The sequence below is a fragment of the Salmo salar genome, chromosome 02 (assembly GCF_965601325.2).
Source record: "Salmo salar chromosome 02, fSalSal1, whole genome shotgun sequence".
NCBI classification, from domain to species: Eukaryota; Metazoa; Chordata; class Actinopteri; order Salmoniformes; family Salmonidae; genus Salmo; species Salmo salar.
This window is the reverse complement of record NC_138292.1, coordinates 89,203,298-89,342,125: the sequence shown is the minus strand read 5'-3', so window position 1 is coordinate 89,342,125 and position 138,828 is coordinate 89,203,298. Positions and strand designations below refer to the sequence as shown.

The following is a 138,828-nucleotide window of genomic DNA, read 5'->3' as shown; positions in this document are numbered from 1 at the left end:
TCAGCATGGACATTAAATTATGGGCGATATCAGGTCTGTCTGTTGTGGCCGCTATTTCGCCCTAAAATAGTCATCCCAAATTGGGCTGTGTATAACTATGTAAATGTCTCTCGGACAAGGTGACTTTCAACAAGGTTCCTGGAGTATCCTTTAGAGGTTCTTCAAATTGAAACTGTGGGGGAACCCCTAAAAGTTATTTGAAGAACATTTTGTGGGAACCCCATAAGGTATTTGAAGAACCCCTTATCATGGTTCCTCAAAGAACCTTTTGGGGTTCATTTTTTAACTCCCTGTCCACCCTCCATCCATTATAAAAACATATTTTAATAATAATAATATTGACAATATTGATATACAAAATTAATTGTTTATTTAGTGGAACCACAAATATGAATTAATATTTACAAAACAATTTACCAAATTGCAACATTTCTGCAAACGTCAGACCATAATAATTAACACATTTACTTTGTATAGTGCTTTTCATGACATTTAAAAAATAAATAATGATGTACAGTAAAAACATTAAAAATGAATCACAGGTAAACTAACAATATTGTAGACTTGATGCTAAATACAGATTTTTCAGCTTAAGTGTGTATATCGTATCCGCATAGTTATGTTAGGAAGTTTTACATCTTTATGACCAGCCCTGGTAACTTCACCCCAACTTCTCTTATCCCCAGAACACAGTAACTTAAGAACATAAGTGTTTTTCTGACATTTTGGGGAAATTTAAGGGAAAATAAAAATACAGCCGTAGCAGAGCTCCAAGTCCCATGGGGACATCCTCGAGGGTGTGGATGTTCTCCCCATCAAAGGCCAGCGGGATTTCACTCTCATGGTGAAATGGATTTCCACCGATGTGCAGTAAAGGAGTGAAGAGCGGTGAAATCTGTGTCAACAAAAGTAAGAAAAGATTAATACACATACAATTAACAAAGAACATAACAAATGTTCAGCTGTAGTTTTATATAAGCATGCGCACCTATGTTTATGAAGAAACAGATGGTTGGTGTATAGACATACCTTGTCACGGACATAAAGGCCACTCGGGTCCTCATTGAAGAGGTAGGGCAAGAGCAGAATCGCTGCTGTGGTCTCCAGTCCTAGTAAAGTAAATCAATGATCATACTACACTTGCTAATTTTATTACAAAATACATTAGAGAAATGGAAGGAATAAGAGCAAATCCCTCTTCTGTATTGTCCTTCAGGGACTGTCAAAATAGCAGGATGATGTCCTCGCCTCTCTGCCTCTGCTAGTCCTTGAAATATATTTTTGTCTGTATCCATTCCATGGACTTGATTCATTTCTGAGAAGATCTGAAAAGATCATTTGCACATGCTAATACATTTCAGTTTGTATTGACTGCTATGTAGGTTAAATGTACACTTCAAATGCAGCTGTCCTACAACATATCTGTACCTTCTTCTTGATCCCAATTGCATTGTGTCCATGTTCTGTCCTATGAGAATTTCAAAGGAAGATAAAATGTGTCAAAAAATAGTCTTACAAGCATTAAAATATATATATATATATACTGCTCAAAAAAATAAAGGGAACACTAAAATAACACATCCTAGATCTGAATGAATGAAATAATCTTATTAAATACTTTTTTCTTTACATAGTTGAATGTGCTGACAACAAAATCACACAAAAATAATGAATGGAAATCCAATTTATCAACCCATGGAGGTCTGGATTTGGAGTCACACTCAAAATTAAAGTGGAAAACCACACTACAGGCTGATCCAACTTTGATGTAATGTCCTTAAAACAAGTCAAAATGAGGCTCAGTAGTGTGTGTTGCCTCCACGTGCCTGTATGATCTCCCTACAACGCCTGGGCATGCTCCTGATGAGGTGGCGGATGGTCTCCTGAGGGATCTCCTCCCAGACCTGGACTAAAGCATCCGCCAACTCCTGGACAGTCTGTGGTGCAACGTGGCGTTGGTGGATGGAGCGAGACATGATGTCCCAGATGTGCTCAATTGGATTCAGGTCTGGGGAATGGGCGGGCCAGTCCATAGCATCAATGCCTTCCTCTTGCAGGAACTGCTGACACACTCCAGCCACATGAGGTCTAGCATTGTCTTGCATTAGGAGGAACCCAGGGCCAACCGCACCAGCATATGGTCTCACAAGGGGTCAGAGGATCTCATCTCGGTACCTAATGGCAGTCAGGCTACCTCTGGCGAGCACATGGAGGGCTGTGTGGCCCCCCAAAGAAATGCCACCCCACACCATGACTGACCCACCGCCAAACCGGTCATGCTAGAGGATGTTGCAGGCAGCAGAACGTTCTCCACGGCGTCTCCAGACTCTGTCACGTGCTCAGTGTGAACCTGCTTTCATCTGTGAAGAGCACAGGGCGCCAGTGGCGAATTTGCCAATCTTGGTGTTCTCTGGCAAATGCCAAAAGTCCTGCACGGTTTTGGGCTGTAAGCACAACCCCCACCTGTGGACGTCGGGCCCTCATACCACCCTCATGGAGTCTGTTTCTGACCGTTTGAGCAGACACATGCACATTTGTGGCCTGCTGGAGGTCATTTTGCAGGGCTCTGGCAGTGCTCCTCCTGCTCCTTCTTGCACAAAGGCGGAGGTAGCGGTCCTGCTGCTGGGTTGTTGCCCTCCTACGGCCTCCTCCACGTCTCCTGATGTACTGGCCTGTCTCCTGGTAGCGCCTCCATGCTCTGGACACTACGCTGACAGACACAGCAAACCTTCTTGCCACAGCTCTCATTGATGTGCCATCCTGGATGAGCTGCACTACCTGAGCCACTTGTGTGGGTTGTAGACTCCGTCTCATGCTACCACTAGAGTGAAAGCACCGCCAGCATTCAAAAGTGACCAAAACATCAGCCAGGAAGCATAGGAACTGAGAAGTGGTCTGTGGTCCCCACCTGCAGAACCACTCCTTTATTGGGGGTGTCTTGCTAATTGCCTATAATTTCCACCTGTTGTCTATTCCATTTGCACAACAGCATGTGAAATGTATTGTCAATCAGTGTTGCTTCCTAAGTGGACAGTTTGATTTCACAGAAGTGTGATTGACTTGGAGTTACATTGTGTTGTTTAAGTGTTCCCTTTATTTTTTTGAGCAGTATATATATATATATATATATATATATATATATATATATATATATATATATATATATATATATATATATAAAATAAATATTGAAATATAAATGGCATCGACATACAATTGAATGCAAAATAGAAGAACATATTGGAGAAAGCACTAGCCAATACAGTACTGCCATACAGTAACAGTACTGCCATACAGGCCTAATATGACGTTTCAAGATATCTTTGTAGACAAATTGTTCAATATTTTATCAGGCTGACATGAAAGATTATACGCAACGTTTTGCTGCGTGGCAATACTGTGTTTGGATTCTGAAGGGCATTTATACAAAAGAGGTAGTCTAGACACTGTATTAATACCATTATGCATTTGAATCCCATCTACAGCTACCATCTAAGATATTAATTTCCCTCCACAAGGGGGCGGACATGTAATGTTTCCAAAATGGGATAGTATTGTACATGTAACGTTTCCAAAATGGGATAGTATTGTACATGTAACGTTTCCAAAATGGGATAATATTGTACATGTAACGTTTCCAAAATGGGATAGTATTGTACATGTAACGTTATGCCCCCTTGTGAGTTAAAACCTCTTACATCTAGACGTTCCGCTAGCGGAACACCTGCTCCAATATCCAATGATAGGCGTGGCGCGAATTACAAATTCCTCAAAAATACAAAAACTTAAATTTTTCAAACATATGACTATTTCACAGCATTTTAAAGACAAGACTCTCCTTTATCTAACCACACTGTCCGATTTCAAAAAGGCTTTACAGCGAAAGCAAAACATTAGATTATGTCAGCAGAGTACCAAGCCAGAAATAATCAGACACCCATTTTTCAAGCTAGCATATAATGTCACAAAAACCCAGAAGACAGCTAAATGCAGCACTAACCTTTGATGATCTTCATCAGATGACACACCTAGGACATTATGTTATACAATACATGCATGTTTTGTTCAATCAAGTTCATATTTATATCAAAAAACAGCTTTTTACATTAGCATGTGACGTTCAGAACTAGCATACCCCCCGCAAACTTCCGGGGAATTTGCTAACAATTTACTAAATTACTCACGATAAACGTTCACAAAAAGCATAACAATTATTTTAAGAATTATAGATACAGAACTCCTCTATGCACTCGATATGTCCGATTTTAAAATAGCTTTTTGGTGAAAGCACATTTTGCAATATTCTAAGTACATAGCCCAGCTATCACGGGCAAGCTACTTAGACACCCGGCAAGTTTAGCACTCACCAATATCAGATATACTATTATAAAAGTTTGATTACCTTTTGTTGTCTTTGTCAGAATGCACTCCCAGGACTGCTACTTCAATAACAAATGTTGGTTTGGTCCAAAATAATCCATCGTTCTATCCGAATAGCGGCGTTTTGTTCGTGCGTCCCAGACACTATCCGAAATGGTAAATCAGGGTCGTGCGCATGGCGCAATTCGTGACAAAAAAAATCTAAATATTCCATTACCGTACTTCGAAGCATGTCAACCGCTGTTTAAAATCCATTTTTATGCCATTTTTCTCGTAAAAAAAGCGATAATATTCCGACCGGGAATGTCCATTTAGCTAAACAGAGGAAAGAAAACAAAGCTTTCGGTCGACGCGGGCACGAGCCTGAGTCTCATAGTACTGTAACCAGCCACTACCCAAACGCACTACTTTCTTTCAGCCAGAGCCTGCAAAGCCACGATTCAGCATTTTGCCGCCTTCTGAGAGCCTATGGCAGCCATAGGAAGTGTCACGGGACAGCTAAGATCCTCACTCTTCAATAAACAGAGACAAGAAGAACGACACCATGTCAGACAGGCCACTTCCTGCATGAAATCTTCTCAGGTTTTTGCCTGCCATATGAGTTCTGTTATACTCACAGACACCATTCAAACAGTTTTAGAAACTTTAGGGTGTTTTCTATCCAAAGCCAATAATTATATGCATATTGTAGTTACTGGGCAGGAGTAGTAACCAGATTAAATCGGGTACGTTTTTTATCCAGCCGTGAAAATACTGCCCCCTAGCCATAACAGGTTAATAGTATTGCATGCTGTAGCAGGCTATGTAAAGAGGAAGACCTCCATTGACGATTCAGTTCGTTGTAACATCTCGTCTGGACAGGTCACCGTCCTTAGTTAGTTAGTTAGTTAGTTAGTTAGTTAGTTAGTTAGTTAACGAAGCAAACGTTACCTAGTTCATTATCACAAAAGTGAGAACTGCTCTAGATTGGAAACTTACATTAATGAGAGTGTAAAGCCATGTTGGCTTTATGGAAACGATATACAATATATGGGAAAGAATATAGTTGAGGAAATAATCCAAACCTAGTTGTGCCTAGTTAGGACGTAACTTTAGCTAGCTAGCTAACGGTACTGTACTGTAGCTCATACAACGCCGACGGTCAAACCCGGCTTTCTAATATTTACGTTAATTAACTATAGTAACGTTCTGGAAGATATTCACAGAAAACCATCATTGTCTTCGTTATTCATCATTAGTATGTTATATTATTATATACATTATTTCGAGACATATTCAGAGCCAAACATCAACCCAACTTAACCTTTTTAACTGTTGTCGCATCCAAACTTGTCACCATCGTTTTCAGTTGTAATTGCGAAGTTCCCGGAAGAAGTCCAGCAACAACGGAGGTTCCTCGATGAACCCACCTTCTAACAAGTTCTTTGAAGAACCTTTTGGGGCTGTTTTTCATTGACCAAGAACCCTACGGTTCTTAGGGGATCTGAGAACAACTCCAGTTGAACCCTTCATTTTTAGAGTGTAGTCGGCTCTATTTACTCTCAGATTCAAACATGATGATTAGCATCAACGATCAAGTCAGCTGCTGCTGCTCCAATACAGTATGAGGTGAGACGGTGAACTGATGTTGAACCGGGCAGTCAGCTGCTGCTGCTCCAATACAGTATGAGGTGAGACGGTGAACTGATGTTGAACCGGGCAGTCAGCTGCTGCTGCCCCAATACAGTATGAGGTGAGACGGTGAACTGATGTTGAACCGGGCAGTCAGCTGCTGCTGCTCCAAAACAGTATGAGGTGAGACGGTGAACTGATGTTGAACCGGGCAGTCAGCTGCTGCTGCTCCAATACAGTATGAGGTGAGACGGTGAACTGATGTTGAACCGGACAGTCAGCTGCTGCTGCTCCAATACAGTATGAGGTGAGACGGTGAACTGTTGTTGAACCGGGCAGTCAGCTTCTGCTGCTCCAATACAGTATGAGGTGAGACGGTGAACTGATGTTGAACTGGGCAGTCAGCTGCTGCTGCTCCAATACAGTATGAGGTGAGACGGTGAACTGATATGAGTCTGGTCTGTCATTGTTACTGCACATTGTGGTGGAAATTCTAACCAATAAGGAGAGACTTTGTCATTTCTTCAAACAATCAACCTTTATTTGATAAGACTTGCAATAATGTAGCTGGTCAGCCCTACACACTGAGGTGGAAGGCCGAGAGCTCGATGACAAAGGAGTTCAGAAGCCTTATATAGTCAAACTATCTTGTTCATATAGAAAACACGTGATCTTGGTTTGTGTACGTGTGTGGAGAACGAGACACAGACTAACTGTGAATTGGTCGTCTTGTTCTGTAGCAACAGCTAGTTATTCTAGTTTTCCAGTGAGGTGTCAAAACAACAGGAAATCACTCTCGACACAGTTCCTGTGAAGTAGATCAATGATTCCCTGAATTGGGGCAAGCAAGCGCCTTTGACCTGTCTGCCCAGAGGGTGTGTGGTTGCACACCCACACATACATACACATAAACTTCTCAACCTTAAAGAGATCCTTCAACACATTAGAAGTCATATCAACTTAAAGAGGTTAACCTCTTATGGCTAGGGGGCAGTATTTTCACGGCTGGATAAAAAACGTACCCGATTTAATCTGGTTACTAATCCTACCCAGTAACTAGAATATGCATATACTTATTATATATGGATAGAAAACACCCTAAAGTTTCTAAAACTGTTTGAATGGTGTCTGTGAGTATAACAGAACTCAAATGGCAGGTCAAAACCTGAGAGATTCCTTTACAGGAAGTGGCCTGTCTGACCATTTCTGGAACTTCTTTGCCACCTCTATCTTTTACAAAGGATCTCTGCTCTAACGTGACACTTCCTACGTCGTCCATGGGCGCTCAGAGCCCGGGAAAAACCTGAATGTCGTCATCCCAGCCCCAGGCTGAAACACATTATCGCCTTTCTCAAGTGGCCAATCAAGGGACTGTGGGCTTAGGCGCGTGACCTGGCCGCCCCCGTCTTTGTGATTTTTTCCTCTGTTTGCCGAAAAGGAGATTCCCGGTTGGAATATTATCGCTTTTCTACGAGAAAAATTGCATAAAAATGGATTTTAAACAGCGGTTGACATGCTTCGAAGTACGGTAATGGAATATTTAGAATTTTTTTGTCACGAATTGCGCCATGCGCACGACCCTTATTTACCATTTCGGATAGTGTCTGGGACGCACGAACAAAACGCCGCTATTCGGATAGAACGATGGATTATTTTGGACCAAACCAACATTTGTTATTGAAGTGGCAGTCCTGGGAGTGCATTCTGACGAAGACAACAAAAGGTAATCAAACTTTTATAATAGTAAATCTGATATTGGTGAGTGCTAAACTTGCCGGGTGTCTAAAGAGCTTGCCCGTGATGCCTGGGCTATGTACTTAGAATATTGCAAAATGTGCTTTCACCAAAAAGCTATTTTAAAATCGGACATATCGAGTGCATAGAGGAGTTCTGTATCTATAATTCTTAAAAGAATTGTTATGCTTTTTGTGAACGTTTATCGTGAGTAATTTAGTAAATTATTAGCAAATTCCTCCGGAAGTTTGCGGGGGGTATGCTAGTTCTTAAGGTCACACGCTAATGTAAAAAGCTGTTTTTTTATATAAATATGAACTTGATTGAACAAAACATGCATGTATTGTATAACATAATGTCCTAGGTGTGTCATCTGATGAAGATCATCAAAGGTTAGTGCTGCATTTAGCTGTCTTCTGGGTTTTTGTGACATTATATGCTAGCTTGAAAAATGGGTGTCTGATTATTTCTGGCTTGGTACTCTGCTGACATAATCTAATGTTTTGCTTTCGCTGTAAAGCCTTTTTGAAATCGGACAGTGTGGTTAGATAAAGGAGAGTCTTGTCTTTAAAATGCTGTGAAATAGTCATATGTTCTAATGGAAGTTTTTGTATTTTTGAGGAATTTGTAATTCGCGCCACGCCTATCATTGGATATTGGAGCAGGTGTTCCGCTAGCAGAACGTCTAGATGTAAGAGGTTAACATAGATTTTTCCCTCACAAGAGATAAATCAGATCCAGACTGAACTGTGTGATGTAGTAGGGAGTTGTAGTTTCTCTAGAGATGAATCAGAGCCAGCCTGAACTGTGTGATGTAGTAGGGAGTTGTAGTTTCTCTAGAGATAAATCAGACCCAGACTGAACTGTGTGATGTAGTAGAGTTGTAGTTTCCAACAGGCCAATATTCTACATAGTTTAGCGCATAAAATGTAATTAACTACAATGTCCATAATCCATTGCATGCCTACTTGTCTTGTCTGTGTTTCTTTTACACCTGCTATGTAAAAGAGACAGAAGAATGCACAATGGTCAATGCTATCTGGGATCCTTGGGACATCTCTACCCTAAACCCTAACCGTAACCATTTTAAAATGTCAACTTCAACGTGCTAGGGACGTCCCAAGGATGTATCTCTACCTGAAAATATATGATCTAAGTGATTAATAGTTGGTATTCAGCAGTCATAAAGCCTTATTTACTTTAATGAACTACTAAAATAGTGATTTTGTCAGACAGCATAGACAGCAGCTCTACACTTTATTGACTGACTGATCCATTCATCCTTCCATCCCTCCTCAGCCTTCCTCTCCTCTGAAGACCCAGTGAGGGTGGAGCTCAGTCAGAGAGCTGTTGAGGGACTGGTTAGGAAGAACACTTCTACAGCTAGAGAGGTGAGAGGTCACACATGGTTTAGATGGTAAATATTTATGTCCCCTTAGCGGTTCATCACGTCAGCAAAAGGTGATATGTTCCATCATCTATGTTTATTTACATTAGTGCAAATTGTCCACTGATATTGGTGTAATTTCTCACCCCTTTTGGCTGTACGAAAGTTAATTTCCTCTCAGGCACACACATTTGTTCTTTGATAATATTAAGGTAATTTGTGTAAAATGTACTTTTCCCCACTCATTCACCCCATCTCTTTACATTGCTTATGGATATTCAGTGGCCTGACTGCATCCAGACTATGTCAAAGGTCCATCCTGGTAGATCTGAAGCTAATGCAGCTTGGAGTGATCGGATGACAGAAGTCAAATTTAGGTGCCAGGTGTAACTGAGGCCATAGATGCTCCATATCCATTACTTTGAGTGTTTTATATAATATGACTAAATGTGTTTCTGTGTTGCAGGGGCAGTCAAGAAATGGAACAGCAAGGCCACAGAACATGACATAATCAGAGCTGTGGGAGACCACCTCAAGCCACTCCACCACACCTTCAGCAGGCTGGAAAAGTGGGATTGATCTGTTTGATCCATTTGTTTGTTTCAGTTTTCAGTAGTTGAATCCTTTAACATATTGTTATTTTCAACAAATGGACTGGTTGGTTGAAAAGTGATACTCAATGTACATACCAGCACTATTTTGACATAGTGGAAGATACTGTTTTTCAAAGTAAGATGGACCAAGATCCATGTTGCTTTTGTTCATTGGTTTTGCAAGAGTCTGTTGATTGGTCAGTCATTGGGTTCATTTGTTTTACAATATGTTCAAATCAAATCAAGCTTTATTTATACAGCACATTTCAGACATGGATGCAACACAATGGCTTCACAGGAAAAAACAAATAAACAAATGTTTACTACACAAACAGAATAATAACAACTTAAAGACTAATGAGCATTCTGATGAAAAGCCATTGATTAAAATACTAAGAATTGGATGCAATATCTAACCCAAAATACAAGTTTGTTTTAATCCATTGTTTGTTGCTAAGTTCCCCAGCAAATATCACTAAAATAGAAGAGGGGAACAAACGAAGAGTCACTGACAACAACCACAACTAAACAGGTGGGGTTTAGGAGGGGTTCTGAAAGACACTATGGGGGTGTCCACTGAAAGTTGACTAGTAACAACAACTGGGACCTAAAAGACACCCACCATGAGACCCACTAAATCTGCCCAAGAAGAGGAAAACAAAAGAAAAACCCACACCAAACTTAAATACAGGAAGCAAACCAAAAAGGTAGAGCAACTAAAGGTGTTGACTCTCCACATGTATCAAGACAACTGGAGCACTGGGCCAGACACTCTTAAATAGAACCTGGACCAGCTCAGGTGAAACACCTTCCCACTAACGAGATGGACAAGCCAGCACAGGTGTAACACATACTGACTAACGAGGTGACACCAATCAGTGCGTCCTACGTGCTAACGAGCTAGACGTGCTAACGAGCTAGACGTGCTAACGAGCTAGACGTGCTAACGAGCTAGACGTGCTAAAGTCCAACCTCAAAACAATAATGGAAAAACCAAAGCCTGTAACACCTTCCCCCTTAAGACAACAAATATATCCTATATTTTTGTTGGACAAGTTTGCTCACCACCAACAGAAAACAACTTCCATTTCACATTATAATCAACTACAATGCTTCACCTTCTCCAAAATAAACATATGATTTTTTTTTTTACTAAAACTCACTAGCTTCTAGAACTCTTGTCCCCTTGGAACAAACAAACAAAACAAAACTCATCTCCAATACGGAAAAACATGCAGTCAAAATAAATGGCAACGGACTGGCTAAATGCAAAACACAAAACTTTTTAACTGCCCAGCCTTGAGACAATCAGCAACCAAGTTGTCCTTACCACAGACATGAATGATTTCAAGAGGAAACTCCTGCAATATCCGTAGTAACTTTCCACCTCACTGCGGAGCTTCTCTCTCTTTTCAAGGTTCACTAGATAGGCATGTTGTTGGATCGGGGCCCAGTCCCCAATGTCATGCTCTAGTACATTTGGGTTGGCACATCTGAGAATTAACCCTGATATTCTAAAAGCAGGGCAACAATGTCAATATAATTGTACCCAAAAATTGTCAGTTGGTTACATAAATAATTATCATTACTAAATGTTACATGAAATGTAAATATGAAATATTTGGTTGCATAGTCTTATTTTCAAAGTCTTTTCAATTAAATGTTGCTAGGTGGGATATCACCAATGTCAAAACACAGTTTTAACATGTCCAAATCAATAACCAATATGCAGAAACAGTTTGTGATAAATTGAAAACCTAAACATAACATGTGCTATATACACAAACATCTGCCACAATAATCATATTACTTGTATTTTTTAAAACAAGCTCCTTATAAACTGCACAAGCACCAAAAACGCTGTTGTTTTGACAAGTAGCAATAAATCACTGATATCGATTAGGGGGGAAATCAGGTTGTACGTGCTGTTGAAACTAACAACTAAACAAAAACACATGGAAATGGGAGATATATTTCACCTCACTGGTTAGAGGACAACCTGCAGAAGACAGTCAGCTACATTTTGGAGTGATGCATTTAAATGTAGGGGTCGCTAAACAAAGGAACACAACACTTATTCATGCTAAAATCATTTGTGTGACAGGAGGGAGATGAAGTTGCACGTCCTTTTAAAACTAACAGCTCAAAAACCACACGGAATCTGGGAATAATGTTTACATCCCTGGTTAGAGGACAATTTGTAAAAAACAGCTCGCTACATTTTGAAGTGTTGCATTTTGATTCAAGTGTGTCACCAACGTGGTAAGTGTAACACAGTCACTTTTTGTTAAATCACATAAATAGTACTCTTCCATTTCAGAGCCTGGATTTTCCCCCTGACGCTAATATCCATATCATGCTGAAATCAATAGAACAGGGGGCAAATGTTTATGGTTGTACATTGTGATATCATTAAAATACTCCTACTACAATGTTAAAACATTCTACATTGTGACATTATTTCATTGATATCATGAAACAACTCCTTCATGTATGTTTTTTCTGATGTTTAGTCAGAGTATCTCTTCCCACATTGATCACAGCAAGTGTGTGTTCTCTGGTGTATAGTTAGATAGCTAGATCTAGTAAAACTCTTCCCACATTGATGACAGCTATATGGTTTCTCTCCTGTATGAGTTCTCTGGTGTTTAGTGAGATTTCTAGATGTAGAAAAACTATTCCCACATTGGTTACAGCTATAAGGTTTCTCTCCTGTGTGTGTGTTCTCTGGTTTAATATCAGGCTATCTGGCCGAGTAAAACTCTTCCCACATTGATTACAGCTATAAAGTTTATCTCCTGTGTGTGTTTTCTGGTGCTTCTTCATATTCTGTGAAGTTGAGAATCTTTTTCCACAATCTGAACAGTGGAATGGTTTCTCTCCTGTGTGTACTCGCTGGTGTCTAGTCAGATGGCAAGATGAAATATAAGTCTTCCCACATTGATCACAGCTATAAGGTTTCTCTCCTGTGTGTGTTCTCTGGTGTACAGTCAGTTCACTAGATGTAATAAAACTTTTCACACATTGATTACAACTAAAAGATTTCTCTCCCGTGTGTGTCCTCTGGTGTGATAACAGGTTGCTTGACTGAGTAAAACTCTTCCCACATTGAGTACAGCTGTACGGTTTCTCTCCTGTATGTGTTCTCTGGTGTATAATCAGATAGCTAGATGTAGTAAAACTCTTCCCACATTGATCACAGCTGTAAGGTTTCTCTCCATTGTGAATTCTCAGGTGTACTTGTAGTGATTTTAATCTTAAGTAACTCTTCCCACAATCAAAACAGTGGTGTGATTTCTTCTGATGAAGATTTGCAACCTTTCCCACAGTCAGAGCAGCAGATAGATTTCTTCCCTGTGGGTCTCTGCTGGTGATAGGATCTGGACAGACTCCTCTCTGCCTCCTCAGCATCATGATGTTGAGGCTCCACAGAGGATCCACGATAGTCACGTCTCTCTCCTTTGTGAACAACAAGTCAGACAGATGGTGAAAGGCCCACAACAGCAAAAATCCACTGAAAAAGGTGATGCCAACAGCGTAGCCATGATACTGTACAACAATTGACGTCTGTAATGAATATTAAAATTACTTGACAATTGTCTTAAGACAGTCAAGTGAGCAACAATAGTCATATTTAGTCTTGTTTTCACATTAGTAGTAACTAGAAATAAATAAAAGCTGTTGAACTCCTAAGCAGTGTGCCAGGCGACTTTTGTTCTCAAATATAGGCACCTTTCTGTGTTTGCTAAAATTGCGACAAGGGCGATGCGCACACAATTTGATTGCAGAAACACCTCCCTGCTAATGCAGAAACCGCTAGTTATGGATGTAGTATATCTGCCTGGAGCAAAAATGGTGAGCAAGTGGCCTAAGCTGTGCCATTAGAGATTCTGGGTTCGAGTCCAAGCTCTGTTGCAGCCGGCCGCGACCGGGAGGCCCATGGGGAGGGTTTGGCCAGAAGTGATATCCTTGTCTCATCACGCACTAGCGACTCCTGTGGCGGGCCGGGCGCAGTGCACGCTGACCAGGTCGCCAGGTGTACGGTGTTTCCTCCGACACATTGGTGCTGCTGGCTTCCGGGTTGGATGGGCATTGTGTCAAGAAGCAGCGCGGCTAGGTTGGGTTGTGTTTCTGAGGACGCATGGCTCTCGACCTTCGCCTCTCCAGAGTCCGTATGGGAGTTGCAGCGATGAGACAAGACTGTAACTACCAATTGGGGAGAAAAAAGGGGTGAAAAAATATATATATTTAAAAAATGGTGAGCAAAGATTAGTTTTCACAATGTATTCTGAATATTACAGCACTAGATCAGGAGTGCTACTCAAGGAAACTCACATTAAGCTCTGTGCCTATTCACTAATTCACCACCGTGGGGGAAAACTCAGGGGAGTTCTCATAGGCTGACAGCAAAAATAGCCTCCATTTACCGGTTGATTATGATTATTATTATCATCATTTGACACTACTTTGGATTATAATTGTAAGGCTCGTTTGAATGTCCTGATTTAATATAATGTTTGTGTTATTGTCGAAAATGTACTACTTTATATTTAAAAACTACTTCAACCAGTAAAATGCTCATTGGCTAGTTTTCCATCAGCCTGACAATGAGGTTTTGTCCACTAAGTGTATGCCAAAATGGTCTATAATCTCACCTAACAATAACATAGACCTACTGTAGGAACCATAACTTCACCTAACAACAACATAGACCTAGGACTATAAATCATTTAATATTTCAGGTGAAACAAGGAGACTAAAATGTCTTTGTCATGACATTTCATAACCAGATAATTTTGTGAATAATCCCACTAGGCTACTCTGTAATGTGTTGTCTTTCTAAATGTCCTGAATAAAGGAAAATAGCTCTGTGTGTTGTACAATAGCCTATCCATCAAAGAACAGTTCTCTACACATTATGAGCTAAGTATCTCTGTGTCCAAACAGACTAACGAGACCCTACTGTAAATCAAGTAGACAATAACACATTATAAATATCGATTTGTTTGGGATGTTGGATCCAACGTGGAGCACGGCATAACTGTCTTTACCGGTGTAATGAATGAAGAAATACATTTGACTGGCATGCAGAAAATGATTTCCTGGATCAGCTGATGATAGTTGAACATGTGACTAACTAAACAGCTACAGTATTAAGAATTATGTGTAATTATTGAAGAACCGCATTAATGACAGTATCGATTTGGGAGTTGTCAATAAAGTTAAGCTGACTCTCGGTTAGAACCATTGGATTTAGTAAACTGAAATGATTTAGGATTTCTGTGCCCATAAAAACTGTTTTCCCAGCGTAACATAAGGAGACACTAAATGTTACGTAGTTAGAGTGCATTTCAGAGATCTGAATACAAAAAAAACTGTCCGACAGCAAGATCCAGTATTTAAGTTGAAGTTCATTATATGACAAGCTTAACGTTATTGTCATAACTACTGTTCCCTGAAGGAGGGAAACTAGGTACCACGTACTATTAAATCCACACGTTATGACTATAACAACTGTTCCCTGAAGGAGGGAAACTAGGTACAACATACTATTAAATCCACATGTTATGACTATAATTACTGTTCGCTGAAGGAGGTAAACTATTCAAACACCATTCAAACAGTTTTACAAACTTTAGGGTGTTTTCTATCCAAATCAAACAATTATATGCATATTCTAGTTACTGGGCAGGAGTAGTAACCAGATTAAATCGGGTACGTTTTTTATCCGGCCGTGCAAATACTGCCCCCTATCCCCAACAGGTTAACAAGTAGATACGACAGAAGTGTGTCTAAAACACAGTAGCTAATATAGACCAAAAGCGTATAAACAGCTTGAATCTTTGGGCTATGTTGGCTAGCAAGCTACCGAGGTGGTTGACGAGCTGTTTATGAAGAACCGTCCACTAGATTATACGTCACGCTGGCAGCATCGCCTGAAAGACGCGCATCGCCGTCTGCTGACTGGAGGGAAACGCAGTTGAGGATCGGATCAGGTTTTATTTTCAGACAAAGATTATTTTACATGGATTTAATTAAATAAAACCATTATATTGAGACATACAAAGACAGGAATGTGTTGATTGATTAGTGCGACTAAAAAATGTTTACTACAGCACATTTAAGACAGTTTCATTAAGTCAAACTAAATCTAAATAAGTAGCCAGCTACTGTAGGTCTATACTGCTCCTACATGGTGTAGCAATACATCATGTAGATGTATATAATGAACAGACTAGGTCTATACTGCTCCTACATGGTGTAACAATACATCATGTAGATGTATATAATGAACAGACTAGGTCTATACTGCTCCTACATGGTGTAACAATACATCATGTAGACATATACTACCGTTCAAAAGTTTGGGGTCACTTAGAAATGTCCTTGTTTTTTAAAGAAAGCACATTTTTCATCCATTAAAATAATATTAAAATTGATCAGAAATACAGTGTAGACATTGTTAATGTTGTAAAAAATATTACAAAAAAAATAAAACAAATTCACCTTTATTTAACCAGGTGGCCAGTTGAGAACAAGTTCTCATTTACAACTGCGACCTGGCCAAGATAAAGCAAAGCAGTGTGACACAAGTATAACCGATGTGAAATGGCTAGTTAGTTAGCGGTGGTGCGCGCTAATAGCATTTCAATCAGTGACGTCACTCGCTCTGAGACTTGAAGTAGGGTTTCCCCTTGCGTTGCCAGGGCCGCGGCTTTTGTGGCGCGATGGGTAACGATGCTTCGTGGGGTGTCAGTTGTTGATGTGTGCAAGGGTCCCTGGTTCGAGCCCGGGTTGGGGCGAAGAGAGGGACGGAACCTACACTGTTACACAAACAACAACTTGTTCTTTAACAAAGCTTTTGTAAACAGTGTTTTTGCATAACAATCAGGCAGTAGAACAACAATAATCATCACCCTCTTGACCAATCTTCCCTCCCCTTAACATTGGGTTGGATTCAGACCCTGTCAGTGTACCAGGGGGACATTGGGTTGATTCAGACCCTGCCAGTGTACCAGGTGGACATTGGGTTTGATTCAGACCCTGCCAGTGTGCCAGGTGGACATTGGCTTTGATTCAGACCCTGCCAGTGTGCCAGGTGGACATTGGCTTTGATTCAGACCCTGCCAGTGTGCCAGGTGGACATTGGCTTTGATTCAGACCCTGCCAGTGTGCCAGGGGGACATTGGGTTTGATTCAGACCCTGCCAGTGTGCCAGGTGGACATTGGGTTTGATTCAGACCCTGCCAGTGTGCCAGGTGGACATTGGGTTTGATTCAGACCCTGCCAGTGTGCCAGGTGGACATTGGCTTTGATTCAGACCCTGCCAGTGTGCCAGGTGGACATTGGGTTTGATTCAGACCCTGCCAGTGTGCCAGGTGGACATTGGGTTTGATTCAGACCCTGCCAGTGTGCCAGGTGGACATTGGGTTTGATTCAGACCCTGTCAGTGTGCCAGGTGGACATTGGGTTTGATTCAAACCCTGCCAGTGTGCCAGGTGGACATTGGGTTTGATTCAGACCCTGTCAGTGTACCAGGTGGACATTGGCTTTGATTCAGACCCTGCCAGGTGGACATTGGGTTTGATCCAGACCCTGTCAGTGTACCAGGTGGACATTGGGTGTGATTCAGACCCTGCCAGCATGGCCAGAATTGTGTTCCTAGGTCAGTAACTTAACCACAGAACCACCCCAGACCTTTCAATCATGCATGACTAAAAACACCTAAGTATTAGATTTACTGCCATGGTCTAGTTTGTCATCGCCTTAGACACCATTCACAATGCTGGCAAAGGTACGAGTAAAACATGACATATTTTTTCCTAACCATTCACAATGCTGGCAAATGTCCGAGTAAAACATGAAATATTATTTCCTAATTGTAAAAAATTCCCCACTCCTTTAAATAAAAATATTACAATTCATTTCAGACTCAAATATGTCATTTTAAATAGCTCAATTAAATCCAGCTGGGCCTTTTTAACACAGACAGTTGTTCCTGCTGTAGATGTTATGCCTTTGTACAGATCTAGGATCAGTTCTCCTCCACAATGCATATACAGTACAGGTCAATTGTTTGGACACACCTCCAAATTCAATGTTATTTATTTTGTAACCCTCTCACCAGGCTCGAATATGACTCTCACAATATTAACTTATGCAGAGTATCTCAGCAGCATGGGATGTTAGGTGAGAAGGACATCTCCAATAAGAATTCCTATTGTAAACTATCTAGGGTTATGACAATAGGGTATTAACTTCAGATTAAATGATTATAGGTTTCTGTTATTGAATCAGGATAGACCATCCCATGCATTAAATTAAATTGAAACAATCAATGACTCCACCAAGGCAATATACATAACGTTCCATTTGTGTATTAAAACATCAAACACATTTTCAGACACAACAAAATAAATAAAAAAATAATAAACCCCAATGAGTCCAAATTATTTCAAGTTTGCTTAAATAAACCGTTGGCGCGCGTTGGAGCTAAAAAAAATGACGACACCCAAAAATATCCTGAAGCACCTCACGTTGCGGTTACTCACTACTTGGTAGATATTCCCTCAGCGAAGTATGGCAGTTCCATGCAGGTTTCCTCACAAAGTCCAAGGCAAGCACAGCTACCCATGCAGACAGTACTCCTTAGCCGTAACCGATATCCCCATGGGAACACGAACTAGCTTCCCAAGCAATTATCTCCCGGTGTCACACGATGCTAGGCTAACCTCAATGCTGGCAAATACCTCCACGACGAGACGGTAGCTTCAGTCTTTACGAAGTTTTAACTAAATTATAACTCTTTTATAAAATATGTATTTCCCTTCATGTCTTAGTAGGTATGGGTTTTGTACTAGTTCTGTCGTCTTCTTTTATAATTTCTTTACCAACCGTCCTAGGGTAAAACGTCCATCCTTTCATCAACGTCTTTTTCCCTCTCTTTTTCCCAGGCCTCCCGTTAACCAGGTCAACTCCCATTGGCCACAACTTAACAAGCGACCTTATTGGTCAAAACTTAAAATTCAAAGTAAAACAAACTATTCACTTATACATTAAATAAATATTTCTTCAAAAGCATAATGCATTAACAACATTACAGTTTAGGAGCAATTCAATCATCTTTTAAATATATAACCAATTAATTATAACAAATAAACTCAATACCTGGTTCAAACAAGGGTATTACACTTTATTTTAACTATTATCTACATTGTAGAATAATAGTGAAGACATCAAAACTATGAAATAACTCACATGGAATCATGTAGTAACCCAAAAAAGTGTTAAACAAATCAAAATATATTCTATATTTTATATTCTCCAAGTTTATCATTTTAAAAGGCTAATTGATCATTAGAAAACCCTTTTGCAATTATGTTAGCACAGCTGAAAACTGTTGTTCTGATTAAAGAAGCAATAAAACTGTCCTTCTTTAAACTAGTTGAGTATCTGGAGCATCAGCATTTGTGGGTTCGATTACACGCTCAAAATGGCCAGAAACAAATAACTTTCTTTTGAAAAACGTTAGTCTATTCTTTTTCTGAGAAATGAAGGCTATTCCATGCGAGAAATTGGAAAGAAACTGAAGATCTCGTACAAAGCTATGTACTACTCCCTTCACAGAACAGCGCAAACTGGCTCTAACCAGAATAGAAGTAGGCCCCAGTGCACAACTGAGCAAGAGGACAAGTACGTTAGTGTCTAATTTGAGAAACAGACGCCTCACAAGTTTTCAACTGGAAGCTTTATCAAATAGTACCCGCAAAACATCAGTCTCAATGTCAACAGTGAAGAGGCGACTCCGGGATGTTGGCCTTCTAGGCAGAGTTGCAAAGAAAAATCCATATCTCAGACCGTTTAAAAAGAAAGAAAAGATTAAGATGGGCAAAATAACACAGACATTGGGCAGAGGAAGATTGGAAAAAAGTGTTATGGACAGACGAATCTAAGTTTGAGGTGTTCGGATCACAAACAAGAACATTTGTGAGATGCAGAAAAAATGAAAAGATACTGGAGGAGTGCTTGACGCCTTCTGTCATCATGGTGGAAGCAATGTGATGGTCTGGGGGTGCTTTGGTGGTGGTAAAGTGGGAGATTTGTACAGGGTAAAAGGGATCTTGAAGGAGGAAGGCTATCACTCCATTTTGCAACGCCATGCCATACCCTGTGGACTGTGCTTAATTGGAGCCAATTTCCTCCTACAACAGGACAATGACCCAAAGCACAGCTCCAAACTATGCAAGAACTATTTAGGGAAGAAGCAGTCAGCTGGTATTCTGTCTATAATGGAGTGGTCAGCACAGTCACTGGATCTCAACCCTATTGAGCTGTTGTGGGAGCAGCTTGAACGTATGATACGTAAGAAGTGCCCATCAATCCAATCCAATTTGTGGGAGTTGCTTCAGGAAGCATGGGGTGAAATCTCTTCAGATTACCTCAACAAATTGACAACTAGAATGCCAAAAGGTCTGCAAGGCTGTAATTGCTTTAAATGGAGGATTCTTTGACGAAAGCAAAGTCTGAAGGACACAATTATTATTCCAATTATAAATCATTATTTATAACCTTGTCAACATCTTGACTATATTTCCTATTCATTTTGCAACTAATTTCATGTATGTTTTCATGGAAAACAAGGACATTTCTAATTGAGCCCAAACTTTTGAACAGTAATGTAGGTTCAACAGGTTTGAGCAACATAGAATTTAGAACAGTCACATTATTATAGATGACATCCCACACCATAGCAGCATAGCCTTTATGTCATTATTATAGATGACATCCCACACCGTAGCAGCATAGCCTTTATGTCATTATTATAGATGACATCCCACACCGTAGCTGCATAGCCTTTATGTCATTATTATAGATGACATCCCACACCGTAGCAGCATAGCCTTTATGTCATTATTATAGATGACATCCCACACCGTAGCAGCATAGCCTTTATGTCATTATTATAGATGACATCCCACACCGTAGCAGCATAGCCTTTATGTCATTATTATAGATTACATCCCACACCGTAGCTGCATAGCCTTTATGTCATTATTATAGATGACATCCCACACCGTAGCAGCATAGCCTTTATGTCATTATTATAGATGACATCCCACACCGTAGCAGCATAGCCTTTATGTCATTATTATAGATGACATCCCACTCCGTAGCAGCATAGCCTTTATGTCATTATTATAGATGACGTCCCACACCGTAGCAGCATAGCCTTTATGTCATTATTATAGATGACATCCCACACCGTAGCAGCATAGCCTTTATGTCATCTACTAAACCACTGGTCGTGTTCGAGAGAATCAAATCCATGCTGCATTGTGGGTGACTGATGACTGATTTATGAATAATAATGAGTAGTTATTTATGATGTAAGGTGATTTGTAGATCAGTCAGTCTGCAGTCGCCTGCAGTGTTGAACAAGCCCAATACCAAACCAATCAGGTGGTTGTTTGATGAAATGAAGCTTCAGATGTCATTGATGCAGTGATACAGGCTTCGGTACACTGCTTTGAAGTTTACAGTTTAGCGATTTGGACGCAGGCCTCATTGCTCCGGTATCAAAAGTAACATCCCTACTGACAACAAGGCACCAGAGCCTACCGTGCTAATGCGTTCCCACTAGATAACACAACCACACAGTATATGAAAGCATGAGGTGTGGCTAACTTTTGCAAGCTTGAGCTAGATACCGAGCTAGCATACAAACTCGGTAGCACATAGTGAATTGTGTGTAGTGTCTTGTTTTGGATGCTTTGTACAAAATAATAAAATGCAGAACTACAGGATATTTCTTAACGTAGCTCTTTGTTAGCTAGCTACAAATGGCATGTTCACCTATCTCCAACCATGATCAACTGACCATGACCTAACCATCTGGGTGGTCTTAACCAATCATATCACAGTATGATACGGCGGTAAAATGCATCCAATTATAATTCAGTATGTTTACACATATGAATATTATACCCTCTTTCTCTGTCCAGCAGATCTCTTCTTTAGCAGGAGGAGAGTAGCTTAGTGACCTCATGGTCGGAGATGTTAGCTAGGCTAATGCTAACTTAACCAGCCCGCTAGCTGAATAATAACAACACCGTAAATATGAAATTAAATCGGATAACTAACTAGACGACAGAAGTGGGTTTAAAACACAGTGGCTAATAAACACGAAAGCGTCTAAAGAGCTTTGTTGGTTCGGCTATTTTGTCTAGTAAGCTACCGAGGTGGCTGACTAACTGTTGCTGCTGTTGAAAGAAGCGTTCCGTCCACTACATTATACGTCACACCAACAGCATTACCTTAAAGTCCCACATGATGTATTGTTACACCATGTAGGAGCAGTATAGACCTACAGTAGCTGGCTACTTATTTAGATGTTGTTTGACTGAATGAACCTGCCTTAAATGTGCTGTAGTAAACATTTTTTTAGTCGCACTAATCAATCAACACATTCAGGTCTTTGTATGTCTCAATATAATAGTATTATTTAATTAAATCCATGTAAAATAATCTTTGTCTGAAAATAAAATCTGATCCTCAACTGCGTCCAGTCAGCAGACGGCGATGTGCGTCTTTCAGGCGATGCTGCCAGCGTGACGTATAATCTAGTCGACGGTTCTTCATAAACAGCTCGTCAACCACCTCGGTAGCTTGCTAGCCAACATAGCCGAAAGATTCAAGCTATTTATACGCTTTCGGTCTATATTAGCTACTGTGTTTTAGACAAACTTCTGTCGTATCTACTTGTTAACCTATTTAATTTAATATTACGTTATTTTTTATTAGTCAGCTATAGTAGCTGGCTGGTTAAGTTAGCATTAGTGTAGTCGCTAATGATAGCTAGCTAGCTAACATCCCCGAACATGAGCTCCCTAAACTACTCCCCTCCTGTTAAAGACGAGGAGGTCTGCTGGACGGAGAAAGAAGCTCTGGGGCTGAACATTGTCGTGAAAGAGGAGAAGGAAGAGGAGGATGTTACAGTAAAACAAGAAGTAGAGGGTGAGGCTGTTACAGTGAAAGAAGAAGAGAAAGACGTTTCAGTGAAAGAAGAGGAAGACGCGTTCAGAGTGAAAGAGGAGGAGGATGTTACTGTAAAAGAAGAAGTAGAGGGTGAGGCTGTTACAGTGAAAGAAGAAGAGAAAGACGTTTCAGTTAAACAAGAGGAAGAAGAAGAGGATGGTGCTGTTTTTGGAGTGAAGAAGGAAGGGGAGATTACTGTCACATTGAAAGATGAAGAGGTGGAGATAGGAGATCTGATTAACACCAGTAAGTACCACCTTCAATTTGTTTTTAACTTTGGATATTCGGAGTTGGCTCGTCAATACCTCTTCAACGGAGGGCCCTGGGATGATAACTGATATGTCTAGAATCAGACGACGTAGAGAACAAGCTACCCCTTGTTTTCTCCGTTCCGTTTCCGAAAAGTGACTTAACATATATATTTGAGAAGGGTCTATCTGCTGACCGCAGACTGCGGGGCACGGCATGTAGTGATGAATATGCATAGCGATCTGGAGACAACTCCTATAGTGTTTTTATCAAAGTTGTCGGTATGTCACGTGTCCACATAACAATTTAAGAATTACGAAACTTCTGTTGGATCAAGTAAACCTCACGTAGCAAATAAGCCATTCATTTTGTTTTTGACCAAATTCAACACTTTCCACATTGGGTTGATAATTGTTTCCACTTGGATACAACCTACTGTAACCTACTGGCATGACCTAGAGAGTTACAACCTACTGTAACCTACTGGCATGTCCTACAGAGATACAACCTACTGTAGCCTACTGGCCTGACCTAGAGAGATACAACCTACTGTAACCTCCTGGCATGACCTAGAGAGTTACAACCTACTGTAACCTACTGGCATGACCTAGAGAGATACAACCTACTCTAACCTACTGGCATGACCTAGAGAGTTACAACCTACTCTAACCTACTGGCATGACCTAGAGAGTTACAACCTACTGTAGCCTACTGGCATGACCTAGAGAGATACAACCTACTGTAACCTACTGACATGACCTAGAGAGATACAACCTACTGTAACCTACTGGCATGACCTAGAGAGTTACAACCTACTGTAACCTACTGGCATGACCTAGAGAGTTACAACCTACTGTAACCTACTGGCATGACCTAGAGAGTTACAACCTACTTTAACCTACTGGCATGACCTAGAGAGTTACAACCTACTTTAACCTACTGGCATGACCTAGAGAGTTACAACCTACTTTAACCTACTGGCATGACCTAGAGGGATACAACCTACTGTAGCCTACTAGCATGACCTAGAGAGATACAACCTACTGTAACCTACTCGCATGACCTAGAGAGTTACAACCTACTTTAACCTACTGGCATGACCTAGAGGGATACAACCTACTTTAGCCTACTGGCATGACCTAGAGAGATACAACCTACTGTAGGCTACTGGCATGACCTAGAGAGATACAACCTACTGTAACCTACTGGCATGACCTAGAGAGATACAACCTACTGTAACCTACTGGCATGACCTAGAGAGATACAACCACTGGTAAACTTTTTTCACACTTTTATGGGGTATTGTGATGTCATTGTGAGGTATTGTCTGAAATGCATGTTGTTGTATGTTCTAGGGCTGTCCCAGATATTTAAAAAAATTGTATTTTCTTTCAACCAATTGATTGGTTGAAATGTTATGACGTGTATTTTTTCATAGACACACCCCATGTGTTTAATAAAATCAACTGTATGTGTGGAACTTGAACTGATGCTTCAAGCGTTTCATTAAATAATTAATACACACAGATGACTTGAGGAAGCCAGAGATCAATATAACCAGAAGAAAATAACCAATTCCCCACCTGCTGCTGGCCTTCGTTAATTCTGACGTTATGCTCCTGAAGTTTCCGGTAAAATAGGCAAACATTTTCCATTTCCGTTTGAAGTACCAATTTATCTGACCATTTCCACCGATCTGCGTGCCAGATATCCTCTCTAGGCTAGGCGGGACGAATTCGTCCCACCTACGTAACAGCCACTGCTATCCTGTGGCGCGATTTTCAAAACCTTAAAAATCGTATTACTTCAATTTCTCAAACATATGACTATTTTACAGCCATTTAAAGACAAGACTCTCGTTAATCTAACCACACTGTCCGATTTCAAAAAGGCTTTACAACGAAAGCAAAACATTAGATTATGTCAGCAGAGTACCAAGCCAGAAATAATCAGACACCCATTTTTCAAGCCAGCATATAATGTCACCAAAACCCAGAAGACAGCTAAATGCAGCACTCACCTTTGATGATCTTCATCAGATGACAACCCTAGGACATTATGTTATACAATACATGCATGTTTTGTTCAATCAAGTTCATATTTATATCAAAAACCAGCTTTTTACATTAGCATGTGACGTTCAGAACTAGCATACCCCCCGCAAACTTCCGGGGAATTCGCTAACATTTTACTAAATTACTCACGATAAACGTTCACAAAAAGCATAACAATTATTTTAAGAATTATAGATACAGACCTCCTCTATGCACTCGATATGTCCGATTTTAAAATAGCTTTTTGGTGAAAGCACATTTTGCAATATTCTAAGTACATCACGGGCTCGCTATTTAGACACCCGGCAAGTTTAGCACTCACCATAATCATATTTACTATTATAAAAGTTTGATTACCTTTTGTTGTCTTCGTCAGAATACACACCCAGGACTGCTACTTCAATAACAAATGTTGGTTTGGTCCAAAATAATCCATCGTTATATCCGAATAGCGGCGTTTTGTTCGTGCGTTCCAGACACTATCCGAAATAGTAAAGAAGTGTCGCGCGCATGGCGCAATTCGTGACAATAAAATTCTAAGTATTCCATTACCGTACTTCGAAGCATGTCAACCGCTGTTTAAAATCAATTTTTACGACATTTTTCTCGTAGAAAAGCGATAATATTCCGACAGGGAATCTCCTTTTCGGCAAACAGAGGAAAAAATCCCAAAGGCGGGGGCGGTCGGGGTCACGCGCATAAGCCAGTGTCCCTTGATCGGCCACTTGAGAAAGGCGATAATGTGTTTCAGCCTGGGGCTGGAATGACGACATTCTGTTTTTTCCCGGGCTCTGAGAGCCTATGGAAGACGTGGGAAGTGTCACGTTAGAGCAGAGATCCTTAGTAAATGATAGAGATGGAAAACAAGTTCAAGAAATGGTCAGACAGGCCACTTCCTGTAAAGGAATCTCTCAGGTTTTGACCTGCCATTTGAGTTCTGTTATACTCACAGACACCATTCAAACAGTTTTAGAAAATGTAGGGTGTTTTCTATCCATATGTAATAAGTATATGCATATTCTAGTTACTGGGTAGGAGTGGTAACCAGATTAAATCGGGTATGTTTTTTATCCAGCCGTGTCAATACTGCCCCCTAGCCCTAACAGGATATGAACGAGTTACAACACCTGTTTGGCCCCGCCACTTCCTGGGTCAGTGAAGTGAGGTGTTACATTTAAGGAATAAATCCAAGCCTCACGCTCATCACCTGTGGAACGCGGGGCTTCCAGCGAGGCGTGAATTTAATAGTATGTTGTACCTAGTTTCCCTCCTTCAGGGAACAGTAGTTATAGTCATAACGTTAAGCTTGTCATATGATAAACTTAACCTGTTGGGTCTAGGGGGCAGCATTTGCACGTCTGGATAAAAAAAATGTACCCGATTTAATCTGGTTACTAATCCTACCCAGTAACTAGAATATGCATATACTTATTATATATGGATAGAAAACACTCTAAAGTTTCCAAAACTGTTTGAATGGTGTCTGTGAGTATAACAGAACTCATTTGGCAGGCAAAACCCTGAGACATTTTCTGACAGGAAGTGGATACCTGATGTGTTGTATTGACTTTAAACCTATCCCATTGAAAAACACAGGGGTTTAGGAATATTTTGGCACTTCCTATTGCTTCCACTAGATGTCACCAGCCTTTACAAAGTGTTTTGAGTCTTCTGGAGGGAGATCTGACCGAACAAGAGCCATGGAACGGTGATGTCCCATTAGACACCTGGCGCGCTACTTCATGTTGGGTACCCTCGTTCCAATACGTTATAAAAGGCTATGCATTCGTCCACCTTGAATATTATTCATGTTCTGGTTAAAAAAGGCCCTAATGATTTATGCTATACAACGTTTGACATGTTTGAACGAACGGAAATATATTTTTTCCCCTCGTTCATGACGAGAAGTCCGGCTGGCTTACATCATGTGCTAACGAGACGGAGATTTTTGGACATAAATGATGAGCTTTTTTGAACAAAACTACATTCGTTATGGACCTGTGATACCTGGAAGTGACATCTGATGAAGAGAATCAAAGGTAATGGATTATTTACATAGTATTTTCGATTTTAGATCTCGCCAACATGACGTCTAGTCTGTATCGCAACGCGTACTTTTCTGGGCACAGTGCTCAGATTATTGCAAAGTGTGATTTCCCAGTAAGGTTATTTTTAAATCTGGCAAGTTGATTGCGTTCAAAAGATGTAAATCTATAATTCTTTAAATGACAATATAATATTTTACCAATGTTTTCTAATTTTAATTATTTAATTTGTGACGCTGACTTGACTGCCGGTTATTGGAGGGAAACGATTTCCTCAACATCAATGCCATAGTAAAACGCTGTTTTTGTATATAAATATGAACTTGATAGAACTAAAAATGCATGCATTGTCTAACATAATGTCCTAGGAGTGTCATCTGATGGAGATTGTAAAAGGTTAGTGTATCATTTTAGCTGGTTTTATGGTTTTGGTGACCCTGTCTTTGACTTGACAAAACATTACACACAACTCTTGTAAATGTACTGTCCTAACATACTCTAAATTTATGCTTTCGCCGTAAAACCTTTTTGAAATCGTAAAACGTGGTTAGATTAAGGAGATGTTTATCTTTCAAATGGTGTAACATAGTTGTATTTTTGAAAAATTTGAATTTTGACATTTATTTGGATTCAAATTTGCCGCTCTTGAAATGCACCTGCTGTTGATGGAGTGCACCACAGGTGGCACGCTAGCGTCCCACCTAGCCCCAAGAGGTTAAATACTGGATCTTGCTGTCGGACAGATTTTTGTATTCAGGTCTCTGAAATGCACTCTAACTACGTAACATTTAGTGTCTCCTTATATTACGCTGGGAAAACAGTTTTCATGGGCACAGAAATCCTAAATCATTTCAGAGTTTGCTTAATCCAATGGTTCTAACCAAGAGTCACCTTAACTTTATTGACAACACCCAAATGGATACTGTCATTAACGTGGTTCTTCAATAATTACACATAATACTGTAGCTGTTTAGTTAGTCACGTGTTCAACCTTCCCAAGTTCTCTCACGTCACCCCGCTCCTCCGCTCTCTCCACTGGCTTCCAGTTGAAGCTCGCATCCGCTACAAGACCATGGTGATTGCCTACGGAGCTGTGAAGGGAACGGCACCTCCATACCTTCAGGCTCTGATCAGGCCCTACACCCAAACAAGGGCACTGCGTTCATCCACCTCTGGCCTGCTGGCCCCCCTACCTCTGAGGAAGCACAGTTCCCGCTCAGCCCAGTCAAAACTGTTCGCTGCTCTGACACCCCAATGGCGGAACAAGCTCCCTCACGACGCCAGGACAGCGGAGTCAATCACCACCTTCCGGAGACACCTGAAACCCCACCTCTTTAAGGAATACCTAGGATAGGATAAAGTAATCCTTCTAACCCCCCCCCCCCCTTAAAAGATTTAGATGCACTATTGTAAAGTGGTTGTTCCACTGGATATCATAAGGTGAATGCACCAATTTGTAAGTCGCTCTGGATAAGAGCGTCTGCTAAACGACTTAAATGTAATGTAACTATCATCAGCTGATCCAGGAAATCATTTCCGCATGCCAGTCAAATGTGCTTCTTCATTCATTACACCGGTAAAGACAGTTATGCCGTGCTCCATGTTGGATCCAATATCTCAAACAAATTGATGTTTATAATGTGTTATTGTCTACTTGATTTACAGTAGGGTCTCATTAGTCTGTCTGGACACAGAGATACTTAGCTCATAATGTGTTGAGAACTGTTCCTTGATGGATAGTCTATTGCACAACACACAGAGATATTTTCTTTTATTCAGGACATTTAGAATGACAACACATTACAGAGTAGCCTAGTGGGATTATTCACAAAATGATCTGGTGATCAGGTTATGAAATGTCATGACAAAGACATTTTAGTTTCCATGTTTCACCTGAAATATTAAATGATTTATAGTCCTAGGTCTATGTTGTTGTTAGGTGAAGTTATGGGTCCTACAGTAGGTCTATGTTATTGTTAGGTGATGTTATGGGTCCTACAGTAGGTCTATGTTATTGTTAGGTGATGTTATGGGTCCTACAGTAGGTCTATGTTATTGTTAGGTGAAGTTATGGGCCAATTTCTTAAACAATTAGTGTTCAAACCCTCATTGTCAGGCTGATGGCAAAACTAACCAAAGCATTTTTCTAGTTGAAGTGTTTTTTTTAAGTATAAAGCATTTGATTTGGGACAATAACACAAACATATTAAGCAGGTGATTCAAGCGAGCCTTACAATTATAATCCAAAAGTAATGTGAAATGCACTCATAAGCAACCTGGAAATGGAGGCTATTTTTGCTGTCAGACTATGAGAACTCCCCTGAGTTTTCCCCCACGGTGGTGAATTAGTGAACAGACACAGCTTAATGTGAGTTTCCTTGAGTAGCACTCCTGATCTTTCGCTGTAATATTCAGAATACATTGTGAGAAACTAAAATCTTTGCTCATCATTTTTTGCTCCAGGCAGATATACTACATCCATATCTAGCGGTTTCCTCATTTGCAGGGAGGTGTTTCTGCAATCAAATTGTGTGTGCTTTGCCCTCGTGCTGCAATTTTAGCAAACACAGAAAGGAGCCTATATTGGAGACCAAAAGTCGTCTGGCACACTGCTTAGGATTTCAACAACTTTAATAACTTATTTCTAGTTACTACTAATGTGAAAACAAGACAAAATATGATTGTTGGTAAGTTGACTGTCTTAATGGTCAAATATTTTAACAGAAGTCAATCGTTGTACAAGTTCATGGGTATGATCTGGGCATCACCTTTTACCTCAAATAAACAATGGATTTCTGCTGTTGTGGGCCTTTAAATCGGGTACGTTTTTTATCCAGATGTGAAAATACTGCCCCCTACCCTAGAGAGGTTAATGAATTGTTATATATTTTGTCAACGTTTATGATGAGTATTTCTGTAAATTGATGTGCCCATTTTCTGAACGTCATGCACCAATGTAAAATGTTTTTTTTTTAATATAAATATGAACCTGATAGAACAACAAATGAATGTATTGTCTAACATAATGTCCTAGGAGTGTCATCTGATGAAGATCGTCAAAGGTTAGTGCATCATTTTAGCTGGTTTTCTGCTTTTGGACGGCTACCCTTGCTTGGAAAATGGCTGTGCTGTTGTTTATTTGCTGGGGTGGTAGCCTAACATAATCTAATGTTTTGCTTTCACCGTAAAGCCTTTTTGAAATCAGACAATGTGGTGTGATTAAGGAGAAGTGTGTGTATCTTTCAAATGGTGTAAAATAGTCGTATGTTTGAGAAATGTTAATTATAACATTTTTGATGTTTTGTATTTCGCGCCCTGCTATCCCATTGGCTGTTGGCTAGGGGTTCCGCCAGCGGAACGCCTAGAAGCAAGAGGTTAATCTGGTTATTACTACTGCCCAGAAACTAGAATATGCATATACTTGTTTGATTTGGATAGAAAACACCCTAAAGTTTCTAAAACTGTTTGAATGGTGTCTGTGAGTATAACAGAACTCATATGGCAGGCCAAAACCTGAGAAGATTCTGTACAGGAAGTGCCCTCTCTGACCATTTCTTGGCCTTCTATACCCTCTTTATCGAAAACAGAGGATCTCTGCTGTAACGTGACATTTTCTAAGGCTCCCATAGGCTCTCAGAAGGCGCCAGAATGTTGAATGATGCCTCTACAGTCCCTGGCTGAAAAACAGTAGCGCATTTGGATAGTGGTCGATCTGAGAACAATGAGACGAGCGTACGCGTGCACGTGAAGAGTCCATTTTACATTTTCAGTCTTTGAACGAAAAAGACGTCTCCCGGTCGGAATATTATCGCTATTTTCCGAGAAAAATCGCATAAAAATTGATTTTAAACAGCGTTTGACATGCTTCGAAGTACGGTAATGGAATATTTTGATTTTTTTTGTCACGACATGCGTTCGCGCGTCACCGTTCGGATAGTGTCTTAAACGCAAGAACAAAACAAAGGATATTTGAACATAACTATGGATTATTTTGAACCAAAACAACATTTGTGGATGAAGTAGAAGTCCTGGGAGTGCATTCTGATGAAGAACAGCAAAGGTAATCCAATTTTTCTTATAGTAATTCTGAGTTTAGTGAACGCCAAACTTGGTGGGTGTCAAATTAGCTAGCCCGTGATGCCGAGCTATCTACTCAGAATATTGCAAAATGTGCTTTTGTCGAAAAGCTATTTTAAAATTTGACACCGCGATTGCATAAAGGAGTTCTGTATCTATAATTCTTAAAATAATTGTTATGTTTTTTGTGATAGTTTATCGTGAGTAATTTAGTAAATTCACCAGAAGTTTTCGGTATGTTTGCTAGTTCTGAACGTCACATGCTAATGTAAAAAGCTGGTTTTTGATATAAATATGAACTTGATTGAACAAAACATGCATGTATTGTATAACATAATGTCCTAGGAGTGTGACATTATATGCTAGCTTGAAAAATGGGTGTCTGATTATTTCTGGCTGGGTACTCTCCTGACATAATCTAATATTTTGCTTTCGTTGTAAAGCCTTTTTGAAATCGGACAATGTGGTTAGATAAAGGAGCGTCTTGTCTTTAAAATGGTGTAAAATAGTCATATGTTTGAGAAATTGAAGTAATAGCATTTTTAAGGTATTTGAATATCGCGCCACTCGATTCCACTGGCTGTTGACTAGGTGGGACGATTTCGTCCCACATACCCTAGACAGGTTAAAGAATTATAGATAAACTACTCCTTTACGCAGCCGCTTTGTCAGATTTCAAAATAACTTTACGGAGAAAGCACATTGTTCAATATTCTGAGTACTGAGCCACGTCATCAATCCAAGCTATACAGTTAGCCGTCCAGCCACGGCATCCACAAAACTCTGAAATATGTTTAAAATATTTTCTTACCTTTGCTGATCTTCGGCTGAATGCACTCGGAAGGACTCCCACTTCCACAGAAATGTTAATTTGTTCGATAAAGTCCATCATTTATGTCTAAATAAATCTGTTTTGATGGCGCGTCCAGATCACCATTCCAAAATGCATGAAGTGCGTCTATCCACCGTCGACGAAAAGTTATAATGTTCCCTCAGCGTTTGTAGAAACATGTCAAACCATGTTCACAATCAATCTTTAGGGTGTTTTTAACGTAGAATTTCGATAATATTCCAGCCGGACAATAGCAGTTTCATTACAGAAGAAAAAGAAAAATGGCTAACCCTTTGTGAAAGCGCGCGAGGTAAGTCAGTGACCCCAGCGAGACCACTTACTGTTCCGGGTATTATTCAATCAAATTGCATTGTAGAAGCCTCAAACAAGGTTCTAATGACTGTTGACATCTAGTGGAAGCCTTAGGAAGTGCAAGTTGTAGTTTGGATAGAACATAATTTGAAATGACTACAACCCTGAGTGCCTACTTCCTGGCTGGATACCTCTCAGGTTTTTGCCTGCCATATGAGTTCTGTTATACTCACAGACATCATTCAAACAGTTTTAGAAACTTTAGAGTGTTTTCTATCCAAATCTACTAATAATATGTAAATATTTGACTCTGGACCCGAATAGTAGGCTGTTTAATTTGGGTACGTTTTTCATCCGGCCGTGAAAAGACTGCCCCCTATAGCGAACAGGTTAACCGTCTGTCTGACTTTGTCATTCACACAGGAGAGAGGCGGGACAGTCGTGGATCCTCTGGGGAGCCTCAACAACATCATGATGCTGACGAGGCAGAGAAGAGTCTCTCCAGATCAGAACTCCTCAAGAAACACCAGCAGAGACCCATAGGGAAGATATCTCACTGCTGCTCTGACTGTGGGAAGAGATTCACCTCATCAGGCATTAAAATTCATCAGAGAATCCACACAGGAGAGAAATCTTTTAGCTGTACTCAATGTGGGATGAGTTTTACTGACTCTAGCAGTCTGACTAAACACCAGAGAATACACACAGTAGATAAACCTTATAGCTGTAGTCAATGTGGGAAGAGTTTTGTAAAATCTAGAGATCTGACAGTGCACCAGAGAATACACACAGGAGAGAAACCTTATAGCTGTGGTCAATGTGAGAAAAGTTTTGGTCAATCTAGCCATCTGACAGTGCACCAGAGAAGACACACAGGAGAGAAACCTTATAGCTGTACTCAATGTGGGAAGAGTTTTGTTCAATCTAGCCAGCTCTCATTACACAAGAGAACACACACAGGAGAGAAACCTTATAGCTGTGATCAATGTGGGAAAAGCTTTACTAACTCTAGCAGTCTGACTCTACACCAGAGAATACACACAGGAGAAAAACCTTATAGCTGTGGTCAATGTGGGAAGAGTTTTGTTCAATTTGGCCAGCTGACTCGACACCAGAGAATACACACAGGAGAGAAATCGTATAGCTGTGATAAATGTGGGAAGAGTTTTACTAACTCTAGCAGTCTTACTAAACACCAGAGAATACACACAGGAGAAAAATCCTATAGCTGTGGTCAATGTGGGAAGAGTTTTGTTAAATCTACAGATCTGACAGTGCACCAGAGAATACACACAGGAGAGAAATCTTATAGCTGTGATCAATGTGGAAAGAGTTTTCCTGCATCTGGCAATCTGACTCGACACCAGAGAACACATACAGGAGAGAAAGCTTATAGCTGTGATCAATGTGGAAAGAGTTTTGCTGCGTCTGGCAATCTGACTAGACACCAGCGAGTACACACAGGAGAGAAACCATTCCACTGTTCAGATTGTGGAAAAAGATTCTCAACTTCACAGAATTTGAAGATGCACCAGAAAACACACACAGGAGATAAACCTTATAGCTGTGGTCAATGTGGGAAGAGCTTTATTACATCTAGCCATCTGACACGACACCAGAGAACACACACAGGAGATAAACCTTATAGCTGTGGTCAATGTGAAAAGAGTTTTACTGACTCTACCAGTCTGACTAAACACCAGAGAATACACACAGGAGATAAACCTTATAGCTGTGGTCAATGTGGGAAGAGTTATGTTTCATCTAGCGGTCTGACAGTACACCAGAGAACACACAGAGGAGAGAAATCTCTTAGCTGTGACCAGAGATAATCTGCTAAAAGATCTCTGATCAAATATCAGAAAATAGATGGAGTTGTTTCATGATATCAATGAATTAATGTCACAATGTAGAATGTTTTAACATTGTAGGAGTATTTTAATGATGTCACAATGTACAATAAACGTTTGTCCCCTGTTCTATTGATTTAAACATATGATATTGGCTTCAGGGGGAAAATCCAGGCTCTGAATATGAAGAGTTACTATTTATGTGATTTAACAAAAAGTGACTAACAAAAAAAGAGCTGTGTTACACTTACCACGTTGGTGACCCTCTTGAAGCAAAATGCAACACTTCAAAATGTAGCTAGCTGTTTTCTACAAATTGTCTTCTAACCAGGGATGTAAACATTATTCCCAGATTCCGTGTGGTTTGTGAGCTGTTAGTTTTATCAGGATGTTCAACCTCATCTCCCTCCTCTCGCACAAATGATTTTAGCATGATATTGATGAGTTATGACAAATAAGTGTTCCTTTGTTCAGCGACCCCCTACATTTAAATGCATCACTCCAAAATGTAGCTGACTGTCTTCTGCAGGTTGTCCTCTAACCAGTGAGGTAAAATATATCTCCCATTTCCATGTGTTTTGTTTAGTTGTGTTAGTTTCAACATCACCTACAACCTGATTTCCCCCCTAATCGATATCAGTGATTTATTGCTACTTGTCAAAACAACAGCGTTTTTGGTGCTAGTGCAGTTTATAAGGTGCTTGTTTAAATAAATACAAGTAATATGATTATTGTGGCAGATGTTTGTGTATATAGCACATTTTATGTTTCCGTTTTCAATTCATCCCAAACTGTTTCTGCATATTGGTTATTGATTTGGACACTTTAAAACTGTGTTTTGACACTGGGGCTATTTCATATTTACATTTCATGTAACATTTAGTAATGATAATTATTTATCCAACCAACTGACAATTTTTTGGTACAATTATATTGACATTGTTGCCCTGCTTTTAGAATATCAGGGTTTATTCTCAGATGTGCCAATCCAAATGTACTAGAGCATGACATTGGGGACTGGGCCTGATCCAACAACATGCCTATCTAGTGAACCCTGAAAAGATTTGTGTTTTGCGTTTAGCCAGTGCGTTGCCATGGATCACAATTTATTTTGACTGCACCTATTGGAGATGAGTTTTGTTTGTGCTCGTTCCAAGGGGATGAGAGTTCTAGAAGCTAGTGAGTTTTAGGATTCTATAGAAAGAAAAAGGAGGGAACGTTAGCACGTAGGACGCACTGATTGGTGTCAGCTCGTTAGTCAATATGTGTTACACCTGTGCTGGCTTGTCCATCTCGTTATGGTTGAATATTGCATCCAATTGTTAATATTTTAATCAATGGCATTTCCTTAGGGTGCTTATTAGTCTTTCAGTTGTTAGTCTTCTGTTTGTTGTGTACTAAATATTTCTGTTTATTTTGTTAATTTTCATTGTCTTTTATTTGTTTTTTCCTGTGAAGCATCCATGTCTATGTGCTGTGTAAATAAAGCTTGATTTAATTTGAACATATTGCAAAATAAATTAACCCAATGACTGACAATCAACAGACTTAATTTTTTATTTTATTTAACCTTTATTTAACTAGGCAAGTCAGTTAAGAACAATTCTTATTTACAATGATTTCCTACCAGGGAACAGTGGGTTAACTGCCTTGTTAAGGGGCAGGACAACATATTTTTACCTTGTCAGCTCTAACCACTAGGCTACCTGACGCCCTCTTGCATAACCAATGAACACGTATTTTAGTCCATCTTAGTATGAAAAACAGTATCAATTCAGTGTATCTTCCACTATGTCAAAACAGTATCACTTTTCAACCAACCCAGTGCATTTGTTGAAACTGAAAGGTTTTGAAATCAACAATACGTCAAAATCAGACATTTCATTCAGACCCTGCAGGGCTTAGATTAAGCCAGGACTTGATAAACTAGGACAATTAAATAGCTTTCCTGAACTTGGCTTAGTTAGTCAGAGACTAGAGTCCTGGAGTAAGGTAAGTAAGCCTAAATGAGAACACCTGGGTTAATCCTAATTAGGTGCAGTTTGAACACCTGGGTTAAGCCTGATTAGGTTCAGTATGAACACCTGGGTTAATCCTGATTAGGTTCAGTATGAACACCTGGGTTAAGCCTGATTTAGGTTCCGTATGAACACCTGGGTTAATCCTGATTAGGTTCCGTATGAACACCTGGGTTGAACCTGATTAGGTTCAGTATGAACACATGCTGTTGGTCTAGTGGTGCTCATTAAAACCCGGAATAGAAAACACCAATACTGGTGTGAATCTTGAGACGAAACAATGGCAGAGGCAAAAATAATTTGTTCCAAAAAACTTTTGTGTGCATGAAAAAACACTCCAAAACAAATGTTGTCAAACCATCCAGTTATTGAAGGGTAAAAACCACACTGCTGCTACTGAGCAGTAGAACAAGAGGGTTGGGCTGCAATTTGCACTGAATTCAATGGAAATGTAACCACATGAAGAGTACAACAACTAGAGATGAGATATCTGCATTATTATCAGGATTACAAGAAGAAACAACAACTTCAGGTGAGATATCTGCATTATTATCAGGATTACAACAAGAAACAACAACTAGAGGTGAGATATCTACATTATTATCAGGATTACAAGAAACAACAACTAGAGGTGAGATATCTGCATTATTATCAGGATTACAAGAAGAAACAACAACTAGAGGTGAGATATCTACATTATTATCAGGATTACAAGAAGAAACAACAACTAGAGGTGAGATATCTGCATTATTATCAGGATTACAAGAAGAAACAACAACTAGAGATGAGATATCTGCATTATTATCAGGATTACAAGAAGTAACAACAACTAGAGGTGAGATATCTGCATTATTATCAGGATTACAAGAAGAAACAACAACTAGAGGTGAGATATCTGCATTATTATCAGGATTACAAGAAGAAACAACAACTAGAGGTGAGATATCTGCATTATTATCAGGATTACAAGAAGAAACAACAACTAGAGATGAGATATCTGCATTATTATCAGGATTACAAGAAGAAACAACAACTAGAGGTGAGATATCTGCATTATTATCAGGATTACAACAAGAAACAACAACTAGAGGTGAGATATCTGCATTATTATCAGGATTACAAGAAGTAACAACAACTAGAGGTGAGATATCTGCATTATTATCAGGATTACAAGAAGAAACAACAGCTACATTTACATTTACGTCATTTAGCAGACGCTCTTATCCAGAGCGACTTACAAATTGGTGCATTCACCTTATGATATCCAGTGGAACAACCACTTTACAATAGTACATCTATATATATAATTTTTTTGGGGGGGGGGTTAGAAGGATTACTATATCCTATCCCAGGTATTCCTTAAAGAGGTGGGGTTTCAGGTGTCTACGGAAGGTGGTGATTGACTCCGCTGTCCTGGCGTCGTGAGGGAGCTTGTTCCACCATTGGGGTGCCAGGGCTAGAGGTGAGATATCTGCATTATTATCAGGATTACAAGAAGAAACAACAACTAGAGGTGAGATATCTGCATTATTATCAGGATTACAAGAAGAAACAACAACTAGAGGTGAGATATCTGCATTATTATCAGGATTACAAGAAGAAACAACAACTAGAGGTGAGATATCTGCATTATTATCAGGATTACAAGAAGAAACAACAACTAGAGGTGAGATATCTGCATTATTATCAGGATTACAAGAAGAAACAACAACTAGAGGTGAGATATCTGCATTATTATCAGGATTACAAGAAGAAACAACAACTAGAGGTGAGATATCTGCATTATTATCAGGATTACAAGAAGAAACAACTTCAGGGGAGATATTTGCATTATTATCAGGATTTCTCATATTCATATTTTTTTTACATCACTTTTATTATTAAAACCTGTTGGGGCTCGGGGGCAGTATTGAGACATTTTGAAAAAAATATGTGCCCATTTTTAACTGCCTCCTACACCAACTCAGAAGCTAGGATATGCATATTATTAACACATTCGGATAGAAAACACTCTGAATTTTCTAAAACAGTTTGAATGGTGTCTGTAAGTATAACAAAACTCATATTGCAGGCAAAAACCTGTGAAAAATAGATCCAAACAATGTTTGAATTTTGTGACTGTACTATTTAGTGTCATTGTTTTATAGATACCATAGTGAGAAAGGATTCATTTCGCAACACCTACGGCTTCCACTAGATGTCAACGATCTTTATAAAGTTGTTTGAAGCGTCTATGATAAACAGAGAGCAAATTAGAATCCAAGGAAGTTGACATGTCATCACTTCATTTTTTTGCGCCTGCGCATAAATCTGAGAAGCGTGAGTTTGTCATCATTGTTTATCTAGACATAGGATAGGTTGTGTGAAAATATTACTGATGTTTAACGTTAAAAATGGACCAAAAGATTAATGCTAAACAACATTTGACATGATTGAACGAACATAAATAGATTATTTACTAGGTTTTTTTTAGCTTTTCGGCGTGATTTTACACTCCCCCACCACGTTTGTGGGAGCATAAAGAACGCTAAGTACTTGGTGTTATTTGGACATAAATTATGAACTTTGTCAAAAGAAACCACATTTGTTCCGGACCTGGGATGCCTTCCGGACCTGGGATGCCTGCCTTCTGATGGAGATAATCAAAGGTAAAGGGATATTTACAATGTTATTATCGATTTTAGATTATGCTAACTGTATAGCATAGCATATTGTTCTTAGCATAACACCCCGTTTATTGCAAAATGTGATTTCCCAGTAAAGTTATTTTGAGATCTGGCCATTCGGTAGCAATTACGAGATGATAATATATTATTCTTTGAATGACAATATTATAATTTACCAATGTTTTCGAATAGTAATTTTGTTATGTTCACCGGAGGCATTTCAGAGAAGAAAAAAATCTGAATTTCACGCTACTGTAAAATGCTGTTTTTGGATATAAATATGAACTTGATGGAACAAAAAATGCATGTATTGTATAACATAATGTCCTAGGAGTGTCATCTGATGGAGATTGACAAAGGTTAGTACATAATTGTAGCTGGTTTCTGCTTTTGGTGACGCCTGACCTTGAATTGAAAATGGATGTTTGTACTTTTGTGGCTATGTACTGTCCTAACATAATCTAACTTTATGCTTTTGCCGTAAAGCCTCTTTGAAAATCGAACAATGTGGTTAGATTAAGGAGATGTTTATCTTTTAAGTCGTGTAAAATAGTTGATTGTTTGAGAAATTGAAATTATTAGATTTTTGATGTTTTGAATTTCCAGCCTTGTTAGCAATCCCGACTCGGGGTTCATTGCTAACCTGTAGCCCCAACAGGTTTTAAATGATATCTGCCTTTTACAGACTCTGTGGAAGAACCTTAAACTGGGTTTAAAAAGAGAGAAAGCAGAGATCAGAAGAGAGAGATTTACTACTGGTGATGGACCACCAAAACAACACAACACTGATGAATTGAGTGACTTCCTGTCTGGAATAATAGAGCAGTAGCAACCTCTGGATGGTATACCAGATGATGACCAACCTCTGGATGGTATACCAGATGATGACCAACCTCTGGATGGTATACCAGACGATGACCAACCTCTGGATGGTATACCAGACGATGACCAACCTCTGGATGGTATACCAGATGATGACCAACCTCTGGATGGTATACCAGATGATGACCTACCTCTGGACGGTATACCAGATGATGACCATCCTCTGGATGGTATACCAGATGATGACCAACCTCTGGATGGTATACCAGATGATGACCAACCTCTGGATAGTATACCAGATGATGACCAACCTCTGGATGGTATACCAGATGATGACCAACCTCTGGATGATATACCAGACGATGACCAACCTCTGGATGGTATACCAGATGATGACCAACCTCTGGATGATATACCAGATGATCACCAACAGGTTGGAAGAGCCAGTACACAGTGAGGGTGTGATGTGAACAGGTTGGAAGAGCACACAGTGAGGGTGTAATGTGAACAGGTTGGAAGAGCCAGTACACAGTGAGGGTGTAATGTGAACAGGTTGGAAGAGCCAGTACACAGTGAGGGTGGAATGTGAACAGGTTGGAAGAGCCAGTTCACAGTGAGGGTGGAATGTGAACAGGTTGGAAGAGCCAGTACACAGTGAGGGTGTAATGTGAACAGGTTGGAAGAGCCAGTACACAGTGAGGGTGTAATGTGAACAGGTTGGAAGAGCCAGTACACAGTGAGGGTGTAATGTGAACAGGTTGGAAGAGCCAGTACACAGTGAGTGTGAACCCTCGACATCTGCTATAACATCCCTGAGAGAAGATTCTGCCACCACCTTTCAGCAGAGAACAAAGAAGATGACCATGCATGAAACGTTAACCAGAGAATTTCATGAGCATAAAATGAAATATCTGAAGGAAGAACATGAGATGAGAATTGTCCAGGTTGAATTGGATATGAAGTTGGAAGAGAGAGGTATGATCCTAAAAAGAGACAGTAATGAGACAATAGTGATGACCAGTCATGGTGTAACGTGGGTCGTACAAAGGGGACCAAGGCGCAGCGTGTAGAGTGCTCATCTTCTTTTATTAAAATAACGTGAACACTTAAACAAAAATAACAAAACGACTCACGACAGTTCCGTAAGGCAAACACAGGCTATACAGGAAACAACCACCCACAAAACACAAGTGAAACAACATCAACTAAATATGGCCTCCAATTAGAGACAATGACAACCAGCTACCTCTAATTGGAGGTCATGCCAAAAAAACCATAGAAATAGAAAAACTAGATTAAACCATAGATATAGAAAACATAGATCCTAAACCAAAAACACCAAAAACACAAAACAAACACCCCCTGCCACGCCCTGACCATACTATAATGACAAATAACCCCTTTTACTGGTCAGGACGTGACACATTGTGAACAATATGATATGTAAAAAATATAAATGTTTTGTCATTTGGATATTAATGAGAGAGACTATTTTAATCACCACAAACTACATTTTAAACCAGCCTTTGTTTAGTCACTCATTTAATTTTGCTTCACACTATTTGAATTTTGTACAGAACAAACATTATGAAAGCAAAAATAAGCCATAATGAATACATTCCATATTTAAATGCATCTCATCTAGTTGAAGTGCTGCAATATGAAGCAACTCCGTTTGCAAGTCCTTGTTGGTCATTGACTGCCTCAGTCACGGACACATCTGCCTCAGTCACGGACACATCTGCCTCAGTCACGGATACATCTGCCTCAGTCACGGACACATCTACCTCAGTCACGGACACATTTGCCTCAGTCACGGACACATCTACCTCAGTCATGGACACATCTGCCTCAGTCATGGACACATCTGCCTCAGTCATGGACACATCTGCCTCAGTCACGGACACATCTGCCTCAGTCACGGACACATCTGCCTCAGTCACGGACACATCTGCCTCAGTCACGGACACATCTACCTCAGCCACGGACACATCTACCTCAGTCACGGACACATCTGCCTTAGTCATGGACACATCTGCCTCAGTCATGGACACATCTGCCTCAGTCATGGACACATCTGCCTCAGTCATGGACACATCTGTTTCAGTCATGGGTACATCTGCTTGATGCTGATCATGGGAGGATCAGGACAGCCATGGGTACATCTGCTTGATGCTGATCATGGGAGGATCAGGACAGTCATGGGTACATCTGCTTGATGCTGATCATGGGAGGATCAGGACAGCCATGGGTACATCTGCTTGACGCTGATCATGGGAGGATCAAGACAGACATGATGCTTCAGGTAGTTGTGCATCACAGCTGTAGTAATGATCACCTTGCAGCATCTTCTTGGCTTGAAACCAAGTGTATTGTGAAAACACTGGAATCTATTTTTCCATACTCCAAACACACGCTGGACCATCCCTCTCGTGTGGATATGAGCTCTGTTGTATCTTTGCTGCTCAGCTGTTGTGGGATTTATGTCTGGAGTGAATAAAAAGTTATCTGACCAGATTACTATGTAGTAACTATTAGTAGACCATATTACTATGTAGTAACAATTAGTAGACCATATTACTATGTAGTAACTATTAGTAGACCATGTTACTATGTAGTAACTATTAGTAGACATGTTACTATGTAGTAACTATTAGTAGACCATATTACTATGTAGTAACTATTAGTAGACCATATTACTATGTAGTAACTATTAGTAGACCATGTTACTATGTAGTAACTATTAGTAGACCATATTACTATGTAGTAACTATTAGTAGACCATGTTACTATGTAGTAACTATTAGTAGACCATGTTACTATGTAGTAACTATTAGTAGACCATATTACTATGTAGTAACTATTAGTAGACCATATTACTATGTAGTAACTATTAGTAGACCATGTTACTATGTAGTAACTATTAGTAGACCATATTACTATGTAGTAACTATTAGAGACCATATTACTATGTAGTAACTATTAGTAGACCATATTACTATGTAGTAACTATTAGTAGACCATATTACTATGTAGTAACTATTAGTAGACCATATTACTATGTAGTAACTATTAGTAGACCATATTACTATGTAGTAACTATTAGAGACCATATTACTATGTAGTAACTATTAGTAGACCATATTTCTATGTTGTAACCATTAGTAGACCATATAGACCATACATCCAATAAATTGGATGCAGTCTATCACAGTGCCATCCGTTTTGTCACCAAAGCCCCATATACTACCCACCACTGCGACCTGTACGCTCTTGTTGGGTGGCCCTCGCTTCATACTCGTCGTCAAACCCACTGGCTCCAGGTCATCTACAAGACCCTGCTAGGTAAAGTCTCTCCTTCCAGTTCTCTGCTGCCAATGACTGGAACGAACTACAAAAATCTCTAAAACTGGAAACACTTATCTCCCTCACTAGCTTTAAGCACCAGCTGTCAGAGCAGCTCACAGATTACTGCACATAGCCCATCTATAATTTAGCCCAAACAACTACCTCTTCCCCTACTGTATTTATTTATTTATTTTGCTCCTTTGCACCCCATTATTTCTATTTCTACTTTGCACTTTCTTCCACTGCAAATCTACCATTCGTGTTTTACTTGCTATATTGTATTTTCCTTTACCACCATGGACTTTTTTGCCTTTACCTCCCTTATCTCACCTCATTTGCTCACTTTGTATTTAGACTTATTTTTCTACTATATTATTGACTGTATGGTTGTTTTACTCCATGTGTAACTCTGAGTTTTTGTATGTGTCAAACTGCTTGCTTTATCTTGGCCAGGTCGCAATTGTAAATGAGAACTTGTTCTCAACTTGCCTACCTGGTTAAATAAAGGTGAAATAAAAAATAAATAAATACAAATATTACTATGTAGTAACTATTATTAGACCATGTTACTATGTAGTAACTATTAGTAGACCATATTACTATGTAGTAAGTATTAGTAGACCATATTACTATGTAGTAACTATTAGTAGACCATGTTTCTCACCCTAATATCCACTGTCACCAAGTAGTTGTCCACTATGTTGTCCTCTCTGAAACTGAGACCAATGAAGAGTTGAGGGAAATCCTTCCATCCTGAGTTGCACCTTTCCAACAGGCAACAATGTTTGAGAACTCTAAATGAGGAGTGCATCCACCCTGAACATTGATGGAAAACCAGTTGTTATTGTTACGGTACTCCTCAGCATCAGGAGTTGCTGGACACTTGATGGGAACATGACATCCATCTAACCAGCCAATCACTCCTGGGAACTGCCCACATTCAGAGAATTGCCCTTTATAGTTGGCTTTAGCCAGCAGCATCAGGAAACTAGATGTAAAGACTCCTCCTGCAGACTTTATAGTTGGCTTGGCCAGCAGCATCAGGAAACTTGATGTAAAGACTCCTCAGTTCACACATGGCCCTGGAGACTTTATAGTTGGCTTGGCCAGCAGCATCAGGAAACTAGATGTAAAGACTCCTCCTGCAGACTTTATAGTTGGCTTGGCCAGCAGCATCAGGAAACTAGATGTAAAGACTCCTCCTGCAGACTTTATAGTTGGCTTGGCCAGCAGCATCAGGAAACTAGATGTAAAGACTCCTCCTGCAGACTTTATAGTTGGCTTGACCAGCAGCATCAGGAAACTAGATGTAAAGACTCCTCCTGCAGACTTTATAGTTGGCTTGACCAGCAGCATCAGGAAACTAGATGTAAAGACTCCTCCTGCAGACTTTGTGAACTATTAAACACACAGTTGCTTCACTGGCACCGACACAAATCACCAGTTCCACAATGAAAGATTCCAGATGCCAAAAACCTCACAGTGATCAGAACTTGGAGAGAATTGGGTGAAGGCCTTCCTCTTTGAGACAGAGAGGAAAGTCTGGGCTCAAGCAGAGATATTATCTCCAATGCATTTTCTTTGTACATACGAAAGCAGTCTCAAAGTAATGTAATGGATTACTCCTATCCACAAGTAATGGTCTGGCTGGCCTCTGTAGTGCATGTTGGTCTTCATTTAGACATTCCACATAGTCCAGGCTCCCTCACAAACAGCACAAAGCAGAAGTTAAACCTGCCTCTTTGAAAGATTCATTTAAGCTTCAATTTAGTCCTGGAGTACCTCTAATCCTCCCTCTTGCAATCGGCTTTGATTAGTCCAGAACAGGCTAAATCTACAACTATTTTAAGAGAAGTCTGTGCAAGTCGCTTTGAGTTAAGACAGCTCAAACAAGCATTTTGGTCTGGGACTAAGCTTAAGCCTTTTATGTGAAATGATCCATTCATCCTTCCATCCCTCCTCAGCCTTCCTCTCCTCTGAAGACCCAGTGAGGGTGGAGCTCAGTCAGAGAGCTGTTGAGGGACTGGTTAGGAAGAACACTTCTACAGCCAGAGAGGTGAGAGGTCACACATGGTTTATATGGTAAATATTTATGTCCCCTTAGTGGTTCATCACATCAGCAAAAGGGAATATGTTCCATCATCCATGTTTATTTACATTAGTGCAAATTGTCCACTGATATTGGTGTAATTTCTCACCCCTTCTGGCTGTATGAAAGTTAATTTCCCCTCAGACACACATTCCATCCTTTCCTCTGTTCTTTGATATTATGAAGGTAATTTGAGTAGAATGTATTTTTCCACACTTATTCACCCCACCTCTTTACATTGCTTATGCATATTCAGTGGCCTGACTGCATCCAGACTATGTCAAAGGCCCATCCTGGTAGATCTGAACCTAATGCAGTTTGGAGTGATCGGATGACAGAAGTCACATTTAGGTACCAGGTGTAACTGAGGCCATAATGCTCCATATCCATTACTTTGAGAGTTTTATATAATATGACCAAATGTGTTTCTTTCTGTGTTGCAGGGGCAGTCAAGAAATGGAACTGCAAGGCCACAGAACATGACATAATCAGAGCTGTGGGAGACCACCTCAAGCCCCTGGTAGAGCCGGGGGTGGTGTTTACCACTCCACCACGCCTTCAGCAGGCTGGAAAAGTGGGATTGATCTGGTTTATCCATTTGTTTGTTTCAGTAGTTGAATCCATTGACATTGTTCTATTTCAACAAATGCACTGGATTGGTTGAAAAGTGATACTAAACTTACATACCATGCACTATTTGACATAGTGGGAGATATACTGAATTTACACTAAGACCAAGAGTCTTGATTGGTCGGTCATGTTCAAATCAAGCTTTATTTATACAGCACATTTCTGACATGGATGCAACACAATGGCTTCACAGGAAAAAACACATAAAAATGAAAATTAACAAATATTTACTACACAACAAACATAAGAGGATAAAAACAGTAGAATAACAACTGAGTCATGAACATTCTAAGGAAATGCCATTGATTAAAATATTAACATTTGGATGCAACAACCAACCCAAAATATCAGCTTGTTTTACTCCATTGTTTGTTGTTACGTTCCCCAGCAAGAAAACCAAATGTCACTTAAATAGAAGAGGAACTAACAAAGAGTCACTGACAACAACCACAACTAAACAGGTGGGATTTTAGGAGGGGTTCTGAAAGACACTATGGGAGTGTCCACTGAAAGTTGACCAGTAACAACAACTGGGACCTAAAAGACACCCACCATGAGACCCACTAAATCTGCCCAAGAAGAGGAAAACAAAAGAAAAATCCACACCAAACTTAAATACAGGAAGCAAACCAAAAAGGTGGAGCAACTAAAGGTGTTGACTCTCCACATGTATCAAGACAACTGGAGCACTGGGCCAGACACTCTTAAATAGAACCTGGACCAGCTCAGGTGAAACACCTTCCCACTAACGAGATGGACAAGCCAGCACAGGTGTAACACATACTGACTAACGAGGTGACACCAATCAGTGCGCCCAAGACACGTTTCAGTTGAATGCATTCAGTTGAACAAGTCAATCAATCAATCAATCAAATGTATTTATAAAGCCCTTCTTACATCAGCTGATGTCACAAAGTGCTGTACAGAAACCCAGCCTAAAACCCCAAACAGCAAGCAATGCAGGTGTAGAAGCACGGCGGCTAGGAAAAACTCCCTAGAAAGACCAGAACCTAGGAAGAAACCTAGAGAGGAACCAGGCTCTGAGGGGTGGCCAGTCCTCTTCTGGCTGTGCTGGGTGGAGATTATAACAGAACATGGCCAAGATGTTCATAGATGACCAGCAGGGTCAAATAATAATAATCACAGTGGTTGTAGAGGGTGCAACAGGTCAGCACCTCAGGAGTAAATGTCAGTTGGCTTTTCATAGCCAATCATTCAGAGTATCTCTACAACTTCCATTTCACATAATCATCTACAATGCTTCACCTTCACCAATATAAACATTACATTTACATTTTTTACATTTTAGTCATTTAGCAGACGCTCTTATCCAGAGCGACTTACAGTAGTGAATGCATACATTTCATACAATTTCATACATTTTTTTTTTTTCCTGTGTCTACTGGCTGTCAACAATTAAAAACAAGAAAAAAACACGTATTTCTAAATAATAATATACAATCAACAAATAAAAACAAGAAAACCAAATAATAATTATTTATTTTACATATAATTATTTTATCCTTTTTCTTTCTATAGAATCCTAAAATTAAAGCTTCTAGAACTCTCGTCCACTTGGAACGAACCCAAACAAAACTCATCTCCAATAAAAGAAAAAGGTGCAGTCAAAATAAATTGGGATCCATGGCAATGTAATTGCTAAACGCAAAACATTTTTGACTGCCCAACCTTGAGACAATCAGCAACCAAGTTGTCCTTAAAACGGACATGTCTGATTTCAAGAGGAAACTCTGGCAATATCCGTAGTAACTTTCCACCTCAGCTTCTCTCTCTTCTCAGGGTTCACTAGATAGGCATGTTGTTGGATCGGGGCCCAGTCCCCAATGTCATGCTCTAGTACATTTGGGTTGGCACATCTGAGAATGATCCCTGATATTATAAAAGGGCAACAACGTCAATATAATTGTACCCAAACATTGTCAGTTGGTTGCATAAATCATTGATTACTAAATGTTACATTAATTGTAAATATGAAATATCAAAACCAAATGTAAACCCAAATTATAGACTGATCATATCTTTGTCAGTGGCAAACGATCAAAATCAGCAGATAATCGAACACTTTTTTCCCCCGCTGTATATAGAATCTAATAGTGTTCCATTCCATCCTTTCCTCTATATAGAATCTAATAGTGTTCCATTCCATCCTTTCCTCTATATAGAATCTAATAGTGTTCCATTCCATCCTTTCCTCTATATAGAATCTAATAGTGTTCCATTCCATCCTTTCCTCTATTTAGAATCTAATAGTGTTCCATTCCGTCCTTTCCTCTATATAGAATCTAATAGTGTTCCATTCCGTCCTTTCCTCTATATAGAATCTAATAGTGTTCCATTCCATCCTTTCGTCTATTTAGAATCTAATAGTGTTCCATTCCATCCTTTCCTCTATTTAGAATCTAATAGTGTTCCATTCCATCCTTTCCTCTATTTAGAATCTAATAGTGTTCCATTCCATCCTTTCCTCTATTTAGAATCTAATAGTGTTCCATTCCATCCTTTCCTCTATATAGAATCTAATAGTGTTCCATTCCATCCTTTCCTCTATATAGAATCTAATAGTGTTCCATTCCATCCTTTCCTCTATTTAGAACCTAATAGTGTTCCATTCCATCCTTTCCTCTATTTAGAATCTAATAGTGTTCCATTCCATCCTTTCCTCTATTTAGAATCTAATAGTTCCATTCCATCCTTTCCTTTATTTAGAATCTAATAGTGTTCCATTCCATCCTTTCCTCTATATAGAATCTAATAGTGTTCCATTCCATCCTTTCCTCTATATAGAGTCTAATAGTGTTCCATTCCATCCTTTCCTCTATTTAGAATCTAATAGTGTTCCATTCCATCCTTTCCTCTATTTAGAATCTAATAGTGTTCCATTCCATCCTTTCCTCTATATAGAATCTAATAGTGTTCCATTCCATCCTTTCCTCTATTTAGAATCTAATAGTGTTCCATTCCATCCTTTCCTCTATATAGAATCTAATAGTGTTCCATTCCACCCTTTCCTCTATATAGAATCTAATAGTGTTCCATTCCATCCTTTCCTCTATATAGAATCTAATAGTGTTCCATTCCATCCTTTCCTCTATATAGAATCGAATAGTGTTCCATTCCATCCTTTCCTCTATATAGAATCTAATAGTGTTCCATTCCATTCCTTCATTTAAGCCACTGTAACAGTTGTGTTTAAACATGTTGACTGACAAAAGAGACGTTACAGCATGCCTGCCAACTGGCTATATGGCAAAATGTTGATATGTCGAATGTGACCAGGTTTGTGCAGATTGCTTTCAGAGGTAGGCTGTACCCAGAGTAATAGATGACGCTATATGTTTTGTTTTTATCGATAATCAAGGAGCAAGTGGGGATTTTAACGTTTAGTCCGGTTTTATTGTACCATGTTTTCCCTAAAAGTAAATTGAATATTTTCCTTATTTCATCAAAAGTAGATCCATAAAATCAACACACTTCCAGCACTTTGCATGTTTTTTTTGGTAAAGTAGTTTTTTACCAGGAGACTGTAGTGCCACTTTCTCACAATGAGCATGAAATTGCTGTAGGAGGAAGGGTCTGTGTTTTATCAGGAGACTGGAATGTATGCTTTGCCTACACACTCATTTCATGCTCTGCATACCTACCTTGGGCACTCTGAATACATTTCATTAAACGGCTGAAAACCCTCACACTTGTTGGCCAACATATTTTCTAATGGAGTTTTAATTTCAATAGGGTTTTCAGTACATTCCATCTTAAGCCATCCCTTTAAATACAGTGTACCTTTTTAATTAGAATGTTGTGCCTTTTACTGAGGAGTGGCTTCCATTTGGCCACTGGACCATCAAGGCCTGATTGGTGGAGTGCTGCAGAGATGGTGTCCTTCTGGAAGGCTCTCCCATCTCCACAGAGGAACTCTGGAGTGCTTTCATAGTGACCATCGACCATCTCGGGTGGTTGTTGTCCTTGATGATCTTTATGGCCTTCCTGTGAAATCGGGTGCTGTAGATGTCCTGGAGAGCAGGTAGTTTGCCCACAGTGATGCGTTGGGCAGACCGCATCACCGGGGGGGTGCAGTTGCAGGCATTATCAGTTGCCGTACCAGGCGGTGATACAGCCTGACAGGATGCTCTCAATTGTGCATCTGTAAAGGTTTGTGAGGGTTTTAGGTGCCAAGCCAAATTTCTTCAGCCTCCTGAGGTTGAAAAGTCACTGTTGCGCCTTCTTCACCACATTTCTGTGTGGGTGAACCATTTCAGTTTGTCAGTGATGTGTACAACGATGAACTTTAATCTTTCCACCTTCTCCACTGCGTCCCATCGATGTGGATAGGGGGGTGCTCCCTCTGCTTTTACCTGAAGTCCACGATCATCTCCTTTGTTTTGTTGACGTTGGGCGATTTTCCAGGGCCCTCACTTCCTCCCTGTAGGCTCTCATTATTGCTGGTAATCAGGCCTACTACTGTTGTGTCGTCTGCAAACTTGATGATTGAGGCGTGCGTGGCCACGCAGTCATGGTGAACAGGAAGTACAGGAGGGGCAGAATACCCTTCCTTGTGGGTATCAGTGAAGTGGAGGTGTTTTCTCCTACCTTCACCACCTGGGGGAGGCTCGTCAGGAAGTCCAGGACCCTGTTACACATGGCAGGGTTCAGACCCAGGGTCTCAAGCTTAATGAAGAGCTTGGAGGCTTACTATGGTATTGAATGCTGAGCTATAGTCAATGAACAGCATTCTTACATAGGTATTCTTCTTGTCCAGATGGGATAGGGCAGTGTGCAGTGTGATTGCATCGTCTGTGGATCTATTGAGGCGGTAAGCAAATTGAAGTGGGTCTAGGGTATCAGGTAAGGTAGAGGTGATATGATCCTTGACTAGTCTCTCAAAGCACTTCATGATGACGGAAGTGAGTGCAACGGGGCGATAGTCATTTAGTTCAGTTACCTTTGCTTTCCGGGCTCCCGAGTGGTGGAATGGTTTAAGGCACTGCATCTCTGTGCAAGATTCATCACTGAATATGTCCGTAATATGTCTCATAGCAAAGGGTCTGAATACTTATGTAAATAAGGTATTTCTGTTTTTTATTTGTAATAAATTTCCGATAATTTCATAAAATCTGCTTTCGCTTTGTCATTATGGGGTATTGTGTGTAGATTGATGAGCAACATTTTCTATTTAATACATTTTAGAATAACGCTGTAACGTTACAAAATGTGGAAAAAGTCAAGGGGTCTGAATACTTTCCGAATGCGCTGTAAACTAAAGTAAAAAAAAGTTAATTAAATCCATGTAGAATAATCTTTGTCTGAAAATAAAATCTGATCCTCAACTGCGTTTCCCTCCAGTCAGCAGACGGCGATGTGCGTCTTTCAGGCGATGCTGCCAGCGTGACGTATAATCTAGTGGACGGTTCTTCATAAACAGCTCGCCAACCACCTCGGTAGCTTGCTAGCCAACATAGCCGAAAGATTCAAGCTATTTATACTCTTTTTGTGTATATTAGCTACTGTGTTTTAGACACACTTCTATCGTATCTACTTGTTAACTTATTTAATTTAATATTACATTATTGTTTATTAGTCAGCTATAGTAGCTGGCTGGTTAAGTTAGCACTAGCCTAGTCGCTAATGATAGCTAGCTAGCTAACATCCCCGAACATGAGCTCCCTAAACTACTCCCCTCCTGTTAAAGAAGAGGAAGTCTGCTGGACGGAGAAAGAAGCTCTGGGGCTGAACATTGTCGTGAAAGAGAAGGAAGAGGAGGATGTTACAGTAAAACAAGATGTAGAGGGTGAGGCTGTTACAGTGAAAGAAGAAGAGAAAGACGTCACAGTGAAAGAAGAGGAAGACGCGTTCAGAGTGAAAGAGGAGGAGGCAGTGTTTGGAGTGAAGAAGGAAGGAGAGATTACTGTCACATTGAAAGAGGAGGAGATAGGAGATCTGATTAAAACCAGTAAGTACCGCCTTCAATTTGTTTTTAACTTTGGATTTTCGGAGTTGGATCGTCAATACCTCTTCAACGGAGGGCCCTGGGATGATGACTGATATGTCTAGAATCAGACGACGTAGAGAGCAAGCTACCCCTTGTTTTCTCCGTTCCGTTTCCAAAAAGTGACTTAACATAGACCCTTCTCAAATATATATCTGCTGACCGCAGACTGGGGGGCACGGCATGTAGTGATTTTAATGTAGTGATGTTTTACTACACACCGTGTCCTCCAATAGTGCCATGTGAGAGTTGGGTTGGCTACACCAAAGATTATGGATATACTGACAAGATGTCTCTCCGTCCTAACAAGGGGAGTCGTTGTCCACAAAGCGGCACTGTGGGTTGTCTAGCTCCCACCTATCCTGTCTTTGGATTGGTGGATTCATCTTATTATTGTAATCTATTGTTTATATTCTGAGGGTTGTTGACGTCAACCGCCTGTATTCAATGGAGAGAGATGCTAAGCTACTAGCATGAATATGCATAGCGATCTGGAGACAACTCCTATAGTGTTTTTATCAAAGTTGTCGGTATGTCACGTGTCCATATAACAACTTAATAGTATGTTGTACTATTACCAACTGTAGCTCAGTTGGTAGAGCATGGTGTTTGCAACGCCAGGGTTGTGGGTTCGATTCTCTCGGGGGGCCAGCACAGAAAAAAATAATGTATGAAATGAAATGTATGCATTCACTACTGTAAGTCGCTCTGGATAAGAGCGTCTGCTAAATGACTAAAATGTATTTTTTTTTTTAAATATACCTAGTTTCCCTCCTTCAGGGAGCAATAGTTATAGTCATAACGTGTGGATTTAATAGTATATTGTACCTAGTTTCCCTCCTTCAGGGAACAGTAGTTATAGTCATAACATGTGGATTTAATAGTATGTTGTACCTAGTTTCCCTCCTTCAGGGAACAGTAGTTATAGTCATAACATGTGGATTTAATAGTATGTTGTACCTAGTTTCCCTCCTTTAGGGAACAGTATTTATAGTCATAACGTGTGGATTTAATAGTATGTTGTACCAAGTTTCCCTCCTTCAGGGAACAGGAGTTATAGTCATAACGTTAAGCTTGTCACATGATGAACTTAAACTTAACCTCTTACATCTAGACGTTCCGCTAGCGGAACACCTGCTCCAATATCCAATGATAGGCGTGGCGCGAATTACAAATTCCTCAAAAATACAAAAACGTCCATTTTTCAAACATATGACTATTTTTCTGCATTTTAAAGACAAGACTCTCCTTTATCTAACCACACTGTCCGATTTCAAAAAGGCTTTACAGCGAAAGCAAAACATTAGATTATGTCAGCAGAGTACCCAGCCAGAAATATTCAGACACCCATTTTTCAAGCTAGCATATAATGCCACAAAAAACAAAACCACAGCTAAATGCAGCACTAACCTTTGATGATCTTCATCAGATGACACGCCTAGGACATTATGTTATACAATACATGCATGTTTTGTTCAATCAAGTTCATATTTATATAAAAAACCAGCTTTTTACATTAGCATGTGATGTTCAGAACTAGCATTCCCACCGAACACTTCCGGTGAATTTACTAAATTACTCACGATAAACGTTCACAAAAACATAACAATTATTTTAAGAATTATAGATACAGAACTCCTTTGTGCAATCGAGGTGTCCGATTTTAAAATAGCTTTTCGCTGCTACTTCAATAACAAATGTTGGTTTGGTTCAAAATAATCCATAGTTATATCCAAATAACGGCGTTTTGTTCGTGCGTTCAAGACACTATCCGAAGTGTAAATAAGGGTGACGCGCACAACGCATTTCGTGACAAAAAAAATCTAAATATTCCATTACCGTACTTCGAAGCATGTCAACCGCTGTTTAAAATCAATTTTTATGCCATTTTTCTCGTAAAAAAGCGATAATATTCCGACCGGGAAAGCGTGTATACGTACAAAGAGAGATAAAATAAAAGCATGGGATCCCCTCGTGCACGAGCCTGAGTTTCATAGTACAGTGACTGGCCACTATCCAAACGCGCTAATGTTTTTCAGCCAGAGCCTGCAAAGCCACCATTCAGCTTTTTGCCGCCTTCTGAGAGCCCATGGGAGCCGTAGGAAGTGTCACGTAACAGCAGAGATCCCCTGTATTGGATAGAGATAATCAAGAAGGCCAAGAAATTGTCAGACAGGGCACTTCCTGTACAGAATCTTCTCAGGTTTTGGCCTGCCAAATGAGTTCTGTTATACTCACAGACACCATTCAAACAGTTTTAGAAACTTTAGGGTGTTTTCTATCCATATGTAATAAGTATATGCATATTCTAGTTACTGGGTAGGAGTGGTAACCAGATTAAATTGGGTACGTTTTTTATCCGGCCGTGAAAATACTGCCCCCTAGCCATAACAGGTTAAATACTGGGTCTTGCTGTGGGACAGTTTTCTTGTATTCAGATCTCTGAAATGCTCTCTAACTACGTAACATTTAGTGTCTCCTTATATTACGCTGGGAAAACAGTTTTCATGGGCACAGAAATCCTAAAGCATTTCAGAGTTTGCTAAATCCAATGGTTCAAACCGAGAGTCACCTTAACGTTATTGACAACACCCAAATGGATTGTGTCATTTATGCAGTTCTTAAAGAATTTGACATAATTCTTAATACTGTTGCAATTTAGTTACAGTCACATGTTCAACTATCATCAGCTGATCCAGGAAATCATTTTCTGAATGACAGTCACATGATAAACATCACGACATGCAACAACAACCAAAGTGCTTCTTCATTCATTACTCTGGTAAAGACAGTTATGTCGTGCTCCACGTTGGATCCAACATACCTAACAAATTGATGTTCATAGTGTTATTGTCTGCTTGATTTACTGTAGGGTCTCGTTAGTCTGTTTGGACACAGAGATACTTAGCTCATAATGTGTAGAGAACTGTTCCTTCATGGATAGGCTATTGTTCAACACACGGAGCTATTTTCCTTTATTCAGGAAATTTAGAATGACAACACATTACAGAGTAGCCTAGTGGGATTATTCACAAAATTATCTGGTTATGAAATTTCATGACAAAGACATTTTAGTTTCCATGTTTCACCTGAAATATGAAATGATTGATAGTCCTAGGACTATGTTATTTTTAGGTGAAGTTATGGGTCCTACAGTAGGTCTATGTTGTTGTTACGTGAAGTTATGGGTCCTACAGTAGGTCTATGTTCCAAACTTCCGGGTTTGGAGCGAGTAGTCGTGCTGCACTTTGCTCCGCAGGTAATATTACATTTCATTACATTACAACGGTTTGATTTGTTTGATCTGAGCAATTTCTAGCTAGCTAATAGCTGTCTTTGTATCAAAGATAATTGTGTAGTTTAGAGTAATTATCGAGGTTAGCTAGCCATCTATTTTCGTCCGCCGCGACGCCGTTCTCCAAACTTAGTCAGCACTGCTAGCTAGCCAACTTCTACCGACTAGCAGCACTGTAGAAACTAATACATTACAACGGAACGATTTGATTAGTGTAGTGTTAGCTAGCTACATAGTTGTCTTTGTCATAGTTTGATAATTGTGTAGTTTAGAGTAATTATCGAGGTTAGCTAGCCAGCTATTTTCGTCCCCCGCGACGCCATTTTCCAAACCTAGCCAACTTTTACCGACGAGCAGCATTGTAGAAAGTAAATAAATTACAAAGGAACGTCTTGATTAGTGTTATGTTAGCTAGCTACATAGTTGCCTTTGTATCATGATAAAGGTGTTGTACTGAACCTATCGAGGTTACCTAGCCAGCTACACTTTCAAACAAAGTCAACAACGCAGCCACTGCTAGCTAGCCTACTTCACCAGTCAGCAGTACCGTATCATTTTAGTCATTTTAGTCAATAAGATTTTTGCAACGTAAGCTTAACTTTCTGAACATTCGAGACGTGTAGTCCACTTGTCATTCCAATCTCCTTTGCATTAGCGTAGCCTCTTCTGTAGCCTGTCAACTATGTGTCTGTCTATCCCTGTTCTCTCCCCTCTGCACAGGCCATACAAACGCTTCACATCGCGTGGCCGCTGCCACTCTAACCTGGTGGTCCCAGCGCGCACGACCCACGTGGAGTTCCAGGTCTCCGGCAGCCTCTGGAACTGCCGGTCTGCGGCCAACAAGGCAGAGTTCATCTCAGCCTATGCTACCCTCCAGTCCCTCGACTTCTTGGCGCTGACGGAACCATGGATTACCACAGATAACACTGCTACTCCTACTGCTCTCTCCTCGTCTGCCCACGTGTTCTCGCATACCCCGAGAGCATCTGGCCAGCGGGGTGGTGACACTGGAATCCTCATCTCTCCCTAGTGGACATTCTCTCTTTCTCCCCTGACCCATCTGTCTATCTCCTCCTTTGAATTCCATGCTGTCACAATCACTAGCCCATTCAAGCTTAACATCCTTATAATTTATCGCGCTCCAGGTTCCCTTGGAGAGTTCATCAATGAGCTTGACGCCTTGATAAGTTCCTTTCCTGAGGATGGCTCACCTCTCACAGTTCTGGGTGACTTTAACCTCCCCACATCTACCTTTGACTCATTCCTCTCTGCCTCCTTCTTTCCACTCCTCTCCTCTTTTGACCTCACCCTCTCACCTTCCCCCCCTACTCACAAGGCAGGCAATACGCTTGACCTCATCTTTACTAGATGCTGTTCTTCCACTAATCTCATTGCAACTCCCCTCCAAGTCTCCGACCACTACCTTGTATCCTTTTCCCTCTTGCTCTCCTCCAACACATTTACATTTAAGTCATTTAGCAGACGCTCTTATCCAGAGCGACTGCCCCTACTCGGATGGTATTGCACCGTCGCAACCTTCGCTCTCTCTCTCCCGCTACTCTCTCCTCTTCCATCCTATCATCTCTTCCCTCTGCTCAAACCTTCTCCAACCTATCTCCTGATTCTGCCTCCTCAACCCTCCTCTCCTCCCTTTCTGCATCCTTTGACTCTCTATGTCCCCTATCCTCCAGGCCGGCTCGGTCCTCCCTTCCTGCTCTGTGGCTCGACGACTCATTGCGAGCTCACAGAACAAGGCTCCGGGCAGCCGAGCGGAAATGAAGGAAAACTCGCCTCCCTGCGGACCTGGCATCCTTTCACTCCCTCCTCTCTACATTTTCCTCTTCTGTTTCTGCTGCTAAAGCCACTTTCTACCACTCTAAATTCCAAGCATCTGCCTCTAACCCTAGTAAGCTCTTTTCCACCTTCTCCTCCCTCCTGAATCCTCCCCTCCCCTCCTCCCTCTCTGCGGATGACTTCGTCAACCATTTTGAAAAGACGGTTGACGACATCCGCTCCTCGTTTGTTAAGTCAAACGACACCGCTGGTCCACTTTCTACCACTGGTCCTGCTCACATTGCCCTACCCTATGCTTTGACCTCTTTCTCCCCTCTCTCTCCAGATGAAATCTTGCGACTTGTGACGGCCGGCCGCCCAACAACCTGCCCGCTTGACCCTATCCCCTCCTCTCTCCTCCAGACCATTTCCGGAGACCTTCTCCCTTATCTCACCTCGTTCATCAACTCATCCTTGACCACTGGATACGTCCCTTCCGTCCTCAAGAGAGCAAGAGTTGCACCCCTTCTCAAAAAACCTACATTCGATCCCTCCGATGTCAACAACTACAGACCAGTTTCCCTTCTTTCTTTTCTCTCCAAAACTCTTGAGCGTGCCGTCCTTGGCCAGCTCTCTTGCTATCTCTCTCAGAATGACCTTCTTGATCCAAATCAGTCAGGTTTCAAGACTGGTCATTCAACTGAGACTGCTCTTCTCTGTGTTACGGAGGCTCTCCGCACTGCTAAAGCTAACTGTCTCTCCTCTGCTCTCATCCTTCTAGACCTATCTGCTGCCTTTGATACTGTGAACCACCAGATCCTCCTCTCCACCCTCTCCGAGTTGGGCATCTCCGGCGCGGCCCACGCTTGGATTTTGTCCTACCTGACAGGTCGCTCCTACCAGGTGGCGTGGCGAGAATCTGTTTCCGCACCACGTGCTCTCACCACTGGTGGCCCCCAGGGCTCTGTTCTTGGCCCTCTCCTATTCTCGCTATACACCAAGTCACTTGGCTCTGTCATATCCTCACATGGTCTCTCCTATCATTGCTATGCAGATGACACAAAATTAATCATCTCCTTTCCCCCTTCTGATAACCAGGTGGCGAATCGCATCTCTGCATGTCTGGCAGACATATCAGTGTGGATGACGGATCACCACCTCAAGCTGAACCTCGGCAAGACGGAGCTGCTTTTCCTCCCGGGGAAGGACTGCCCGTTCCATGATCTCGCCATCACGGTTGACAACTCCATTGTGTCCTCCTCCCAGAGTGCTAAGAACCTTGGCGTGACCCTGGACAACACCCTGTCGTTCTCCACTAACATCAAGGCGGTGACCCGATCCTGTAGGTTCATGCTCTACAACATTCGTAGAGTACGACCCTGCCTCACACAGGAAGCGGCGCAGGTCCTAATCCAGGCACTTGTCATCTCCCGTCTGGATTACTGCAACTCGCTGTTGGCTGGGCTCCCTGCCTGTGCCATTAAACCCCTACAACTCATCCAGAACGCCGCAGTCCGTCTGTGTTCAACCTTCCCAAGTTCTCTCACGTCACCCCGCTCCTCCGCTCTCTCCACTGGCTTCCAGTTGAAGCTCGCATCCGCTACAAGACCATGGTGCTTGCCTACGGAGCCGTGAGGGGAACGGCACCTCCGTACCTTCAGGCTCTGATCAGTCCCTACACCCAAACGAGGGCACTGCGTTCATCCACCTCTGGCCTGCAGGCCCCCCTACCTCTGAGGAAGCACAGTTCCCGCTCAGCCCAGTCAAAACTGTTCGCTGCTCTGGCACCCCTATGGTGGAACAAGCTCCCTCACGACGCCAGGACAGCGGAGTCAATCCCCACCTTCCGGAGACACCTGAAACCCCACCTCTTTAAGGAATACCTGGGATAGGATAAAGTAATCCTTCTAACCCCCCCCCCCTAAAAGATTTAGATGCACTATTGTAAAGTGGTTGTTCCACTGGATATCATAAGGTGAATGCACCAATTTGTAAGTTGCTCTGGATAAGAGCGTTTGCTAAATGACTTAAATGTAAATGTAATGTAAATGTTGTTAGGTGAAGTTATGGGTCCTGCAGTAGGTCTATGTTGTTGTTAGGTGAAGTTATGGGTCTATGTTATTGTTAGGTGACGTTATGGGTCCTGCAGTAGGTCTATGTTGTTGTTAGGTGAAGTTATGGGTCCTACAGTAGGTCTGTTATTGTTAGGTGAAGTTATGGGCCAATTTGTTAAACACTTAGTGTACAAAGCCTTATTGTCAGGCTGATGGCAAAGCTAGCCAAAGAGCATTTTACTGGTTTAAGTATTTTTTAAGTATAAAGCAGTTGATTTGCGACTAGAGGTCGACCGATTATGATTTTTCAACGCCGATACCGATTATTGGCAGACCAAAAGAAGCCGATACCGATTAATCGTCCGACTTCTTTAAAAAAAAAAAAATCCCTTCTATTTTTTTATTTTTATTTGTAATAATGACAATTACAACAATACTGAATGAACACTTATTTTAACACATCAATAAAATCATTTTAGCCTCAAATAAACAAACATGTTCAATTTGGTTTAAATAATGCAAAAACAAAGTGTTGGAGAAGAAAGTAAAAGTGCAATATGTGCCATGTAAAAAAGCTAACATTTAAGTTCCTTGCTCAGAACATGAGAACATATGAAAGCTGGTTCCTTTTAACATGAGTCTTCAATATTCCCAGGTAAGAAGTTTTAGGTTGTAGTTATTATAGGAATTATAGGACTATTTCTCTCTGTACGATTTGTATTTCATATACCTTTGACTATTGGATGTTCTTATAGGCACTTTAGTATTGCCAGTGTAACTGTATAGCTTCCGTCCCTCTCCTCGCTCCTACCTGGGATCAAACCAGGAACACATCGACAACAGCCACCCTCAAAGCAGCATTACCCATGTAGAGGAAGGGAAAGAACTACTTCAAGTCTCAGAGCGAGTGACGTTTGAAACGCAATTAGCGCGCACCCGGCTAACTAGCTAGCCATTTCACATCGGTCACAGCAACCTAATCTTGGGAGTTGACAGGCTTGAAGTCATAAACAGCGCAATGCATTGCGAAGAGCTGCTGGCAACATGCAGTAAAGTGCTATTTTGAATGAATGCTTACGAGCCTGCTGGTGCCTACCATCGCTCAGTCAGACTGCTCTATCAAATCATAGACTTAATTATAACATAATAACTGTTACGAACCGGCTCAGAGTTTGCAACAAAAGGGAGACAACATGGAGACAAGGAGTATCAAAAATATATATTTATTAGATACCATAACTAGCACAACCAAAAACAACAAGGTGTCTGCATGGAGAGAGTCTCCCCAATGAATGTGGAAGAGGTGCCTTTATCCTGGGACACACCCGAGCCCAGGTGCTTCCCATGTAGCTGACGACCCTTCCAACGCCGCCCACCGGCATCCTAATAAGGAAACAAGAACAAAGAGAGAGAATACGGCAGACAGAGTGGGAGGGTCGTCACATAACACACAGAAATACGAGCCTTAGGTCATTAATATGGTCGAATCCAGAAACTATCATCTCGAAAACAACGTTTTTCCTGCCAGTGAAATACAGAACCGTTCCGTATTTTATCTTACGGGTGGCATCCCTAAGTCTAAACCTTCAATGTTATGTCATAATTACGTAAAATTCTGGCAAATTAGTTTGCAACGAGCCAGGCGGCCCAAACTGTTGCATATACCCTGACTGCGTGCAATGAACGCAAAATGACACAATTTCACCTGGTTAATATTGCCTGCTAACCTAGATTTCTTTTAGCTAAATATGCAGGTTTAAAATTATATACTTCTGTGTATTGATTTTAAGAAAGGCATTGATGTTTATGGTTAGGAACAGTCGTGCAACGATTGCTTTTTTCGCAAATGCGCTTTTGTTAACCTCTATGGGGCAGGCGGGACGAATTCGTCCCACCTACGTAACAGCAGTTGAATCCTGTGGCGCGATTTTGGAATACCTTAAAAATCCTATTACTTCAATTTCTCAAACATATGACTATTTTACAGCTATTTAAAGACAAGACTCTCGTTAATCTAACCACACTGTCCGATTTCAAAAAGGCTTTACAACGAAAGCAAAACATTAGATTATGTCAGCAGAGTACCAAGCCAGAAATAATCAGACACCCATTTTTCAAGCTAGCATATGGTGTCACAAAAACCCAGAAGACAGCTAAATGCAGCACTAACCTTTGATGATCTTCATCAGATGACACACCTAGGACATTATGTTATACAATACATGCATGTTTTGTTCAATCAAGTTCATATTTATATAAAAAAACAGCTTTTTACATTAGCATGTGACGTTCAGAACTAGCATACCCCCCGCAAACTTCCGGCGAATTTACTAACAATTTACTAAATTACTCACGATAAACGTTCACAAAAAGCATAACAATTATTTTAAGAATTATAGATACATTACTCCTCTATGCACTCGATATGTCCGATTTTAAAATAGCTTTTCGGTGAAAGCACATTTTGCAATATTCTAAGTACATAGCCCGGCATCACAGGGCTAGCTATTTAGACACCCAGCAAGTTTAGCACTCACCAATATCAGATTTACTATAAGAAAAATGGTCTTACCTTTCCTGTTCTTCGTCAGAATGCACTCCCAGGACTTCTACTTCAATAACAAATGTAGGTTTGGTCCAAAATAATCCATAGTTATGTTCCAACAGCGACGTTTTGTTCGTGCGTCCCAGACACTATCCCAATGGTAAATAACGGTCGTGCGCACGGCGCATTTCTTGACAAAAGATTTCTAAATATTTCATTACCGTACTTCGAAGCATGTCAACCGCTGTTTAAAATCAATTTTTATGCCATTTTTCTCGTAAAAAAGCGATAATATTCCGACCGGGAATCTGCAATTAGATAAACAGCCGAAGGAAAATATATCACTGGGTCGAATCGGGCACGCGCCTAATTCCATTGTCCTCTGATGGGCCACTTGGCAAAGGCGATTATGTGTTTCAGCCTGAGGCTGCCTCGTCATCGTTCAGGTTTTTCCCGGGCTCTGAGAGCCTATTGGAGCCGTGGGAAATGTCACGTTACAGCTAAGATCCTGACTCTTCAATAAACAGAAGCAAGAACAACAACACCTTGTCAGACAGGCCACTTCCTGCATGAAACCTTCTCAGGTTTTTGCCTGCCAAATGAGTTCTGTTATACTCACAGACACCATTCAAACAGTTTTAGAAACTTTAGGGTGTTTTCTATCCATATGTAATAAGTATATGCATATTCTAGTTACTGGGTAGGAGTGGTAACCAGATTAAATCGGGTACGTTTTTTATCCGGCGGTGTAAATACTGCCCCCTAGCCCTAACAGGTTAAATCATCCCCCGTTTGGCGAAGTCAGCTGTCTTTGTTAGGAAGAAATAGTCTTCACAGTTCGCAACGAGCCAGGCGGCCCAACTGTTGCATATACCCTGACTCTGTTTGCAAGAGAAGTGACACATTTTCCCTAGTTAAAAGAAATTCATGTTAGCGGGCAATATTAACTAAATATGCAGGTTTAAAAATATATACTTGTGTATTGATTTTAAGAAAGGCATTGATGTTAATGGTTGGAGCAACGTGTACCTAAGCGATTATATGCAACACAGGACAGGCTAGATAAACTAGTAATATCATCAACCATGTGTAGTTAACTAGTGATTATGATTGATTGTTTTTTATAAGATAAGTTTAATGCTAGCTAGCAACTTACCTTGGCTTCTTACTGCATTCGCGTAACAGGCAGGCTCCTCGTTGAGTGCAATGTAAAGCAGGTGGTTAGAGCTTTGGACTAGTTAACCGTAAGGTTGCAAGATTGAATCCCTGAGCTGACAAGGTAAAAATCTGTCGTTCTGCTCCTGAACAAGGCAGTTAACCCACCGTTCCTAGGCCGTCATTGAAAATAAGAATGTGTTCTTAACTGACTTGCCTCGTTAAATAAAGGTAAAAAAAAAAAGCTAAATCGGCGTCCAAAAATACCGATTTCCGAATGTTATATGAACTTGAAATTGGCCCTAATTAATCGGCCATTCCGATTAATCGGTCGACCTCAATTTACGACAATAACACAAACATATTAAGCAAGTGATTCAAGCGAGCCTTACAATTATAATCCAATAGTAATGTGAAATGCATTCATAAGCAACCTGGAAATGGAAGCTAATTTTGCTGTCAGCCTATGAGAACCCTGCATTTCCCCCCACGGTGGTGAATTAGTGAATAGACACAGAGCTTAATGTGAGTTTCCTTGAGTTGCACTCCTGATCTTGCGCTGTAATATTCAGAATACATTGTGAAAATCTCAAATCTTCGCTCACCATTTTTGCTCCAGGCAGATATACTACATCCATAACTAGTGGTTTCCTCATTAGCAGGGAGGAGTTTCTGCAACCAAATTGTGTGTGGTTTGCCCTCTTGCCGCAATTTTAGCAAACACAGAAAGGGGCCTATATTGGAGACCAAAAGTCATGCTTAGGATTTTAACAACAGGTATAACTTATTTCTAGCCTACAATCATCGATATTACTTCTAATGTGTGAACAAGACTAAATCTGACTCTTTGCTATACTCTTTGCTGTCTTAATTTTCAAATTTAACAGACGTCAATTGTTGTACAACTTCATGGGTATGCTCTGGGCATCACCCTTTACCTCAAATAAACAATGGATTTCCCCTGTTGTGGGCCTTTAACCATCTGTCTGACTTTGTCGTTCACACAGGAGAGAGACGTGACTATCGTGGATCCTCTGGGGAGCCTCAACAACATCATGATGCTGACGAGGAAGAGAAGAGTCTCTCCACATCAGAACTTCTCAAGAAACACCAGCAGAGACCCACAGGGAAGAAATCTCACTGCTGCTCTGACTGTGGGAAAAGATTCAACTCTTCATCAAACCTTAAAATACATCAAAGAATTCACACAGGAGAGAAATCTTATGGCTGTGATCAATGTGGGAAGAGTTTTACTACATCTAGCTGTCTTACTAAACACCAGAGAACACACACTGGAGAGAAACCTTTTGGCTGTGATCAATGTGGGAAGAGCTTTTCTCACCCAAGCAGTTTGCCCCCTGTTCTATTGATTTCAACATGATATGGATATTAGCCTCAGCGGAAAAATCCAGGCTCTGAATTGAAAGAGTACTATTTATGAGATTTAACAAAAAGTGACTAACAAAAATAGAGTTGTGTTACACTTATCACGTTGGTGACCCACTTGAATCAAAATGCAACACTCCAAAATGTTTAGGTTTTCAATATATCACAAACTGTTTCTGCATATTGGTTATTGATTTGGACACGTTAAAACTGTGTTTTGACATTGCACTATTCCCATTTAGCAAAATGTCATTGAAAAGTTGTTGAAAATAAGACTATGCCCAACATCCAATATATGTTCGGTTGAAAGTGAAAGTTCAAAAGATGTCTTTTCGGGTCGTTTTTTCAATGACTTGAAAACAACTTAATTTCAACATACTTGCAGCCTATACATAACGACGCAGTATAATAAATATAATCAATTGTATTAACAATCATACATCACTCCAGTATTTCCTGACAACATTCAAATGCTAATTGTCTTTATTCCACTACTGAAGAAGCATGACTCAAATCACCTCATATTTCAAACATCCAGCCTGACAAAAGATACATGTTTTATTATTCCATGCCTCACCATTAAGTGAATTATTGCCAATACATATTAACAAAGGGGTGTACATTTGCTTTTCATATTTCATATTTACAATTCATTTAACATTTAGAAATCATAATTATTTATGCAACCAACTGACAAATTTTGGGTACAATTATATTGAAATTGTTATCCTGCTTTTAGAATATCAGGGTTCATTCTCAGATGTGCCAACCCAAATGTACTAGAGCATGACATTGGGGACTGGGCCCCGATCCAACAACATGCCTATCGAGATATTGCAGGAGTTTGCTCTTGAAATCAGACATGACTAATACAATTTGATTAGAGTTTTGTTTGGGCTCGTTCCAAGGGGACGAGAGTTCTAGAAGCTAGTGAGTTTTAGGATTCTATTGAAAGAAAAAGGAGAAAAATCATATGATTGTATATTATTATTTAGAAATATGTTTTTCTTGTTTTTAATTGTTGACATCCAATAGACACCATGTTTATATTGTAGAAGGTGAAGCATTGTAGATGATTATAATGTGAAATGGAAGTTGTTTTCTGTTGGTGGTGAGCAAAGTTGTCCAACAAAAATATAGGATATATTTGTTGTCATAAGGGGGAAGGTGTTACAGGCTTTGGTTTTTCCATTTCTGTTTTGAGGTTAGACTTTAGCACGTCTAGCTCGTTAGCACGTCTAGCTCGTTAGCACGTCTAGCTCGTTAGCACGTCTAGCTCGTTAGCACGTCTAGCTCGTTAGCACGTCTAGCTCGTTAGCACGTCTAGCTCGTTAGCACGTCTAGCTCGTTAGCTAGACAGCACGTCTAGCTCGTTAGCACGTAGGACGCACTGATTGGTGTCACCTCGTTAGTCAGTATGTGTTACACCTGTGCTGGCTTGTCCATCTCGTTAGTGGGAAGGTGTTTCACCTGAGCTGGTCCAGGTTCTATTTAAGAGTGTCTGGCCCAGTGCTCCAGTTGTCTTGATACATGTGGAGAGTCAACACCTTTAGTTGCTCCACCTTTTTGGTTTGCTTCCTGTATTTAAGTTTGGTGTAGGTTTTTATTTTGTTTGCCTCTTCTTGGGCAGATTTAGAGGGTCTCATGGTGGGTGTCTTTTAGGTCCCAGTTGTTGTTGCTAGTCAACTTTCAGTGGACACCCCCATAGTGTCTTTCAGAACCCCTCCTAAAACCCCACCTGTTTAGTTGTGGTTGTTGTCAGTGACTCTTTGTTTGTTCCCCTCTTCTATTTTAGTGATATTTGCTGGGGAACTTGGCAACAAACAATGGATTAAAACAAGCTTATGTTTTGGGTTAGATATTGCATCCAATTCTTAGTATTTTAATCAATGGCATTTCATCAGAATCTCATTAGTCCTTCAGTTATTATTCTGTTTGTTTATTCCTGTGAAGCCATTGTGTTGCATCCATGTCTGAAATGTGCTGTATAAATGAAGCTTGATTTGATCATATTGTATAACAAATGATCCCAGTGACTGACCAATCAACAGACTCTTGCGAAACTAATTAGCAAATATGTGCAAAAGCAACGCGTATCTTGGTCCATCTTAGTATGAAAAACAGTATCTTCCACTGTCAAAATGTATGTACATTTAGTATAACTTTTTAAATCAACAATACAACTATTAAAAACAAAGAAAATTATCAAACAGCTCTGCTTATGTCATGTTCTGTGGCCTTGCTGTTCCATTTCTTGACTGCCCCTGCAACACAGAAAGAAACACATTTAGTCATATATACAACACTCAAAGTAATGGATATGGAGCATCTATGGCCTCAGTTACACCTGGCACCTAAATGTGACCTCTGTCATCCGATCACTCCAAGCTGCATTAGGTTCAGATCTACCAGGATGGGCCTTTGACATAGTCTGGATGCAGTCAGGCCACCGAATATCCATAAGCAATGTAAAGAGATGGGGTGAATGAGTGGGGAAAGTAAATTTGACACAAATTACCTTCATAATATCAAAGAACAAATGTGTGTGCCTGAGGGGAAATTAACTTTCATACAGCCAAAAGGGGTGAGAAATTACACAAGGGTGGGCAGTCAAAAAGATTTGTGTTTAGCCAGTGCGTTGCTATGGATCACAATTTATTTTAACTGCACGTTTTTTTCAAGGGGTCGAGAGTTCTAGAAGCTAGTGGGGAAAAGTATTTTTTTCTTTTTAATTGTTGACAGCCAGTAGACACCATGTTTATATTGGTGAAGGTGAAGCATTGTAGTTTATTATAATGTGAAATAGAAGTTGTTTTCTGTTGGTGGTAAGCATTCTATTAAGTTGTTACAGTCTTTCTCTTAAGGGGTGTTAGAGGTTCACCTAGGGGTCATGATAGAGGCAACACCAATTTTTTGATGTATTATAATAATTGATTATGTTAATGTTGTATTAATAAAAGGGGAGGGGTTGTAAGACCCCTCCCTTCTTACATTTATAGGGTCCTAGACTACAGATTAACAATATATATACATTATGACGTGCAAATCTTTTTGACTGCCCACCCTTGAGACAATCAGCAACCAAGTTGTCCTTATCATGGAAATGGCTGATTTCAAGAGGAAACTCCTGCAATATCCGTAGTAAATTTCCACCTCACTGCGGAGCTTCTCTCTCTTTTCAGGGTTCACTAGATAGGCATGTTGTTGGATCGGGGCCCAGTCCCCAATGTCATGCTCTAGTACATTTGGGTTGGCACATGTGAAAATGAACCCTGATATTCTAAAAGCAGGGCAACAATGTCAATATAATTGCACCCAAAAAATGGTCAGTTGGTGGCATAAATAATTATCACTACTAAATGTTACATGAAATGTAAACATGAAATATTTGATTGCATAGTCATATTTTCAACGTCTTTTCAATTACATTTTGCTAGGTGGGATAGCCCAATGTCAAAACACAGTTTTAACGTGTCTAAATATATAACCAATATGCAGGAACAGTTTGGGATAAATTGAAAACCTAAACATAAAATGTGCTATATACACAAACATCTGCCACAATAATCATATTACTTGTATTTTTTTTAAAACAAGCAGCTTATAAACTGCAAAAGCACAAAAAATGCTGTAGTTATGACTAGTAGCAATAAATCACTGATATCGATTAGGGGGGAAATCAGGTTGTACGTGCTGTTGAAACTAACACAACTAAAGAAACACATGGAAATGGGAGATATCTGTTACCTCACTGGTTAGAGGACAACCTGCAGAAGACAGTCAGCTACATTTTGGAGTGATACATTTAAATTTAGGGGTCGCTAAACAAAGGAACGCAACACTTATTTGTCATTACTCATCGATATCATGTGGAATTTCTTATTTTACCAGGTAAATTGACTGAGAACACATTCTCATTTACAGCAACGACCTGGGGAATAGTTACAGGGGAGAGGAGAGGGATGAATGAGCCAATTGTCAGCTGGGGATGATTAGGTGACCGTGATGGTATGAGGACCAGATTGGGAATTTAGCCAGGACACCGGGGTTAACACCCCTACTCTTACGAAGTGCAATGGGATCTTTAATGACCTCAGAGAGTCAGGACACCCGTTTAACGTCCCATCCGAAAGACGGCATCCTACACAGGACAGTGTCCCCAATCACTGCCCTGGGGCATTGGGATATTGTTTAGACCAGAGGAAAGAGTGCCACCTACTGGCCCTCCAACACCACTTCCAGCAGCATCAGGTTTCCCATCCAGGGACTGAGCAGGACCAACCCTGCTTAGCTTCAGAAGCAAGCAAGCAGTGGGATGCAGGGTCGTATGCTGCTGTCAATCAATTGTGCGAAAGGAGGAAGATGAGGTTACACGTCCTGTTGAAACGAACAGCTCCAAAACCACACGGAATCTGGGAACAATGTGTACATCACTGGTTAGAGGACAATTTGTAGAAAACAGCTAGCTACATTTTGAAGTGTTGCATTTTGATTCAAGTGGGTCACCAACGTGGTAAGTGTAACACAACTCTTTTCGTTAAATTACATAAATAGTACTCTTTCAATTCAGAGCCTGGATTTTCCCCGAGGCTAATATCCATATCATGTTGAAATCAATTGAATGGGGCAAACGTTTAGGCTTCTACATTGTGACATTAAAATACTCCTACAATGTTAAAAACATTCTACATTGTGAGATTTCATTTCATTGATATCATGAAACAATTCCTTCATGTATGTATTTTCTGATGTTTGATCAGAGATCTTTTACTAGAGTATCTCTTGTCACACTGATCACAGCTATAAGGTTTCTCTCCTGTGTGTGTTCTCTGGTGTAGTGTCAGATGTAGTAAAACTCTTGCCACATTGACCACAGCTATAAGATTTCTCTCCTGTGTGTATTCTCTGGTGTGATACCAGATGGCCAGATTGACCAAAACTCTTCCCACATTGATCACAGCTATAAGGTTTCTCTCCTGTGTGTATTCTCTGGTGTGATACCAGATGGCCAGATTTACCAAAACTCTTCCCACATGACCACCGCTATAAGGTTTCTCTCCTGTGTGTGTTCTCTGGTGTGATACCAGATGGCCAGATGTACCAAAACTCTTCCCACATTGACCACAGCTAAAATATTTCTCTCCTGTGTGTGTTCTCTGGTGTAGAGTCAGAGAGCCAGATTGACCAAAACTCTTACCACATTGATCACAGCTATAAGATTTCTCTCCTGTGTGTGTTCTCTGGTGCACTGTCAGCTCTCCAGATCCACCAAAACTCTTCCCACATTGATCACAGCTATAAGATTTCTCTCCTGTGTGTGTTCTCTTGTGTTGAGTCAGATGGCAAGATCGACCAAAGCTCTTCCCACATTGACCACAGCTATAAGATTTATCTCCTGTGTGTATTCTCTGGTGTAGAGTCAGATTGCCAGATGTAGTACATCTCTTCCCACATTGATCACAGCTATAAGATTTCTCTCCTGTGTGTGTTCTCTGATGAATTTTAATGCCTGATGAGGTGAATCTCTTTCCACAGTCAGAGGAGCAGTGAGTTCTCTTCCCTGTGGATCTCTGGAGGTGTTTCTTGAGGTGTTCTGATCTGGAGAGACTCTTCTCTGCCTGTTCAGCATCATGAGGTTGTTGAGGCTCCCTAGGGGATCCACGATAGTCACGTCTCTCTCCTGTGTGAACGACAAAGTCAGACAGATGATTAAAGGCCCACAACAGCGGTAATCCACTGTAAAAGGTGATGCCAACAGCGTAGCCATGATGTTGTACAACAATTGACGTCTGTAATGAATGTTAAAATTATTTGACATTTGCCTTAAAATGAGCAAGAATAGTCATATTTTGTCTTGTTTTCACATTAGTAGTGACATCGATGATTGTAGGCTACAAATAAGTTATTCATGTTGAAACTCTAAGCAGTGTGCCAGACGACTTTTGGTCTCCAATATAGGCCCCTTTCTGTGTTTGCTAAAATTGTGGCACGAGGGCAATTTGATTGCAGAAACTCCTCCCTGCTAATGAGGAAACCGATAGTTATGGATGTAGGATATCTGCTTGGAGCAAAAATGGTGAGCAAAGATTTTAGTTTTTCACAATGTATTCTGAATGTGAATGGGGGAAATTCAGGGGAGTAACCTCCATTTCCAGGTTGCTTATGAGTACATTTCACACTACCTTGGATTATAATTGTAAGGCTCGTTTGAATGTTCTGTTTAATATAATGTTTGCTACAGCATTAAGAATGATGTGTAATTATTGAAGAACCGCATTAATGACAGTATCCATTTGGGTGTTGTCAATAAAGTTAAGATTTTATTTATTTATTTAACCAGGTAGGCCAGTTGAGAACAAGTTCTCATTTACAACTGCGACCTGGCCAAGATAAAGCAAAGCAATGCGACAAAAACAACAGAGTTACACGTGTGATAAACAAACGTACAGTCAATAACACAATAGAAAAATCTATATAGTGTGTGCAAATGGAGTAAGGAGGTAAGGCAATAAATAGGCCATAGTAGCGAAGTAATTACAATTTAGCAAATTAACACTGGAGTGATAGATGTGCAGATGATGATCTGCAAGCAGAGATACTGGGGTGCAAAAGAGCATATAAAAACATGGGGGTGAGGTAGGCAGTTGGATGGGCTATTTACAGATGGGCTGTGTACAGCTGCAGCGATCGGTAAGCTGCTCAGATAGCTGATGCTTAAAGTTAGTGAGGGAGATATAAGTCTCCAAATTCAGCAATTTTTGCAATTCGTTCCAGTGATTGGCAGCAGAGAACTGGAAGGAAAGTCAGCCAAAGTAGGTGTTGGCTTTGGGGATGACCAGTGAGATATACCTCCTGGAGCGCGTGCTATGGATGGGTGTTGCTATGGTGACCAGTGAGCTGAGTTAAGGCGGCCTAGCAAAGACTTATAGATGACCTGGAGCCAGTGGGATTGGCGACAGATTTGTAGCGAGGGCCAGCCGATGAGAGCATACAGGTCGCAGTGGTGGGTGGTATATGGGGCTTTGGTGACAAAACGGATGGCACTGTGATAGACTGCATCCAGTTTGCTGAGTAGAGTGTTGGAGGATATTTTGAAAATGACATCGCCGAAGTCAAGGATCTATAAGATAGTCAGTTTTACGAGGGTATGTTTGGCAGCGTGAGTGAAGGAGGCTTTGTTTGCGAAATAGGAAGCCGATTCTAGATTTAATTTTGGATTGGAGATGCTTAATATGAGTCTGGAAGGAGAGTTTACCAGACACTTAGAATATGTGGACAACAACAAATACCTAAGTCAGAATCGTCCAGAGTAGTGATGCTAGTCAGGCGGCGGGTGCAGATTGGTTGAAGAGCATGCATTTAATTTTACTAGCGTTTAAGAGCAGTTGGTGGTCACAGAAGGAGTTTGGTATTGCATTGAATGGCATTGAAGCTCATTTGGAGGTTTGTTAACACAGTGTCCAAAGAAGGGCCAGATGTATACAGAATGGTGTCGTCTGAGTAGAGGTGGATCAAGGAATCACCCGCAGCAAGAGCAACATTGTTGGTATATACAGAGAAAAGAGTCGGTCCGAGAATTGAACCCTGTGGTACCCCCATAGAGACTGCCAGAGGTCCGGACAACAGGCCCTCCGATTTGACACACTGATCTCTATCTAAGAAGTAGTTGGTGAACCAGGCGAGTCAGGCATTTGAAAAACCAAGGCTGCTGAGTCTGCCGATAAGAATACAGTGATTGACAGAGTCGAAAGCCTTGGCGAAGTCGATGAAGACGGCTGCACAGTACTGTCTTTTATCGATGGCGGTTATGATATCGTTTAGTACCTTGAGTGTGGCTGAGGTGCACCTGTGTCCAGCTCGGAAACCGGATTGCACAGCGGAGAAGGTACGGTGAGATTCAAAATGGTCAGTGATCTGTTTGTTAACTTGGATGTTGAAGACTTTAGAAAGGCAGGGCATGATGGATATAGGTCTGTAAGAGTTTGGGTCTAGAGTATCACCCACTTTGAAGAGGGGGATGACCGCAGAAGTGTTCCAATCTTTAGGAATCTCGGACGATACGAAAGAGAGGTTGAACAGACTAGTAATAGGGGTTGCCACAATGGCGGAGGATAATTTTAGAAAGAGAGGGTCCAGATTGTCTAGAGCTGATTTGTAAAGGTCCAGGTTTTGCAGCTCTTTCAGAACATCAGCTATCTGGATTTGGGTGAAGGAGGAGCGGGAGAGGCTTGGACAAGTAGCTGCGGGGGGTGCGGAGCTGTTGGCCGGGGTTGGGGTAGCCAGGAGGAAAGCATGGCCAGCCGTAGAGAAATGCTTCTTGAAATTCTCAATTATCATGGATTTATCGGTGGTGACAGTGTTTCCTATCCTCAGTACAGTGGGCAGCTGGGATGAGTTGCTCTTATTCTCCATGGACTTTACAGTGTCCCAAAACTTTTTGGAGTTAGAGCTACAGGATGCAAATTTCTGTTTGGAAAAGCTAGTCTTTTCGTCCCTAACTGACTGTGTGTATTGGTTCCTGACTTCTCTGAAAAGTTGCATATCGCGGGGACTATTCGATGCTAGTGCAGTACGCAGGATGTTTTTGTGCTGGTCGAGGGCAGTCAGGTCTGGAGTGAACCAAGGGCTATATCTGTTCTTAGTTCTACATTCTTTAAAGGGGCATGCTTATATAAGATGGTGAGGAAATTACTTTTAAAGAACAACCAGGCATCCTCTACTGAGACCAAGCATCCTCCAGTCCCTCGACTTCTTGGCGCTGACGGAAACATGGATTATCACAGAAAACACTGCTACTCCTACTGCTCTCTCCTCGTCTGACCACGTGTTCTCGCACACCCCGAGAGCATCTGGTCAGCGGGGTGGTGGCACTGGAATCCTCATCTCTCCCAAGTGGACATTCTCTCTTTCTCCCCTGACCCATCTGTCTATCTCCTCCTTTGAATTCCATGCTGTCACAATCACTAGCCCATTGAAGCTTAACATCCTTACCATTTATCGCCCTCCAGGTTCCCTTGGAGAGTTCATCAATGAGCTTGACGCCTTGATAAGTTCCTTTCCTGAGGATGGCTCACCCCTCACAGTTCTGGGTGACTTTAACCTCCCTACGTCTACCTTTGACTCATTTCTCTCTGCCTCCTTCTTTCCACTTCTCTCCTCTTTTGACCTCACCCTCTCACCGTCCCCCCTACTCACAAGGCAGGCATTACGCTTGACCTCATCTTCACTAGATGCTGTTCTTCTACTAATCTCACTGAACTCCCCTCCAAGTCTCCGATCACTACCTTGTATCCTTTTCCCTCTTGCTCTCCTCCTACACTACTCACTCTGCCCCTACTCAGATGGTATTGCGCCATCGCAACCTTCGCTCTCTCTCTCCTGCTACTCTCTCCTCTTCCATCCTATCATCTCTTCCCTCTGCTCAATCCTTCTCCAACCAATCTCCTGATTCTGCCTCCTCAACCCTCCTCCCTTTCTGCATCCTTTGACTTTCTATGTCCCCTATCCTCCCGCCCGACTCGGTCCTCCCCTCCTGCTCCGTGGCTTGATGACTCATTGCGAGCTCACAGAACAGGGCTCCGGGCAGCCGAGCGGAAATGGAGGAAAACTAGCCTCCCTGCGGACCTGGCATCTTTTCACTCCCTCCTCTCTACATTTTCCTCCTCAGTTTCTGCTGCTAAAGCCACTTTCTACCACTAACTTCCAAGCATCTGCCTCTAACCCTAGGAAGCTCTTTGCCACCTTCTCCTCCCTCCTGAATCCTCCTCCCCCGCCCCCCCTCCTCCCTCTCTGTGGATGACTTCGTCAACCATTTTGAAAAGAAGGTCGACGACATCCGATCCTTGTTAAGTCAAACGACACCGCTGGTCTTGCTCACATTTCCCTACCCTATGCTTTGACCTCTTTCTCCCCTCTCTCTCCAGATGAAATCTTGCGTCTTGTGACGGCCGGCCGCCCAACAACCTGCTCGCTTGACCCTATCCCCTCCAGACCATTTCCGGAGACCTTCTCCCTTACCTCACCTCGCTCATCAACTCATCCTTGCTACGTCCCTTCCGTCTTCAAGAGAGCAAGAGTTGCACCCCTTCTCAAAAAACCTACACTCGATCCCTCCGATGTCAACAACTACAGACCAGTATCCCTTCTTTCTTTTCTCTCCAAAACTCTTGAACGTGCCGTCCTTGGCCAGCTCTCCTGCTATCTCTCCCGGAATGACCTTCTTGATCCAAATCAGTCAGGTTTCAAGGCTGGTCATTCAACTGAGACTGCTCTTCTCTGTGTCACGGAGGCTCTCCGCACTGCAAAAGTTAACTCTCTCTCCTCTGCTCTCATCCTTCTAGACCTATCTGCTGCCTTTGATACTGTGAACCATCAGATCCTCCTCTCCACCCTCTCCGAGGTGGGTATCTCCGGCGCGGCTCACTCTTGGATTGCGTCCTACCTGACAGGTCGCTCCTACCAGGTGGCGTGGCAAGAATCCGTCTCCGCACCACGTGCTCTCACCACTGGTGTCCCCCAGGGCTCAGTTCTAGGCCCTCTCCTATTCTCGCTATACACCAAGTCACTTGGCTCTGTCATATCCTCACATGGTCTCTCCTATCATTGCTACGCAGACGACACATAATTCATCTTCTCCTTTCCCCCTTCTGATAACCAGGTGGCAAATCGCATCTCTGCATGTCTGGCAGACATATCAGTGTGGATGACGGATCACCACCTCAAGCTGAACCTCGGCAAGACGGAGCTGCTCTTCCTCCCGGGGAAGGACTGCCCTTTCCATGTTCTCGCCATCACGGTGGACAACTCCATTGTGTCCTCCTCCCAGAGTGCTAAGAGCCTCGGCGTGACCCTGGACAACACCCTGTCGTTCTCCACTAACATCAAGGCGGTGACCCGATCCTGTAGGTTCATGCTATACAACATTCGCAGAGTACGACCCTGCCTTACACAGGAAGCGGCGCAGGTCCTAATCCAGGCACTTGTCATCTCCCATCTGGATTACTGCAACTCCCTGTTGGTCGGGCTCCCTGCCTGTGCCATTAAACCCCTACAACTCATCCAGAACGCCGCAGCCCATCTGGTGTTCAACCTTCCCAAGTTCTCTCACGTCACCCCGCTCCTCCGCACACTCCACTGGCTTCCAGTTGAAGCTCGCATCTGCTACAAGACCATGGTGCTTGCCTACGGAGCTGTGAGGGGAACGGCACCTCCGTACCTTCAGGCTCTGATCAGGCCCTACACCCAAACAAGGGCACTGCGTTCATCCACCTCTGGCCTGCTGGCCCCCCTACCTCTGCGGAAGCACAGTTCCCGCCCAGCCCAGTCAAAACTGTTCGCTGCTCTGGCACCCCAATGGTGGAACAAGCTCCCTCACGACGTCAGGACAGTGGAGTCAATCACCACCTTCCGTAGACACCTGAAACCCCACCTCTTTAAGGAATACCTGGGATAGGATAAAGTAATCCTTCTAACCCCCCAAAAAAGATATAGATCTACTATTGTAAAGTGGTTGTTCCACTGGATATCATAAGGTGAATGCACCAATTTGTAAGTCGCTCTGGATAAGAGCGTCTGCTAAATGACGTAAATGTAATGTAAATAACGGGATGAGGTCAAAATCCTTCCAGGATACCCGGGCCAGGTCGATATGAAAGGCCTGCTCACAGAAGTGTTTAACCTGTTATGGCTAGGGGGCAGTATTTTCACGGCCGGATAAAAAACGTACCCGATTTAATCTGATTATTACTCCTGCCCAGAAACTAGAATATGCATATAATTATTAGCTTTGGATAGAAAACACTCCAAAGTTTCTAAAACTGTTTGAATGGTGTCTGTGAGTATAACAGAACTCATTTGGCATGCCAAAACCTGAGAAGATTCCATGCAGGAAGTGCCCTGTCTGACAATTTCTTGCCCTTCTTGATTATCTCTATCCAATACAGGGGATCTCTGCTGTTACGTGACACTTCCTACGGCTCCCATGGGCTCTCAGAAGGCGGCAAAAAGCTGAATCGTGGCTTTGCAGGCTCTGGCTGAAAAGATGTAGCGCGTTTGGATAGTGGCTGCTCACAGTACTGTGAGACTCAGGCGCGTGCCCGAGTCGACCCCATGCTTTATTTTCTTTCGTCTTTTTACCTAAATGCAGATTCCCGGTCGGAATATTATCGCTTTTTTACGCGAAAAATGGCATAAAAATTGATTTTAAACAGCGGTTGACATGCTTCGAAGTACGGTAATGGAATATTTAGAAAATCTTTTGTCACGAAATGCGCCATGCTCGTGACCCTTATTTACACTTCGGATAGTGTCTTGAACGCACGAACAAAACGCCGCTATTTGGATATAACAATGGATTATTTTGAACCAAACCAACATTTGTTATTGAAGTAGCAGTCCTGGGAGTGCATTCTGACAAAGAACACCAAAGGTAATCAAACTTTTCTAATAGTAAATCGGAGTTTGGTCAGGGCTAAACTTGGTGGGTGTCTAAATAGCTAGCCGTGATGGCTGGGCTATCTACTCAGAATATTGCAAAATGTGCTTTCACCGAAAAGCTATTTTAAAATCGGACACCTCGATTGCACAAAGGAGTTCTGTATCTATAATTCTTAAAATAATTTATGTTTTTTGTGAACATTTATCGTGAGTAATTTAGTAAATTCACCGGAGATTTGCGGGGGGTATGCTAGTTCTGAACGTCACATGCTAATGTAAAAAGCTGGTTTTTGATATAAATATGAACTTGATTGAACAAAACATGCATGTATTGTATAACATAATGTCCTAGGTGTGTCATCTGATGAAGACCATCAAAGGTTAGTGCTGCATTTAGCTGTGGTTTTGTTTTTTGTGACATTATATGCTAGCTTGAAAAATGGGTGTCTGATTAATTCTGGCTGGGTACTCTGCTGACATAATCTAATGTTTTGCTTTCGCTATAAAGCCTTTTTGAAATCGGACAGTGTGGTTAGATAAAGGAGAGTCTTGTCTTTAAAATGGTGTAAAATAGTCATATGTTTGAAAAATGGAAGTTTTTGTATTTTTGAGGAATTTGTAATTCGCGCCACGCCTATCATTGGATATTGGAGCAGGTGCTCCGCTAGCGGAACGTCTAGATGTAAGAGGTTAAGGGAGCGTTTGACAGTGATGAGGGGTGGTCGTTTGATCGTGGACCCATAGCGGATGCAGGCAATGAGGCAGTGATCGTTGAGATCCTGATTGCAATATATACAAAAAAGACGAAGAAAACATAAATAACTAAATAGCTAGTAGCTAATTAGCTGGTTAGCTACTGATGGCTAGCTGCTGATGGAGGTTCTAGCTATAAGGTCTAAAAAATAGCAGATCTGTATTACATTGGGTGAGGCGGGTTGCCAGAAGGTATATTTAATTTAAAAATGGAAAAAGATTTAAATATATTGCAATATATATAAAAAAGACGAAAAAAACATAACAATGACTAAATAGCTAGTAGCTAATTAGCTGGTTAGCTCCTGATGGCTCGCTGCTGATGGAGATTCTAGCTATATATATAAAAAAGACGAAAAAAAACATAACATTTACAACAAACATGTCTTACTGCTACGCTATCTTGGATTACAAGATGACTCTCACTTAAAAACCATTGGATTTAGCAAACTCTGAAATCATTTAGTATTTCTGTGCCCACGAAAACTGTTTTTCCAGTGTAACATAAGGAGCCACTAAATGATACGTAGTTTGAGTGCATTTCAGAATACAAGAAAACTGTCCAACAGCAAGATCCCGTATTTAAGTTGAAGTTCATCATATGACAAGCGTAACGTTATGACTATAACTACTGATCCTTGAAGGAGGGAAACTAGGTTCAACATACCATTAAATCCACACGTTATGACTATAACTACTGTTCCCTGAAGGAGGAAAACTAGGTACAACATACTATTAAATCCACACCACGCTGGAAGCCCCGCCTTCCACAGGTGATGAGAGTGAGGCTCGGATTTATTCCTTAAATTTAATACCGCTCTTCACCGACCCAAGAAAGGGCAGGGACAAACAGGTGTTGTACCTCGTTTCCCTCCTTTAGGGAAGAGTAATTATAATCAAAGTTACACACCCTTTCAGTCGGTCAACTTCGGTACAACATACTATGGGGAAATACAATCATTTCCCATGCCGACCCAAACGGACACTAAATGAAACGGCCCCTGGCAGACCACCCAGACCTGACCCCGCAAGATGCGTCAGTTTTGTAAATGTATTCATTGTCATTTGTTTGAAACACTCCTGTCAATGTTCAGTAAGGACGCACACCTGATTACACATATAGAAGTAGGATTAATCTACCTGGCCTGCACACAAATGTAGGCCTATAAATGTGCCCATTTGGGGATGTCTGATAGTATTTCTAATTGTCTTAACGCACCACCACTAATGAGCTGTAGAGCTTCTCAAAGTAATTTTTTTCTTCACCTCAATCAGCAAGTAAACAAAGTCTAATCAAAATCAATTGCGAATGACAATAGTTCCTCAAAGTATTTTTGTAAAATATTGCCAGCTCTCGCCCTTTCGATAACCACTCGGCATAAAAGGGAAAAATGTAATGCTCTGATCCAGTGGAAATGTCATAAAATACCTGATTACTTTTTATCCTTTGTACAAATAGCCGACAGCTGTGTCTGTCCAGAACTCACTGGCCGGGAAACTCTGAGGGCCCAGAATATTTTATACAGTGTTGCAAGCTTGTTACCTCGAGTTTTGGGCCGACCCAGTTGATAGTTGATACAATGTTTCAAGTTCGTTGTAGACAGGCCCATGTGTAGCCAATGTGATTTGTAGGATATTTTCTACCTGCAGGCTGCAATGTTTTTATTTGTTGGCTTTATGTAGGCTATTTTTACATAGTTGGCAATGGCAATAAAAGTTACTTTTAGATTTGTATAATTTTCATTTAGATAGAATGTAGATGAATCACAGATAATGATCTTGAGATACTATTATACATTAAATGAAACTGTTCCACGAAAATGTGCATATGAAAATCATAACTGGCACCAGATCAGTAGAAATGGTAAGATACATTGCCACTCCAAATGGAAAAGGTTGCCGACCGCTGGTGTAGCCCATTACCGGAAACTTCAGGAGCATAACGGCAGAATGTTTCTCCTTCTGGTTAGGTTATCTTGATCTCTGGCTCCCTCGAGTCATTTGTGTGTCTTAATTATTTGATCAAACAGCATGCTTAAAGCATCAGACCAGTTCAGTACATATAGTTTAATTTATTAAACACAAGGGGTGTGTCTACAGTGGGGGGGAAAGTATTTGATCCTCTGCTGATTTTGTACATTTGCCCACTGACAAAGAAAGGATCAGTCTATAATTTTAATGGTAGGTTTATTTGAACAGTGAGAGACAGAATAACAACAAAAATATCCAGAAAAACCCATGTCAAAAATGTTATAAATTGATTTGCATTTTAATGAGGGAAATAAGTATTTGACCCCCTCTCAATCAGAAAGATTTCTGGCTCCCAGGTGTCTTTTATACAGGTAATGAGCTGAGGTTAGGAGCACACTCTTAAAGAGTGCTCCTAACCGCAGCTTGTTACCTGTAAAAAAGACACCTGTCCACAGAAGCAATCAATCAGATTCCCAACTCTCCACCATGGTCAAGACCAAAGAGCTCTCCAAGGATGTCAGGGACAAGATTGTAGACCTACACAAGGCTGGAATGGGCTACAAGACCATCGCCAAGCAGCTTGGTGAGAAGGTGACAACATTTGGTGCGATTATTCGCAAATGGAAGAAACACAAAAGAACTGTCACTCTCCCTCGGCCTGGGGCTCCATGCAAGATCTCACCTCGTGGAGTTGCAATGATCATGAGAACGGTGAGGAATCAGCCAAGAACTACACGGGAGGATCTTGTCAATGATCTCAAGGCAGCTGGGACCATAGTCACCAAGAAAACAATTGGTAACACACTACGCCGCGAAGGACTAAAATCCTGCAGCGCCCGCAAGGTCCCCCTGCTCAAGAATACATATACATGCCCGTCTGAAGTTTGCCAATGAACATCTGAATGACTCAGAGGAAAACTGGTAAAAGTGTAGTGGTCAGATGAGACCAAAATGGAGCTCTTTGACATCAACTCAACTCGCCGTGTTTGGAGGAGGAGGAATGCTGCCTATGACCCCAAGAACACCATCCCCACCGTCAAACATGGAGGTGGAAACATGCTTTGGGGGTGTTTTTCTGCTAAGGGGACAGGACAACTTCACCGCATCAAAGGGACGATAGACGGGGCCATGTACCGTCAAATCTTGGGTGAGAACCTCCTTCCCTCAGCCAGGGCATTGAAAATGGGTTGTGGATGGGTATTCCAGTATGACAATGACCCAAAACACACGGCCAAGGCAACAAAGGAGTGGCTCAAGAAGACGCACATTAAGGTCCTGGAGTGGCCTAGACAGTCTCCAGACCTTAATCCCATAGAAAATCTGTGGAGGGAGCTGAAGGTTCGAGTTGCCTAACATGCCTAACATGCCTCGAAACCTTAATGACTTGGAGAAGATCTGCAAAGAGGAGTGGGACAAAATCCCTCCTGAGATGTGTGCAAACCTGGTGGCCAACTACAAGAAACGTCTGACCTCTGATTGCCAACAAGGGTTTTGCCACCAAGTACTAAGTCATGTTTTGCAGAGGGGTCAAATACTTATTTCTCTCATTAAAATGCTAATCATTTTATAACATTTTTGACATGCGTTTTTCTGGATTTTTTTGTTGTTATTCTGTCTCTTACTGTTCAAATAAACCTACTATTAAAATTATAGACTGATCATTTCTTTGTCAGTGGGCAGACATACAAAATCAGCAGGGGATCAAATACTTTTTTCCCCCACTGTATATATGGAAAAATACTTATAACATTTCAACCAATCGATTGGTAGAAATAACAGATGACTCTAGTTGGGGACAGCACTAGAACATGATTTGGGGCTCCTGAGTGGCGCAGCGGTCTAAGACACCAAGTAGACTAAAATAAAAAGTAATAATAAAAAGTAACACAATGAGAATAAAAATAACGAGGCTATATACAGGGGGCACCGGTACCGAGTCAATGTGCAGGGGTACAGGCTAGTTGAGGTAATCTGTACATGAAGGTGGGGGCGTAGTGACTATGCATAGGTAACAAACAACCAGCGAGTAGCAGCAGTGCACAAAAGGGAGCGGGGTGGGGGGGTCAATGTAAATAGTCTGGTGGTGTTTTTATGAATTGTTCAGCAGTCGTATGGCTTGGGGGTAGAAGCTGTTGAGGAGGCTTTTGGTCCTAGACTTGGCGCTCCGGTACTGCTTGCCGTGCTGTAGCAGAGAAAACAGTCTATGACTTGGGTGACTGGAGTCTCTGACAATTTTGTGGGCTTTCCTCTGACTCTGCCTATTATAAAGGTCCTGGATGGCAGGAAGCTTGGCCACAGTGATGTACTGGGCCGTTCACACTACCCTCTGTAGCGCCTTACAGTCAGATGCCGAGCAGTTGCCATAACAGGCTGTATTACCTTTTGAGGATCTGGGGATCCATGCCAAATCTTTTCAGTCTCCTGAGGGGGAAAAGGTTTTGTTGTGCCCTCTTCATGACTGTCTTGGTATATACCCACGTGGGTGATTGAAAGATGAACTGAGGTCCACACCCCATTCCAGTTGATGGTGGTAATGCACCTTAAAGTTTGTTGCCAACCGCCATATAAAGTCCAAAGAATAAAAATAATCCTGAAGGAAGGAGAAATGACGAGAAACGAATTTGGTTACCGTTTGGGGCGTCGCGACTGGTTACCTATTTTGATGTGATATGAAAGTATTATGTGAAATTATTTTGATGTGATATGAAAGTACAGCAATTTATGTTTCCGGAAATGTATCGCAATTGAGAACCGATTCACATTCAGATGGAATATTTGACTATTTTAGCTGCCAGAGCCAGTCTACCTCGGAAAATAACATACAGTCCTTGAACCTTATAGTTTTAACCATGTTTTGAGGATATACAGTGTTTGTTTATATTTACTGACAAACATTGGAGTAAAACAAAAAGCTTATATTTTGGGTTCTGATGGGGTACGACAGTTTAACTAAGCTCATGAGGCATTTATAAGTGAATTCTTAAAATAACAATGGGTACATATCATTAATGTATAAGTCCCAAAATGGATGTAACAACTGCTGATTGCCCCTTTAAGAGAACATCTTGGGCTAATCTAATAGGAGATATTGAGGACTACAGTATTTGGGGCATTGTCATTGGATGCATTTGATCAATTGCTGATGTTTTGTTGATGGTCCACTCTTGATGTTCTACACGTTACACTGTAGCTTCAGCCATTCCTACAGAACATTAAAGTGTAGAACCCCTTTACTGCATATTGGTTCAACGACTGCAGAGACGGTACTTACTGGGGTTAAACAGATCTCTAATCTCCTCTTCTTCCTCCAATGTGACAGTCATCTCCCCCTCCCCCTCTTTCACACCAAAATCTGAATCCTCCTCTTCCTCTTCTTTTACTGTAACATCTTCCTCCTCTTTCACTCTGAACGCGTCTTCCTCTTCTTTCACTGAAACGTCTTTCTCTTCTTCTTTCACGGTAACAGCCTCACCCTCTACTTGTTCTTGTACTGTAACATCATTCCCTCCTCCTCTTTGACGATAGTTTCTTTCTCTGTCCAGCAGACCTCCTCTTCTTTAGCAGGAGGAGAGTAGCTTAGTGAACTCATGGTCGGGGATGTTAGCTAGCTAGCATTAGCGACTAGCCTAGTTCTAAGCTAACTTAGCAAACCAGCTAGCTGACAAACAACGTAAATATATAATTAAATGGGCCAACAAGTACATACGACAGAAGTGTGTTTAGTACACAGCGACTAATATACACCAAACCAGTGTAAAGAGCTTGAATGTTGTAGCTATGTTTGCTAGAAAGCTACCGAGGTGTCTGACTAGCTGTTGTTGTTGAAGGAGCGTCCCGTCCACTAGATTATACGTCACACTGGCAGCAAGGCCTGAAATTAAAACAAACTTTACACCCACAACATATTTGCATTGAACCATACTTCTGACATGGATCATTTTGACCCCAGAGGAATATCTTTTATCATGGCCAAAATGTGGTTTATTCAATTCTTCCAAATTTTCATGACTTTGTCAATCAACTTGTTCTTAATAAATCTAAATCATGGTTTAGTGTTTCTGTATCAAAATGGACTTTTAACTAATTAAAATCCTTTGGAGTCATTTCGACTCCAGCCAAAAGCACCTTTGATAAATAGGACGTTTATTTCAAATCAAAATCAAATTTTATTGGTCACATACACGTGTTTAGCAGATGTTATTGTGGGTGTATCGAAATGCTTGTGTTTCTAGCTCCGACAGTGCAGTAATATCTAACAATTAATATCTAACAATTTCACAACATATACCCAATACACACAGATCTAAGTATTTGAATCTAGGTTTCTCTGTAGACATGATCCATCCCACCAGAGAGTGGAGGGGCACCTGTATCAGCGGTTTTGATCAGATAGACACCTGCAGACACACAGTATAGTGCCTCCCATGTACTCTCCTAAGATTTGACTTTTCTATGCCATGTATCACATGACTGTGTTCCAGCCAAGGCAGCAGCTACTCTTCCTGGGGTTTATTATGGATCCCCATTAGTTCCTGCCAAGGAAGCAACTACTCTTCCTGGGGTTTATTAAGGATCCCCATTAGTTCCTGCCAAGGCAGCAGCTACTCTTCCTGGGGTTTATTATGGATCCCCATTAGTTCCTGCCAAGGCAGCAACTATTCTTCCTGGGGTTTATTAAGGATCCCCATTAGTTCCTGCCAAGGCAGCAGCTACTCTTCCTGGGGTTTATTATGGATCCCCATTAGGTCCTGCCATGCAGCAGCTACTCTTCCTGGGGTTTATTATGGATCCCCATTAGTTCCTGTCAAGGCAGCAGCTACTCTTCCTGAGGTTTATTATGGATCCCCATTAGTTCCTGCCAAGGCAGCAGCTACTCTTCCTGGGGTTTATTATGGATCCCCATTAGTTCCTGCCAAGGCAGCAGCTACTCTTCCTGGGGTTTATTATGGATCCCCATTAGTTCCTGCCAAGGCAGCAGCTACTCTTCCTTGGGTTTATTATGGATCCCCATTAGTTCCTGCCAAGGCAGCAGCTACTCTTCCTGGGGTTTATTATGGATCCCCATTAGTTCCTTTAATAACTGATTGACCCTCCTTTGGAAGCAATAACCTCAACCAAACGTTTTCTGTAGTTGTGGATCAGACCTGCACAACGGTCAGAAGGAATTTTGGACGATTCATCTTTACAAAACTGTTTCAGTTCAGCAATATTCTTGGGATGTCTGGTGTGAACTGCTCTCTTGAGGTCATGCCACAGCATCTCAATCGGGTTGAGGTCAGGACTCTGACTGGGCCACTCCAAACCATGATGCTCCCTTCACCATACTTTACAGTTGGGATGAGGTTTTGATGTTGGTGTGCTATGCCTTAGTTCATATCCCATCATTTATACCTGTTAATTCATAACCCATCATTTATACCTGTTAATTCATAACCCATCATTTATACCTGTTAGTTCATAACCCATTATTTATACCTGTTAGTTCATAACCCATTATTTATACCTGTTAGTTCATAACCCATCATTTATACCTGTTAATTCACAACCCATCATTTATACCTGTTAATTCACAACCCATCATTTATACCTATTAGTTCATAACCCATCATTTATATATTTTGCTCGAAAGGGGTGGTTCAGGCAGGCTGGCACGCTCCCTGACCTTACTTCTTACTAGGCAGGAACGAATGTGGATCCATAATAAACCCCAGGAAGAGTAGCTGCTGCCTTGGCACGAACTAATGGGGATCCATAATAAACCCCAGGAAGAGTAGTTGCTGCCTTGGCAGGAACACAGTCATGTGATACGTGGTATAGAAAAGTCCAATCTTAGGAGAGTACATGGGAGGAACTATACTGTTTATCTGCAGGTGTCCTTCTGGTCAAAACCCCTGATACAGGTGCCCCTCCACCCTCTGGTGGGATGGATCATGTCTACAGAGAAACCTAGATGCAAATACTTAGATGTGTGTGTATTGGGTATATGTTGTGAAATTGTTAGATATTACTTGTTAGATATTACTGCACTGTCGGATCTAGAAACACAAGCATTTCACTACACCCGCAATAACGTCTGCTAAACATGTGTATGTGACCAATAAAATGTGATTTTGATTTGAAATAAACATCCTATTTATCAAAGATGCTTTTTGCTGTGGTCAAAATTACTCCAAAGGACTTATATTTGTTAATAGTTCATTTTGATACAGAAACACTAAACCATGATTTAGATTTATTAAGAACAAGTTGATTGACAAAGTCATGAAAAATTGGAAGAATTGAATAAACCACATTTTGGCTATGATAAAAGATATGGCTCTGGGGTCAAAATGATCCATGTCAGAAGTATGGTTCAATGCAAATATGTAGTGGGTGTAAAGTTTGTTTTAATTTCTTACTCATTAAAAACGAAGCAATCAACACATGCTTCTCTTTGAAAGACTTAATATAATAGTAAACTTTTCTGAAATAAATGAAAAATAAACGTTTGGTTCCTCAACTGCGTTGCCCACTCCAGTCAGCAGATGGCGATGTGCGTCTTTTAGGTTCAGGCGATGCTGCCAGTGTGACGTATAATCTAGTGGACGGGACGCTCCTTCAACAACAACAGCTAGTCAGACACCTCGGTAGCTTTCTAGCAAACATAGCTACAACATTCACGCTCTTTACACTGTTTTGGTGTATATTAGTCGCTGTGTATAAACACACTTCTGTTGTATGTACTTGTTGGCCCATTTAATTATATATTTACGTTGTTTGTCAGCTAGCTGGTTTGCTAAGTTAGCGAGTTCACTCAGTTACTCTCCTCCTGATAAAGAAGCGGAGGTCTGCTGGACGGAGAAAGAAGCTCTCGTCAAAGAGGAGGAGGAAGAGAAAGATGTTTCGGTGATAGAAGAGGAAGATGCGTTCAGAGTGAAAGAGGAGGAGGATGTTACAGTAAAAGAAGAGGAGGAAGAGAAAGAGGTTGCAGTTTTTGGAGTGAAAGAGGAGGAGGGGGAGATGACTGTCACATTGGAGGAAGAAGAGGAGGTTGGAGATCTGTTTAACACCAGTAATTACCGTCTCTGCAGTCGTTGAACCAATATGCAGTAAAGGGGTTCTACACTTTAATGTTGTTCTGTAGGAATGGCTGAAGCTACACTGTAACGTGTAGAACATCAAGAGTGGACCATCAACAAAACGTTAACAATTGATCAAATGCATCCAATAACAATGCCTGAAATACTGTAGTCCTCAATATCTCCTATTAGATTAGCCCAATATGTTCTCTTAAAGGGGCAATCAGCAGTTGTTACATCCATTTAGGGACTTATACATTAATGATATGTACCCATTGTTTCTTGAAGAAATCACTTATAAATGCCTCATGAGCTTAGTTAAACTGTCATACCCCATCAGAACCCAAAATATAAGTTTTTTTTACTCCAATGTTTGTCAGTAAATATAAACAAACGCTGTATATCCTCAAAACATGGTTAAAACTATAATGTTGATATCATGGATGGTTACATTTCTCCAGCCCCATCCCTCAGTTTTTTACCGAAACGGGCAGGGAGTACGCTTTGTTATTGTTTCTACTGCTGATTGCTGCCCCCGTTACTCCTCAAGGTCCAAGGACTGTATGTTATTTTCAGAGGTAGACTGGCTCTGGCAGCTAAAATAGTCAAATATTCCATCCAAATATGAATAGATTCTCAATCTCGATACGTTTCTAGAAACATAAATTGCTGTACTTTCATATCACATCAAAATAATTTCACACAATATTTAAATATCACATCAAAATAATTTCACATAATACTTTCCGGACTGGTCTCCCAGTCCCTGCTGCTGAAAAACATCCCCACAGCATGATGCTGCCACCACCATGCTTCACCGTAGGAATGGTGCCAGGTTTCCTCTAGACATGACTCTTGGCATTCAGGCAAATGAGTTCAATCTTGGTTTCATCAAGCCAAAGAATCTTGTTTCTCATGGTCTTAGAGTCCTTAAGGTGCCTTTTGTCAAACTCCAAGTGGGCTGTCATGTGCCTTTTTCTGAGGAGTAGCTTCCGTCTGGCCTCTACCATAAAGGCCTGATTGGTGGAGTGCTGCAGAGATTGTTGTCCTTCTGGAAGGTTCTCCCATCTCCACAAAGGAACTTTGGAGCTCTGTCGGAGTGACCATCAGATTTTGGTCACCTCCCTGACCAAGGCCCTTCTCCCCCAATTGCTCAGTTTGGCCGTGTGACCAACTCTAGGAAGAGTCTTGCATTTAAGAATCATGGGGGCCGCTGTGTTCTTGGGGACCTTCAATGCTGCAGAATGTTTTTGGTACCCTTCCCCAGATCTGTGCCTCGACACAATCCTGTCTCAGAGCTCTACGGACAATTCCTTCGACCTCATGGCTTGGTTTTTCCTCTGACATGCACTTTCAACTGGAACTTATATACACAGGTGTGTGCCTTCCAAATCATATCCAATCAATTGAATTTACCACAGGTGGACTCCAAACAAGTTGTAGATACATCTCAAGGATGATTAATGGAAACAAGATGCACCTGAAAGCAATTTCGAGTTTCATAACAAATGGTCTGACTACTTAAGTAAATAAGGTATTTCCGTTTTTTTACCTGTTTTCACTTTGTCATTATGTGCTATTGATGACACCCCTCTGAAACAAGATAGCCTAACCATCAGAAAAAAACTCTTCCTTATAGCCTTCTCCTCCCGCTGCTGGCCTTCGTAAATTCTGATGTTATGCTTCTATAGTTTCTGGTAATAGGCTACACCAGCAGTCGTTATGTTCCTATAGTTTCTGGTAATAGACTACACCAGCAGTCGTTATGCTCCTATAGTTTCTGGTAATAGGCTACACCAGCAGTCGTTATGCTCCTATAGTTTCTGGTAATAGGCTACACCAGCAGTCGTTATGCTCCTATAGTTTCTGGTAATAGACTACACCAGCAGTCGTTATGCTCCTATAGTTTCTGGTAATAGGCTACACCAGCAGTCGTTATGCTTCTATAGTTTCTGGTAATAGGCTACACCAGCAGTCGTTATGCTCCTATAGTTTCTGGTAATAGGCTACACCAGCAGTCGTTATACTCCTATAGTTTCTGGTAATAGGCTACACCAGCAGTCGTTATGCTCCTATAGTTTCTGGTAATAGGCTACACCAGCAGTCGTTATGCTCCTATAGTTTCTGGTAATAGGCTACACCAGCAGTCGTTATGCTCCTATAGTTTCTGGTAATAGGCTACACCAGCAGTCGTTATGCTTCTATAGTTTCTGGTAATAGACGACACCAGCAGTCGTTATGCTCCTATAGTTTCTGGTAATAGGCTACACTAAATAAACATTTTTATTTCCATTGCTAGGTTTTTTAAAATAACCTACATAAAGCTAAAAACATTTAACATTGCAGCCTGCAGGTAGAAAATATCCTGATAAAAATAAATATCCTATAAATCACATTTGCTGCACATGGCCTGTCTACAACAAACTTGAAACATTGTATCAACTATCAACTGGGTCCTCTGAAACGTGTGATAGCAAGCTTGAAACATTGTATAAAATATTCTGGGCCCTCAGTTTCCCGCCAGTGAGCATTACATTTTTCCCTTTCATGCCGAGTGGTTATCGCTGGAAATATTTTACGAAAATACTTTGAGGAACTATTGTCATTCGCAATTGATTTTGATTAGACTTTGTTTACTTGCTGTTTGAGGTGAAGAAAAATTTGCTTTGAGAAGCTCCACAACTCATTAGTGGTGGTGCATTAAGACAATCAGAAATACTATCAGACATCCCCAAATGGGCACATTTATAAGCCTACATTTGCACACAGGACAGGTAGACTAGTCCTACTTCTATCAAATCAAAATGTATTTGTCACGTGCGCCAAATACAACAGGTGTTACATTGAAATGCTGACTTACAGGCTCTAACCAACAGTGCAATTTCTAAATAAAAAAAATGCACTCTAACTATGTAACATTTAGTGTCTCCTTATATTACGCTGGAAAACAGTTTTCATGGGCACAGAAATCCTGAATCATTTCAGAGTTTGCTAAATCCAATGGTTCTAACCGAGAGTCACCTTAACTTTATTGACAACACCCAAATGGATACTGTCATTAATGCGGTTCTTAAATAATTACACATAATACTTAATACTGTAGCTGTTTAGTTACAGTCACATGTTCAACTATCATCAGCTGATCCAGGAAATCATTTTCTGAATGACAGTCACATGATAAACATCACGACATGCAACAACAACCAAAGTGCTTCTTCATTCATTACTCTGGTAAAGACAGTTATGCCGTGCTCCACGTTGGATCCAACATCCCTAACAAATTGATGTTTATAATGTTATTGTCTGCTTGATTTACTGTAGGGTCTCGTTAGTCTGTTTGGACACAGAGATACTTAGCTCATAATGTGTTGAGAACTGTTCCTTGATGGATAGGCTATTGTACAACACACAGAGCTATTTTCCTATATTCAGGACATTTAGAATGACAGCACATTACAGAGTAGCCTAGTGGGATTATTCACAAAATTATCTGGTGATCAGGTTATGAAATGTCATGACAAAGACATTCTAGTTTCCATGTTTCACCTGAAATATTAAATGATTTCTAATCCTAGGTCTATGTTATTGTTAGGGGAAGTTATGGGTCCTACAGTAGGTCTATGTTGTTGTTAGGTGAAGTTATGGGTCTTACAGTAAGTCCGTTGTTGTTAGGTAAAGTTATGGGTCCTGCAGTAGGTCTATGTTGTTGTTAGGTGAAGTTATGGGTCCTACAGTAGGTCTATGTTGTTGTTAGGTGAAGTTATGGGTCCTACAGTAGGTCTATGTTATTGTTAGGTGAAGTTATGGGTCCTACAGTAGGTCTGTGTTATTATTAGGTGAAGTTATGGGTCCTACAGTAGGTCTATGTTATTGTTAGGTGAAGTTATGGGCCAATTTGTTTAACACTTAGTGGACAAACCCTCATTGTCAGGCTGATGGAAAACTAGCCAATGAGCATTTTACTGGTTGAAGTCGTTTTTAAATATAAAGTAGTACATTTTAGACAATAACACAAACCTATTAAGCAGGACATTCAAACGAGCCTTACAATTATAATCCAAAAGTAATGTCAAATGCACTCATATGCAACCTGTAAATGGAGGCAATATTTGCTGTCAGCCTATGAGAACTCCCCTGAGTTTTCCCCCACGGTGGTGAATTAGTGAATAGACACAGAGCTTAATGTGAGTTTCCTTGAGTAGCACTCCTGATCTTGTGCTGTAATATTCAGAATACATTGTGAAAAACTAAAATCTTCGCTCACCATTTTTGCTCCAGGCAGATATACTACATCCATAACTATCGGTTTCCTCATTACCAGATATACTACATCCATAACTAGTGGTTTCCTCATTACCAGATATACTACATCCATAACTAGCGGTTTCCTCATTACCAGATATACTACATCCATAACTAGTGGTTTCCTCATTACCAGATATACTACATCCATAACTAGTGGTTTCCTCATTACCAGATATACTACATCCATAACTAGTGGTTTCCTCATTAGCAGATATACTACATCCATAACTAGTGGTTTCCTCATGACCAGATAAACTACATCCATAACTAGTGGTTTCCTCATTACCAGATATACGACATCCATAACTAGTGGTTTCCTCATTACCAGATATACGACATCCATAACTAGTGGTTTCCTCATTACCAGATATACCACATCCATAACTAGCGGTTTCCTCATTACCAGATATACTACATCCATAACTAGTGGTTTCCTCATTACCAGATATACTACATCCATAACTAGTGGTTTCCTCATTACCAGATATACTACATCCATAACTAGTGGTTTCCTCATTACCAGATATACCAAATCCATAACTAGTGGTTTCCTCATTACCAGATATACTACATCCATAACTAGTGGTTTCCTCATTACCAGATATACCACATCCATAACTAGCGGTTTCCTAATTACCAGATATACTACATCCATAACTAGTGGTAACTAGTGGAGGAGTTTCTGCAACCAGATTGTGTGCACATTGCGCTCCTGCCGCAATTTTATTAAACACAGAAAGGTGCCTATATTGGAGACCTCAAGTCGTCTGGCACATTGCTTAGGATTTCAACAGCTTTTACTTATTTCTAGTTACTACTAATGTGAAAACAAGACTAAATATGACTATTGTTGCTCACTTGACTGTCTTAAGACAATTGTCAAGTAATTTTAATATTCATTACAGACGTCAATTGTTGTACAGTATCATGGCTACGCTGTTGGCATCACCTTTTTCAGTGGATTTCTACTGTTGTGGGCCTTTCACCATCTGTCTGACTTGTTGTTCACACAGGAGAGAGACGTGACTATCATGGATCCTCTGTGGAGCCTCAACATCATGATGCTGACGAGGCAGAGAGGAGTCTGTCCAGATCCTATCACCAGCAGAGACCCACAGGGAAGAAATCTATCTGCTGGTCTGACTGTGGGAAACGTTGCAAATCTTCATCAGAACTTAAAATACACCAGCTAACACACACAAGAGAGAAATCTCACCACTGTTTTGATTGTGGGAAGAGTTATTTAAGATTAAAATCACTAAAATTACACCTGAGAATTCACACTGGAGAGAAACCTTACAGCTGTGATCAATGTGGACAGAGTTTTACTATATCTACCTATCTGATTATACACCAGAGAACACATACAGGAGAGAAACCGTACAGCTGTACTCAATGTGGGAAGAGTTTTTCTCGGTCAAGCAACCTGTTATCACACCAGAGGACACACATAGGAGAGAACTTTTTAGTTGCAATCAATGTGTGAAAAGTTTTATTACATCTAGAGATCTGACTGTACACCAGAGAACACACACAGGAGAGAAACCTTATAGCTGTGATCAATGTAGTTAGAGTTTTACTACATCTAGCTATCTGACTATACACCAGCGGAGACACACAGGAGAGAAACCTTATAGTTGTGTTCAATGTGGGAAGAGATACTCTGATAAAAGATCTCTGATCAAACATCAGAAAATACATACATGACGGAATTGTTTCATGATATCAATGAAATAATGTCACAATGTAGAATGTTTAAACATTGTAGTAGGTGTATTTTAATGATGTTACAATGTAGAAGCCTAAATGTTTGCCCCGTTCAATTGATTTCAGCATGATTTGGATATTAGCCTCAGGGGAAAAATCCAAGCTCTGAATTGAAAGAGTTACTGTTTGAGATTTAACCAAAAATGACTAACAAAAAAAGAGCTGTGTTACACTTACCACATTGGCGATCCACTTGAATCAAAATGCAACACTTCAAAGTGTAGCTAGCTGTTTTCTACAAGTTGTCCTCTAACCAGTGATGTACACATTATTCCCAGATTCCGTGTGGTTTTTGAGCTGTTAGTTTAACAGGACGTGCAACCTCATCTCCCTCCTCTCGCACAATTGATTTCAACATGATATTAATGAGTGATGACAAATAAGTGTTGTGTTCCTTTGTTCAGCGACCCCCTACATTTAAATGTATCAGTCCAAAATGTAGCTGACTGTCTTCTGCAGGTTGTCCTCTAACCAGTGAGGTAAAATATATCTCCCTTTTCCATGTGTTTCTTTAGTTGTGTTAGTTTCAACAGCACATACAACCTCATTTCCCCCCTAATCGATATCAGTGATTTATTGCTACTTGTCAAAACAACAGTGTTTCTGGTGCTTGTGCAGTTTTTAAGGTGCTTGTTTAAAAAAAATACAAGTAATATGATTATTGTGGCAGATGTTTGTGTATATAGCACATTTTATGTTTAGGTTTTCAATTTATCCCAAACTGTTTCTGCATATTGGTTATTGATTTGGACATGTTAAAACTGTGTTTTGACGTTGGGGATATCCCACCTAGCAATATTTAATTGAAAAGACTTTGAAAATAAGGCATGCAATCAAATATTTAATATTTACATTTCATGTAACATTTAGTAATGAAAATTATTCATGCCACCAACTGACCATTTTTTGGTGCAATAATATTCACATTCTTGCCCTGCTTTTAGAATATCAGGGTTCATTCTCAGATGTGCCAACCCAAATGTACTAGAGCATGACATTGGGGACTGGGCCCCGATCCAACAACATGCCTATCTAGTGAACTCTGAAAAGAGAGAGAAGCTCCGCAGTGAGGTGGAAAGTTTCTACAGATATTGCAGGAGTTCCTCTTGAAATCAGACATGTCTGTGCTAAGAACAACTTGGTTTCTGATTGTCTCAAGGCTGGGCAGTTCAAAAGTTTTGTGTTTAGCCAGTGAGTTGCAATTTATTTTCACTGCACGTTTTTCAGTGTTGGAGATGAGTTTTGTTTTGGCTCGTTCCAAGGGGACCAGAGTTCTAGAAGCTAGTGAGTTTTTTTTAAATTAAGATTGTAGAAAAATGTATGTATTTAGAAATGTGTTTTTTCCTGTTTTTAATTGTTGACAGTCAGTAGACACCATGTTTATATTGGTGAAGGTGAAGCATTGTAATTGATTATAATGTGAAATGGAAGTTGTTTTCTGTTGATGGTGAGCAAACTTGTCCAACAAAAATATAGGATATTTTTATTTATGTTTTGAGGTTGGACTTTAGCACGTCTAGCTCGTTAGCACGTGTAGCTCGTTAGCACGTGTAGCTCGTTAGCACGTCTAGCTCGTTAGCACGTATAGCTCGTTAGCACGTAGGACGCACTGATTGGTGTCACCTCGTTAGTCAGTATGTGTTACACCTGTGCTGGCTTGTCCATCTCGTTAGTGGGAAGGTGTTTCACCTGAGCTGGTCCAGGTTCTATTTAAGAGTGTCTGGCCCAGTGCTCCAGTTGTCTTTATAGATGTGGAGAGTCAACACCTTTAGTTGCGCTACTGTTTTGGTTTGCTTCCTGTCTTTAAGTTTGGTGTGGGTTTTTCTTCTGTTTGCCTCTTCTTGGGCAGATTTAGTGGGTCTCATGGTGGGTGACTTATGTCCCAGTTGTTGTTACTAGTCAACTTTCAGTAGACACTGTGAGAGCAAAATTGCAATACTTTTATTGCATCAAATGGTTGTTTTATGCAACAGAATAGAGGGTTCTTATAACTATTGTGTCTGTGTGTTCTACTGAGGATGGGCCTCTGGGAGAAAACACTGACAGGAGATTTACAATGTCTTTTGGGTGATAAAACCTAAAGAGACCGCATTCCACAGCATGAGTTAATGTTTCTGTTCTATATGGTACCAGGGAGAGATGACCCCAGGGCCAGACCCTGGTCTCTACACAGAGTACTGTTTTTACAGCAGATACTGTCTGCTTAGAATTATAAGTATCTTTCATACAAATCTTAACCTTGTGACCCGTTCTATACATCTGTTGTTCGTCATGTAGGTTGAAAGGGGTGTATCTTGGCTGTAAAAGACCTTTGTACTTTTGTCTCGGGGCTCTCAATGAATCATCTCTCAACGATTCATCTGGGGGTGATTCGTCGACCAGCCATCATTATTGTAGAGCACTCAATCGATTCACTTTGTATGTGTGTTGTATTGACCTGCTCCCGTATAAGTGAATAAAGATTTAGTTTAAGAATAACTCTGACTTGTGTGATAAGTTTGTCTCTCCGCAATTGATATTAAAGAAATTAACCTCCACATTTGGCAATTGGGATGTGAATCTTCACTTGGTGACCGCTCCTGTCGACCTGGGTAAATGGTGCACGAGGGATCCCTCTAACTTGGGATCTCAGGGAGACCACACTTCGGGAACGGAGCAGATGGACCCACCTTTGATCTGAGAGGCAGCGAGCCGAGTGGATACATCTCCAACGTAATTTAAAAAAGAAAGAGGTGAGCGAAACACGCGAAGTGGAGTTTTTAGAAAAGCCTCCTAGGCTCTGAGTGTGTGTTCCTGTGTGAGGGGGGGCACCTTGGAGGTGTAAACAGGGCCGAGTCAGTGGAGGGTGATCTGAGAGTCAGTCGACTCCGACACCTATCATTGGTCGGTTGCGGGCGACCTAGAGCCATCCTGACACTGAATTGATCACAGTGGGGGTTGGTCTGTAGGGGTGAGGGGCCAGGGTGACTGTGGGTTCTGTGTGAAACACGGTACCTGGTGAAACTCTATTGGAAGAAGGACCTCATTCTGAAAAGTGTCTGTGTGACCCTCAGAAGTGGTGAATTCCAATGATTTTATATGTGCGGGCCAGGTATGCCCTGGCATTAAAGGTATGCCCTAGCGTTAAATATCTAGAATCTTTGTGAACTAGATGCCAACTAGAATCTCTGTGAACTAGTTTTGGCCATGTAACGTTAAACATCCGGAATCTGTGCAAACTGTGTTTACTAGTTATGACCATTTATGATATAGTATAAGCTAGTAAGGTGCACCTGTAATTGTTTTAAACCTGGACCCCATTTTAGAAGTATTGAAAGATGTAAATGTATGAGTTGCATTATCCTAGGAACTAACCATGAGATAGAAATTAGAAAATACTCATGCAGTTTAAAATATTGTTGAAAAACAACTGTTACGGATACAGGTATACTGTGCATGTATTTTCTTTCCTTCTGCCCTATTCACAGGTGCAACCAATCAGAAGACACCTGCTCCTTTTTTCTTACCCAATCACATCCCCTTTCCCTTGGTTTAAAAGTATCCCAATCAGTTCTCTCTTTTGTTTTTGCAACTACATGTCCCTTTGTCCGTTATCCTGTGAGTTTTGTTATGGTGTTTGACTGTTTGTTTGTTGGTGGGAAAAGGGGGTACCAAGACAAGTCGCCCATGGGCATACACTACCCTTGGGTAAATATTATACATACATACACTACCCCTGGGGTAAATACAGTCTAAGAACACTAGTTAGAACTGGGCGGACCACCCACTCACTGTATTTTATTGGTTAGTGAGCTAGCTGTTGTTGAAGCAGGTAGACTAGCTTAGGGGTGTTTTTGAATACTTATTTCTTTCCTTGGGTCCAGCTCAGCCCCTTTTCCCGCCCCCCTTTAAAAATAAACCTGATGTGTTTGACAGTAAATTTAAGTTGTCTGTGGTTTTTGTTCTCACTGTTCCTTTTCACTGTTATAATTTGCGTGAGATATGTTACGGGTCTCGTTTCCATCCCCCCTAGACTGCAGGGCAAAAAGGATTTGTAACAACAACTAATTAATTAGTTATGTTTGGGAATAGCATTGTATGACTGTGATATGAGAGTTGTGTGACTGCGATAGGGGAGTTGTGTCTTAATCTGAAGTTTGGATAGAAACATAGAGATTTGTAGTTCCTCTCAGAGATCTGGACTGTCAAAATAGCAGGATGATGTCCTCACCCCTGCCTCGCCTCTCTACCTCTGCTAGTCCTTGGATTATCTTGTCTATATCCATTCCATGGACTTGATTAATTTCTGACAAGATAATTTGCACACATTTGAATGCTAATAGATTTCAGTTTGTATTGACTGCTATGTAGGTTAAATGTACACTTCAAATGCAGCTGTCCTAAAACATATCTGTACCTTCTTCTTGATCCCAATTGCATTGTGTCCATGTTCTGTCCTATAAAAATTTAGCAAAGGAAGAGAGAATGTGTCAAAGAATAGTCTTACAAGCATTAATATATATAAAATAAATATTGAAAGATAAATGGCATCGACATACAATGTAAAATAGAAAAACATATTGGAGAAAGCGCTAGCCAATACAGTACTGCCATACAGTAACAGTACTGCCATACAGGCCTAATATCACATTTCAAGATATCTTTGTACACAAATTGTTCAATATTTTCTCAGGCTGACTTGAAAGATTATAAGCAACATTTTGCTCCGTGGCAAAACTGTGTTTGGATTCTGAAGGGCATTTATACAAAAGAGGTAGTCTAGACACTGTATTAATACCAAATCAAATCAAATGTATTTATATAGCCCTTCTTACATCAGCTGATATCTCAAAGTGCTGTACAGAAACCCAGCCTAAAACCCCAAACAGCAAGCAATGCAGGTGTAGAAGCACGGTGGCTAGGAAAAACTCCCTAGAAAGGCCAAAACCTAGGAAGAAACCTAGAGAGGAACCAGGCTATGAGGGGTGGCCAATCCTCTTCTAGCTGTGCCGGGTGGAGATTATAACAGCACATGGCCTAGATGTTCAAATGTTCATAAATGACCAGCATGGTCAAATAATAATAATCATAGTAGTTGTCGAGGGTGCAACAAGTCAGTAACACAAGAGTAAGTGTCAGTTGGCTTTTTCATAGCCGATCTTTGAGAGTATCTCTATCGCTCTTGCTGTCTCTAGAGAGTTGAAAACAGCAGGTCTGGGACAGGTAGCACGTCCGGTGAACAGGTCAGGGTTCCAGCAGGTCTGGGATAGCAGGTGTGGGACAGGTAGCATGTCCGGTGAACAGGTCAGGGTTCCATAGCCGCAGGCAGAACAGTTGAAACTGGAGCAGCAGCACGGCCAGGTGGACTGGGGACAGCAAGGAGTCATCATGCCAGGTAGTCCTGAGGCATGGTCCTAGGGCTCAGGTCCTCCGAGAGAGAGAAAGAAAGAGAGAATTAGACAGAGCATATTTAAATTCACACAGGACACCGGATAAGACAAGAGAAATACTCCAGATGAAACAGACTGACCCTAGCCCCCTGACACATAAACTACTGCAGCATAAATACTGGAGGCTGAGACAGGAGGGGTCAGGAGACACTGTGACCCCATCCGATGAAACCCCCAGACAGGGCCAAACAGGCAGGATATAACCCCACCCACTTTGCCAAAGCACAGCCCCCACACCACTGGAGGGATATCTCCAACCACCAACTTACCATCCTGAGACAAGGCCGAGTATAGCCCACAAAGATCTCCGCCACGGCACAACCAGAGGGGGGGGGGCCCAACCCAGACAGGAAGACCACATCAGTGACTCAACCCACTCAAGTGACGCACCCCTCCCAGGGACGGTATGGAAGAACACCAGTAAGCCAGTGACTCAGCCCCTGTAATAGGGTTAGAGGCATAATACCATTATGCATTTGAATCCCATCTACAGCTACCATCTAAGATATTAATTTCCCTCCACGTTTCCAAAATTGGATAGTATTGTCCATGTAACATTTCCAAAATGGGATAGTATTGTACATGTAACGTTTCCAAAATGGGATAGTATTGTACATGTAACGTTTCCAAAATGGGATAGAATTGTACATGTAACGTTTCCAAAATGGGATAATATTGTCCATGTAACATTTCCAAAATGGGATAGTATTGTACATGTAACGTTTCCAAAATGGGATAGTATTGTACATGTAACGTTTCCAAAATGGGATAGAATTGTACATGTAACGTTATGCCCCCTTGTGAGTTAATAGTATTGCATGCTGTAGCAGGCTATATAAAGAGGAAGACCTCCATTGACGATCACGTTCGTTGTAACATCTCGTCTGGACAGGTCACTGTCCTTAGTTAGTTAGTTAGTTAGTTAGTTAGTTAGTTAGTTAGTTAGTTAGTTAGTTAGTTAGTTAGTTAGTTAGTTAGTTAGTTAACGAAGCAAACGTTAGCTAGTTCATTATCACAAAAGTGAGAACTGCTCTAGATTGGAAATTTACATCAATCAGTGTAAAGCCATGTTGGCTTTATGGAAACGATATACAATATATGGGAAAGAATATAGTTGAGGAAATAATCCAAACCTAGTTGTGCCTAGTTAGGACATAACGTTAGCTAGCTAGCTAACGGTACTGTACTGTAGCTCATACAACGCCGACGGTCAAACCCGGCTTTCTAATATTTACGTTAATTAACTATAGTAACGTTATGGAAGATATTCACAGAAAAACAGAATTGTCTTCGTTATTCATTATAAGTATGTTATCTTATTATATAAATTATTTCGAGACATATTCAGAGCCAAACATCAACCCAACTTAACCTTTTTAACTGTTGTCGCATCCAAACTTGTCACCATCGTTTTGTTGTAATTGCGAAGTTCCCGGAAGAAGTCCAGCAACAACGGAGGTTCCTCGATGAACCCACCTTCTAACAAGTTCTTTGAAGAACCTTTTGGGCCTGTTGGGCCTGTTTTTCATTGACCAAGAACCCTACGGTTCTTAGGGGATCTGAGAACAACTCCAGTTGAACCCTTCATTTTTAGAGTGTAGTCGGCTCTATTTACTCTCAGATTCAAACATGATGATTAGCATCAACGATCAAGTCAGCTGCTGCTGCTCCAATACAGTAGGAGGTGAGACGGTGAACTGATGTTGTACTGGGCAGTCAGCTGCTGCTGCTCCAATACAGTATGAGGTGAGACGTGAACTGATGTTGAACTGGGCAGTCAGCTGCTGCTGCTCCAATACAGTATGAGGTGAGACGGTGAACTGATGTTGAACTGGGCAGTCAGCTGCTGCTGCTCCAATACAGTATGAGGTGAGACGATGAACTGATGTTGAACCGGGCAGTCAGTCATTCATTCTGTACTATGAGTCTATCAAATCAAATCAAATTTTACCTTACAGTGAAATGCTTAATTACAAGCCCCTAACCAACAATGCAGTTAAAAAAAAGTACAAATAAGAATACTAAATAAAAGGAACAAGAATGAAAGAGCAGAAGTTAAATATTAATAGCTAGACTACACACAAGGGGTACTTGTACAGAGTCAATGTGCGGGGGCACCGGTTAGTCGGGGTAATATGTACATGTAGGTAGAAGTATTAAAGTGACTATGCATAGATGATAACAGAGTGTGGGGCGGGGATTCCTCTGACACCGACTGGTATAGAGGTCCTGGATGGCAGGAAGCTTGGCCCCAGTGATGTACTGGGCTGTACGCACTACCCTCTGTAGTGCCTTGCGGTCGGAGGCAGAGCAGTTGCCATACCAGGCAGGGATGTAACCAGTCAGGATGCTCTCGATGGTGCAGCTGTAGAACCTAAAGAGGATCTGAGGACCCATGCTAAATCTTTTCAGTCTCCTGAGGGGGAATAGGTTTTGTCATGCCCTCTTCACGATTGTCTTGGTGTGCTTGGACCATGAAAGTTTGTTAGTGATGTGGACACCAGGGAACTTGAAGCTCTCAACCTGCTCCACTACAGCCCCGTCGATGAGAATGGGGGCGTGCTCGGTCTTCCTTTTCCTGTAGTCCACAATCATCTCCTGTGTCTTGATCACTTTGAGGGAGAGGTTGTTTTCCTGGCACCACATGGCCAGGTCTCTGACCTCCTCCCTATAGGCTGTCTCGTCATTGTTGGTGATCAGGCCTACCACTCTTGTGGCATCGGCAAACTTAATGATGCTTTTGGAGTTGTGCCTGGCTGTGCAGTCATGAGTGAACAGGGAGTACAGGAGGGGGCTGAGCACGCACCCCAGAGGGGCCCCTGTGTTGTGGATCAGCGTGGCAGATGTGTTGTTACCTACCCTTAAAAAACATGAACGGGCCACACCCAGAAAAATAGTTTGTGTGGAGGTGCTGACTAATGGCGAATAAACTATCAAAAATAAAGAAAGTCGCACATTCCATGTATAAACTCCCAGCAATTGAATGGGTATTTACCAACGTTTCGGCATCACTGTGCCTTCCTCAGGGTGATGTCATGAATACTTGAACCAGGTTATGTAGACAAACAGTGCAATTAGTGCAACCAATGACAATAGTGTCGTGTCTTTGGCTATGCCGGATAAAGTGATATGACATGCTAACCTATAAAATTCTTTCTCTGTAATTAATATCACCTGATTAAGCTAATCATGTAAATGTAATTAACTAGAAAGTCGGGGCACCACGGAAGAACGTTTATAGAGCCGTTATCTTCCGAATAAACTCTTAAAATACTTAGTAATATTTTACATCGATAGCAGTCAATATTAACCCTTATCTTATTTTCAGTCTCATAATGAATGTTGTAAATTCTTGGCTATCTTCACGAACCCTGGCTAACAAGTTGAATCAGCAATACAAAATTGGGTTTAATTATTTATTTACTAAATACCTAAACTAATCACACAGAATTACAAATACACAGAATACAAATGATGTCATACAGAAAACGTCCCGGTGGACGGAACCTGTATGATGGCTGGTTACACAAAGGAAAGGGAGTTGGGCTTCAATGAAAGAGCGTGAAGACTTAGGAACAAACAAACAGCAGCTTTGATATCGTAAATACATTATCTTATGCATTACTAAATTACCGCCCATTTGGAAAAGGAAAATGCAATAAATATTTACTCTGAGCTGCGCTTCGGTAGGTTGGTTGTAGATGCTGGCCGGGTTGGCCAACAGATCTTCCTGTCCTCGGAAGAATGTCTCTGGTGGTAAATTGAATACGTGGTGGTATCTTCGTCTGTTCGTTGTTAGACTGGATCCGTCGTCCGTCCTTTCCTAGCCCACGTCTACAGCGGCCGCTGCTAACTCAACGGCTAGGAAGTATCACTTCTGTAGTGAATAAGCTCAAAGTTCATACCATTCGCCACGAAAGCTCACGCTGAGGTTGGCTTAGTTCTGTACTTGACGTGTGTCCTTCTAACGTAGAGGCTGCAGACCTCACGTACTGGAACATGTGGTTATCTTTTCGTCAAAGGCTTATATAGTGGAGAGGGGGAAGGATGTGTTTCATCGTTTATAACCCCTGTCTCTTCACAGGGGTGGGCCACTGATCAAGAAGGGCACTTTCCTTATGAAAACCCAATTCTCTCATTTGGAAGCTAAAATTACATTTAATCTCCTAACAAACTATTTCAATATCAAATATTTCAATTGCATAACAATTCCATGTGACTCTGATAACTAGAGGGTGTATACTTTCCCAGGTACAGTTTATGTCGTCCTGTCATCAGTCATAATGTCTCAGATGACAACCGAACTGACATCCATACTCATTACGTTCCAAAGCATATTTCCAACTGGTTTTATTACCAAAATATGGTTCCTTTCCCCATTTGTTTGATGTTCCCAGACTCTCTATATTTAACAGGACAGCAGTCCTTCAGGACAGCAGTCCTTCAGTAGGGTCAGAAAGAAAGGGGAAGGGAGAAAGGTATTTATGGGGGGGTCATAAACCTTACCCACAGGCCAACGTCATAACAATAGTGAGGGGTGTGTCATAATGATTAAGTTAATTAAAATGAATTAGTGAAACTGTTAAAAAATAGTATATGGCATATTATATATATTACGCTATTGTTATCATATAGAAACATCATGGAATATTGTACATCATATTAAATATTTTACGCTATTGTTATCATATAGAAACATCATGGAATATTGTACATCATAGTAAATATATTACTCTATTGTTATCATATTAAATATATTACTCTATTGTTATCATATAGAAACATCATGGAATATTGTACATCATATTAAATATATTACTCTATTGTTATCATATAGAAACATCATGGAATATTGTACATCATATTAGCATCAACATACATTATTGTTTCATTCAATTTCACATAAGGATATTTCATATTTAAAAGTTCAGAAGTCAGAACCCATCACCTGCTATGTAAAAGAGACAGAAGAATGCACAATGGTCAATGCTATCTGGGATCCTTGGGACATCCCTACCCTAAACCCTAACCTTAACCCCTACCTTAACCATTTTAAATGTCAACTTCAATGGACTAGGGAAGTCCCAAGGATGTATCTCTACCTGAAAATACATGATCTAAGTGATTGATAGTTGGTATTCAGCAGTCATAAAGCCTTATTTACTTTAATGAACTACTAAAATAGTGATTTTGTCAGACAGCATAGACAGCAGCTCTACACTTTATTGACTGACTGATCCATTCATCCTTCCATCCCTCCTCAGCCTTCCTCTCCTCTGAAGACCCAGTGAGGGTGGAGCTCAGTCAGAGAGCTGTTGAGGGACTGGTTAGGAAGAACACTTCTACAGCCAGAGAGGTGAGAGGTCACACATGGTTTAGATGGTAAATATTTATGTCCCCTTAGTGGTTCATCACGTCAGCAAAAGGGAATATGTTCCATCATCTATGTTTATTTACATTAGTGCAAATTGTCCACTGATATTGGTGTAATTTCTCACCCCTTTTGGCTGTATGAAAGTTAATTCCCCCTCAGGCACACACATTTGTTCTTTGATATTATGAAGGTCATTTGTGTAGAAAGTACTTTTCCCCACTCATTCACCCCATCTCTTTACATTACTTATGCATATTAGGTGGCCTGACTGCGTCCAGACTGTCAAAGGCCCATCCTGGTAGATCTGAACCTAATGCAGCTTGGAGTGATCGGATGACAGAAGTCACATTTAGTTGCCAGGTGTAACTGAGGCCATTGATGCTCCATATCCATTACTTTGAGTGTTTTATATAATATGACTAAATGTGTTTCTTTCGGTGTTGCAGGGGCAGTCAATAAATGGAACAGCAAGGCCACAGAACATGACATAATCAGAGCTGTGGGAGACCACCTCAAGCCCCTGGTAGAGCCGGGGGTGGTGTTTACCACTCCACCACGCCTTCAAAAGGCTGGAAAAGTGGGATTGGTCCATTTGTTCGTTTCCATTTTCAGTAGCTGAATCCATTGACATTGAAATACACTGGATTGGTTGAAAAGTGATACTTAACTTACATACCATGCACTATTTGACATAGTATAAATTCAGTATATCTCCCACTAAGACCAAGAGTCTGTTGATTGGTCAGTCATGTTCAAATCAAATCAAGCTTTATTTATACAGCACATTTCAGACATGGATGCAAGACAATGGCTTCACAGGAAAAAACAAATGAAAATTAACAAGTATTGACTACACAACAAACATAAGATGATAAAAACAGAAGAATAACAACTGAAAGAGTCATGAGCATCCTAAGGAAATGCCATTGACTAAAATATTAACAATTCATTCATGCATATATGATGCAACATCCAACCCAAAATAAGCATGTTTTACTCCATTGTTTGTTGTTACGTTCCCCAGCAAGAAAACCAGAAATGTCCCTTAAATAGAAGAGGGACTAACAAAGAGTCACTGACAACAACCACAACTAAACAGGTGGGATTTTAGGAGGGGTTCTGAAAGACACTATGGGGGTGTCCACTGAAAGTTGACTAGTAACAACAACTGGGACCTAAAAGACACCCACCATGAGACCCACTAAATCTGCCCAAGAAGAGGCAAACAAAATAAAAACCCACACCAAACTTAAAGACAGGAAGCAAACCAAAAAGGTGGAGCAAATAAAGGTGTTGACTCTCCACATGTATCAAGACAACTGGAGCACTGGGCCAGACACTCTTAAATAGAACCTGGACCAGCTCAGGTGAAACACCTTCCCACTAACGAGATGGACAAGCCAGCACAGGTGTAACACATACTGACTAACGAGGTGACACCAATCAGTGCGTCCTACGTGCTAACGAGCTATACGGGCTAACGAGCTAGACGTAGCTAAAGTCCAACCTCAAAACATAAATGGAAAAACCAACGACTGTAACACCTTCCCCCTTAAGACAACAAATATATACTATATTTTTGTTGGACAATTTGCTTACCACGAACAGAAAACAACTTCCATTTCACATTATAATCAACAATACTTCACCTTCACTAATATAAACATGGTGTCTACTGGCTGTCAACAATTAAAAACGTGTATTTCTAAATAATAATATACAATCGTATTATTTTCTCTCCTTTTTCTTTCTATAGAATCCTAAAACTCACCAGCTTGTAGAACTCTCGTCCCCTTGGAACGAGCCCAAACAAAAAAATGAACCCTGATATTCTAAAAGCAGGGCAACAATGTCAATATAATTTTACAAAAAATGTGTCAGTTGGTTGCATAAATAATTATCATTACTAAATGTTACATGAACAGTAAAAATGAAATATTTGGTTGCATCGTCTTATTTTCAACAGCTTTTCAATGACATTTTGCTAGGTGGGATATCCCCAATGTCGAAACACAGTTTTATTGTGTCTAAATATGCAGAAACAGTTTGTGATATATTGAAAACCTAAACATAAAATGTGCTATGTACACAAACATCTGCCACAATAATCATATTACTTGTATTTATTTAAACAAGCAGCTTATAAACTGCACAAGCACCAAAAACTCTGTTGTTTTGACAAGTAGCAATAAATCACTGATATCGATTAGGGGGGAAATCAGGTTGTACGTGCTGTTGAAACTAACACAACTAAATAAAACACATGGAAATGGGAGATATCTGTTACCTCACTGGTTAGAGGACAACCTGCAGAAGACAGTCAGCTACATTTTGGAGTGATGCATTTAAATGTAGGGGTCGCTAAACAAAGGAACACTCATTTGTCATCACTCATCAATATCATGTTGAAATCAATTGTGCGAGAGGAGGGAGATGAGGTTGCTCGTCCTGTTAAAACTAACAGCTCAAAAACCACATGGAATCTGGGAATAATGTGAACATCCCTGGTTAGAGGAGAATTTGTAGAAAACAGCTAGCTACATTTTGAAGTGTTGCATTTTGATTCAAGTGGATCACCAACGTGGTAAGTGTAAAACAGCTCTTTTTTTGTTAGTCACTTTTTGTTAAATCACATAAATAGTAACTCTTCCATTTCAGAGCCTGGATTTTCCCCCTGAGGCTAATATCCATATCATGTTGAAATCAATAGAACAGGGGGCAAACGTTTAGGGTTCTACATTGTGACATCATTAAAATACTGCTACAACAATGTTAAAACATTCTACATTGTGACAATATTTCATTGATATCATGAAACAACTCCTTCATGTATTTTCTGATGTTTCATCAGAGATCTTTTATCAGAGTATCTCTTGTCACATTGATCACAGCTATGAGGTTTCTCCCCGGTGTGTGTTCTCCTGTGTGATATCAGGTTTGTTGATCGGGTAAAACTCATCCCACATTGGGTACAGCTAAAAGGTTTCTCTCCTGTGTGTGTTCTATAGTGTACCTTCAGCTGGCTAGATATATAAAAACTCTTTCCACATTGATTACAGCTAAAAGGTTTCTCTCCTGTGTGTGTTCTATGGTGTACCTTCAGCTGGCAAGATGAAATAAAACTCTTCCCACATTGATTACAGCTAAAAGGTTTCTCTCCTGTGTGTGTTCTATGGTGTACGTTCAGACTGCTAGAACGAACAAAACTCTTCCCACATTGAGTACAGCTATATGGTTTCTCTCGTTTCTCTCCTGTGTGTGTTCTCTGATGTGATATCAGGCTTCTTGACTGGGTAAAACTCTTTCCACATTGATGACAGCTATAAGGTTTCTCTCCTGTGTGTGTTTTCTGGTGTCTCTTCAGACAGCTTGAAAGAAAAAAACTCTTCCCACATTGAGTACAGCCAAAAGGTTTCTCTTCAGTGTGAATTCTTTGATGTACTTTAAGTTTTACTGAGGAGTTTAATCTTTTCCCACAGTCAGAGCAGCAGTGAGATTTCTTCCCTGTGGGTCTCGGCAGGTGTTTCTTGAGGAGTTCTGATCTGGAGAGACTCTTCTCTGCCTCGTCAGCATCATGATGTTGCTGAGGATCCCCAGAGGATCCACGATAGTCCCGTCTCTCTCCTGTGTGAACAACAAAGTCATACAGATGGTTAAATGCCCACAACAGCAGAAATCCACTGTTTATTTGAGGTAAAAAAGGGATGACCAGAGGGTACCCATGAAGTTGTACAACAATTGACATCTGTTAAATGATTTGACAAGACTATCTTAAGACAGTCAAGACCTAAACAGTGTGCCAGATGACTTTAGGCCTCCAATATAGGCCCCTTTCTGTGTTTGCTAAAATTGCAGCGATGCACACGCAATTTGGTTGTAGAAACTCCTCTATTCTAATGAGGAAACCGATAGTTATGGATGCAGTATATCTGGTAATGAGGAAACCAGTAGTTATGGATGTAGTATATCTGGTAATGAGGAAACCACTAGTTTTGGATGTAGTATATCTGCCTGGAGCAAAAATGGTGAGCAAAGATTTTAGTTTTTCACAATGTATTCTGAATATTACAGCGCAAGATCAGGAGTGCTTCTCATGGAAACTCACATTAAGCTGTGTCTATTCACTAATTCACCACCGTGGGGGAAAACTCAGGGGAGTTCTCATAGGCTGACAGCAAAAATAGCCTCCATTTCCAGGTTGCTTATGAGTGCATTTCACATTACTTTTGGATTATAATTGTAAGGCTCGCTTGAATCACCTGCTTAATATGTTTGTGTTATTGTCGCAAATCATCTGCTTTACACTTAAAAAACACTTTAACCAGTATAATGCTCTTTGGCTAGCTTTGCCATCAGCCTGACAATTAGATTGTATTTAGATATCACTTTTTACTTTGACATAAATCCTTCTAGTTTGCAGATCTAAAAAAAAAAACACTATTTTGCTCAAAACATTTATTTGTTTCCCTTTAGTGTGTTTATACTTTACTGTATTTATATATCCCTTTTCAACAGGAAAAGTTTAAAAATCCCTGGAGGACGTCATGAACAATTCACACAGTACAAAAACATATTCAAGTGTAGAATGCCCTTTTAAAAATCACACATTAGTTCAACAACTGCAGAGTTTGTGTCCCTGTTTTATTAGATAGTACTCACTGTATTTACTGGTGTTAATCAGATCAATGTCCCTGTTTTATAAGATAGTACTCACTATATTTACTGGTGTTAATCAGATCAATGCTCCTGTTTTATAAGATAGTACTCACTGTATTTACTGATGTTAATCAGATATCAGTATGTCCCAAGATGGTATAGCAGTCAGACATCCTTTGTCCTCTTCTTGTCGTGTCCCGTGTATATATATATATTTACATATTTTCTTCTTTTTTATATTCTTTACATATTCACATCCTACCATAACTTTGTCTATACATTATACCTTGAAGCTATTTTTGCGCCCCCAGAAACCTGCTCCTTTTACTCTCTATTCCGGACGTCACAGACGACCAATTCTCATAGCTTTAGCCGTACCCTTATCCTCCTCCTCCTCTGGTGATGTAGAGGTGAATCCAGGCCCTGCAGTGCCTGGCTCCACTCCTACTCCCCAGGCGCTCTCTTTTGATGACTTCTGTAACCGTAAAAGCCTTGGTTTCATGCATGTTAACATTAGAAGCCTCCTCCCTAAGTTTGTTTTATTCACTGCTTTAGCACACTCCGCCAACCCGGATGTCCTAGCCGTGTCTGAATCCTGGCTTAGGAAGTCCACCAAAAACTCTGAAATCTTCATTCCTAACTACAGCATTTTCAGACAAGATAGAACGGCCAAAGGGGGCGGTGTTGTAATCTCCTGCAGAGTTCTGTCCTAATATCCAGGTCTGCACCCAAACAATTTGAACTTCTACTTTTAAAAATCCATCTCTCTAAAAACAAGTCTCTCACCGTTGCCGCCTGCTATAGACCCCCCTCGGCCCCTAGCTGTGCTCATGACACCATATGTGAACTGATTGCCCCCCATCTATCTTCAGAGCTCGTGCTGTTAGGTGACCTAAACTGGGACATGCTTAACACCCCAGCCATCCTACAATCCAAGCTTGATGCCCTCAATCTCACACAAATTATTAATGAACCCACCAGGTATAACCCCAAAGCCGTAAACACTGGCACCCTCATAGATATCATCCTAACCAACGTGCCCTCTAAATACACCTCTGCTGTTTTCAACCAAGATCTCAGCGATCACTGCCTCATTGCCTGCATCCGTAATGAGTAAGCGGTCAAACGACCTCCACTCATCACTGTCAAACGCTCCCTAAAACACTTCTGCGAGCAAGCCTTTCTAATCGACCTGGCCCGGGTATCCTGGAAGGATATTGACCTCATCCCGTCAGTAGAGGATGCCTGGTTATTTTTTTTAAATGCCTTCCTCACCATCTTAAATAAGCATGCCCCATTCAAGAAATTTAGAACCAGGAACAGATATAGCCCTTGGTTCTCCCCAGCCCTGTCTGCCCTTGACCAGCACAAAAACATCCTGTGGCGTTCTGCATTAGCATCGAACAGCCCCCGTAATATGCAACCTTTCAGGGAGGTTAGAAACCACAGGCAGTTAGAAAAGCCAAGGCTAGCTTTTTCAAGCAGAAATTTGCTTCCTGCAACACAAACTCAAAAAAGTTCTGGGACACTGTAAAGTCCATGGAGAATAAGAACACCTCCTCCCAGCTGCCCACTGCACTGAGGATAGGAAACTCTGTCACCACCGATAAACCCACTATAATTGAGAATTTCAATAAGCCTTTTTCTACGGCTGGCCATGCTTTCCACCTGGCTACCCCTACTGCAGTCAACAGCACTGCACCCCCCACAGCTACTCGCCCAAGCCTCCCCCATTTCTCCTTCTCTCAAATCCATTCAGCTGATGTTCTGAAAGAGCTACAAAATCTGGACCCCCACAAATCAGCCGGGCTAGACAAAAAAGAGATCCAGGTCTCAGTCTGTTTTCCTTGTTGCAACCCCTATTACTAGCCTGTTCAACCTCTCTTTCGTGTCGTTTGAGATTCCCAAAGATTGGAAAGCAGCTGCTGTCATCCCCCTCTTCAAAGGAGGGGACACTCTTGACCCAAACTGCTACAGACCTATATCCATCCTACCCTGCCTTTCTAAGGTCTTCGAAAGCCAAGTCAACAAACAGATTACCGACCATTTCGAATCCCACCGCACCTTCTCCGCTATGCAATCTGGTTTCAGAGCTGGTCATGGGTGCACCACGCTCAAAGTCCTAAATGATATTGTAACCACCATCGATAAGAAACAATACTCTGCTGCCGAATTCATTGACCTGGCCAAAGCTTTCGACTCTGTCAATCACCACATCCTCATCAGCAGACTCAATAGCCTTGGTTTCTCAAATGATTGCCTCGCCTGGTTCACCAACTACTTCTCTGATGGAGTTCAGTGTGTCAAATCAGAGGGCCTGTTGTCCGGACCTCTGGCAGTCTCTATGGGGGTGCCACAGGGTTCAATTCTTGGGCCAACTCTTTTCTCCGTATACATCAATGATGTCGCTCTTGCTGCTGGTGAGCCTCTGATCCACCTCTACGCAGACGACACCATTCTCTATACTTCTGGCCCTTCTATGGACACTATGTTAACCTCTTGGGGCTAGGTGGGACGCTAGCGTGCCACCTGTGGTGCACTCCATCAACAGCAGGTGCATTTCAAGAGCGGCAAATTTGAATCCAAATAAATGTCAAAATTCAAATTTTTCAAAAATACAACTATGTTACACCATTTGAAAGATAAACATCTCCTTAATCTAACCACGTTTTACGATTTCAAAAAGGTTTTACGGCGAAAGCATAAATTTAGAGTATGTTAGGACAGTACATTTACAAGAGTTGTGTGTAATGTTTTGTCAAGTCAAAGACAGGGTCACCAAAACCATAAAACCAGCTAAAATGATACACTAACCTTTTACAATCTCCATCAGATGACACTCCTAGGACATTATGTTAGACAATGCATGCATTTTTAGTTCTATCAAGTTCATATTTATATACAAAAACAGCGTTTTACTATGGCATTGATGTTGAGGAAATCGTTTCCCTCCAATAACCGGCAGTCAAGTCAGCGTCAGAAATTAAATAATTAAAATTAGAAAACATTGGTAAAATATTATATTGTCATTTAAAGAATTATAGATTTACATCTTTTGAACGCAATCAACTTGCCAGATTTAAAAATAACCTTACTGGGAAATCACACTTTGCAATAATCTGAGCACTGTGCCCAGAAAAATACGCGTTGCGATACAGACTAGACGTCATGTTGGGGAGATCTAAAATCGAAAATACTATGTAAATAATCCATTACCTTTGATTCTCTTCATCAGATGTCACTTCCAGGTATCACAGGTCCATAACGAATGTAGTTTTGTTCAAAAAAGCTCATCATTTATGTCCAAAAATCTCCGTCTCGTTAGCACATGATGTAAGCCAGCCGGACTTCTCGTCATGAACGAGGGGAAAAAATATATTTCCGTTCGTTCAAACATGTCAAACGTTGTATAGCATAAATCATTAGGGCCTTTTTTAACCAGAACATGAATAATATTCAAGGTGGACGAATGCATAGCCTTTTATAACGTATTGGAACGAGGGTACCCAACATGAAGTAGCGCGCCAGGTGTCTAATGGGACATCACCGTTCCATGGCTCTTGTTCGGTCAGATCTCCCTCCAGAAGACTCAAAACACTTTGTAAAGGCTGGTGACATCTAGTGGAAGCAATAGGAAGTGCCAAAATATTCCTAAACCCCTGTGTTTTTCAATGGGAGAGGTTTAAAGTCAATACAACACATCAGGTATCCACTTCCTGTCAGAAAATGTCTCAGGGTTTTGCCTGCCAAATGAGTTCTGTTATACTCACAGACACCATTCAAACAGTTTTGGAAACTTTAGAGTGTTTTCTATCCATATATAATAAGTATATGCATATTCTAGTTACTGGGTAGGATTAGTAACCAGATTAAATCGGGTACATTTTTTTTATCCAGACGTGCAAATGCTGCCCCCTAGACCCAACAGGTTAACAACATTTACATTCACATTTTAGTCATTTAGCAGACACTCTTATGCAGAGCGACTTACAGTAGTGAATGCATACATTTTCATTTCATACATTTTCATTTCAAACATTTTCTTTTTCTCCCCCTGTACTGGCCCCCCGTGGGAATTGAACCCACAACCCTGGCGTTGCAAACACCATGCTCTACCATCAAACATCTCCAATCCAAAGTTAAATCTAGAATTGGCTTCCTATTTCGCAACAAAGCATCCTTCACTTATGCTGCCAAACATACCCTCGTAAAACTGACCATCCTACTGATCCTCGACTTCGGCGATGTCATTTACAAAATAGCATCCAATACCCTACTCAACAAACTGGATGCAGTCTATCACAGTGCCATCCGTTTTGTCACCAAAGCCCCATATACTACCCACCACTGCGACCTGTACGCTCTCGTTGGCTGGCCCTCGCTTCATACTCGTCGCCAAACCCACTGGTTCCAGGTCATCTACAAGACCCTGCTAGGTAAAGTCCCCCCTTATCTCTGCTCACTGGTCACCATAGCAGCACCCACCTGTAGCATGCGCTCCAGCAGGTATATCTCTCTGGTCACCCCCAAAGCCAATTTCTCCTTTGGCCGTCTCTCCTTCCAGTTCTCTGCTGCCAATGACTGGAACGAACTACAAAAATCTCTGAAACTGGAAACACTCATCTCCCTCACTAGCTTTAAGCACCAGCTGTCAGAGCAGCTCACAGATCACTTCACCTGTACATAGCCCAGCTATAATTTAGCCCAAACAACTACCTCTTCCCCTACTGTATTTATTTATTTTGCTCCTTTGCACCCCATTATTTCTATTTCTACTTTGCACTTTCTTCTACTTCAAATCTACCATTCCAGTGTTTTATATGCTATATTGTATTTACTTTGCAACCACAGCCTTTTTGCCTTTACCTCCCTTATCTCACCTCATCTGCTCCCATTGTATATAGACTTATTTTTCTACTGTATTATTGACTGTATGTTTGTTTTACTCCATGTGTAACTCTGTGTTGTTGTATGTTGTCGAACTGCTTTGCTTTATCTTGGCCAGGTCGCAATTGTAAATGAGAACTTGTTCTGAACTTGCCTACCTGGTTAAATAAAGGTGAAATAAAAAAATAAAATAAAAGATCAATGTCCCTGTTTTATTAGATAGTACTCACTGTATTTACTGGTGTTAAACAGATCAATGTCCCTGTTTTATTAGATAGTACTCACTGTATTTACTGGTGTTAAACAGATCAATGCCCCTGTTTTATTAGATAGTACTCACTGTACTTACTGGTGTTAATCAGATCAATGTCCCTGTTTTATTAGATAGTACTCACTGTATTTACTGGTGTTAATCAGTTCTCCAGTCTTCTCATCTTCGTCCTCCTCTAGTGTGACAGTAATCTCCCCCTCTTCATCCTTCATTCCAAAAACGTCTTCACCTTCTTTCACTTCATCCTCCACTCCAAAAACTGCATCCTCCTCTTTCTCTTCCTCCTCTTCTTTTACTGTAACATCCTCCTCCTCTTTCACTCTGAAGGCGTCTTCCTCTTCTTTCTCTGTAACGTCTTTCTCTTCATCTTTCACTGTAACAGCCTCACCCTCTACTTGTTTTTGTATTGTAACAGCCTCCTCTTCCTCCTCCTCTTTCACGAGAGCTTCTTTCTCCGACCAACAGACCTCCTCTTCTTTAACAGGAGGAGAGTAGATTAGTGAAGTCATGGTCGGGGATAATAGCTAGCTAGCATTAGCGACTAGACTAGTGCTAACTTAACCAGCCAGCTAGCTGACTTATAACGTAAATATTACATCAAATGGGGTAGCTAGTTGTATCCACATAAGTATGTTTAAATCACAGTGACAATTAAACCACGAAATTGTCTAAAGAACTTGAATGTTCCGACTTTGTCGGCTAGCGAGCTACCGAGGTGGCTGCAGTTGTTGAAGAAGCGTTCCGTCCACTAGATTATACGTCACACTAGAAACATCGCCTGGAAAGACACATATCGCCATCTGCTGTCTGGAGGGAAGAAACGCAGTTGAGGAGGGACAACTTTTGTTCTTCTTCATTGAATTATAATATTATAAAGCAGTTTAGGGAAACGTTTTTTCTCTCTCCATTAAATATGAATATTATGTCAACACGTACAAAGAGCAACAAGTGTTGTTTTATTAGTTCAGATTTTTTATGAGAATTTAAAACAAACTCCACATCTACTCCACATCTGTATTTCTGACTCAGTCAAATAACTAGATATCAAAATAAGCACCTAGTTATTGATACCCTTGATAAAGATTAGCAAAAATTACTGTATAAAATAAATAAACTACCCACTACCAGGATATTTTAGCCCAAAACCTGGTTACCTCTCTGCTAGGAGGCTGAAACTTGGCCATTAGGGGATTTTCCAGCAAGACACATCAACATCAACAAAGAAATGGTTAATTGGGCACAAAATCAACATTTTCAATGGCCATCTCAGTCTTCGGACTTGAACTCCATTGAAAACCTGTGGTTTGAATTGAACAGGGCAGTCCATAAAACAGACTAAATAAAACAAGGACATGGAGAGATTCTGTATGGAGGAATGGTCTAAGATCCCACCCAATGTGTTCTCTAATCCCATAAAACATTTCAGTGTCGTTATCCTCCCAAGGGGAGGGTGCTGGAGTATTGAAAACATGGGTGGCAATAATTCAGACCCCAACCTTTTGAGAATTACATGTTAAACTAAATCTCTTTCTCTGAGCAATTGTATTAGTATAAAATAATATAATTTCCCTTTATTTTCACATACAATATAGATCAGTATTTGAATTCTTTATTTTATTGAGTCGTTTTTGCTCATCTTTATCAAGGGTGTCAACAATTTTGTCCCCCACTGTACCTCCATACTGCTCCTACATGGTGTAACAATACATCATGTAGATTTATATAATGAACAGACTAGGTCTATACTGCTCCTACATGGTGTAACAATACATCATGTAGATGTATATAATGAACAGACTAGGTCTATACTGCTCCTACGTGGTGTAACTGTAACTGCCCTGGCCATAGAGAGGGGTTTTTGTTCTTTATTTTGGTTAGGCCAGGGTGTTACATTCATTTTTCTATGTTTTTGTATTTCTTTGTTTTGGGCCGTGTGTGGCTCCCAATCAGGCACAGCTGTAGTTCGTTGTTGCTGATTGGGAGTCACACATAAGTAGCCTGGTTTTCCTTTGGGGTTTTGTGGGTGATTGTATTTCTGTTTAGAGTGTTTCCTAACAGGACTTTTTTTGCTGTCATGTTTTGTTCATTTTTGTAGTGTTCTCTTTGTTCTAATGAAATTTCAAGATGAACACTAACTCCACTGCACCTTCGTCTACTCTCTCTTCCGACAGCCGTTACAGAATCCCCCACCAAAAACGGACCAAGCAGCGGAGGAAGGCGCAGCGCAAGGAGAAGAACTATCTGGAATTGTGGACGGTAAAGGACGATGGGCTCAAGGTGGGGATTATCGCCGCCCGCAGTGGGAGATCGAGGCGGCGAGAGCTGAGAGGCGCTGGTATGAGGAAAGGGAGCGCAGCAGACACGAGAGGCAGCCACACAAAATGTTTTTGGGGGGCACACGGGGAGATTGGCGGAGTCAGGCGGTAAACCTGAGCCAACTCCCCGTGCTTACTGGAGGCAGCGCAGTACTGGTCAGGCACCGTGTTATGCGGTTAAGCGCACGGTGTCTCCAGATCGCGTTCATAGCCTGGTGCGCTATAGGCCAGCCCCCCACAAGTGCCATGCGAGTGCAGGCATCGAGCCAGGACGGATGGTGCCAGCTCAGCGCGTCTGGTCTCCAGTGCGCCTTTTCGGTCTAGGTTATCCTGGACCAGCTCTGCGCGCTGTGTCTCCAGGGCACTGGGAGGGTCCAGTTCGCCCAATGCCTGCGCTCCGCCCATGCCGGGCCAAAGTGGGCATTCAGCCTGGAGTGTGGGTAAAGAGCCTACGTACCAGAACTCCAGTGCTCCCCCACAGCCCGGTTTATCCTGTGCCTCCTCCTCGGACCAGGCCTCCAGTGGGTCTCCCCATCCTGGTCAGTCCTGTGCCTCCTCCACGGACCAGGCCTCCAGTGGGTCCCCCATCCTGGTCAAGCCTGTGCCTCCTCCACGGACCAGGCCTCCAGTGGGTCTCCCCATCCTGGTCAGGCCTGTGCCTCCTCCACGGACCAGGCCTCCAGTGGGTCTCCCCAGCCTGGTGAGTCCAGTGCCTGCGCCCAGAGCCAGGCCTCCTTCATGTCTCCCCAGCCTGGTGAGTCCTGGGCCAGAGCCGCCAGAGCCACCCGCCTGTCCGGAGCCACCAGAGCCGCCCGCCTGTCCAGAGCCGCCCGCCTGTCCGGAGCCGCCAGAGCCGCCCGCCAGCCCGGTGAGTCCTGTGCCTGCGTCCAGGGCCAGGCCTCCTTCATGTCTCCCCAGCCTGGTGAATCCTGGGTCAGTGCCGCCGGAATCGCCTGCCAGGCGGGCACAGCCAGGGTCACCCGCCAACCGGGTGCAGCCAGGGTCGCCCACCAGTCCTCCGGCGCGGCCAGGGGCGCCACCTAAGTGGGCGATGCCGAGGGTGGAGCGGAGGCCACGTCCCGCACCTGAGCCTCCGCCATAAGAAGGCCCACCCGGACCCTGCCCTTCAGAGTCAGGTTTTGCGGCCGGAGTCCGCACCTTTGTGGGGGGGTACTGTAACGCCTTGGCCATAGAGAGGGGTTTTTGTTCTTTATTTTGGTTAGGCCAGGGTGTTACATTCATTTTTCTATGTTTTTGTATTTCTTTGTTTTGGGCCGTGTGTGGCTCCCAATCAGGCACAGCTGTAGTTCGTTGTTGCTGATTGGGAGTCACACATAAGTAGCCTGGTTTTCCTTTGGGGTTTTGTGGGTGATTGTATTTCTGTTTAGAGTGTTTCCTAAAAGGACTGTTTTGCTGTCATGTTTTGTTCATTTTTGTAGTGTTCTCTTTGTTCGAATTAAATTTCAAGATGAACACTAACGCTGCACCTTCGTCTACTCTCTCTTCCGACAGCCGTTACAGTAACAATGCATCATGTGGATGTATATAATGAACAGACTAGGTCTATACTGCTCCTACATGGTGTAACAATACATCAGGTAGAGATATATACTACCGTTCAAAAGTTTGGGGTCTCTTAGAAATGTCCTTGTTTTTTAAAGAAAGCACATTTTTCATCCATTAAAATAATAATAAAATTGATCAGAAATACAGTGTAGACATTGTTAATGTTGTAAAAAATATTTAAAAAATAAATAAAACAAATTCACCTTTATTTAACCAGGTGGCCAGTTGAGAACAAGTTCTCATTTCCAACTGCGACCTGGCCAAGATAAAGCAAAGCAGTGCGACACAACAACAACTTGTTCTTTAACAAAGCTTTTGTAAACAGTGTTGTATAACAATCAGGCAGTAGAACAACAATAATCATCACCCTCTTGACCACTCTTCCCCCCTCTTAACATTGGGTTGGATTCAGACCCTGTCAGTGTACCAGGGGGACATTGGGTTTGATTCAGACCCTGCCAGTGTACCAGGTGGACATTGGGTTTAATTCAGACCCTGTCAGTGTACCAGGTGGACATTGGGTTTAATTCAGACCCTGCCAGTGTACCAGGTGGACATTTGGTTGATTCAGACCCTGTCAGTGTACCAGGTGGACATTGGGTTTGATTCAGACCCTGCCAGTGTGCTAGGTGGACATTGGGTTTGATTCAGACCCTGCCAGTGTACCAGGTGGACATTGGGTTTGATCCAGACCCTGTCAGTGTACCAGGTGGACATTGGGTGTGATTCAGACCCTGCCAGCATGGCCAGAATTGTGTTCCTAGGTCAGTAACTTATAACCACAGAACCACCCCAGACCTTTCAATCATGCATGACTAAAAACACAAGTATTAGATTTACTGCCATGGTCTAGTTTGTCATCGCCTCAGACACCATTCACAATGCTGGCTGAGGTACGAGTAAAACATTACATATTTTTTCCTAACCATTCACAATGCTGGCAAAGGTACGAGTAAAACATTAAATATTATTTCCTAATTCAAAAAAATTCCCCACTCCTTTAAAAAAATATTACAAATCATTTCAGACTCAAATATCTCATTTTAAATAGCTCAATTCAATTCAGCTGGGCCTTTTTAACACAGTCAGTTGTTCCTGCTGTAGATGTTATGCCTTTGTACAGATCTAGGATCAGTTCTCCTCCACAATGCATATTCAGTACCGGTCAATTGTTTGGACACACCTCCAAATTCAATGTTATTTCTTTATTTTAACTATTATCTACATTGTACAATAATAGTGAAGACATCAAAACTATGAAATAACTCACATGGAATCATGTAGTAACCAAACATTTTTTTAAACAAATCAAAATATATTATATATTTTATATTCTCCAAGTTTATCATTTTAAAAGGCTAATTGATCATTAGAAAACACTTTTGCAATTATGTTACCACAGCTGAAAACTGTTGTTCTGATTAAAGAAGCAATAAAACTGTCCTTCTTTAAACTAGTTGAGTATCTGGAGCATCAGCATTTGTGGGTTTGTTAACAGGCTCAAAATGGCCAGAAACAAATAACTTCCTTTTGAAAAACGTTAGTCTATTCTTTTTCTGAGAAATGAAGGCTATTCCATGCGAGAAATTGCAAAGAAACTGAAGATCTCGTACAAAGCTATGTACTACTCCCTTCACAGAACAGCGCAAACTGGCTCTAACCAGAATAGAAGTAGGCCCCGGTGCACAACTGAGCAAGAGGACAAGTACGTTAGTGTCTAATTTGAGAAACAGACGCCTCACAAGTCTTCAACTGGAAGCTTTATCAAATAGTACCCGCAAAACATCAGTCTCAATGTCAACAGTGAAGAGGCGACTCCAGGATGTTGACCTTCTAGACAGAGTTGCAAAGAAAAATCCATATCTCAGACCGTTTAAAAAAAAAAAGATTAAGATGGGCAAAATAACACAGACATTGGGCAGAGGAAGATTGGAAAGAAGTGTTATGGACAGACAAATCTAAGTTTGAGGTGTTCGGATCACAAACAAGAACATTCCTGAGATGCAGAAAAAATGAAAAGATGCGGGAGAAGTGCTTGACGCCTTCTGTCATCATGGTGGAAGCAATGTGATGGTCTGGGGGTGCTTTGGTGGTGGTAAAGTGGGAGATTTATACAGGGTAAAAGGGATCTTGAAGAAGGACGGCTATCACTCCATTTTGCAATGCCATGCCATAACCTATGGAGAGTGCTTAATTGGAGCCAATTTCCTCCTACAACAGGACAATGACCCAAAGCACAGCTCCAAACTATGCAAGAACTATTTAGGGAAGAAACAGTCAGCTGGTATTCTGTCTATAATGGAGTGGTCAGCACAGTCACTGGATCTTAACCATATTGAGCTGTTGTGGTGAGCAGCTTGGTCATATGATACGTAAGAAGTGCCCATCAAGCCAATCCAACTTGAGGGAGGTGCTTCAAGAAGCATGGGGTGAAATCTCTTTAGATTACCTCAACAAACTGACAACTAGAATGCCAAAGGTCTGCAAGGCTGTAATTGCTGCAAATGGAGGATTCTTTGACGAAAGCAAAGTTTGAAGGACACAATTATTATTCCATTTATAAATCATTATTTATAACCTTGTCAACGTCTTGAATATATTTCCTATTCATTTTGCAACTAATTTCATGTATGTTTTCGTGGAAAACAAGGACATTTCTAATTGAGCCCAAACTTTTGAACGGTAATGTAGGTTCAACAGGTTTGAGCAACACAGAATTTAGAACAGTCACATTAGTATAGATGACGTCCCACACGCCCTAGAGCGTGCACAGCGTAGCAGCATAGCCTTTATGTCATCTACTAAACCACTGGCCGTGTTCGAGAGCATCAAATCCATGCTGCATTGTGGGTAAATGGTGACTGATTTATGAATAATAATGAGTAGTTATTTATGATGTATAGTGATTTGTTGATCAGTCAGTCGGCAGTCGCCTGCAGTGTCGAACAAGCCCAATACCAAACCAATCAGGTGGTTGTTCGGTGAAATGAAGCTTCAGATGTCATTGATGACGTGCTGCTGATAAAGCGATACAGGCATCGGTACACTGCTTTGAAGATTACTGCTAAGCGATTTGGACGCAGGCCTCGTAGCTCCGGTATCAAAAGTAACATCCCTACTGACAACAAGGCACCAGAGCCTACCGTGCTAATGCGTTCCCACTAGATATCACAACCACACAGTATATGAAAGCATGAGGTGTGGCTAACTTTTGTTAGCTGGAGCTAGCTACCGAGCTAGCATACAAACTCTGTAGCACAGAGTAGATCCTCCATATGACGTTGAGAAATAGTGCATTGTGGGTAGTTTAGAAGATATCCAGAAACGAGTTAAGAAATATGTAACAACGCAAAAACATAACTGTTTGTACTTATAGGTAACCAGATCGTGACTACAACTCAGTTACTAAGTCTTTAACCACATTGTGTTGTTACACTGGTGAGTAAAAACTCATGCTTCCTACCATTTAACTTTTTGTCTGAACATTATAATATACATTTTATTCAACTGCGTTACCCACCCCAGTCAGCAGACGGCGGTCTGGGAATTTAAGGCGATGCTGTTGTTGTGACGTATAATGTAGTGGACGGAACGCTTCTTTCAACAGCAGCAACAGTTAGTCAGCCACCTCGGTAGCTTGCTAGACAAAATAGCCGAACCAATAAAGCTCTTTAGACGCTTTAGTGTATATGTGTTTAAAACCCACTACTGTCGTCTAGTTAGTTATCCGATTTAGTTTAATATTTACGGTGTTGTTGTTATGAGTCAGCTAGCGGGCTGGTTAAGTTAGCATTAGCCTAGCTAGCTAACATCCCCGACCATAAGTTACTCTCAAGTAGAGGGTGAGGCTGTTACCGTGAAAGAAGAGAATGACGCGTTCAGAGTGAATGAGGAGGAGGATGTTACAGTAAAAGAAGAGGAGGAAGAGGAAGATGCGTTCAGAGTGAAAGAAGTAAGAAAAAAAGTTTTCCCTCCTCAACTGCGTTTCCTCCCTCCAGACAGCAGATGGCGATATGTGTCTTTCAGGCGATGTTTCTAGTGTGACGTATAATTTAGTGGACGGAACGATTCTTCAACAACTGCAGCCACCTCGGTAGCTCGCTAGCCAACAAAGTCGGAACATTCAACTTCTTTAGACAAACATACTTATGTGGAAACAACTAGCTACCCCATTTAATTGAATATTTACGTTGTAAGTCAACTAGCTGGCTGGTTAAGTTAGCATTAGCCTAGCTAGCTAACATCCCCGACCATGAGTTCACTAAGCTACTCTCCTCCTGCTAAAGAAGAGGTCTGCTGGACGGAGGAAGAAGCTCTCGTCAAAGAGGAGGAGGAAGAGGAGGCTGTTTCAATACAAAAAGAAGTAGAGGGTGAGGCTGTTACAGTGAAAGAAGAAAAGGAAGCCGTTTCAGTGAAAGAAGAGAAAGACGTTTCAGTGAAAGAAGAGGAAGACTCGTTCAGAGTGAAAGAGGAGGAGGATGTTACAGTAAAAGAAGAGGAGGAAGAGAAAGAGGAGGATGCAGTTTTTGGAGTGAAGGAGGAAGAGGGGGAGATGACTGTTACATCGAAGGAGGAGGAAGAAGAGGAGGAAACTGGATATCTAGGCCCGGTTTCCCAAACGCATCTTAAGGCGTCCAATGGTACTAACGATGAACTTAGCCATAAGATGGTTTTGAGAAACCGTTCCCTGATTAACACTAGTAAGTACTGTCTTAAATACAGAGGTACAAACTGCAGTTGTTGAACTGATGTTTGGTGTTAAAGCGGAAATCTGCTATTGCTACACCCATATTGTGACTTTTAAATTATTTATGTATAGCCATTGATTCTTGAAGGATATAACACATGCCTCATGAGCTTAGTTCAACTGTTGTACCCCATCAGAAGCCCAAATATTTTACTCCAATGTCTAGAAACAATGTAAATCAACACTCTATAGCCTCGACATGGTTAAAACTATAATGTTGTTATCATGGATGGTCAGTCCTTGCATCCATAGGTCTGTCTATGAATTTGAAAGTAGTTACATTTCTCCAACCCCATCATCTTACTACCAAAACAGTGGTGGAATGACAGATTTGTTATTGTTTGAACTGCAGATTGCTGGGTTGTGTGGGTTTTTTAAACAGTAACAAAATGGCTGCCCAGAGGCTTGGTTTGGTAAACAGCTGAGGGATGGGGGAAGGAGAAGTGTAACCACTCTCACATTCATAGAGAAAGCTATTGTATCAACCGTAACTCAACACCTAGCGACCTCTTCAAGAAGTTCAGACATCTTGGCGTAACAGTTATAAGGTGTTGGCTTGACAGTCAGTGGACCCAGGTTTGACTTCAGCTCAGGGCTACCCCCCTGAATTCACTACACTACGAATACAAAGACTGGCCATCCATGATGTCATAATGAGAGTTTAACCAGGTTTCTAGGATATATATAGTATATTCTAGAATTCATCCATGATGTCATAATGATAGTTTAACCAGGTTTCTAGGCTATATAGTATATTCTAGAATTCATCCATGAGGTCATAATGATAGTTTACCAGGTTTCTAGGATATATAGTATATTCTAGAATTGCCAGTGAAGATTTCATTTACATTACATTTACATTACATTTAAGTCATTTAGCAGACGCTCTTATCCAGAGCGACTTACAAATTGGTGCATTCACCTTATGATATCCAGTGGAACAACCACTTTACAATAGTGCATCTAAATCTTTTAAGGGGGGGGGGGGGGTTACTTTATCCTATCCTAGGTATTCCTTAAAGAGGTGGGGTTTCAGGTGTCTCCGGAAGGTGGTGATTGACTCCGCTGTCCTGGCGTCGTGAGGGAGCTTGTTCCACCATTGGGGTGCCTGAGCAGCGAACAGTTTTGACTGGGCTGAGCGGGAACTGTGCTTCCTCAGAGGTAGGGGGGCCAGCAGGCCAGAGGTGGATGAACGCAGTGCCCTTGTTTGGGTGTAGGGCCTGATCAGAGCCTGAAGGTATGGAGGTGCCGTTCCCTTCACAGCTCCGTAGGCAATCACCATGGTCTTGTAGCGGATGCCAGCTTCAACTGGAAGCCAGTGGAGAGAGCTGTTGCTGTATTTCCTGTTGGAGCAAATTATTAGAGCTGTTGATAAGTCATTGTATAATATTCAGCCAATTTTTTTTCTTCATGCCATTACATTAAAGGCAAGACATACCTAGATTCAATTACATTAATGAATTGGTTTGAAACCTTTGTTTTAAAACCTTCTCAAAATTGGTTCCTTGACAGATTTGTAAAAAACGGTTTGTCATGAAACACTATTTTTTAAATGTAACCTTTATTTAATTCATATTAAAATTATAATAATAATAATATATATAATATTCATATTTAACTAGGGAAGTCAGTTATGAACAAATTCTTATTTACAATGATTGCCTACCCTGGATGACGCTGGGCCAATTGTGCGCCGCCCTATGGGACTCCCAATCACGGCCGGTTGTGATACAGCCTGGATTTGAACCAGGGTGTCTGTAGTGACACCTCAAGCACTGAGATACAGACCGCTGCGCCACTCTGGAGCCCCAAAATCATGTTCTAGTGCTGTCCCCAACTAAAATACATCTTGGTCAACCAAGAGTCATCTGTTCTTTCTACCAATCGCCCCATGTGTTTTTATAAAATCTATATGTACTGAACTTGTCTGATGCTTTAAGCACGCTGTTTGATTAAATAGATAAGACACACAAATGACTGGAGGGAGCCAGTCATCAACATGACCTGACTAGAACAGTGGCTTAACTGCCTTGACAGAAGAACCCCCACCCCCACCCCCCCCCCCCCCCCCCCCCACTGCTGGACTTCGTAAATTCTGCCGTTCTGCTCCTGAAGTTTTCAGTAATAGACTACAGATAGCTTGACTAATAGACTTGTAATAGACTACAGCAGCAGTCGGCAACCTTTTCCAGTTGGAGGGCCAATTTATCTGACCATTTCTACCAATCTGTGTGCCAGTCATGATTTTCAGATGCACATTTTCGTGGAACAGTTTCATTTAATTTATAATAGTATCTCAAAATTGTCTGTGATTAATCTACATTCTATCTAAATCTAAATGAAAATTATACAAATATAAAAGTAACTTTTATTGCCATTGCCAACTATGTAAAAAATAGCCTACATAAAGCCAACAAATAAAAACATTGCATTCTGCAGGTAGAAAATGTCCTGATAAAAATAAGTATCCTAGAAATCACTTTGGCTGCACATGGCCTGTCTATAACAAACCTGAAACATTGTATCAACTATCAACTGGGTCAGGAAACTTTGTATAAAATATTCTGGGCCCTCAGTTTCCCGCCAGTGAGTTCGGGACAGACACAGCTGTTGGCTATTTGTACAAAGGATAAGAAGTAATCAGGTATTTTATGACATTTCCACTGGATCAGAGCATTGCAATTTACCCTTTCATGCTGAGTGGTTATCGAAAGGGTGAGAGCTGGAAATATTTTACGAAAATACTTTGAGGAACTATTGTCATTCGCAGTTGATTTTGATTAGACTTTGTTTACTTGCTGTTTGAGGTGAAGAAAAATTACTTTGAGAAGCTCCACAACTCATTAGTGGTGGTGCATTAACCTGTTGGGGCTAGGGGGCAGTATTTGCACGGCCGGATAAAAAACGTACCCGATTTAATCTGGTTACTACTCCTGCCCAGTAACTAGAATATGCATATAATTATTGGCTTTGGATAGAAAACACCCTAAAGTTTCTAAAACTATTTGAATGGTGTCTGTGAGTATAACAGAACTCATTTGGCAGGCCAAAACCTGAGAAGATTCCTTACAGGAAGTGGCCTGTCTGACCATTTCTTGCCCTCCTTGATCATCTCTAACAGGGGATCTCTGGCATGACGTGACACTTCCTACGGCTCCCATGGGCTCTCAGAAGGCGGGAAAAAGCTGAACGATGTAATTCCATCCCCAGGCTGAAACACACTAGCGCGTTTGGCAAGTGCTCTATCAGAGGGCCATTAGACTGAGGCTTGTACATGAGGGGATAGCATGCTTTTACTTTCACTCTCTTTGTAATAAAAAACGATTTCCCGGTCAGAATATTATCGCTTTTTTACGAATAAATGGCATAAAAATTGATTTTAAACAGCGGTTGACATGCTTCGAAGTACGGTAATGGAATATTTAGAATTTTATTGTCACGAATTGCGACATGCGCGCGACACTTCTTTACTATTTCGGATAGTGTCTGGAACGCACGAACAAAACGCCGCTATTCGGATATAACGATGGATTATTTTGGACCAAACCAACATTTGTTATTGAAGTAGCAGTCCTGGGTGTGCATTCTGACGAAGACAACAAAAGGTAATCAAACTTTTATAATAGTAAATATGATTATGGTGAGTGCTAAACTTGCCGGGTGTCTAAATAGCGAGCCCGTGATGCCTGGGCTATGTACTTAGAATATTGCAAAATGTGCTTTCACCAAAAAGCTATTTTAAAATCGGACATATCGAGTGCATAGAGGAGGTCTGTATCTATAATTCTTAAAATAATTGTTATGCTTTTTGTGAACGTTTATCGTGAGTAATTTAGTAAAATGTTAGCGAATTCCCCGGAATGCTAGTTCTGAACGTCACATGCTAATGTAAAAAGCTGGTTTTTGATATAAATATGAACTTGATTGAACAAAACATGCATGTATTGTATAACATAATGTCCTAGGGTTGTCATCTGATGAAGATCATCAAAGGTTAGTGCTGCATTTAGCTGTGGTTTGGGTTTATGTGACATTATATGCTAGCTTGAAAAATGGGTGTCTGATTATTTCTGGCTGGGTACTCTGCTGACATAATCTAATGTTTTGCTTTCGTTGTAAAGCCTTTTTTGAAATCGGACAGTGTGGTTAGATTAACGAGAGTCTTGTCTTTAAAATGGTGTAAAATAGTCATATGTTTGAAAAATTGAAGTTTTTGCATTTTTGAGGTTTTTGAATAACGCGCCACGGGATTACACTGGCTGTTACGTAGGGATTACACTGGCTGTTACGTAGGTGGGACGATTTGGTGCCACCTATCCTAGAGAGGTTAACAACACCCAAATGGATACTGTCATTAACGCGGTTCTTAATACTGTAGCAAACATTATACTAAGCAGGACATTCAAGCGAGCCTGACAATTATAATCCAAAGTAGTGTGAAATGCACTCATAATCTTCCCTGTGGCTCAGTTGGTAGAGCATGGTGTTTGCAACGCCAGCATGGTGTGTGCAACGCCAGGGTTGTGGGTTCAATTCCCACGGGGGGCCAGTACAAAAAAAATAAAAAATTTAATAAAAATGTTAAAAATGCATGAAATGAAATGTATACACTCACTACTGTAAGTCGCTCTGGATAAGAGCGTCTGCTAAATGTCTAAAATGTAATCTTCCTGGAAATGGAGGTTACTCCCCTGAGTTTTCCCCCATTCACATCAGAATACATTGTGAAAAACTAAAGTCTTTGCTCACCATTTTTGCTCAAATCAGATGTAGTACATCCATAACTATCGGTTTCCTCATTGCAGGGAGGAGTTTCTACAACCAAATTGAATGTGCATCGCCCTCGTGCCGCAATTTTAGGAAACACAGTAAGGGCCCTATATGTGAGACCAAAAGTCGTCTGGCACAGTGCTTAGAGTTTCAACAACATTCATAACTTATTTCTAGCCTACAATCATTGATGTTACTACTAAAATATGACTGTTCTTGCTCATTTTAAGACAATTGTCAACTAATTTTTACGTTCATGACAGACGTCAATTGTTGTACAACATCATGGCAACGCTGTTGGCATCACCTTTTACAGTGGATTTCCACTGTTCTGGGACTTTAACCATGTCTGACTTTGTTGTTCACACAGGAGAGAGACGGGACTATTGTGAATCCTCTGGGGAGCCTCAACAATGTCATGATTCTGACGAGGCAGAGAAGAGTCTCTCCAGATCAGAACACCTCAATAAACACCTGCAGAGATCCACAGGGAAGAGAACTCACTGCTGCTCTGACTGTGGGAAAAGATTCACCTCCTCAGCAGGCATTAAAATTCATCAGAGAATCCACACAGGAGAGAAATCTTGTAGCTGTGGTCAAAATGGGAAGAGTTTTGGTCAATTTGGCCATCTGACAGTGCACCAGAGAACACACACAGGAGAGAAACCTTATAGCTGTGATCAATGTGGGAAGAGTTTTACTACATCTGGCTATCTGACTTTACACCAGAGAACACATACAGGAGAGAAAGCTTTTAGCTGTGATCAATGTGGGAAGAGTTTTACTACATCTGGCTCTCTGACTATACACCAGAGAACACACACAGGAGAGAAACCTTATAGCTGTAATCAATGTGGGAAGAGTTTTGTTACATCTAGCAGTCTGACTATACACCAGAGAACACACACAGGAGATAAACCTTATAGCTGTGGTCAATGTGGGAAGACTTTTACTCAGTCAACCAACCTGATATCACACCAGAGAACACACACAGGAGATAAACCTTATAGCTGTGCTCAATGTGGGAAGAGTTTTACTACATCTGGCTCTCTGACTTTACACCAGAGAACACACACAGGAGAGAAACCTTTTAGCTGCGGTCAATGTGGGAAGAGTTTTGGTCATTCTGGGGATCTGACAGTGCACCAGAGAACACACACAGGAGAGAAATCATATAGCTGTGGTCAATGTGGGAAGAGTTTTGGTCAATCTGGCCATCTGACATTACACCAGAGAACACACACAGGAGAGAAACCTTATAGCTGTGGTCAATGTGGGAAGAGTTTTACTCAGTCAACCAACCTGATATCACACCAGAGAACACACACAGGAGATAAACCTTATAGCTGTAATCAATGTGTGAAGAGTTTTACTCATTCAAACAGCCTGGTACAACACCAGAGAACACACACAGGAGAGAAATCTCTTAGCTGTGACCAGAGATAATCTGATCAAATTTTAGAAAATACATGAAGGAGTTGTTTCATGAATCAATGAATTAATATCATAATGTAGAATGTTTTAACATTGTAGTAGGAGAATTTTAATGAATGTCAGAATGTAGAACCCTAAATGTTTGCCCCCTGTTCTATTGATTTCAACATATGGTTATTAGCCTCAGGGGGAAAATCCAGTCTCTGAAATGAAAGAGTACTGCTTATGTGATTTAACAAAAATGACTAACAAAAAAAGAATTGTGTTACACTTACCATGTTGGTGACCCACTTGAATCACAATGTAACACTTCAAAATGTAGCTAGCTGTTTTCTACAAATTGCCCTCTAACCAGGGATGTACACATTATTCTCAGATTCCGTGTGGTTTGTTAGCTGTTAGTTTTAACAGGATGTGCAACCTCATCTCTCTCCTCTCTCCCGCCTCTCGCACAAATGATTTTATCATGATATTGATGAGTTATGACAAATAAGTGTTCCTTTGTTCAGCAACCCCTTCATTTAAATGCATCACTCCAAAATGTAGCTGACTGTCTTCTGCAGGTTGTCCTCTAATCAGTGAGGTAAAATATATCTCCCATTTCCATGTGTTTTTTTTTAGTTATTAGTTTCAACAGCACGTACAACCTGATTTCCCCCCTAATCGATATCAGTGATTTATTGCTACTTGTCAAAACAACAGCGTTTCCGGTGCTTGTGCAGTTTATAAGCTGCTTGTTTAAAAAATACAAGTAATATGATTATTGTGGCAGATGTTTGTGTACATAGCACATTTTATGTTTAGGTTTTCAATTTATCCCAAACTGTTTCTGCATATTGGTTATTGATTTGGACACTTTAAAACTGTGTTTTGACATTGGGGCTATTTCATATGTACATTTCATGTAACATTTAGTAATGATATTTATTTATTCAACCAACTGACAATTTTTGGGTACAATTATATTGACATTGTTGCCCTGCTTTTAGAATATCAGGGTTCATTCTCAGATGTGCCAATCCAAATGTACTAGAGCATGACATTGGGGACTGGGCCCCGATCTAACAACATGCCTATCTAGTGAACCCTGAAAAGAGAGAGAAGCTCCACAGTGAGGTGGAAAGTTACTACGGATATTGCAGGAGTTTCCTCTTGAAATCCGACATGTCCGTGGTAAGGACAACTTGGTTGCTGATTGTCCCAAGGCTGGGCAGTCAAAAAGATTTGTGTTTTGCGTTTAGCCAGTGAGTTGCCATGGATCACAATTTATTTTGACTGCACCTTTTTCGTATTGGAGATTAGTTTTGTTTGGTCTCGTTCCAAGGGGACGAGAGTTCTAGAAGCTAGTGAGTTTTAGGAAGACGAGAGTTCTAGAAGCTATTGGGGGAGAAAAAAAAAATCTTGTTTTTAATTGTTGACAGCCAGTAGACACCATGTTTATATTAGTGAATGTGAAGCATTGTAGTTGATTATAATGTGAAATGGAAGTTGTTTTCTGATGATGGTGAGCAAACTTTTAAGGTGTTAGTCTTTGGTTTTCCCATTTTATGTTTTGAGGTTGGACTTCAGCACGTCTAGCTCGTTAGCACGTCTAGCTCGTTAGCACGTCTAGCTCGTTAGCACGTCTAGCTCGTTAGCACGTCTAGCTCGTTAGCACGTCTAGCTCGTTAGCACGTCTAGCTCGTTAGCACGTCTAGCTCGTTAGCACGTCTAGCTCGTTAGCACGTCTAGCTCGTTAGCACGTCTAGCTCGTTAGCACGTAGGACGCACTGATTGGTGTCACCTCGTTAGTCAGTTTGTGTTACACCTGTGCTGGCTTGTCCATCTCGTTAGTGGGAAGGTGTTTCACCTGAGCTGGTCCAGGTTCTATTTAAGAGTGTCTGGCCCAGTGCTCCAGTTGTCTTGATACACCTTTAGTTGCTCCACCTTTTTGGTTTGCTTCCTGTCTTTAAGTTTGGTGTGGGTTTTTCTTTATTTTTCCTCTTCTTGGGCAGATTTAGTGGGTCTCATGGTGGGTGTCTTTTAGGTCCCAGTTGTTGTTACTAGTCAACTTTCAGTGGACACCCCCATAGTGTCTTTCAGAACCCCTCCTAAACCCCACCTGTTTAGTTGTGGTTGTTGTCAGTGACTCATTGTTAGTTCCTCTTCTGTTTGAGCAACATTTTAGATTTTTCTTGCTGGGAAACGTAACAACAAACAATGTAGTAAAACAAGTTATATTTTGTGTAGTCTTTAAGTTGTTAATCTTGTTTTTTATCCTCTTATGTATGTTTGTGTACCAAATATTTCTGTTTATTTTCATTTTTTTTCTTCCTGTGAAACCATTGCGTTGCATCCATGTCTGAAATATGCTGTATAAATAAAGCTTGATTTCATTTTAACATATTGTTTAACAAATTAACTGATCAAAACTCTTGCCAAACCAATGAACAAATATGTGTAAAAGCAACACATTTCTTGGTCCATCTTAGTCTGAAAAACAGTATCACTTTTCCAGCCTGTTGAAGGTGTGGTGGAGTGGTAAACACCACCCCCGGCTCTACCAGGGTCTTGAGGTGGTCTCCCACAGCTCTGATTATGTCATGTTCTGTGGCCTTGCTGTTCCATTTCTTGACTGCCCCTGCAACACAGAAACACATTTAGTCATATTATATAAAACACTCAGGGCCGGTCTCACAGACAAGGCTTAAGCTTAGTCCCAGACTAAAATGCTTGTTTGAGCTGTCTTAACTCAAAGTGACTTGCACAGACTTATCTTAAAATAGTCTTGGATTTAGCCTGTTCTGGACTAATCAAAGCTGATTGCAGGAGGGCAGATTAGAGCTACTGTAAGACTAAATTGAAGCTTAAATGAATCTTTCAAAGAGGCAGGTTTAATTTCTGCTTAGTGCTGTTTGTGACGGAGCCTGGACTATGATGAATGTCTAAATGAAGACCAACATGCACTACAGAGGCCAGCCAGATCAGTACTTGTGGATAGGAGTAATCCATTACATTACTTTGAGACTGCTTTCGTATGTACAAAGAAAATGCATTGGAGATAATATCTCTCCTTGAGCCTAGACTTTCCTCTGTCTCAAAGAGGAAGGCCTTTACCCAATTCTCTCCAAGTTCTGATCACTGAGGGTTTTGGCATCTGGAATCTTTCATTGTGAAACTGGTGATTTGTGTCGGTGCCAGTGAAGCAACTGTGTGTTTAATAGTTCACAAAGTCTGCAGGAGGAGTCTTTACATCTAGTTTCCTGATGCTGCAGGCCAAGCCAACTATAAAGTCTGCAGGAGGAGTCTTTACATCTAGTTTCCTGATGCTGCTGGCCAAGCCAACTATAAAGTCTGCAGGAGGAGTCTTTACATCTAGTTTCCTGATGCTGCTGGTCAAGCCAACTATAAAGTCTGCAGGAGGAGTCTTTACATCTAGTTTCCTGATGCTGCTGGTCAAGCCAACTATAAAGTCTGCAGGGCCATTTGTGAACTGAGGAGTCTTTACATCTAGTTTCCTGATGCTGCTGGCCAAGCCAACTATAAAGGGCAATTCCCAGGAGTGATTGGCTGGTTAGATGGATGTCATGTTCCCATCAAGTGTCCATCAACTCCTGATGCTGAGGGGTACCGTAACCATAACAACTGGTTTACCATCAACTCCTGATGCTGAGGAGTACCGTAACCATAACAACTGGTTTTACATCAACTCCTGATGCTGAGGCGTACCGTAACCATAACAACTGGTTTTACATCAACTACTGATGCTGAGGAGTACCGTAACCATAACAACTGGTTTACCATCAACTCCTGATGCTGAGGAGTACCGTAACCATAACAACTGGTTTTCCATCAACTCCTGATGCTGTGGGGTACCGTAACCATAACAACTGGTTTACCATCAACTCCTGATGCTGAGGAGTACCGTAACCATAACAACTGGTTTTCCATCAACTCCTGATGCTGAGGGTACCGTAACCATAACAACTGGTTTACCATCAACTCCTGATGCTGAGGAGTACCGTAACCATAACAACTGGTTTACCATCAACTCCTGATGCTGAGGAGTACCGTAACCATAACAACTGGTTACCATCAACTCCTGATGCTGAGGGGTACCGTAACCATAACAACTGGTTTTCCATCAATGTTTAGGGTGGATGCACTCCTCATTTAGAGTTTTCAAACATTGTTGCCTGTTGAAAAGGTGCAACTCAGGATGGAAGGATTTCCCTCAACTCTTCATTGGTCTCAGTTTCAGAGAGGACAACATAGTGGACAACTACTTGGTGACAGTGGATATTAGGGTGAGAAACATGGTTTACTAATAGTTACTACATAGTAATATGGTCTACTAATAGTTACTACATAGTAACATGGTCTACTAATAGTTACTACATTGTAATATGGTCTACTAATAGTTACTACATTGTCACGGCTCCTCCTCTGCAGTGCAGGGGTGGTTCCCCCTGCAGGCAGAGGAGGGTCGTTAGTGATTGCAGCTGGTGTGATTGGAGCCACCTGGGCTCAGGGTATTTAACCAACTGCTCCACTAACCTCTCTCTGGGCTACTGGTCTGGCTGGTATGGCTCCTCGCTGAGCTTCTGGCTCGCTGGGCTTGCTCTCTTTCTCCCTGCTCCTCCAGGTATGATCCGGTTTTGTTTGTTCCTTTGTAGATGTATTTAGTTTCCACTCAGTCATGTTTACACATACATTTTCACGCATCCATGCACCTTACATACACCTTACATTATGACATTTCCACACCTCATTCCTTTTTCTTTGTTTATAGTTAATAGTTTTGTTTTATAATAAAGAACGTTTTGAATTGGCCTATACCAGTTGTCGATGTCCTCTCATTTTTGCCACAGGCTATGAGCTGGCCTGTGACAACATAGTAACATGGTCTACTAATAGTTACTACATAGTAATATTGTCTACTAATAGTTACTACATAGTAATATGGTCTACTAATAGTTACTACATAGTAACATGGTCTACTAATAGTTACTACATAGTAATCTGGTCAGAGTAACTTTTTATTCACTCCATACATAAATCCCACAACAGCTGAGCTGCAAAGATACAACAGAGCTCATATCCACACGAGAGTGATGGTCCAGCGTATGTTTGGAGTATGGAAAAATCGATTCCAGTGTTTACGCAATACACTTGGTTTCAAGCCAAGAAGATGCTGCAAGGTGATCATTGCTACAGCTGTGCTGCACAACTACCTGAAGCAGCATGACTGTCCTGATCCTCCCATGATCAGCATCAAGCAGATGTACCCATGGCTGTCCTGATCCTCCCATGATCAGCATCAAGCAGATGTACCCATGACTGTCCTGATCCTCCCATGATCAGCATCAAGCAGATGTACCCATGACTGTCCTGATCCTCCCACGATCAGCATCAAGCAGATGTACCCATGGCTGTCCTGATCCTCCCATGATCAGCATGAAGCAGATGTACCCATGATTGTCCTGATCCTCCCACGATCAGCATCAAGCAGATGTACCCATGGCTGTCCTGATCCTCCCATGATCAGCATCAAGCAGATGTGTCCATGACTGAGGTAGATGTGTCCGTGGCTGAGGCAGATGTGTCCATGACTGAGGCAGATGTGTCCATGACTGAGGTAGATGTGTCCGTCACTGAGGCAGATGTGTCCGTGACTGAGGCAGATGTGTCCGTGACTGAGGCAGTCAATGACCAACGAGGACTTGCAAACGGAGTTGCTTCACATTGCAGCACTTCAACTAGATGAGATGCATTTAAATATGGAATGTATTCATTATGGATTATTTTTGCTTTGATAATGTTTGTTCTGTACCAAATTCAAATAGTGTGAAGCAAAATTAAATGAGTGACTAAACAAAGGCTGGTTTAAAATGTAGGTTGTGGTGATTAAAATACTCTCTCATGAATATCCAAATGACAAAACATGTATTGTTTTACATAACATATTGTTCACCATGGCTGGTCATCACTATTGTCTCATTACTGTCTCTTTTTAGGATCATACCTCTCTCTTCCAACTTCATATCCAATTCAACCTGGACAATTCTCATCTCATGTTCTTCCTTCAGATATTTCATTTTATGCTCATGAAATTCTCTGGTTAACGTTTCATGCATGGTGATCTTCTTTGTTCTCTGCTGAAAGGTGGTGGCAGCATCTTCTCTCATGGATGTTATAGCAGATGTGGAGGGTTCACAATCACTGTGTACTGGCTCTTCCAACCTGTTCACATTACACCCTCACTGTGTACTGGCTCTTCCAACCTGTTCACATTACACCCTCACTGTGTACTGGCTCTTCCAACCTGTTCACATTCCACCCTCACTGTGTACTGGCTCTTCCAACCTGTTCACATTACACCCTCACTGTGCACTGGCTCTTCCAACCTGTTGGTCATCATCTGGTATACCATCTAAAGGTAAGTCATCATCTGGTATACCATCCAGAAGTTGGTCATCATATGGAATATCATCCAGACGTTGGTCATCATCTGGTATAGCATCCAGACGTTGGTCATCATCTGGTATACCATCCAGAGGTTGGTCATCGCCTGGTATACCATCCAGAGGTTGGTCATCATCTGGTATACCATCCAGAGGATGGTCATCATCCGGTATACCATCCAGAGGTTGGTCATCATCCGGTATACCATCCAGAGGTTGGTCATCATCTGGTATATCATCCAGAGGTTGGTCATCATCTGGTATAACATCCAGAGGTTGGTCATCATCTGGTATACCATCCAGAGGTTGGTCATCATCTGGTATACCATCCAGAGGTTGCTGCTGCTCTATTATTCCAGACAGGAAGTCACTCAATTCATCAGTGTTGTGTTGTTTTGGTGGTCCATCACCAGTAGTAAATCTCTCTCTTCTGATCTCTGCTTTCTCTCTTTTTAAAGCCAGTTTAAGGTTCTTCCACAGAGTCTGTAAAAGGCAGATATAATTTTATAATAGAAATCATGTCACAAAAATATGAATATGAGAAATGTGAAATACTGATTAATAATGCAGATATCTCACCTGAAGTTGTTTCTTCTTGTAATCCTGATAATAATGCAGATATCTCACCTGAAGTTGTTTCTTCTTGTAATCCTGATAATAATGCAGATATCTCACCTCTAGTTGTTGTTTCTTCTTGTAATCCTGATAATAATGCAGATATCTCACCTGAAGTTGTTGTTTCTTGTAATCCTGATAATAATGCAGATATCTCACCTGAAGTTGTTGTTTCTTCTTGTAATCCTGATAATAATGCAGATATCTCACCTCTAGTTGTTGTTTCTTCTTGTAATCCTGATAATAATGCAGATATCTCACCTCTAGTTGTTGTTTCTTCTTGTAATCCTGATAATAATGCAGATATCTCACCTGAAGTTGTTGTTTCTTCTTGTAATCCTGATAATAATGCAGATATCTCACCTCTAGTTGTTGTTTCTTCTTGTAATCCTGATAATAATGCAGATATCTCATCTCTAGTTGTTGTTTCTTCTTGTAATCCTGATAATAATGCAGATATCTCATCTCTAGTTGTTGTTTCTTCTTGTAATCCTGATAATAATGCAGATATCTCACCTCTAGTTGTTGTTTCTTCTTGTAATCCTGATAATAATGCAGATATCTCACCTCTAGTTGTTGTTTCTTCTTGTAATCCTGATAATAATGCAGATATCTCACCTCTAGTTGTTGTTTCTTGTAATCCTGATAATAATGCAGATATCTCACCTGAAGTTGTTGTTTCTTCTTGTAATCCTGATAATAATGCAGATATCTCACCTGAAGTTGTTGTTTCTTCTTGTAATCCTGATAATAATGCAGATATCTCACCTCTAGTTGTTGTTTCTTCTTGTAATCCTGATAATAATGCAGATATCTCACCTCTAGTTGTTGTTTCTTGTAATCCTGATAATAATGTAGATATCTCACCTCTAGTTGTTGTTTCTTCTTGTAATCCTGATAATAATGCAGATATCTCACCTCTAGTTGTTGTTTCTTGTTGTAATCCTGATAATAATGCAGATATCTCACCTGAAGTTGTTGTTTCTTCTTGTAATCCTGATAATAATGCAGATATCTCACCTCTAGTTGTTGTTTCTTCTTGTAATCCTGATAATAATGCAGATATCTCATCTCTAGTTGTTGTACTCTTCATGTGGTTACATTTCCATTGAATTCACTGCAAATTGCAGCCCAACCCTCTTGTTCTACTGCTCAGTAGCAGCAGTGTGGTTTTACCTTCAATAACTGGATGGTTTGACAACATTTGTTTTGGAGTGTTTTTTCATACACACTAAAGTTTTTTGGAACAAATTATTTTTGCATCTGCCATTGTTTCGTCTCCAGATTCACACCAGTATTGGTGTTTTCTATTCCAGGTTTTAATGAGCACCACTAGACCAACAGCATGTGTTCATACTGAACCTAATCAGGATTAACCCAGGTGTTCATACTGAACCTAATCAGGATCAACCCAGGTGTTCATACTGAACCTAATCAGGATTAACCCAGGTGTTCATACTGAACCTAATCAGGATTAACCCAGGTGTTCATACTGAACCTAATCAGGATTAACCCAGGTGTTCATACTGAACCTAATCAGGATTAACCCAGGTGTTCATACTGAACCTAATCAGGATCAACCCAGGTGTTCATACTGAACCTAATCAGGATTAACCCAGGTGTTCATACTGAACCTAATCCAGCTTAACCCAGGTGTTCAAGTTGAAAAGTTTTGACATAGTGGAAGATACACTGAATTGATACTGTTTTTCGTTCTAAGATGGACTAAAAAATGTGCTCATTGGTTATGCAAGAGGGCGGCAGGTAGCCTAGTGGTTAGAGCTGACAAGGTAAAAATATGTTGTCCTGCCCCTGAACAAGGCAGTTAACCCACTGTTCCCTGGTAGGCAATCATTGTAAATAAGAATCTGTTCTTAACTGACTTGCCTAGTTAAATAAATGTTAAATAAAATACAAATTAAAATTAAGTCTGTTGACTGTGAGTTAATTTGTTTTACAATATGTTCAAATCAAATCAAGCTTTATTTATACAGCACATTTCAGACATGGATGCAACACAATGCCTTCACAGGAAAAAAACGAATAAAAAACTATGAAAATAAACAGAAATATTTACTACAGAACAAACATAAGAGGATAAAAAACAGAAGATCAACAACAGAAAGACTAATGAGCATTGGAAAATCCATTGATTAAAATATTAACAATTGGATGAAATATTCAACCATAACGAGATGGACAAGCCAGCACAGGTGTAACACATACTGACTAACGAGGTGACACCAATCAGTGCGTCCTACGTGCTAACGAGCTAGACGTGCTAACGAGCTAGACGTGCTAACGAGCTAGACGTGCTAAAGTCCACCCTCAAAACATAAATGGAAAAACCGAATACGTGTATACGTATTTTTCCCCCACTAACTTCATGAACTCTCTCTTCCTAAAACTCACTAGCTTCTAGAACTCTCATCCCCTTGGAACGAGCCCAAACAAAACTAATCTCCAATACGGAAAAACATGCAGTTATAATAAATTGTGATCCACTGGCTAAACGCAAAACACAAACATTTTGACTGCCCACCCGTGAGACAATCAGCAAGTTGTAATTAAAACGAACATGTCTGATTTCAAGAGGAAACTCCTGCAATATCCGTAGTAACTTTCCACCTCACTGCAGAGCTTCTCTCTCTTCTCAGGGTTCACTAGATAGGCATGTTGTTGGATCGGGGCCCAGTCCCCAATGTCATGCTCTAGTACATTTGGGTTGACACATCTGAGAATGAACCCTGATATTCTAAAATCAGGGAAACAATGTCAATATAATTGTACCCAAAAATGGTCAGCTGGTTGCATAAATAATTATGATTACTAAATGTTACATTAATTGTAAATATCAAAAGCAAATGTACACCCCTTTGTTAATATGTATTGGCAATAATTCACTTAATGTTGAGGTATGGAATAATAACAAATGTGCTATATACACAAACATCTGCCACAATAATCATATTACTTGTATTTTTTTTAAACAAGCACCTTATAAACTGCACAAGCACCAAAAACGCTGTTGGTTTGACAAGTAGCAATAAATCACTGATATCGATTAGGGGGGAAATCAGGTTGTACGTGCTGTTGAAACTAACACTAAAAGGTCCTAATCCAGGCACTTGTCATCTCCCGTCTGGATTACTGCAACTCCCTGTTGGCGGGGCTCCCTGCCTGTGCTATTAAACCCCTGCAACTCATCCAGAACGCCGCAGCCCGTCCGGTGTTCAACCTTCCCAAGTTCTCTCACGTCACCCCGCTCCTCCGCACACTCCACTGGCTTCCAGTTGAAGCTTGCATCTGCTACAAGACCATGGTGCTTGCCTACGGAGCTGTGAGGGGAACGGCACCTCCGTACCTTCAGGCTCTGATCAGGACCTACACCCAAACAAGGGCACTGCGTTCATCCACCTCTGGCCTGCTGGCCCCCTACCTCTGCGGAAGCACAGTTCCCGCTCAGCCCAGTCAAAACTGTTCGCTGCTCTGGCACCCCAATGGTGGAACAAGCTCCCTCATGACGCAAGGACAGCGGAGTCAATCCCCACCTTCCGTAGACACCTGAAACCCCACCTCTTTATGGAATACCTGGGATAGGATAAATGAATCATTCTACCCCCCCCCCCCAAAAAAAAAGAGATATAGATGTACTATTGTAAAGTGGTTGTTCCACTGGATATCATAAGGTGAATGCACCAATTTGTAAGTCGCTCTGGATAAGAGCGTCTGCTAAATAATGTCAATGTAAATGTAAAAAAACACATGGAAATGGGAGATATATTTTACCTCACTGGTTAGAGGACAACCTGCAGAAGACAGTCAGCTACATTTAGGAGTGATGCATTTAAATGTAGGGGGTCGCTTAACAAAGGAACGCAACACTTATTTGTCATAACTCATTGATATCATGTTGAAATCAATTGTGCGAGAGGAGGGAGATGAGGTTGCACGTCCTGTTAAAACTAAAAGCTCAAAAACCACACGGAATCTGGGAATAATGTGTACATCACTAGTTAGAGGACAATTTGTAGAAAGCAGCTACAGTGCGGCAAAAAAGTATTTAGTCAGCCACCAATTGTGCAAGT

The 138,828-nt window shown here is 41.1% G+C and overlaps 3 protein-coding genes and 2 long non-coding RNA genes across 7 annotated transcripts; 4 read left to right on the top strand and 1 right to left on the bottom strand.

Annotated features, from left to right (window-relative positions):
- Positions 1-22,354: 22,354 nt before the first annotated feature.
- On the top strand, positions 22,355-35,663 carry LOC106595862 (uncharacterized). The gene is made up of 2 exons (XM_045713473.2): positions 22,355-22,986; positions 32,733-35,663. The coding sequence occupies exons 1-2, from the start codon at positions 22,584-22,586 to the stop codon at positions 34,139-34,141; spliced, it is 1,812 nt and encodes a 603-aa protein (XP_045569429.2). The 5' UTR covers positions 22,355-22,583; the 3' UTR covers positions 34,142-35,663.
- Positions 35,664-51,161: 15,498 nt separating this feature from the next.
- On the top strand, positions 51,162-66,156 carry LOC145864073 (uncharacterized). Its single transcript, XR_014382648.1, has 2 exons — positions 51,162-51,700; positions 63,566-66,156. It is a non-coding gene; the product is annotated as an uncharacterized LOC145864073 (long non-coding RNA).
- A 19,540-nt stretch (positions 66,157-85,696) lies between these two features.
- Positions 85,697-94,711, top strand: LOC145864066 (uncharacterized). Its single transcript, XR_014382641.1, has 2 exons — positions 85,697-87,695; positions 91,480-94,711. It is a non-coding gene; the product is annotated as an uncharacterized LOC145864066 (long non-coding RNA).
- Positions 94,712-103,787: 9,076 nt separating this feature from the next.
- LOC106606983 (uncharacterized) lies at positions 103,788-113,586 on the bottom strand. The gene is made up of 2 exons (XM_045711853.2): positions 112,975-113,586; positions 103,788-106,660 (listed from the first exon to the last, which is right to left on the bottom strand). The coding sequence occupies exons 1-2, from the start codon at positions 113,357-113,359 to the stop codon at positions 105,846-105,848; spliced, it is 1,200 nt and encodes a 399-aa protein (XP_045567809.1). The 5' UTR covers positions 113,360-113,586; the 3' UTR covers positions 103,788-105,845.
- A 6,327-nt stretch (positions 113,587-119,913) lies between these two features.
- LOC145864022 (uncharacterized) lies at positions 119,914-130,063 on the top strand. 3 transcript variants are annotated; one of them, XM_082968890.1, is made up of 3 exons: positions 119,914-121,431; positions 126,284-126,346; positions 126,619-130,063. In XM_082968890.1, exons 1-3 carry the CDS (start codon positions 120,984-120,986, stop codon positions 127,692-127,694), a joined length of 1,587 nt encoding a protein of 528 aa, XP_082825016.1. In that variant the 5' UTR covers positions 119,914-120,983; the 3' UTR covers positions 127,695-130,063. The 3 variants fall into 3 exon arrangements, with proteins under 3 accessions (XP_082825016.1, XP_082825021.1, XP_082825029.1); XM_082968895.1 differs by lacking the exon at positions 126,284-126,346; XM_082968903.1 differs by lacking the exon at positions 126,619-130,063 and having other exon boundaries at positions 126,284-126,601.
- Positions 130,064-138,828: the final 8,765 nt, after the last annotated feature.

Coding starts and splice junctions, on each gene's coding strand:
- LOC106595862 (XM_045713473.2), top strand. CDS start 22,584: ATGAGCTCCCTAAACTACTCCCCTCCTGTTAAAGACGAGGAGGTCTGC. Junction 22,987..32,732: donor AGGAGATCTGATTAACACCA/GTAAGTACCACC, acceptor TCATTCACACAG/GAGAGAGGCGGGACAGTCGT.
- LOC106606983 (XM_045711853.2), bottom strand. CDS start 113,359: ATGACTTCACTAATCTACTCTCCTCCTGTTAAAGAAGAGGAGGTCTGT. Junction 106,661..112,974: donor GATTAACACCAGTAAATACA/GTGAGTACTATC, acceptor TTGTTCACACAG/GAGAGAGACGGGACTATCGT.
- LOC145864022 (XM_082968890.1), top strand. CDS start 120,984: ATGAGTTCACTAAGCTACTCTCCTCCTGCTAAAGAAGAGGTCTGCTGG. Junction 121,432..126,283: donor CCGTTCCCTGATTAACACTA/GTAAGTACTGTC, acceptor TCCTCATTGCAG/GGAGGAGTTTCTACAACCAA. Junction 126,347..126,618: donor CCGCAATTTTAGGAAACACA/GTAAGGGCCCTA, acceptor TTGTTCACACAG/GAGAGAGACGGGACTATTGT.